Raw genomic sequence first — 100,971 nt, forward strand, 5'->3', positions numbered from 1 at the left:
AATATATGTGATACGTGACCCCTTTATTTAATTAAAAAATAATAAAAATGAAAGTGGTAACTGACAACTTGTTTCCAATCTGGTTGCTTATAACACAACAAACAAAGGTGGTTATACTATATAGCTAGTCGAGTAGTTGGTTACATTACATAACTTTTGGTCATAGTTGGTTACACTCCGGTGTCATTATCCTTATTTTAAAAGGCTATGAAGTTATACATTTATAGTGTCTCAAATTATCAATAGAAAGTCTTTTATGTTATGAAGAATAGATGGGCACCGCATAATTCGATAGCGGTGTGGTAACAGCAAGCCGGTGAATCTTGATGGTGGTGGTAACGTCAAGCCGTCGAGCAGTGTAAGTAATTAATGTAAAGTGTATTTGGTATAAAAGAGATAATAGAGAAAGATAAAACCGGGACGGGTGAAGTTCTCTTCTAAAAAAGAGAGACGTACTAATGGTATATATTAATTTATTAAACGTAAAATGATAATCTGACATATCATAATTAAAATCTAATTACTTTTCAATAGAGGGTTAAAATTATAATATAGTCGTAATAGTTAAAGATACGATTCTCTACATCACAATTTTTACATTCATTAATAATTATATATCATTGTCATATATTATAAGTATGGTTTTAAATAAAATAAAACAACTATTAAAGTAAAACAAATAAAATAATAGGTTTTTTTCAGTGATATTCACCGTGCATCATGAAAATCATTGTACATCAATTGCTTCGTGAATCTTCGTGCATCAATTTAACCATGATCTAAGGGTCAAAATCTTGTCTTATTTGTTTTACCTTAATACTTGTTTTACAATACCCAAACTCAAGAAGTATAAAAAATGATTACTTTAACTTGTATGAGAAGAGTTTGTATCAAGATAGATGCGAGTTACTCTGCGAAGTGCTTTAAACCACGAAGTGTGCGAAACACTAATAGACAACTTAATTATTACTAACATACAATTTAGTACAAAGATGTATGTCATTGGTAACTAAGATGTATGTTAACATTAATTACTAACATACATCTTTATACGAGCCTACGAGGGAACCCGCACAGCAAGACGGACCTCGTATCGTAGATTACATCATCACCCGATCATCCTCATCTCCTCTTTATAATTTACCCGTAAGGGTTGAGCTGATATCTAACCAAGATGTTAGATGTATATATGTTAGTAATACTTAAGTAGTGTATTAATAGTTTGCACACTTCACATTTTAAGACATTTACATACTAAAACAGTCTCTATCAATATATATGTACAAGTGTACAACTAATACACCAAAAGAAAAAGATTTGATTGATACGATATGCATGGGGCTAAAATAGTTTATTTATCTTCGATCAACAATAAAACACATCATAGATATAAATGATCAACAATAAAACAAATCATAGACATATAATTATTATGACAATTTTTGTTTTATCCTTCTCGACGAGTACTTGTGTTTCTACATGTCTTTATGTGAGTCGATTCTTTTAAATTTATGTCATGTTAAGAAAATTTTGACTCTTGAATTAAAATAAAAAATTAAGATTTGAAGATTATTTTTGAATTTTGATCTTTGATTCTAATCTAATGATCTTTGAAAAGGAATCCTCTCTCGTTTTGGGTTTTTTTTTTTTCCACAGATCACCCTTATACTATTATTTCTTAATTAGATTTAACCATCATCAAATTGTCTAGTAGCAAGAATGTTTGTTTCCTCACAAATTTAACTTTCATTTATGATGGGCTTACATGAGGTTTCCATCCAAATCTTTAGGTGATAAGGGTTTTAATCAAGAGGTTTAAATGAGGGTCTATTCAACGATACACGAACCTGATTAAAAAAACCTCCCGATATTTGTGAGTAATGTATATCTTAAAAAAAATCTTATGTACGTGGTTCATAATTTTTAAGGGAGGTAATGAATCCTTCTAGCTAAATAGCTTAAAAATCCTCTTAATTATTAGATGATAGCATGTCGAAAAATCAGAAGGCAATATTAGGAAATAGAATTAATGGATACCACATACTACCTTCTTAAAATGTCTAAAGAACTTTTAGGCTATTTAGTTAGCATGATTTATCATTTTACAATATTTAAACATTATGCATGTTGTATATAACGTGTCTCTCAATGATTGAAGCAAACTAAACTTTTATTTGACCGAATAATTAATTGAGTAATCCATTTAAATAATCACTATAGAACATGATCATTCTTTTATTTTAATTTTTTTTGTCAATGAGGGGCACGAATACCTAGGAAATTTTAGTTAAAAAATGTTACGGAGTAATACGTTAAAAAACAAGAAACCAAAATAATTTCTACAATCATAATTTAGTCTAAAGTTAAAATATAATGCACTAAGCAACGAAGTTCCTTCCTTAAAAGCCTGTAAAGTCTGAAAGACTCACATATTAATACGAAAACAATTACTCGTATTTGGTTTTGAGTTAATGATTACAAACAAACGTATTATTACTTATTTATTATTTTAGTATTGTTCCTTAAGTAAAATTATTTGTTTCGACGACATGTTAAATTAAGGCTTGTTATTAGTTCCATTACAAATTAATGGTAAGTTTACATTTATATTACAGTATTGAACATAACTTTGATCAAGAACACATTTTTATCCTCTGAAGGTAAAAGTAACTTCCAATGCCGTCTTTCACGGATTTTTGGTCCCAATACCGTCTTCAACGGTGTATGGGGGGTTGATATGTAGACAACCTTACCCCTACCAAAGGTAAAGACGTTGCTTCCAGGTTCTACCATGGGTAGAAAAAGACCTCCAGCCTTGCTGGGCATGAGGATCGAACTCATGACCTTTGTTTCCAAAGGCATGAGTTCCAACCACTGATAGGTAAAGATCAAAAGTTTGATCCTATTTTCTAGTTAAGGCAGGGGTTTTTCTTTTTGGCTTAAGTAATTAAATCTAGAAAAAACCTATATAACATAGATAAGAATAAAACTAGCATGATACTCGCGCAATGCAGCGGTAATGGCTGCAAGGACGGTGTGGTAATGTCGGTGACCAGTGGCGGACCCAGGATTTAGAGGGACGGGTAGCACAATTTTTTTTATGGCTAGCCTTATATCGACATAAAATAACGATACCGACTAAATTGTTACGATATTTAACGGTTTTTTAAGATTTTTGGTTATTTTTAATGATTTTCAAGAATTGTTGGCAATTTGGTAGTTTCGATTTATCATTTAATAGCATAAGTATGTCTTCATGAGTTTTATTATTAAGATAATCTTTCTAAAGTTTAAAATTAGTTACATTGACGGGTATCTCATATTTGTTTGACCTGTAGCACCAATAAATAATACATCGCTTTTCAAAAAAAATTACATTACATGGATCTAGCGGACCCGTAGCCCGAGCTACCCTTAGACTCCATGTAGTTCCGCCTATGTCGGCGACGGTGGTGACGGCGGCGACTATTGGTCCCTTGGTGGTGACGTTGTCTAGTGGTGTAAGCTGATGCAATTGTAACTGATCTAAGGGGGTGTTTGGTAGGAGTGAATCAAAGAGAATGGAAATGTAATAAAGAATTAATATAGTGGGGAACAAAATTAGTATTTGAAAAGAGAATAGATTTCATTGTTTGGTACAAGCAGAGAATTAATATATTAAAAATACAAAAAATTTAATAATAATTAAATTTAATACATATAATATCATAAAAAAAAATCTATTCTCATCCATTCTCTACAATTTATAGAGAATGGAGGGAATGAAATCGATTTCCACTTCTCGATTCTCTTTCTCATCCTTCATTGCAACCAAACATGAGAAGTCTTTCTCATTCTCTTTTTACCATTTCCATTTCATTGTACCAAACAAAAAGTGGTGGTGGAGATATTTTAGAAAAGGGTAGTGAACTAGTGATATTCCTACAACAAAATTTAGCCATATACAACAAAAATACAAATTTTTATGCACAGAATACAACTGAATGATGCAAATTTTGTTGTATATAGCTGAAATTTGTCGTATGAATATCAATTCCCTTTAGAAAAATAAGGAACTTATGGTATAAATCAATTCATTAAGGATAGAATTAATTCATTAAGGATAGAACGATCATTTCGCTAACATTTACTATATAATTTTTGTAAAAAAATATAAATTGTGTGCATTTAAAGCTCCCCATGATACTGTCGTGACTCATAAAAAATGGTTTGGGTGTTAGGAGTATTTTCCTTATTTATTTTTAGTTACTATTGAGCATATACAATTTTACAATACTTGATTTCACGGCCCATGTAAACCTGTTACAGAAGATCCAAAAAAATCATTGGTTTCTTAATCATAAGAGGACGTTAAGACTCCAATATATTTATAAAAAAAAACTTATGTTTATGACATTAAACACCCTTTTATTGTAAGTAAAGAATATATATTAATTTGATGATAGCGTAATTTATTAATTTTGACTCTGATCATTTTCCTTTCAACACTTTTTGCTTCAAAAATAATTAAATTGGGGTAGTGTATATCATAGGATAAATTGTAAGAAACATTGCATATGTTTATATAAAGGAAGGGGATGAAAATATAAGGTTGTTAGGTACTGGCTTATATGTGGAATACTCACATATTATTTTTTTAATCAATAAAATGGATGGAGCCCAAACATTTATTCATTAATTAAAAAAGAAAAGTGATAATTGTAGCACATTTTTTTATGCATTTACCACACAGTACATCTTTTATAACATACTATACAAGTATGTAATGTGATAAATTAATCGAATTTTGTGTTACAAATATCACTCCGTACTAAAAAAATTAAAATATTATATATTAAAATATTTGGTTAATATGTATAACTTGTCGCTGTACCCTCCCTCACCTTTTCTCTTGTCTAAATGATCGACTGATTGTGTCCTCTTTCACACAAAACAACTCCAGGGAACGTGTTCTATTGGCTTTCTTTTTTATTTTTACAAAAAGAATAGAAAATCAGTTTTTCTTCTCTATTTATATCCTTTTACAATTAGTCTCACCTTTTTATAAACACAATATTGTCACACATATTTATAATTGTCATTTTAATTATTACGGGACTAGAACTTACAAACTATTGGTTAATGAGTCAAATCGTATGTATAACTGAAAAAAGTTATTGTTGCTAAATTATATATTGGTTAATGAGCTAAATTGAAATGTATTTGAAATTCTTAATTAGTTAATTTTAACACACTCTTCAAATATATCTCGGGTGAGATATGAACTTCTGAAGTTGTAACGAATAATGATAAAACAAGTAACGAAACCTCATATTTAATTTAACATATTCTGCAGTGTCTATGTAAAGGAATAAAATAAATTAAAAGAAAACACCGACTTTTTTCCGGGTGATGTGGTGATTGTCTCTAAGAATTGGAAAACTTAAAAAATAATTGGAGTATTATCTAATTAAATTTAATTAAATTTTTATAGTTCCAGACAAATAGTTTCTTACAAAAGCAGAAGAATGTAGGCCATAACCCATAGTACAGTAGTCTATTAACAAGAAGGAAATGTACTATATGTTGTTTTTAAGTAAATAAATGTATGGTAAATTTGTCAAAAAAACCAACGAAATTAAAATTTGATACGTATTGTTTACTGCTAAATATAAAACTATATATATTCGAAATGATGATATGAAACTTCTTTTTTAACTGTAATTAGTTTTTAGTAATTAGCTAGACTTTCAAAGAGCTACCTTGTTTATTATTTTATGAATGAATTAAATATTTTTTTTTATAGTAGTGGTATTTGGTGTTTGCACAAATTTAAGTTTGCACTGTCCGAATCAATTGTCATCTACAACGAACTACACAAACCTTTTATAAACTATTGATATTAATATAGAACTATAAAGATAACATACAATAAGGAAATTGTTATTGTTATCATTAATATAATCAAAGTCAAAAAAATAAATAAGACATTAGGGAGTAGTGGGAAAATATTGGGGGCTCTAGACAACTTTCCCGAATCCATGCCTTGAGTTCAAATTTATATATTTACCAAGAAGACACTTTTATTTTGTTTATTTATATATATTTATTTATTTGTATTTATTATAATAATTTGAATACCTTTTAATGAATTATTAGTGCCCAAGTACTTACGTAATTTAAGTTCCACAAGTCACCCAAAGTACTAACTCACGGTAGGACTTCACCTTTGATGTCGTTGGTAGATATTTAAAATCTTATAAATGCAAATATACATGTATCGGAAATCAATGACATGATTTGGTAATAGATAAACGGATCAGGTTTTTTCTATCTAAGTTGTCTGAAAAAAACAAATCAATTTTTGACTCAAATGTATGTAGTTTATTGAAAATTTGGAGTAACCCATCGCTATTTTGAACCTTTTTCCTGACTACCCAAGATAATACATAAGCAGCTTCGAACCTGAAACCTCTTATGGAGATGTCATGATATGTTAAGATGTGTGTTTGTGTGTATTTTATATCTATGTGGTAATGTGGATATGAATGTGCGAATGTATCTATGTTGGTGTGTATGTGACCATCAAATTTGAGGGACAATCATACAAAACGATTTACATAATTTTTTGTTTCGTGGATGAATTTCAGTATATTAAAGATTTAACTAATCAATCAAATGATTTTGAGCTGCTTTCCCAGCTCCTGTCGAACAATATGGGCGCTATGTTTTAGTTGGAAGAAGAATGTGTCCAAATTATACTTTTTGAGGAGTCTGTCTAAGGAAAAATTTGATTTAAGCAGACAATGTGTAATTGGTACATAAGTGTGCGTAGATTTACTTTTCTTTTGCAAGATTCGAAATGTATCGTCATATATTCAACATTGTTTTTCAATACCTAGTTTCAATCAAAGTAATGGATTCTTGCCAATAATAAGGATCTAGGGTGCACAATTAACTCCCAATGGCGTCTTAGGTTGTTTCGTTGTAGTTAGAGACTTGGGGTTATGTTCATAAGCTTAGTTAGTCAATGTGCGACTCAAAGGACTATAATATTTGAACTCCTTTTATATTCCAAATATAAACCTGCCTACAATATCACAAATGTACTTTCTACACATATAGTACACATATTTTAAGCCAAATGCAATCCCAAGTAATAATATAATATAAAACATTTAAAGAATATTTGTGTTGAATCAACATTACTAAATAATACAAATGGTAACTTTTTACCATCCACATCACGTAATCCAAGAACAAATAATTTAACTTTGAAAATTAATTATATAGAAGAAAAACACAATTCATGAAAAGAATATTCAGTAATCAAGAACAACAAGAATATCTGCTTTGACCTTGCTTAGAACCATCATCACCATTGTTTGAAAGAGTCACCCTATTAACTGATAACTCGGCTTTATATGAATCGGAATTCAAAACTTTCCGACTGACGTTGTTGTAAATCTCACGGATAACCATTTCGAAAGCTGTTTTGACATTGGTGGAATCCAGTGCTGATGTTTCCATGAAAAACAATCCATGTTTCTCCGCAAGATTCTTGCCATCTTCCACAGATACAGCCCTGATGTTCTCCAAATCCAATTTGTTCCCCACTAACATCCTTGCCACCGTTGTCTCTGAGTGAGCTGCATATATAATCATGGCAAATTATTAATAAAGAAACTTCAAGATAATAGAGAAAATTAAGCTTCATATTGCTAAACAAGATAAATTATCCATTATTGATGTTTCATTTCTATCAATTGTTAAGTGCGTGTTGCTCCTTAATCCTTATACATAGTAAGCATGTTATCGCTCATCCCAGTGATCATAGAAGATATTAATATAACAAGCAGATTATCAGTTCATGTTCTGTTCATAATTACTACTAGGTGGTTGGGTTAGCTTATTGGCTTATTAGCTCTTTTATATAATCTAATCAAGTCTTGCTTCTTTGAAAGGCTTTTTTAGCCTAAAAAAGCTAAGATGTTTGGCAGTGCCAGAATTCTAGTCAAGTGGTTTCATCATCAAAATTATCAACACTAATGGATAAAATCACGGGTTCAAATTTACATAAAATTTAAACTAAATTACATTAGAATCATGGAGATAAATGTTGTTCAGCGGGTTCGACTGCCCAACACAACCCATCTAAAAAATGTACGGGTATGCCCAACCCGGCCCACCTAAAAAATGACCAGCCTTGACCCGGTATCCAACCGCAACTGGTCTATCTGACTATTTTGCAAGATATATCTAATCTACTGTCCAACCTCATTTTCTGTATCACTTAGGACGGTATTGAGTTACATACTCACACTACTCATATCACCCGTTACGACATAACCATTAAACCCCATAAACTAAGCTAAGTTTCAGAGTTTTACTACTGAATACTGATAAACAACAAACAATCCAAATGTTAAAAGATTCATATACATCAAGAATTTATAGGCTTTATATCTAGGCTAGTGAGACAAGGTATGATAAGAACCTAAAGATAATACATACTGGTGAAACAGGGTACAATGAACCACACTATCCCCACGTCTATGCATAATAGTAGCCAATAACCATAAACTATGCATACTAGGATCCATTAATCAAAGCACATGCCGTTTACTTATCATTGATAAACAGAGTAATATAGATATGAGAAGGAAAACAAAACAAATTAAATGATGGGAACCTTACAGTTTTCAAGTATATATACAATATACAATGTCTAAACTTCGACATACAGTTGTAAAGGAGCAATACATTGAACAACAAGTTCGAACGTTCATTTGTTTAGTGAATGACAAATATGAACAGATTTTAATATTGGGTTAGCTAAACAAATGAATACGAACATAGGTCCCGCTAGTTCGTTTATGTTTGGTAACTTGTTTATTAGACTATTATATCTTGCAACAGATGGCGTGTAATCATCCAAAAGGCTTCTTCCTCTTTTTTGTTGGAGTGGGGCTTCCTTTGGAAGCCTCCTATGTGGGCCCTTTTTAATTATATATGTATATATATATATCAGAAAAGGAAAAAGGAGAAAGGAGTCTAGCCATTTTTTAGTTAAAAGGAGCTGTTGGTTCAAGAAAAGAGAGGAGAAAGAAGGCGTCCAAATTCGGACGTGGACTCCATTTTGGCCAAGAACGCCCCTAGGGGTGGTGTTCCCGGCGTTCCGAGCGAAAAAGTGAGGAGGGGACCCCCCCACCCCTGATAGTCTTAACATCCATTAGGATGTTTATTGTTTATAATATTAGTATGGTGTATCAAATTCTGTAAGAAAAAAGTTAAGAAAGCGAACAAAAACAAACATAAATGAAAACGAATATTATGATACTTCAAACATTGTATGTGAGTATGTCGTTTATGTTCGGTTGTTTGTAATCTTTTGCCTTTTTAAATGGATGAACATGGAAAAAGTCATTATCTTAACAAACAAAAGTTTATCTGTTTATGTTCGTCTTCATGTTAAGAATACACATAAATGTTAGATTAAACTTAAACTACTAATGAACATACGCAAACTCTTTTTGGTTCATCGACAGCCCTACTTCCATACTTTACAATTATATATAGGGTTTACCCTCCATTTAAGATTTAGGGACTCCACAATAAAGGTGTCAGATACTCGGATCACATCTCTTTTAAACACCCAATAAAAATGTGACATATCACCATCTCCCTTCAGATCTTTTGCACTACTACCCACCGGCTCTTAGAGCACTGCCCCAGACTATCACAGGAAGCACCACAAATTCCCAATACTACCGAAACCTCGAGAAATTATACTAGCCCCCGAAATGTGTCATTACTAAGCTTTATAAATAGATTGATCTATCTATCTTTTTTTTTTGGTAATCCTGGTGTCTGATCTTTGACAACCTAATCCACAAGGTTCGAGTCTACCACCACAAAAACTCAAACCATGTAAAGCTCTCCTAAGGGTAGACTGGCATGGCAACACAAGTGTTATCTTTTTTCATTTATTTATTTCACCAAACACTATTTGAACCACGGACCTCCGATTCCACGATTTTTATCTCAATGTCCATAAATCACTATGAAAACCCTTGGTGGTTCTAACTTATCTTTCCGATCATCTATTCCAACTTCTATCCGTCGCAAAATTTGAGCTTTCTTAGTTTGCCTAGGGTGTACTTTGCGTATCCAAAACAATTAACAAGGTCGCCTAGTAGTTGGCATCCTAAAATCCTCACAAGATCTATCAAGTTCGAACCTTTATAAGTACATATCGCCTGTCGGGGTTCATAAACGGTCACATGAACACCCCGGTCAATCCAATTACATCTAGAGTCAAATATTCACCCTTTTAGTAACCCGAAAACAGAAAGCCTTAAACATATATAATCATATATTCACAACTATGTTTAACTTTCTTATCATAAACAAGATCACAAATTTACACATCCAGTCAGATCATACATCATACATTCATTATATGTCAATTCTAGTCAAAATCAAGTCATAAATATTAAAAAATATATATATATAAAAAAAGAAAAAGAAAGAAACTCACTATTAAGTTCTTCAAGCCACCTATCAACACTCTCAAAAGTGCCACTTCTAGAAATATCATAAACAATCAAAGCACCAACAGCACCTCTATAATAAGCAGAAGTAACAGCACGAAATCTTTCTTGACCAGCAGTATCCCAAATCTGTGCTTTTACTTCTTTGCCCTCAATTTCCATACTTTGTGTCTGAAATTCAACACCAATTGTTGCCTTTGAATGTAAATTGAACTCATTTCTTGCATATCTTGATAACAAGTTTGATTTCCCAACTGCTGAATCTCCTATTATTACTACTTTGAATAAGTACTCCTCACCCCCTCCTTCTTCATCTGATGAATCCATTGTTTTTCTGTTTGTTTTTATTGATTTGGGTTTGTTTTGTTTTAAAGATTTTTGGGTTTTCTAAAAAAAATTAAATTTTTTTTTTTGGACAGCAAGAAAGAGGTGGAAGAGATATAGATGCAAGAGACAGACAGATCGAAAGACAGATATGTGTGTGCTTTTATTAGTGGACCCAAAGACTAGACTACATTTTTTGATACAATAATATTTATATTTAGATCCTTAAAAAAACTATTACAAGTAACTCACAACCGAGTTTAAGGTCAAGCTGGTTTCGAATGTTTTACATTAAGTTCGAGCTTTGTTTAATGGTCTAGTGAACATTTATGATACGATGTAAACCTCGACTCATGATATTGTTTAATGGATTAAAATTCAATCAAAAATCTCGAATGAATTTAATAGTGTTTAGTCATGGATTCATTGAGCAGACTCGGTGCTAAAGTTTGTCGACGACTCCTTAGCGATCATCATTATCTTTAGAGTTAGAGATAAATTCGATGACTGACTCTATACTTTGTAAGTCAAATATAGATGAGAAAACGAAGATAAGAAAAATGGTCTCAAAAGATACGTGTCAATATGATATGACAAGACATGTGAGAATCAAATTAGTACTTTCAAGCTTCGCTTACAGACAAAAAATGAAAAATAATCAAGAATGAAGACAGAAAAGACAGAAGACCAAAGTTTATGGATGTTCAACAAATTCCAAGTGTCAATATTTAAGATGGAGATCCTCTCAAGTTACTTTCAACTTGAGGGGCCAAGTTAAGAGTTCTTTAGCCCTTAGATGAAATTCAAGGGTTAAAATGCAAAGATGATCTTTTAATCTTGGTCCTTGATTTTTATTCAATGGTCAAGATTCCCTTAACTTGACTCAAGTTGGAGTTTCAACTTGAGGGAATCCTCATCCCAATATATATGGGATAACATGTGTTGCCATATTCATCTATCTTTATATAAGGCAATACATTGTGCCATATTGTTTTCACTTAGTGTGTATTTATTTACATTTGTTTTAAAATTGTTAAGTTTTCTGTGTTTTAAAAACTTAAAAGTTATTTTATTTTATATTCTTGTATGTTAAGATAAACTTGACCGTATATTCACTGATTAATCAATAATAGATATGATTAAACTTGTTTACTATATTATTCTTTTTATTAAGTAATTTACATTAGTTGTTTAATTATTAAATATTGTAAACTTGAGACTGACGAATAGTATAAAGTTTTTCGTGATAACTTGATATTATAAATTAAAGACTTATTGATGTTGTGCTAGATATTAAAGCGAAAAAAAAAAACAAAAAAGGTTTACCACCTTTGACCACGAAGGTTTATTGGCGACCCGAAAAATGATTAATATAATATATTGCATTATATTAGTTAATCTATAGCCCATTAACTTATTGTTGCAACTATATATAACATTATAAGTTTATAACATATGGGAAATAAGTACTACATTTTTTGAGGTGAAACTTCAATAGCGAAGGCAGTCATCAAATAAAAGGTTTAGGTCTAGACGTCTAGTAACCCCATGCTCGAATTTTGAAGTAAGTAAGAGTTTACCCCTATTAATAACGATGTCTTCAAGTAATTTAGTAGGGAGTTTTTTCTCATTAAATATTTAAAAAAGAAGCTCTATAACACTGACTCGTTTATGATAAACATATATTGATGTCAAACCACTGTACGAAATTTTTAAAGAAATTGATCTTTTATAAACAAATAATAAAACGAAAAGATAAAGAAAAGTAGGTATAAAAAACAAATTAGTCAAAGTCAAAAACATGTTATGATAGCTTGGTAAACAAAATACACCTGGTCAAAATTGCTGACTATACATAAAACCAAAAACTTGTCAACCAACCCGACCCGTTCATCATCACATTACTTCAATCCAATTCCAATAATTCAAACCCCAAATTCACCATTCTAATTAGCTACTAGTCAACACTCTACACCCAATTTCATTACCAACTTTTCAAAAACCCCCAATTTCGCATTAACTTCACGCGTATAGACACATCAATCAAATTGGGGGAAATTTTAAATTGGGCTCAATTATTGGAAAATTTTCAAATTAAAAAGTGGGTTTTTGTGGGTTTTGATTCTAGATTCTGAAACAGCTTTCAATTGGATGGATTATTCGGAAAAACCAATTGAGCTGAGAGCGATTGATTCATTAGGGTTAGGATTTGATTTTGCAAGTGATTTTAGATTGAAGTTTGCTAAAGGATGTCCAGGTGGCGGGAGATTAGTGGAGCTAGATGAAAGTAGAAAGAGAGATATTATTTTGCCTGGATGTAACGGGGCAACAATTTCTGGGGTTTCTGAAGATATTCATTGTGATAAAGGAGATCATGTTAGGTTTAAATCTGATGTTTTGGAGTTTAATAAGGTAATTATTTAAAAAAATCAATTGTTACTTAGAATTATGTATTTTTTTGATGTTAAATATTCATGCTTTTTAGTGAATTAGATTGGTGGGTTTATTTGTTTTGTTTAAGTGAGTCGAGTTCCAGTTTGAGCGGTGCAAGGTCGAATTTTGGTAGAGTTTCTGGTAAGTATAAAGTTGAAACCAAGAATTGTAATGATACAGCTACAAGTTTAAGTTTTTTAAGGATTGGCCCGAGTTATAATAGATACTTTTCGAGTTATATGTTTGCATTGATGAATTTCGTAGTTTTTGTTGATATTGAACATGATTCATATTGGAGATTTTTGAGCTATGAGACAAATTTTAAGAATGTGTCGTTAGGTTGTTAACAAGAGTTCAATCCTAGCATAACACCTTTGAGTTAAGCTAGAGCTTGCCAATCTTACTCTCACGAATTGTTATACTTATAGTGATGCATAATTGCGTAAAAGAAACATCGAAAATTTAATAAGTACCTTTGATATGACTGTGCATTCTTTCAAACTAAAATTGTTAGCTTTGCTCAGTACAGGCCAACTGTTATATTTATGCATCTTTTTGTATTACACCGATTGGAGTTTGGAGATGCTACTCACTTTTTAGTTCTTATAACCCGCAATAAAGAGAGGGCTATGAAATCTACTAGCAAATGAAATGCATATAGTTTTTATTAGTGTGATTTTTCTTTGGAATTGATTAACCTTGGCCTTTTCATTTTGAACCATAGAGTATAACACTTGACACTTTTAGTCTAGAAATGCTCATTCTTGCTATGTTCAGACCAATCCATCATACATAAACTATAGTGACAACGGTGGCAAAATCAAACTCTCAGACTAAAACTTGGCTTGGTATGGACCCTTATGGGTAGACCTGAATTGTATCACCCATAAGCTAAACTGAATTTACATGTTTATGCATCTCAACCATAATAGTTATCTTATTTTCTTTCCTTTCTTGTCAACATCATTGTCATAAATAAGTAGTATACTTCATATGTACTCGTAAAATATTGATAGTAGTTTTTGTACAAGGTATATCATATGCCACCTATATTTATTTTTCATTTTGATGACTTTGTGTTGCAGATGTCAGAGTTACTTAATCAAAGAGCATCTGTACAAGGAAAAGTTCCTTCAGGGTATTTCAATGCATTGTTTGATTTAAGTGGGGCATGGTTAAATGATGCTGCAGATGTGAAACATCTTGCTTTTGATGCCTACTATATCTCCTTATATTATTTGCACCTTACTGCATCCCCGCTAGTGCTCAAAGAAATAGTAAAAAAGTCCGTTCCTACTCATTGGAATCCAGAGCTATTGGCTAGGTAAAAGAATCTGTGGAACAAGCAGTTAACCTCAATCCTTATGCACAGAATCTAAATATAGGGTATGGGTATCATCAAAGTAGAGGGGGCAAATTTGATCCATTCGGGCTATTGTATTATCTCTAACGGGTACAATCAAATAAGATTATCGAAAAAAGGAAACAAATCAAATGGTTAGGATGGGTACTATGATCTATTGATGGGTCAAGTTGGGTTGTATACCATTACATACGGGTCAAACTGGGAAATTAAAAGGATAGCTAAATATGAGAGTATGAGACGCGTCAAACGTGTCAAAAAGTAACCCAAAATGTAATTCTACTGCATAAAACCTCGATCATCTTTTTCAGATAATTCGATTATTCTTGAAACAATGTATGTCTTGTAATCATTAATAGCATATTAAGTGCTAAAAAATTAAAATTTTCTGGAAGAAAACGGTTGGGCTCAACCCGCCCTGGTTTGAAACATTACCAAAATTTTACGTGTCCCGACCTGAAACCATTCGCTATCCTACAAAACAAATTTGCCACCTATTAGGCTTTGATTGCTGACGACGTTAAAAGTCTAGGCTCATGTAAATGCTTATTATTATGCATATGTATGTATGGCAGGTTCATCCAGACATATGGGACCCACATTATTGTAGGGATGGGTGTTGGTGGTCAAGATATCATATGTGTTAAGCAGAAACCATCATCTACAATATCAGCTACAGATCTTAGAGGATATTTAGAGGATCTTGGAGACTGTTTGTTCTTAGATGGGGCCAGTCCAAATTTACCAGAAAGGAAAAGAAAAGATGGCAAGCAAAAAGTACTTTAAATCACTCTACATCTTAGATTACTGTATATTTACTTTTGTAGCATGTATTTGAGACGATAGTTTTGAAATATTGTTCAGGTTCCAGATGTTTTCAATCGTATGTTGCAGCCACACACCATGCAGTTCACCAATATCACGGAAACTTCAAGCAAAGATGTAAGTTGGAAAGTGCTAAATGTTTTATATTTTATGAATGAGTTGACTGGACTATCTTTAAATATCCTTATTGCATCAGATGAGTATCATAATATATACTTAAAAGGTAACAAGCTACGCGGGTCTCAGGCTGCCCAAATATTTCTTTAATGCATAAAAGCCCATATTGGTTAATAATTGAGTTTATCATTAAAAGAATTCTACTTTTGTAGTCATATTTGACATACTCACTGGAGCTGAAAGTTTCTTGGATGAATCCAACCCGATCTTCACCAAAATCTTACCTAATTTGACCTATACAAGTCAATCAATTTGCAAATTTTGGAAAGTTGTTTTAACAGTTTAAAACAATCAGTTACAGGTCGTTAACTTAATGGCTTAAACTGGAACAGGGACTCACTATTATTGGATCTAAAAGGGGCGGGGATGTCTTTTCCGACAGTCACTCCAAATGGCTTCAGACTGTGGGTGCTAGTCCTGAAGCAATACTTCTCAAGTTTGTACCAATTACTTCTCTCCTTAATGGAGTACCTGGAAGTGGATATCTTAGCCATGCAATCAACTTATACTTACGATGTAAGTGATTTAATTTGAATAGATCACCACCTTGGTTCATGATTAGATTTGGCTATTTTGACCTATTTACTTATGTATATGGGTTGCTCAGCTTATGTTTAGTTTCTAATATTAAAAAACCTTCTAAATCATCTTACGTAAAAAAAAAATAGATTATCTATGCAAATAATACTATAATAGAGATATTCATATTTGAGACATTAATTGTAATATAATTTTTTTGAAGAGGTTTATCGGGCAACCCAACTTTGTGTCCTGACCCATACACAATTTCATCTCTTTTATCTGGACCCATTTGGACCCTTTTTCCAACTCGGTTGCCTTCCCCATTTGGCAATATAATGACTATGCTAATAACTTATTAAACCCAGATAAGCCTCCACCTGAAGATTTACAATTTTTCTTGGAGTTCCAAGTTCCGAGACAATGGGCGCCTCTATATTGCGAGCTACCTCTTCGACATCAACAAAGAAAGACTTCTTACCCTTGGCTTCTAACTGGTTTCATGGGTCCTAAGATTTACATAAGTACAACTCAAGTAAGTTGACAATTTAATTCAACTCTTTTCCCATATATGAATCATCATAAGCGAGAACATTTATGATGGTTATTTTCCAGGTTTCAAGCAGCAAAAAACCGATCATTGGTCTACGCATGTTTCTAGAAGGGAAAAAAAGCAACAGATTGGCAGTTCACGTGCAACATCTGTCGAGTCTTCCTAATATCATGACACATTTAACTCCTACCAGACCATGCCAGTGGCGAGGCTCGGATGAATATGATTCTAGCGCCCAATATCTAGAACCAATTAGATGGAAACGTTATTCGAACATCTGTGCATCTGCAGTCAAACATGATCCAAATTGGTTACCCGGAGACGGGACCGGGGGAGTCTTTATTGTGACTGGAGCTCAGCTCGTTATCAAGGGAAAATGGCCCAAAACTGTACTGCACCTTCGGTTACTTTTCACCCACCTCCCTCATTGCACCATCAGGAAAACGGAATGGGCCAATGCACCATCAGTAGGTCGAAAATCCAGTATCTTCACGAACTTGAGCACGACTTTTACATTCACGAATAGGTCAGTGGCTGATGCACCAAAGCAACTTCCCGCGACATTGAACTCAGGGGTGTATCCTGATGGCCCACCGGTGCCAATCAGGTCTACTAAATTGCGTAAGTATGTAGACATCGAGGAGGTGGTTCGTGGGCCACATGACATGCCAGGCCATTGGTTGGTAACTGCTGCTAAGTTGGTGATAGACAGCGGGAAGATTGGTTTGCATGTAAAGTTTGGATTAGTTGATTTTCCCCAGGAAGTTTAATATCTGAATGTATATATATAGATCGGTGTGAGGTTTTTTTCTATTGTTTCATAGAATATTGTACAAAGAAAGATCAAGTAAAGATAGGAGGCTTCATTGAGTTGCTGCATTTGCACTACACATGTAGTGTGGTTATATACAAGAGTTAATAATGGAGTATATATATTATCTTTTGGCATATTTATTCAACTGGATGTAACTTAGCCAAGCATGAGTTAGTTTGGTAAGGTGTGTTGGAACTTTGTTAGGGAGGGGCTGGCTGGCCGGGCTTGTGGCTTATGAAGCTTGGAAAATTTGAAGCTGAGCTCGGTTTGCCAAAGTCTGACTTGTCACTTGGTAGTTCAAGTTGTATAGGCCCGTTAAGTCGTTAACTAGTACTCGTAGTGAAAGGATCTTTTATTTTGACAGTAATTTATTCTTTATTTTTACCTTTAATATTGCCACGTATTTTGTTTTTCTTTCTAAGCATTTTTGGTCTTGTGAATTTTAATTACGTGCATCATTTTTGCTTTTTTCCTTTTTCCCAATTCTCTTGTATCATTTTCTTTTGCAAGGAGAGAAAAAAATGATTGATATTGGTGCCTACCAACTACTTTGATGTGTGGATCATAATTTGATTTCAGTGTAATCTTTTCACCAAAAAATGATTTGACTTGTGGTGAGGTACAAGCACTAATGCAAACAAAATTATCAAAGCTTCCATTTATTGAGATAAAAGTGTGATCTATCCTTTACACATATCATAATGTTTATTATTCTACATCATATTAGTAGTTTTGTAACACCATAACCATCATTAACACTGTTACAGATCACCTTTACATATCTTTACAGCGGTTGAGGTCGGGTCTGAACAATGAACAAGTCTTTACCAACCATGCATCCTTCAACATCTTGAGCACACCCAAACTTTCGCTCAAGAAACAAACCCACAGCACCTAGCTTCTGCCCAAACTGTTGCCGGAAAACAGGGTTGACTGTCAACGGCTTCTTGCTATAGTCAACCGTCAAATGGAGCACCTCTCCATCTGTCAGACCTCCAACCACCATCTCCTCACTGAAATTTGCAAATGCCAGGGTCCGAACCACACCATCAAGTTTTCCAGAAGAAAGACGCCACGGTGTACCTCTGGTGCCGGAGGCTAGTGTCTCACCGAGCCCTGGTGCTATCTCGGCTTCCACCAAGTTATGGTCGTTGTCTGTCGGGCTGACGGTGTGGAGCACAAACGAAAGGTCCGGTGAAAGCATCTCCTGGACTAAAACTGCCATGGAAGCCGCCTTCTGTGGCACACCAGCAACTCTACGACTCAACACCGCTCTTCGGGTGTATAAGGAAGCCCATACTCGACTAACAGCTTTTCCGAAATTGACTGGATTCGAAAGGGTAACATTAGGAATAGAGTCATAAAGCCCTGCAGCCGACATTCCAGCTAAATCCTCAACATTAGCACTGGACCGGACGATCAATCGTGCATTACCCTCGAACAATTTCCCTAAACTTTCAAGAATTTGGTTAGGAAGTTGCAGGGAGGTGATCAAGGTTTGCAGTTCATTACACAGTTTATCGAGATCTCCACCCTCCATTTTAGCGGTTTCGATCTGTTCCAATAATGACTCAAAAGCTTCTGTTGACTTGTTTTCTTCTATAGCAAGTTCCATAGTACCAAAAGGAATAACTGCCCCATTTGGCACATTAAAGGATGCTGGAACTCCTTGGTCGCTATAAACTGTATAAAATCAAAAAATCGTCAGATTTTACAAACAAATCGATGGGCAGTCAAAAAAAGATACGTAATTTTGACCTTTAGCAGAAACTGCAGCTAGAGAAGCTAGGCTGCCACAAGAGGCTGCCTTTGCACCAGAAGTTTGTACATCTGCATCGGCAAGTGGTATAATGTCGCCCGTAGAAACACCCTACAGCGAAAAAAATGGTTAATACATGTTATCATCATCTGAATTGCCTAAATAACGTCAATCTGGTACCTTGCTTGAGTAGATGGATTTGGGAGCTGAATCTGTTGGAGTGCCATTTGATGTAGTTTCCACAGGACGCTCCCTAACACCGTCCTCCAACGAAGAAAGAATCACATTAACACCTGATGGGGATGCATCTAACCTGCATAACAAACAAAACCCCCAGATTATAATATTTGAAGTTGAATCATTATGTGGTAGTTCTGAAGTCTTCATATTGTCTTATCATCTAAAGCTTAATGAAATATCTATGTTGGTTACATTTCTGATGTCCCGCGCAGTAGCCATCAAGTAACTTTATATAATGAACAGCTATCTCACACCTTTATTATAACTACTGTATAACAGAAAATCACTGTGAAGCAAATCTACTTGGATCATGTCTATAAAGACTGACCTCACATATTTCCCCTCAAGCTTTTTGATACTTTCAATTTTATCATCATCCTCACATGTCACAAAAGCCACTTTTTCCTGAGTTAATACAAATAAAGATACTCAAAACCAGAGTAAATACATATAAAGGGAAGATAGTCAGATAGAAGAGTGAAAAAAGATCCTAGACTTACTTGTCGGGCCCTAACACCAAGATGAGATAAGTGAGGCAACTCCTGGAGCAAAATGACTCCCACTATGTTGTTTCCTGCAGCAGTTACCTGCAGATTGTATGTGTGGTATGATCAAAGACTGTTTTCTATGTTACTGAGTAATATGTTCTTCTCTTCTCTAGTTCTATGCATAAATAAACACATTAATAGAAAAGAAGTAAAAGTTGTTCTAACCTCCTCGTCTCCATCGGCTTTGCTGACCATAAGAATAACAGGTCCTTCAACCGCTGATGGGAGTATACCCGGAATTATTCTTTCGACCTGGAAAATAAAAGGATCAAACATTCAAACGTGGCGAGATGGGCGACCTAGGTTACAGGCCAAAATGGATATTTTTTGCTATGGGTTGAAACTGATTGGGATATGGGATGATAACTTGATGTGAAACACTTACGTCCAATGTAACAAGGTTATTATTTTTAAGTAATTAGTGTATCAAATATTCATACATAATAATCAAATGATTTAAGAGTGATAAAATATTTAGATGAAAATGACTTTTTGAGGTTGTATATATTAATATAGTACACTTAGGGTGATTTTCATGTTCCTTTAATCAACTTTATACATGTTACATGTTTAACCCTTAATTCCATTAAAGCCAAAAAGAAAACAAAAAACATGATTGTGAATAACTATCATTTGGTTGTTGGATAGAAGGGCTGTTTGTTTAAACATAATAATTCAAAGATTATATTTACAGTATTTGCAGTCCACAATTAAACAGAAACCAAAGCTTTGCCAAATTATGTGTGTCTATAAGCATAAACTCACCTGTATCAAAGTTCCATGAGCTGACCCGGGAACAAGAACATCAAAACCTTGAGATCCTAGTGTAGTCCTGACCCCCTTTAGAAGCATTGTGCAAAGCTTGGAAACCTGAAAAATAATGCTAGAGACCAAAGACACCCATTCAGAAATTGTAAAATTAGTTATTAAGTAACTGTTCATAATAATTACATATTGAAACAAAAAGTAACGTGAATCAACCCTATGTCCCTCTTTGAGCGAAAGGCGTTTCAATAATGTGATACTGAACCACCTTCCCAGCGCATTTTGCGACCCCCGCAATTTATAATTTACAGATCTCATCTTACCCAGCACGAATCTCTGCCTCGGTGAATGTTCTAACACTATTTTCAGGGATTCCAAGAGCCTTGCCCAACATCTACAGTAAGCATAATGAACATTAAGTCAGTTGGGTATTCTCAAAATAGTTTTAAACATGCCACAACAGGGTACTCTCTAAAGTCTAAACTAATGTCAGCGTTTTTGAAAATTTTGCACTATGAATGGATACAGTTACTCCAGGTCTCCTGTTGATTTGGAGTTATTCCTTTTATAAGGGGTAATTAATGAGCACTATCATCGTAGAGGAACTTTCCTCTTAGTGTTGTCAGTATTTGACCTAAAAAAATAACAATGCATTGCATACAAAAGAAGGGAAGGACGATATGGGTATTCAAGGAATATATTACTCCATAGTAGTGTTTGGTTGCTCCGAGATCAGATCATTTACAAAATATCAAACATTATAAAAACTGAAAAACCGACTATGCATCCATATACTATGGGACGTTCCAGAGTGAAAATGTCCCAATTGCTACACTAAGAGGTTATGTATAATGATGAGTTTGAGTGTTTGCTTGATGTTTACCAACAAGTTTGGTTAATTGAATGCACAAAATCACAACTAAAATAAAGAGCAGGAATTTTTTTGATTTTACTTTTTGCGAAATCACGATGCATTATTTACCCAAAAAAATCACGACGCATCCTGCATTTCATGTAATTTTCAACATTTGACTAGCACATAATTCAAGTAAGTTTCTTTTTTTTTTTTACCATCTCTGAAATATCATTTAACAACAGATGATGGAATATCGTGAGTCCAAAACCAATACCACCAGATCATTTTTTTGCTAACTAGCAGATAGGGAAGTAATAGCGTGTTTTCATGATACCTCTACTTTTGGAGGAAATATTTGGAGAAGTGCTTCGGAATATTCATCAATGAGCCTTTTCGATCTATCCAGTGTGGCTTTGATCCTTAAAGCCCATATAGTCTTCCCGTCTTCATTACCTTAAACACAGGAACAATCATTGTTAGTAAAAGCAATGTAAATCACATTTGTTGAAAAAGTGAAGAGATAACAAAATGGGCCGGTGGGTATAAGGTCAAAGTCAGTAATTTTCAGTATGGGTAGGTCTGGCCAACCACTCTTTAAGCAAAACTTCTATTCATTTTATTTTAACAAAAAATAATAAGGTTGTCGAATATGATTATAAACACTATAAGTGATTATATTTTTTCCTTTTAAGATAAGCTAAGTTTTTTTTATAAAAAGATGAATTTGAAGGTTTTATGCATCAAAATACAATTAGGGTGACTTCCAGCTTGTTTGAGCCAATTACTTTTTGGCTACTTTTATTATACTTTACCAGTTTACCCATTTAACCCACACCCACCAGAGATGAAACATATATTGGACGAACCCCTTCTTAACTAAATGGGTCAAAATTGCAATTTCTTTAAAAAAAAATACTACAAGGATATGTCACCTTCTTTTTCCAAAAGACCTTTCTCTTTCCAAGCAAGAAGTTCATTTTCAATTGCTTTACATTCTTCCAACTTCCACCCAGATAACCCTAGCTGACGGATGCCGACAACAAGAGCACCAATCGGGTAACTCCATGAGTTAACATTTTTCGAATTCACATTTTCTGCAAGCCATTGGGCTCCACCAGCAGCATCAAGTGCGTTGAGGTATCTACACATATTAAGTGTATTTAAATGAATGAGACAGAGATATAGAAATCCTTTCTTTCATCATCTAACATTTTGATTTTGCAAGTTTCATCAATATTATGCATTAAGTAGGGTGCACACACACTACATACCTGCTCATGAGAACAAATGCATAGTCCTCAAGTCCAATTTCAGCTAGACGCCACTGTCAATGGGAAGGTAAATCTTAGAAAGCGAGGTCTTCTTCTATATGTATAATGTATACACCAACTTTAACTCTCACACTTATTGATTATCCAATGAATTAAGAGGGTGTAATTTTATTTTATTTTTTGCCATTGGGTTTAACTTTTGTTCCCCTGATATTTCCTGATTCGATAAATCAACTTGATCCATAGGTTAAAAAAGGAAAAGAATGTGACCTTTTGGCGCATTGCTATTGCAGTATCAGGAGCGTCATTGCGGATACCACTTTCAAGACCTTTTGTAACTATCACGCGAAGATCATTTAATGATTGAATGGTATCGATCAATAGTTCTATCCCGTTGCCTTTCAAAACATCAGGCGTTCCTTGGAAATTGTCCAAAGCCTGCAAATCATATTAAAAATCAATTATATATATGCATATATATAATCGAGACACTATCCACATCCTTGCGATAAGGTCATGGGTTTGAGTCACGTATCCCCTTTGTTTGTAAAATGTAATAGAAGGGTTACCTTCTTGCACTCCAAGAACAATGAAAGCCTTGCTTTGCTCTTTTCATCAAAAGATTCTTTAATTGACTCAAGTTGTTCCGTAAGGCTGCAAAAGCAAATAAAAGTTTAACAATCCGCATTTTCACTATTCATTATTGACAATTAATTTGTCCCATCTATCATGTATAGAGGTGGCAATCTCCACCAGCTTGTTTAAGAATCGGCCAATTCAATTTATGTTTCATCTCCAACAGATCAAACAGGGTATAATAAAAAAAAGTTAGCTTAATATTGAATGGGTCAGCAAAGAAATGCCAATTTCGATCCATTACCCAACCCACCTGGGTTGCCTATTTGCCATATTTAGTAGTGTGCTAAAAACATCAAGAATAGCGTCAGATGCTGGATCCCATTAGCTGGATGTGAAGAGAAATGAGACTAAAAAGCAAACCTCGCAGCATTAAAGAAATCCTTGAGTTCATGATGGAATATTTTGAACTGCTCAACGAATGCTTCATTATATTCTCCCGGATTCTTAGTGATTCTCTCGAGCATTGCAGCAGTGGCAATTAAATCTTCTGGGCCAGCACACCTGTGAAGCTTGTTCTGTATTGTATGTTTGATTTCTTGCTGGAAGGTGCACATTATCCAAAATGTTAACACCACTAAATGACAAAATACCTACAACACACCAAGTGTTCCCAGAATATTATCACCTTGAGGTTATGCGGGATGTCGTTTCGGTGAGCAATGTCTCTAATTCGAGTTAGAGGAACAGATGCAGTAAATTCTGCCTTAAAAGATGGTAAGCATGGATGAATTTTGCGGATTACTAGCAAGTCCTGCACATTGCCAAACAAATTATCATATCATAAAAATCCGTTCTGCATTCTACAATTCTTGAGGCCCATTATCATTCATTTACACCCGTCAAGTAAATGAGGGCCACAATCATATCTTCATTTCTCCTCACATCTTATAAGCCCTATACTTACAAACAGGTCAGCTCAGGTTATATAATATCTCTAATGGGTCAAACTAGCAAAGTTTTAGGTAACAATCGGCTTAGCCACCCAAAAGGGTTCAATTTTGCAGGAGTGTTAAGTTTATACATAGACTTCCATTTGGTCGACAAATGGTTTCAACTCATTTTACACAACAAATTATATTATTACTGGAATAATATGATTATTGTAATCGTGCTTTACGTACCAATCATAATTATGAATAACAAGTTAAAGATTGTAAAGACAAAAAGAGCTTCAGGTTAACTCAAGTACCCAACCCAAACAGCCTTTCTTGGTCGACACCAAAAATACCATTTTGACCTATTGCCCAACCAGTTCATTGTGCTACCTCTAAGTTAAATAAATGGTGAACAAACAACCACTTATGATCTCCTAGAAAGAAAAAATTGTGAAGTACCAGTGTAGAAGTATGTTTCCTGTTTTATGCACCAATTATAAATGAAAGCTAGAATTGTGAAGCCAAAAAAGCATTTTAGGCTACCCAACCCATATCAACCTTGTTAAATCCATTCCAAAAACTACCATTTTGACCCGTTACCCAACCAGCCTATTTTGCTGCCTCTACGTTAACCACATGGTGAAGAAACAACCATTTTTGGTCTCCCGGAAATATATATATATATATATATATATATGTGAATTACCAGTGGCGAAGTATCTTTCCTGCTAGATATCCGTTCCAATTCCCTAAATATTTGCCTGGAAATTTCAGCATGATGATTCGGCCTGTGATGACCCCCATCCTCAAAGCAAGGAATTTGCCCGGTATTTATCCACTGCAGAGAAAGGTCTACTCTAAGAAAGAAAAATATGCAAGTGGTCCAATAAAGTGAATGATGCACACCGAGCACAAAACCTTAAGATAAATGGCCGCATATATCAGAGCATCCAAACGTTCCGCACCTTCCATACTTTCACTGACTAGATCACAAATAACTGCAAGCTTCACCCATGACATGAATACATATACAAGAACAAAAATGCTCAATGATTAGTCGGTTACGCTATTGAAAAAAAGAAAACAAAAAGACATTAACCTTGCAATCTCAATCTCGAAGGTTTTTTATTTCATACCAAACAAACTAGCAAAAGAGAAAACAACACACGTCAAAAGGGTTGAAAGTCGCCTATGTGGTATTTTTCAAGCATAAATCCCCTACACCATTTTATTCAAAAAGGTTTGATTATTACTGAGATAAGATGATTATTGTAATCATACTTGACACACCAATTATAAACAAACTACAACCAGACCCAAAAGGGTGCCTTTCACACCAGCACCCGTTTTCACATGTTACCCAACCCGTATATACGGGTATCGTCACCTCTACTGTAACAAGAACCAAAAGGGTACCTTTTTCCACCAGTTCCTGGCACTCTTGTCACCTTCAACTAACTTCAAAACTACCCCTTCAAGCCCTGAGGTATCCCAATGTCTTTGTCTTTCTCTACTGCTGTGGTCATTTGATTGCATGAATGATGCTTCATTCCCTTGCCATTTCTCCACAAAAGTATTCGTTGCACCCTCTGAAACTAGAGACCCATTATCGTCTTTTTGTTCATCTACACTTTCCACTTCAACCTCATATTCTCTGCCATCCACAGGCAATAGATTTACAGGCTCATTAGTCATATTCCAATGACAAATGATCTCAAAACTCCCAGATTGCGGGAGCTTCAAGACTCGATTATCACCACCTTCCCAAACCATGCTCTTGTCCATTTGCTCAACGATAAATTTAAATTCGATTGTTTCACCCGCTTTACATTCCATGTCCAAAATCCAACCGGTCTCCGTCCAGTTCAATTGTTTCTTCTTTTTCCATGAACCAAATTCTTTTGTTGACCCCAAGACTCCAACATGCTCACCAAATTTAACCTGATGGTCTAACCGGAGACTTAGCTGGACCATCCCACGGGCTGCTTTTGATTTCATCTCTGTTTCCCCTGTCTCCCCTTCTCTGATAACCACATTGTTAAGTTAATCACAAAACGAAAAGATCATGAAAAAAACAACAATTACCTATCTCTATTTTCATCAACACCTTTCCATTATAAAAAGAAAGCAATATAATATGTGAAGACTAGTATTCAACTTTTCACATCAACGTCAACCATTTACCAAAAAACTTTAGACGCCACTCATAGAATTGGTAACTTAACATTTTTATTATTAGTTTAGGCTTTTTAAAGTTCGGAGTTTATTTTTCATCTTCATTTCCCGACCTACATTTATCCTGAAACAAATACAAAATTTTGTGGCCTAAATACTTGATTCAAAGTAGCCAATAAAGTTGTTTTAAAGTTGGCTATAAAAGGTTTCAATATATTGCTGACCTTAATAAAAATTAGTTAAATCCTTGGGTGTCCTCCAGGAACATTGTTCACCAAACTAACATTTCAAAGTTGAAAACACAAATTTAGATTGTAAATCATATGCGTAATAGGAAGTATGAATTCATTAGTATTAGAACATAAAAAACAAAAGTTATACTCCCTCTGTAGTCTTTTCCATTAAGATCAAGTTGGGCCTTTGTGTGTGTGTGTGTGTGTGTGTGTGTGTTTTTAATATTGTCTACATATACATAGTCTGTATAAAATCAGCAGTTGTTTGTTCTATGTGGTGAATGAACCATCCGGGTAAACGAAAATGCTAAATTCGTACACTGTTAATTAATAACTTAACACCTATACTACTAATTCCAAAGCATACACACTAGCTACATCCAAGGGGCAAGCCCAATTGCCCGAATGCCATCAGGTTCACAAAACATTTCAGAGCCACCAGAATTTCCACAAAAAAAAAAGTAGAGCTTTTAGCCAAATTTAACACTAATGCGGAAAATAAATCATGTGGTTAACGCGCACTCCTGGTCCGCCCCGACTACATCAAAACATTAAGTCAATTAAGTTCTAAATAAACACTTGACATTTCTCCAACATCTAACATGGCAAAATGCAATCAAAGAAGCAACAACATTACCCTAATCAAATACCACCAATTTAGCCTTTTAAACAACACATAGAAACAACTAAATTAGAGAAATTAGATTTTAAAAAAATAATAATAAAAAAAAGACCTGGTTTGAGTGGAAAGAGCACAAAGAATGGGAGAAAATGGCTGTTGATGAAAACCCAAATGGTGAATAAATGTTGGCTTAAAAAAGCCCACAACTTTATAAGTTCTTTGCTTATTATGGCAATTCAAGAATCTGAATTCTTTTGAAATTTGGTTATTTAAACTTGATGATGGATTCTTGTTTGTTGTTGCAGAGCAACAATTCAGTGCACGCAGAGAATCCATTATCTTTTTTAGTTGTTAAAATGTAAATTATTTGATTGTAAGTGTGTGTGTATATTGTATGTATATGTAAGTGTGTGTGTGAAGATGAGGGAGATGATGACGTGGAAGAGAGGCAAAAATATCAAATCCCCATGATGGATCTTAATATCTTATTACCAACAGACAAACATAAAGGAAGAATGATAAAATGTACTAGGTTTTTTTTTAAAAAAAAATTGATTTTTGACATGATTGTGTAATAGATTTTCAAATGTGTAAATAAATTAAGTTCAAAAATATATAATTGGAGCGAGACAAATTTAATGTTAAAAACTAAGATAAATACTAACCACAACTCTAAATGACATACATATAGATTATTTATCATGAGTACCTAATTTTTAGAAAAAATATACCAATTTAACCAACTTTTTTTTAATTTTCACAAAATACCCAACAAAATCGCAATAAAAAGTAAAAATCGCAACAAGATTTTGAAAATCGCATAGAGATTTTCAAAATCTCATAGAGATTTTGACTTGTTTTTGATTTTGATTTTTTTTTTTATTATGACTTTTTATTAAGATTTTGAATTTTGAATAGTGTATTTTCAATCTAAAAACAAAGTCGAAATCTAAAAAAAAAAAAAAAAGTCACAAAACGTAAAGCGGAAAAAAAATCAAAATCTCATAAAGATTTTGAAAATCTCTATGCGATTTTCAAAATTTTTATGCGAATTTATAAAATCTCTATGAGATTTCGCCAAATCTCATAACGATTTTCTAAATCTCATAGCGATTTTCAAAATCTCATTGCGATTTTCATTTGTTATTGCGATTTTGTTGTGTATTTTGTAAAAATCTGAAAAAAATTGGTTAAATTGATATACTTTTATAAAAATTTGAGTACTCATGTTATTTTCTCTATCTTTTATATCAAAATTCACTCTTTAAAAATATAAACTATTGTATGTAATTTAACTACAGACTTAACAAAACCTTAAATTTGAAAAAAATAAACGAATTTATGTCTTAATTGTTACGATAGATTTGATAAACTTTATAATTATAATTTAATGAATGTTATCACATATTTTCATTTGTAACACCCATTATGGACTTAATAAACAAAATATTGCATAATCAATGGATTTGGTGATTTATTGATAAAGTCTTTGATTTTAGAAATATTCATATGGATTCAAGTTTCATTTCTTATATTTTTGAGATAAATTAATAAGAGTTTATATCGAGAGTTTTGAGTTTAATGCATTTGTGTAATTTAGAAGTAAAAGAAGAATAGTGTACGATTTTAAAAAAAATATCAAATCTTGCATAACTTTTTCATCTCTCATATTTTAAAAAATAATTTTATTATTTTTAGAGGTTAAAATAAAAAATGAAACTTTTTTTTTATTGCGTACACTTTTTAAACATGTCTTGCATTTGTGGTAAAATTATGCATTGATGTCTTTCTAACACATAAAAATATAAAATAAAGTTGTATGTCTAATATTTTTATTCTTTGTGTAATCTTAATTAACATTTTTATAGTAAAGTGCCTTATATACGACCCCTAAAATTACTATTTTTATTTAAAAAATAAAATAAAATCATATAAACACATTGCATATACAAGGTCTTATAAATAAAAAAAAATAAAATTATTGTTACCTTAAGATATTTGGAACTATGTATACTCTTTGTATATTTTTTAAGTAAGAGTAAATAAGAAAATAAAATATATGTGGCTATGAATGTAAATAAATGGAAACCGTATGATCACGGCGTCGACGCCCACTTTATTTTGTACCCATGTGACTCTTGTATGTGACTTAGATTCGATTTTGAACGACTAAACTTTTCGTGTTTTAAAATGTTTTGATGGGGACGGATGATATTTGTTAGATGCATTTATATTCAGAAATTTTTTTTATAGCAAAATTTTGCTTACATAGACATTATCAGTTTTTTTTAACAGCTATTGTCAATGGTTTTCGACAAAATACCGAAAGGATACCGGAACTTATCGAAACGATTACATTAGTTATATCAAATAAATGGGCTAATTTGCATATATTAATTTTATAGGCAAATTTCAGACTCGATGTTTGTTTTTTATTTTTTAGTTTTGAGGTTTTGTGTTTTGGTTTTAGTTTTTAAATAAAAAACTTACGTTATTACATTGGCTAGATTTTCATCTGTTTTTCACAATTAATTAATTGTACAAAGTTGTACATTTTTGTTTGTTTTTTCTTCCTTCAAGTTAATAATTGTCATAAATTATGTTCGTATACAACATGTATGAAAGTTAACGCGTGTTTTTTCTTCCTTCAACTTGGATTTTATTTTATTTTTTTGTATGTTTTGTTATGTTTTCGATTTCCGTTTTCTCTCTAATTTTTTCCTTTTGGGTTATGTTTCTAGATTAATTATTATTTTCTAAAATAATCTTTCTTTCCATATAGTTCAAATGATTGTTATATCATACTTGGGTATGTTACAATATCAATACAGAGTTAACATACCGAAAATCCCCAATTGATGCCTGACCAAGGACATGACGAAAATAAAAGAACTTCTTCTATATTGTAAATCCAGGAATACATATCAATACAATTTCAACAGGATAAAGTTTTTAAGCTAAGACTCTCAACTTATGAACCAAAAAATAAACTTCCTACGGACCGTTTTTGCTCAATACTGCTACTATCATGTGGCTCATGCCCATAAAGGCTTCGCCTCTTTGTCGATATCATTCTTGATTGATCTTTGTAATGGCTTAATGACAAAGAAGTACTGTCAAGATACAGAATTCAGGATATTAGAATACGAGTTAAAGATAAAAAAAATGCTTAGATATTATTCGTTTGAACCATTTTGCGGGTGGATCTAAATATTATCTCAATTCGCATATTTATAAAAGAAGATACAAAATGGGTGGGTTGGGTGTTGGCCCTGGAAACTTTGTGTCCAAAATCTAATCTCTAGTCTATCATAAAAAAAACTAGCATGGCAAATATGATTATGGCCTTATGGGAAACATATATTCCAAATTGTGATACACTTTGAATAATACGAATAATGATTTAGAAAATGCATATAAGCACTTTGGGCAACATTTAACCCGTTTTCCTTTTTAGCTAACTTCTTTTTGATTACATGTTTAACCCACTAGTAATAAAACATTATCCAAATTGACCCATCCAGATTAAAATTGGTCAGGATTAGCACTTGTATATGGAAAAGAGAATCAAGATGATGAGAATGTTGAAAATTCTTATGTCGTAACGAGTAATAAAACATCAAGTTCAAAAACTTACTTGAAATAACAGGATTAGAGGAATAAATAACTTTCCTCTGTCGTTTGGGTTGGGGCCATCAATCAACTTCTGGTCAACCAATATGCTTTTGCTTTCAGTCAATGCGATTTTTGTGATTGTTTCGACAATGCTGGGAATCCAAGCAGTCCCATTTGGAAGTGTCTGTGAGCATGTTACAAACCTCAACAGGTTAAGATGAAAGAAAATTAATATTAAATCAACGATGAAAAAAAAAAGATGACAAAAGACCAACCTTTTCATCATTCTCGTTTTTATTACACCTGCCACTGTTCTCAACCAAGCCAACGGGAATGGAAAAGTTCTATAAATAGCAGCAAAGTCAAGTAAGTAAAAAAGACTCACCTGGTCATCAATATATCAAGTCAACAATATTTATTTGTTTTCCTAGATGGAAAAGTTCTATAATAGTTGTAGAGAAGGGTAATGGGGTCAAGATAGCTGATGTTTAGAAGTGCCAAAAAGGGTCTGGCTTGGATTCACCCAAAATATTTATGTCCAATTCGGTTGTTTCAGTTACTATCATATAGTAGCGTGTCAAATATGATTACAAAATGATAACATTTCATTACAAATATATATTTTTCTGAGCGGAAAGATTACACTTTGGGTGAGACTCATCTCCTTTTAAAACAAATTTTTATTATTGCTAACCATCTGAAACATAAATAACTAGTCTGTCAAATATGGGTACAAAAACTGTAATATTGTCAATAATGATTTAGGTTCTGTTTGTTTTTAAAGACAAAAACTGTCTGCAATCTGATTTCATCTGATTTCATGTCTGCAACTGAAGATGTGGTCTGAAGATCTGTAAGCTGGAAATATAAGACTATTTGTTTTATAAACTGGTTACTGTCTGCATAAACCGAAAATATATAACCATCAAACTTAAATAACTAGATAGAATACTAGAAGTCATTTAACATTCAAGTTATATCAAAAATACAATAAAAGCACCAAGTATCAACAACTTTTGATTATAATCCATGATAAACCTGTTGAAAACAAGCAAGAAAGCTGTCAAAAACCAGCCTATTTGCTACCAAAGAACCAGCAATAAAACAACCCTTTTTGCTGCTAAATAAACAGCTCAAAAAACGGCATTTTTGCTATGCAAAACGACCCAAAAACTGCACAAAAAATCAGCTGTTTTGCTGCTAAATAAACTGCTCAGAAAACAGCATCTTTGTTGTTCAAAACAGCCTAAAAACAGCTCAAAAAACAGCCCATTCGCTGTCCAGAAAAACTGCTCAAACCAGAGCTTATTTACTTTTCAAAACAACCAAAAAAGTGCTCAAAAAACAGCCCATTCGCTGTCCAGAAAAACTGCTCAAACCAGAGCTTATTTACTTTCCAAAACAACCAAAAAAGTGCTCAAAAAACAGCCCATTCGCCGTCCACAAAAACTGCTCAAACAAAAGTCAAGTCAACTGATACATAATGGCCGGTGAAGGGTGCCCGGCGAATAGTGGTGTGGAGGAGATGAGATGGAGGGCGTCTAGTTGATGGGGGAAGAAGTTGTGATATGTTTTTAGGTTTTGTTTTGCAGATGATATAAGTGAGTGGAACAATGCTTTTTTTAAGGTTATAAAAGCAATTTTAAGATCTTCTTTCTTTTAAAAACAAAACTGTCTTCAGCCCTAATGTCTGCGCGCCCGCAGACATAAGATCCTTTGCAGATGTTTTAATCAAAAACAAACAGAACCTTAAATTCAGCATAAAATGATTTATGAGGTTTGAAGATAAATACTACACTTTGGGCCCCTTTTGACCCATTTCCTTTGTAGGTACCATTTTGACCCGTCACAGATAAAACATAACCTGAATCGATTCATTCATTATTGAACTGCCATATATAGGGTGTATTATGTTTGACACGAGTGATTATGAACTCTGAAGAGACCAAGTACCTGGAGATCTTGCTTTTTAAACCTAGCACCAACATTTACAACCTTGAGAACAGCCTCGAATCTTTTTGCCAAAAACTCATCATAAGTAAGATAATCCGGAGGGGATAGCTGAGCATGTGTCAGCACTACAATGGCTCTACGCCATATTTCTTGACCAAAACTATCGCTTATGGCTTTTACAACCTGTGAATCTAACATATCAACTCTATAGGAATCTAATCGGTCCACATAAAGCAAAACATCTATCGTTTTGTTCAGAAGAAACCTGCCAGATAGTCATAGAATAACAAAACTTTGTTAAGTCAGAATCAAATTTAAAGGCCAAATACAATAGGAGATTCATTTTTCTGTTCAAAATAAATAAAAATAGGAGCTTCAGATGCAGGTCCATCACTAAGTCATGCAAAATTTTTCTAACTACGATGTATCGTCTATATAATTAAGGTGACCCACCAACCACTGGACTATGGGTTCTAGTCCTACTCGAGACAACTGTATGATAATTAGTATGTCGACCTTTGTCGTTCCCTAATAAAATAACAATAGATCATGAATGTTCATGTGCTATAACTTAGGAATGAATTGGTCCAAATGTATTGAGTAGAGGTGACAATTTTAACCCATCTAATCCTGAATGAATTGATTCAGGTTGGGTTATTATTTCTAACAAGTCAAATGGGTAATATAAAAAGGTATAAGACCAGGTGATACATGTAGAAAATCGTCCAAAGTGTATCTTCGAAGTTTAAAAAACTTATAAATCAATTTAATTAAACCACTTGAAAGCAATATAACTTTTGCAATCATCATTTACTCGGTAATTATCAGTGAAATATGTAACATTTTAGACGAAAAGTGTACTGGATCAACCCGACCCAACATGATATGTGTCAAAGATTACCTATTTTGAGTTGCACGGTTACCCAACCCATCTGATCCGTCCATTTTTCCACCTGTCAAATGCTTGGACTTTGGAGAGATGATATTTTGGTTGTATCATCATATTTACAGACTACAGCTAGCAAAGATGACCTTTTAATAACATCAAGGGCTTGGTCATTGACAAATCCTCCTTCCACTATCCCTGGCGTGTCAATAATATTGAGTGTGAACCCTGACCGCTCCCGTGAAACCATTGTAGGTCTTGGCACTTCCGACTAAAAGATCATATCAGTGAAGAATCAATTTAGCATTATTACAATAAGTCAAAACGAGATTTTCGGCAGTTTCATGTACACTTTTACTGTTACTAGATACCTGGAAGGCACTGACAGTAACTACTCTCTCGCCAATGATAGAGTTCACAGTCGAAGATTTTCCAACTCCACCTTTCCCCAATACCAGGATTGTCAACCTGTTCATTTTCTGTAATATTGCACAGACAGGAAATCAATGAGGACACAACAAACTAATTTATATCTAATTGCAAATACATGTTTAATGAATAGTTGTGATTTGTGAACATTGAGAAACAAAAAAACTCCCTTAGTTGCACACAAATTCTAGATTGCTTGACTCTAGAGCTTCGTTCTACCCAGAGGTGGTAATTTCATCCCATTTAACTAATGAATGGGTCGACTTGGGTTATGATTATAGTCTATCTCTAACAATTTTTATGTGTGAATATTTACTTAAGATAATTGCTGACAGGGAAACGGTTCGAATTACAAGAAACTCACCCATAGTGTTCTGATGCTTACAGACTCCTACATTGTTATAATTTTAAACATTGGATTATTCCACTTTGGAAAAAAATAAACCGATAAGGCGATAAATGTTTGTGGGTCAACTCAACCTAGCCACACCCATTCTGATAGGTATAAAAAACAATTTGTTTCAACCCAAATCCATTTTGACCCGTTACCCAACCTGAATGACCAGCCTATTTTCCACCTCTGAATTTACCTATAATGTGACTATTAACTAATGGAGATTAGGGATAGAGTTAGACCTTCTCCTTCAGTTTCCCCAACAATTCAAGAAGCTTGTCTTGGGTCGCAGGAGGGAATTTCTGAATCCCACTCCATTCATGGGTAAACTGAGACGCCATAGACACTGAAATATTATATTCAATAAGAAAACTTGATTAAACCGCGCACACATATGCATAGAAACAACAGATGAAGCCATGATATATGCGTATACATTACATTCTAAGAGTTTCAAACAAAATGAGGTGAACGTAAATAAAGCTTAACAGGAATTCGAACACAAAATCAATTGTGCTTCTAATCTTCTAACAACATAATTGTTTCCTAGAACCGTGGTACATGATGTTAACTTCAGTCCGTTTGTTCTTTTTTGCTTACTTGAACATTTTTCAAAGTTGTTACAACCGTCGTCAAAAATTCCCTACTATAAACTAAATTACATTCAATGATGTGAAAGTCCACAACTATATACAACACTTGTATCTCAAAGTTTGACTCAACTTATTTTCAAAATGTCAATAAGCACATTTTCACCGGCTTACAAACTTGACGTTATATAAACGCGTTAAGTCGCTCATAAGCCGGTAAAAACTGAGCTTAATTATAGCTTTTCCAAAAAAACACACATAACAAAACATGTCAAAACAACAAGTATGTGATCAAGACAAACTAACCTAACCCATATATAATTTGGACCATAACTTAGTAAAGCTATACAATGACACAACATTTAGCAAGTATACATATTGCATGCCTATATATATATTTATATTATTACGCAATTATAGATAATGTGAAATTTGAAGAAAATTGAAATGGTAAAGAAATGAAAATGGAAAAGAAAGTGAAAGGGACTTGCCGGTTACCGGGTAGATGGAGGGAGGGAGAGCCAATAAGAAAGAGCTCTCTAATGAAATACTATGGAAGTATGGATAGAAGATAACCCTTTGAGAAAAGAAAAGGTATTTTTGAAAATATCAAACAACAATACAATATATATGAAAGATATAATATAATATTAAGAGATAAAAGAAGAATGTTTATATCGTGAAAAAAGTTATGTTTATTGCATGTAATAACTTTTAAATCTTGAGCATTATATTTATCCGATCAACCAAAAATTCATGAGTGGCCGCTTATATGATTGTCATATATACTCGAATACATATAATGCACAAGATTCGAAAGTTATTACATATAATGAATACAACTTTAGTTCTACATTCGCCTATAAATAGTTACATCTAGTCATTTACAGATATTAATCCATAATAATAATGAATTGTACATCACCAGTTTATTTCATGCATCACCAAATGTGTTTTACATGTATAATAAACATTATATAGTAATAATCTAAATTGAATATGGGTTTAGAGGTATTTATCAAGTAATATGATTGGATCAATTAGTTAACACCCCTCTGTCTTGAGGTTAAGAATTCGATTCTCACCCTATTTAAAGGTTAAGGGTTCTTTTCGATCATTTAGATAAAACCTGAAAGCAACTTTTTCATCTGGGTAAAGGTGACGATGTCTACATCTTAAACTTTCAATAAACTGTTAAGGTATTAGAACCCCTAAAAAACGACAGTTACTTGCTTATTTTTTAGATATTTGCCTAAATGAAAAACATAGTTTGATTTCTATGGTAATCACAAATGAATTAGTTTAAAGATAATGATATATAATTTTTTTTTAAAATCTAATAACAAAATTATTTTATAAACGAGTCGAGACAAAATCAAACCTCTAAACTAACTCATAACCGATCTTGAATTTATAAAAATAAACAAGCTCGAGTCGAGCTTCCGAGCTCAAACGAACTCGAGCACAACTAGGCTCGTCTACGGCAAAAAAAAAAAGCATGGTACAAGCAAATGACTCTGCATGACCAATTTTGATTAACGGAGCTTATTATAAATGTCAATTAACAAAAAAGTTAATCAATATTTATAAAAGTTTTCAAGTTTCGTTTGGTGTTTAAGCTTAAATAGACTGAAATGAGTAAGAGATCAAGGTAACTCACTAACTCTCTTTCTTAATCTTAACTCTTGATTTTGCCACATGTCATAATTTTATAGTTAGGAGGATTTTTAGGAGGCTTAGTATGGTTAGATTAAGTGTTTAACATCTGTGTCTCTGGAACACAAAGGTTAAGAGTTCGATCCTCGCCTCATTCAAAGGCAAGAGGTTATTTTCGATTATTTAGATAGAACTTGGAAATAGCCTCTCCACCTGGATAGAGGTAACATTGTCTACATTTAATTTTCCTCCATACACCGTCAAAGTATTAAAACCCAAAATCCGTGAGAGACGGCAATAATCGTTATTTACTTACTTTTGTAGATATTTGCCAAAATGAAAAACATAGTTTGATTTCTATAATAACATAGATGAATTAGTTTAAAAAATAAAGATATATAAATTTAAAATAATTAAATAATAAAGTTATTTTATAAACAAGTTGAGCTCGAGTCAAGATCGTACCTCTAAAATAACTCATTACCGATTTTGAGTTTATGAAAATAAACGAGCTTGAGCCCAATTGCAGAGCTCAGGCGAATTTGAGCACAACTCGGCTCATTTACAACAACAACAAAAAAGTATGGTACAAGCAAAGGATTCTCCATGACCAATTTTGATTAACACAAGTTATTATAAATGTCGATCAATGTTTATAAAGGATTTCAAGTTTTGTTTGTTGTTTAACCTTGAGTCACACTCGAACGAGTAAGAGATTAAGCTAAGCCGGAGTAACTCAATAAAACCTAGACTCATTCGTAACTAAATTTGATATAATTTTACTAAGTAAAAGATGAAATCATAATTTTATTTGTATCATTTACTCTTCAAATCTTTAACAGATGCTAGGCTTAATTATATCTTAATCTTTGTTACAATTTCATATCAAGAAAGGTTATGTTTGTAGCATTTCAATTGGTTAGGATAGCAATAAATGCGAAGGTAGGCAAAAAGTAAAATTAAAATGTGCGTTTGCCGGGAGTCGAACCCGGGTCTATTGCTTGGAAGGCAATTATCCTAACCGTTGGACTACAAACGCAACTTGTTACTAACTTTAGGGGGAAATCGTCTTGTAACATAAGGAGTAAAACTTTTGATAATATATATTTGCTCAACTGTAACTTCTTATGTAGATTAATGTTTATTTTATAATTTTACTAGTGTACAATTTCATTTTACGGGTACATAAAAGGGTGCCTGACCCGTAGAGGATGCGATATTGCGATCAACTCATATATCAAAGTTAAACGTTAAGTATATGTAGTTGCGATTTGAACCCGTTTTAGAAGTCTCGCCACTAGGTTGGTTGTGGTTGAGTTGAAATCCTTATGATGTGCAGTGTAGTCTTTATATCGGGCCGCTAAGGGAACAACGAACTGGTTAAGATAATTTTGAGTTGTTGACTCTAAAGACACGATGAGCAATGCATAGATTATCAATCTACTAAACTGAAAAGAATAAATCCTTTGGCAAGACTAATGGAAAACCTCACGACTCAAACAAAGCCACGGAAATCTTTTAACATATGACTAGGTGTAAAGCAAACAAATTGGGTTAATAATATTCTCAGCAGTCAATACTACAAGCCTTGCCAAGCTTTGAGAAAGAACATTCAAAGGACATGTGTTCGTGAGAGTCCGGTTGTGTTCGACACAAAGGACATCACAAGAGGTTTAGGTCCACGTTGGGGCCTACATCCCATTGCCTTAGTCTGTCTTGTGTCTACGTATGCCATACTTAGACCAATCCACATCAAGTCCACGCTTTCTAATAGTTTGCATACTTCAGAGGCTGAAAATTTTGTCATTGAGCCATCTTGAGATCTCCAATGTAGTACATCCTCATGATAATGTGTTGACTTTAGACCCATAATGTTTGTATTGTAAAAGAAGAGGAGGGGGGAGCTGTCGTACCAAGTGATAGGCCAACCCCACGAGTTAGGAATCGCTACATCAGAAACTCGCATTGCTAATAGCCCTGGTTGTAATATGGTTCATTAGAGGCCCATTTATGTACCCCCAATTCCCTTCACTCTTTGGCAGACACAAAATCATCCCAAGACACTTTTGCTTTCCCACACTTAATTTCTCCTTGACACCAAAGAAAGCCACACATCAATTCCTCAATTTCATGTATAATGCCAGCTGGGAGTATGAAGATTGAAGCCCAATATATGTGCATAGAGCAAACCATTTTTATTCATAAAGAATCAAAGGGATCAAAGATAACAAAAGTGATCAAGAGTTGATCAAAGCGCACACATGTACAGAACACAAGACAGAAGGTCCAAATAAGTACAAATCTTTAAGGTACTTCAGGTTTCATCACACGCGATACATAACTCCACGGAAAGGACAAATCTTTAAAGCATTTTTCAAACCATCAAACACACCATAGCTAAGACAGTATGACAAACTTTGACATAGGTTTAAGTTAAAAGGTTCAAGCATAGTTTTAAACGAAAATCTCAGATATTTGAAAGGTTATGGCTCTGCTTGAAAGCTTGTATACAGCATCAGCTCCACCAGTTATTTCCCCTATCCCGAGATAGTATCCTTGCTTACCTGACAGAAAAAAGCAACGAGTGTAAGTGAAGTGAAAACTGTAATTACAATAAATAAAATAGGAGGTCATGGCTCTCGAGAGATTTATCATTTCATAGAAAAAAAAAGTTGTTAAAAATATCATTCTCTTTCTAGTAATTGTAATTAATCAGATTTAAAAGATACATATTTAACGATCCGAAGATAGGTAATGATGTACGGAGTCATAAAAGAAGACTCAGGAGGTAGGACCCGAAGATAATAGAAGAAAGGTGTTGATAATCGCCTTGGAAGACTAAGGCAATGAGGGATCCATGTTTAACGATCGATTTCCTTTGTTGAACTCTGGATCCCAACGCCCAGTCAGTTCCAGAAACTGTAAGAGAATCCTGTGATCAATTGCAGCCAACTAGACAACAGCAACAGAAAATCTTGGAAAATCCATGAAAAATTAACAGAATGAAAGCCCAGTACTCATGCAATTCAAGATGGCACCAGGGGGGCCTTGTATCTACAGTTTTATTCAGCAGAGAACAAATAGCTACAGAAGATCCTTCACAGCATGCTCCAGGGACAGGCAGGTCAGCTACATATGGGCACGTGGCTACTGGCTACCACCGTCAGACAACATAGCAATGTGACATCTATTTCTTCTAACTGTTAGTCCTTGTTTTCAAACCTTGTATTTAGACTGCACAGCCCCAATACAGTACTTGTTTGCAAACACAAACCTTGGATTTAGACTGCACATGAGTGGTAACTGGATAAGATAGGTCTTTATAATTTGTGACATAAATAGGTACTGCAGATTAGTCTGCGCAGCTGATTATAAGAAGCAATAGACGATCAGTTGTGGGTCAAGAATTCAGTTATGTGTCATGCGACATGCGAAAAAATATGGTTGAAGAAAGAGCTCAAGGAACTGAAGATGTTAGGTAGTTAATTTGGGAAAACAAACACCACCACAATTTCCAAGAAAACCATTTCGCAATGAATGTACAAAAAATAAAAGAAAAGTGAATGGTATTTCATCGAAAAGAAGTCCCTTGAACTGCCCTATGTACCAACAGATTTTCATGCCGCTGATGAAAAGAAAGCAAGATTGACTTGAATACTAAATTTATAAAAGTGAAGAAATCCAAGTAGGGGATGTGGACTGAGATTCATCTGGGGAGTCAACTAGTACAATTTCTGGTTAAGATATAAATGCCTGTTCAGATAACTAGAGATAGAGTGGAACTCTGAGCCAAACGACACCGACCCGGGGTTGATCCGAGCAGACCAAATCAACCCAGCTTCGCCCTTACTCTATAAGAGGAGGACCACACTTATGTAAATGATACAGTACATGTTTCTAATGAGAGTACAACAGTAATTGTTATCTTCCAAACATTCGATAGAGCAGTCAAAGTTTGCCTCTAATTTGTTTTTTTAATGCAAATTCACCGACTAGGAACGTGGTACAAGGTAGTCATTTGTAGATTATTTTTAAATAAAATGAAAAGAGCTTCAGGATCAGATCCTCTTTTTATCAACTTCCAGACAACACAAAGAAGAAGTTAAGATGTACACGGATTTTATAAATTACAAACTACTAACCCTATGACCTCAAGACTTCAGTTAATAAATCAATGATATAGCTAAGACTCAAGTGCTTTACCTTTCATAATTTACCACGTCACTTGAATCCGTTGTATGTGAACATGATATAGGACAATTTGGTACCTAGAAATATGTAAACATTCAAAATGAGGAACTACAAGATGTAGATCCTATGGACTAATAAGAATTTTCAATCTAGATTAATAATCATATGCACAACAAAGATAATATACTTGTGCACAATGTCCAGTTGAGCAAAACTAAAAGGTGTAAATAACCATGGGAACTTTGCAAAGTTGCAATCCTGATTACGATGAAGCTCTAGCAAATACAGTCAAGAAAGCAAAATTAACCATTTAACTAAAGAAATAGCTGATTGGAATAATCGTATATGAGATCAATCAATATTGTGCCATTGTGGTTAATGCCATGACATATTTTGCATTCAGAATACAGACACCAATAAGACAAACTACAACGACAATATCTAAGACGGAAAAAAGAACAGTTTGGGTAACTTTTGTGAGCGTCAAAATGGGTCAGTGATAGTTTGACCATGACAATATTTGTCCAAAATTATTCAGTTTTCTTATAAATTTTTTGTTTCAGCATATCATGATCCTCTGAATCAAATGCTTTAGGAGGAGTGACACATTATAAATGCCCTTTGAGCGACTTTCGACCTGTTTCTCTTTAACCTAAATAAACCCATTCATAAGTAAATGAGTCAAAATCAGCACATCTACACTGAGCAATGATAACATCAAACAACATAACAAATGCAGCCATAAATGGAAAAGAAAAAACAACATTAATAAAGCGTACCTTTCCACTCTTTATGCTTCTTGTTGCCTCTCTCTTTCTCTTCAGCTTCCTGCAACCATGGGGAGATACAAGACTTGGCACATACAGAGGGGTCCCTACATACCTTGTACCTTGAGACAACCAAATTTTATGACATAAAGACCGACTATTAGGAATGTAGCGCTTTAATTGTTTCAATTGGTGTACAATTTCAGTATGAATATTCGGTTCTGACAATCGCTGCCAAGACTGTTTAACATTGTACTCGCTCATCACCCATATACTGCAGGGTAACATACCATGGTAAAATGCACACAGACAGTCATCAAATATCCCCAAACGCATTCTCCAGTGGCTACCAACCTCAAGTTTATATCTCTCATCATCAGGTTGCGAAATCTCCTTAAACTCATTCTCAGATAAGTCCAGAGAAAGAATTACTTGCTGCTTATTCTGAGGTGCACCATGATATGCAACCCAATGAAGTGCTCCATTGTAAAGGACACCAACCCTACTAATACAAGTATAATCCACATCTCCAATAACTTCCCAGGTATTAGATTTTAAAGTTAACATATAAAAACACATACGACCTTTATCTTTCTGAATCCCTACTACCACCTTGTAATCATCTTTGGATGAATCGTAACCAAAACCATACATACAAGCTCCAAGAAAAGGAAATTGGGGTTTTTTAAGTTTCTTTACCTCTCGAGTTTCAGCATTAACAACTAAAAAATTATTATGAGTAAGAAAAATGCATACCAAACCATTGGAAGATCCAAGTAGATGATTAATGTTACGGTCAAAATAGATGCCACTAGTCTCGGATATATGCGACAACTCAGAGCCAGGAAAAGAAGACATAACGATTCTCCTATTTCCAATATTGTCGTGATCATGGCGACGACTACATTCAAGATGGCCTTTAACAAAATCAGGGCTAGTGATCAAAGATAACCATGACTTTGAAACGCTCTTGTAACGGATTAAATCTCTCACATCTAATTTGATGATTATTTGCGCAATGATTTCAGGTGGAAGGAACTGTGTCATGAGAACCCTAGAGCAAGTCGAATTGGGAAAGAAAGAGGTGGGGATTTCGTGAGAACGCACGCTGCTAATATACTATTTTTACTAATAAGCATCCATACAAAGACAAATTTAGTTAATTAACTTTTGCAAGATAAAGATTTTACCTTTATCAGGGTTTACTTTTACTAACTTACTATGTATGTCAGCAGCATCGGTGAAACACTTATTGCCAACACATATACCAAATATGGTTCTTAACTGATGTCATTAAAATTAAATCCATTAATGCTCCATTGACCAATAAGCAACACGTTAGTAATAACATCAAATTCTATATATCATTCCACGACAGATTGAACTGATCCACCTACTTACAAAATTAGTAGCTGTGATCACCAAGGTTCTAAAGATTGACTGTCCTTGCTATACCAAAACTCTTCTTCCTCAGCTAGATGCATTGAATCAACATTTAAAATATCTTCTTCTCCTTCGATGTTCTCTAAACCATAAACGTCAGATTCAAATAAGTCATCCAAGCCGTCAATAAGATCATCATCAGCCTCATCAAGACTGCCATGCTCTTCTGTAACTATAGGAGTTTCATAACTAAAGCCATTTTCAACATCGTTCCTTCTCTCTCGCCTCATCCATTTCCCTTCCTTAACCATGTCCAATAACAAATCTTTTATTATAGATGATTCATCTTTCTTTAAAAGTGTACCCTTGTCATCATACCCCTCCACCAGAAAAACCGAGTCCCTCTGGCCCTTCAAGCTCACATAAAATAATTCTGGGTGCCTCAACAGCATAGCTCTCAACTGGTTTGACAGACCAAACTCTTTCCGAAAATGTGTCAAATGATCGACTAATGTTCGTTTTTCAACCATCATACCTAATATCTCCCTTACTACATCACAAGCCCTCTTTTCTGCCTTGATAGATTCTTTTGGGAACTCTGCAACATTTGTACGATATGGACACACATCCGTTATTTCTTTGAACTTAATCAAGAATTCCTCATGATGTCTCTTTATATTCCTCCCCTTACGAAGTCTCAAACGGTTGAACTTTAATGGTCTGTCTACTATCAAGCCAAGAGGTTTTATATCAGGAAAAGGCAGTGGATTAGCCAGAGCAATGTCACATGACACCAACTCAAGAGAACGCCCATAAGAGGTGTCAACAATCTTAAATTTATCCGGGTACTCGTTACAAAGACGGGACCGGAAATTAGTAGGGAGGCCAAGATCAGGGCCAATGTGAACCAACTTTGACAAAAGGAGCCTGTTATGAGAGGAAAGCATAAGAAGTTTTTGAAGTTTATTGGCTAAGGAGTTGGACATAGCAGTTTTGAGTTTAGCTTCTTCACTTGCCAAAGATGCGGCAGCTGGAGTAAGCCGGACACATAGTTGGGGAAGTGTTTTTGTTGCGTTGAATGGTGTGGGAGGTAAAGGTATAGTGAATAGTTCAAATATGGTTGGGTAACGGTGGATCATAGATACAAGTGATCGAGGCTTTGAAAGGGATAAATAGGACCTGCATTTACCAAGGATATGAAGTGGCATATAGTGTTTCGGTTTAGAAAGGAGTAAAGTTTTGAGCTTTTGCACAAAACGGATCTTATTTTGCTTCACTACATGCTTGTCTAGTGATGGATCACGGACATGTTTGATAGATGCAATGATGGTAAATGAGAGGTTTCGTGACTTCCATACCTTGTTATAATCTCTCTTGCCAGATTCTGACTTGAAGAAAGAAGCTGAAGGGAGAAAATCTGATTTTAGTGAAAAAACAGATTTATCAGTCGTAAAAACCACGGGATGAGGGAGAGACAGTTCCATCTCAAATTCCTGCAAAAAGTGAAAGAAGATGGTACTTTGTAAACAAATAAGTCATTGAAGACCCCATATGAACTGAAGTAAATGATCGACACACTTAATCCATACTAATATATAAAGCAAAATTTCCTCCCCAAATAAGATTAAGTAACACCAATAGGAAAGTGAGCACATATCCCTCATTTATCAACCTAAGAAAAAAGTTAACAAACATCTCTTATGCTAGCGCCACCAATCCAGCTGCCGGCAGAATTGTTCTACTACAATAACTGTTATTTCAATTGAAGTCTATATTTTCCAAAAACATATAAATTAGCCAAAAGTAACACTCTGTGGATCACGAGGGTATTGTGCTAGTACATAGTAAATTAAGCTAGTACAAGTTTATGTAGTATGTTATTCTACTTCATGACCACGGCTAGTAGCTAAACCGAAACAAAATGACTAATTCAAAACTTTTATCAACCAAAATAATACATAAATAACCAGAAGGTGAAAAAGGTGTAGCCTTTCACATTCATTCAGCACATCTATACTTCTATACTATTTATTAAAAAAAATACCCCCATGTTGAAAGTTACATGGGAGCAATGTCTAAAATGCCCTTCTATGTAATATTTTCATCTATCACCCTTAAATTATATAATATTTTCATCTATCACCCTTAAATTATGTAATATTTTCACTTACACTGTCCCTCAACATTAATGATTAAGTTACACTATCAATCCTTTATCTTTTAAAATATTTCCATTGACCCTTTATATCAATAATCTACACCAATCGACGCATCATCTACCACCAACAGTTTCCCCTACTATCACATCGTCGCCCCCATGACCCCGCCGCATTGCGCGGGTAACATGCTATATAGTAAAAAGTAATCCTTTATTAATTTATGTAAACTTTAAGCTACTCGGATACTTAACTAATCACATAGCGGCTAATTTCGTCAGTCCACACACTGGATTACCTTATTTTTTAGGTTTATCGAAAAATAAAAAAAAATCGATGAGCTCTTTCTGCTTCTTAGCTTCAGCTTATACACTCAAATTAGCTCACAATACATCTACAATTGGGGCCGAAGCCGCCACGAGTTACGAAGACTAAGGCTCATGATTTCTTGTGAAAAACAAACAACATGATATCTTATAGATAGTGGGCAGGGCAGTTATAAACTGTGAAAGTAAGTAAGCAAGTCAGGACTGAGGAATTATATCAAACAGATGGTGTGCAGTTATATATATATATACTATTATATGATATATAGATATAGTAATTTGTAAACTGAAAAACAGTTACTCACCGGAAAAATAATTTTGTGATGATAATAAGAGTGCTTCAAATATCTGTGAGAAGTTCAGAAATGAAAACTAGAATTTTTTTCTTTCCTATTACGAGTATTTTGTTTCTTTTTACAGCAAAATATCTTATTTTATTTTATTTTAGTGGGAATATTTATATTTTGAAAGCCAAAATGCAGCAATTAGCACATTCGTACAAAGATACATAACTAGGATTAAGGGTGTTTATCAAACCGTCAAACCATCAAAATCAAACCAAACCGGTGTACTTGGATTGGTTTGTCTTTTAATTCTTGTGTCTATTTGTTTCATATACAAAAAAGTTATATAGAAATGTGCATAAAAACATATAGAGAGCCAAGGGGAAAAAAATATAATAAACGAAATCGTTGAACCGGACAAACCAGACTGGCTTATATGGTTTGGTTTGATCCGGTTAGACAACACACTTGGTTTGGTTTAGTTTGATAAATTTTAAAATTGAAAATGTCGAGTCGGTTTGAAATTTAGTCAAAACCAGACTAAACCGGATCATAAACACCCCTAACTAGGAGAGTAGGATTATAAGCTTATAACCAATTTTTTTATTATCCCCTATACTTTTATATTTTCATTTTCTCACCCTTGATTCGTTGAATTTTTTTTTATTTTTAGTTTTCAAAGTATATTTTCTTTTAAATCTAGTTACATCTTTTCCAATCAAGAAATGCTAAATTAAAATAAAATTCCACAAACAAATCTTGAGTTACCTTTTTTTAGTAATATCACTCTCTCGTAGATTTGTACATATTATGGTCTCTTTTTATATATAAATATAAATAGTCATGTATCATTACAGGGAAAGCTAGTTAAAGACGTCAGAATAAAAGCTATATACAAATATGATATAATATTTCTTATATAACACTTCTTTAAATTTTAGCAACATAATAGTAATGTATAATGACACTATGAACTAGATGACATCGTCCTTCAACATAATAGTTGGCAATTAGTTTGCAACATTACAGTGGTCAATGTTTTTGGTTGTAGGGTTAGAAGAGATCGCCTTCTTACGATGGATTATCTTTAAAAATGGGGTGTAATCATTAGTCTTACGGTTTGTATACTGTGGAACGAGGTGAATGAACCTGTGGATCATATTTTTTTTCTTCATGTTATGCATCAGCGGTGGTCTGGAATTTTATCTCATCTTAGTGCAAGATTGAGTCTATATATGATTTCTCTGTTCCTGACTTGTTTAGGATGCTTGAAAGAATGACTGGATCTAATTTTAAAAAAAAGGTTATTTCATGTTATTATCACTGTAGAGTGTTGGGTTCTATGGAAAGCAAGGAACAACCGAGTTTTTTACAATAAACCGCTCAATATTGGAAAGATTTGTGGAGATATTAAGTAATTTAGTTTCTTTGGGTGAAAAATAGGGCCAAGAACATGGATTTGAATTGGGGGTCATTGTGTAAGTTCTTTGTTTGATGATTTGTTTTAATATGGATGTAGTGTTTGTAAGGCATCTCCTTATAATATACTCCTTTTAACCCACTTCTAACATTATTCATTTCTTCTAGACACACCAAGACATACCCCTCCTTACAATTTCCACTTCTAACACTATTCATCTATTATTATATTATGTCATTTTTATTTTTCACAAAATTAAACAAACACATTAAAAATTCTTAAAAAAAACATTAAACACATAAACCTACAAATTAAACCTAAGAATTAAAACACATTAAACTAAAAATACAAACTAAACCTAGATATCCTTAAAATATGGTCCGTACTTATCGATGAGATTTTTACGCGTAGCCCTTATCTGTTCCAACTCGTCTTCATCTATGCCGGTGGGGATTGGCTGCTGCAGAAGTGCGAAAGCCTCCCTGACCTGCTTGCGGAGGCGACCATCCGCTCTCAGCTCCCGCTGCTCTTCTATTTTCTTCCTATCTTCATCAATTTTCCTCATCTGCTTTTCTTGCGACAAGAGCATTTGATCAAGCGTGTTCAAGGCCTGTTCTGGCCCACTCAAACCACCACGGCTAGAAGTGGCATCCGAACCACTTGACATTTTCCGGCTAACATTACGACCCACAGGTCTACGAATTGGGTCGTCTCCAAACAACCGGTTTGTCACCACATCCGGGTCCACACTCGACTGCCCCAAATCAACATTATCACCCAAATCAACATAATCACCCACGACGCGTCTGGTGCTTATAGTGTCGAGATCGTCAGCCGCATCAGAAGCAGCCAAGACGCGGGGAAAACAGCCAATAAGGACCGGCCTAATAATACGAGCCAAGACGCGGGAAAAATGGCCAATAAGGACCGGCCTAATAGTACGAGCGTCTGCTAGTGTGGGTTTTGATTTAATAAAAGTAGCTAAAAGGTAATTCAAAACTCACTCGGATATTCAAAATTGATAGTTTGCTACTTTGAATTCATAATTATTTACAAATTTAATATACGAAATAATTTTCTTTTATCCCCTATACTTTATGCATTTACGTCTTCACCCTTAAATTTATATATATTTAGTTCTTGAAGTAAGTTTTCCTTTAAATCCAAACGCATCTTTTTCAATTTTCATTTACCATTAAACTTCTTTCAGTTTTCTTAGTCCTTATTTCTATAGTTTCTTGTATAATCAAATTACATCACTGTGATTTTACATCAGAATTTCACAACACAATTGGCATTGCATTAAAAACCTACTATTCATTCACGATAACGCGAAGTTTTCTCCTGGACAGACTCACCGGAACTTTTAGTTTTTAAGGATCGATGAACAAAAACTTCTCATGAGTCATGACTCATGCCCGTAACGTTATGATAAGAATGAAATAACTTTACTGGTTACTTGGATATCTGTTAGTTCACCACAACCTGCAAACGTGCTAAACAATTAAGTATATAAACAACACTGTATGTTTGGCGGATGAAACAAAGGTGACGAACATCTGAAAAATTAGGGGAAAAACACTCGATATTCGTCATTCCCCTTTCCACCACCTACATTAAGTACAGGTTCCCGAGCTCCTAAAGATTCTACTGATGTAGAATTATACATGTAAATCTACATTATAACTTGATATATAAAGGGATATGAACTTATATTCACCTACCTGAAGGAACTTGTACCTTTCTACCTGATAAAATATACAATGTCATGCTTTTTTTGCATACACGTTATATTGACTGACGCATCTTTGGCCAGCTCATATCTCATGAAGGAAGTTTCCATTGACCATCTTTGACCATCAGGGTTAGCTCGTGACTTGGTGAAGTTATTTTTCATAACGATTAGCGGAAAAGTTCTGGGAAAGACCACATTATAAACTTTGCAAAGATGTCAGTTTCCAAGAACTCTATATGAGCAGCCCGTCCAATTATTGTATTTAAGTTTCTTCCTTGCAATGAGGTATCAAAGTTGACATCACATCTCATAAACATGCGTTGCTCGGAAGATGGTGCACGCATTTGATCCAAGCAGTTGTTGAGCATCTCACGGAAAATCTTCCCCTTTTTTGAGTAGTCCCCTGATGACGATTGGCACATCTCAATTCGAGCAGAATGGTAAGGAACATAACCATCCTGAAAGAATTTATGTTGCAATCATATTAGTTTTGAGTGATTAAATTCTCAAACAACCATGCATTACTAAATTTCATACAAAAACCATCGTTCTTACTAGGGATGACAATGGATGGGTTGGGAAATGGTTCAAAATAGATACCCTTTATAGTATGGGTCGAAATGGGCCATGCCAAAAACTCTTTCATTTTTTTATTTGGGTAAAGGTTTTACCCTGGTTAACTTGATTTTTTTTATAAACCTCCCAATAATCTACCCCTACAAATGTAGGAAGTGAGATTCGAACCCTTGTGTAATACCCCAAGGTCAAAAACCTTACCAATGGGCCACCGACCCCATTGGCAAAACTCTTTCGGTTTTTAGAAATAACAATGTGTTACAGATGTATAAATAATCTAAACTTTTAAATGATAAGCAAAGTACTCAACCCTTTTGACCAGAGACCTCAAGTTTGCAATTAAAAGCAGTGTACATATGTTAATATTTTCAATTTAACATGTCTTGACTGAGTTATTTTTAACCCTTGATAACATTTTAATTAATAGTAAATACCTGAGGAGATGATAGCAGGATTATGCTCTTGAAACTTTCCAAAGTCTTTTGCTGTAAGATAAATAAGAAAGAATCAACTGATAGGTAACTTCCGAAAAGAATTATTCCAATTCAGAAGTATCGATTGTATTTTGTACCTTGGAAAGTTGGTAGAAGAAAGTGTTTTCTATATCCACATCATCAGTAAAAGTCAACTGATGAATGCAACGTGTATTCTTAAGCTTCTTTAGCAGCCACAGTCCAGAATTGAAAAGAGAATTTGAACTGTAGAGATAACCTAGATGCGGCCCCGAAACAGATACATACGTATGCAGATATCTATGATACGGCTCCATAATGCTCTCTGTGATTTCAAAGTTGAAAAAATATATCAGCATAACTTTAAGCATATGGCGATTTCAACCCACTTGCCAAGAAATTGATTATTGTACCTCTAGCTGGTCAAAAGTGTATAACTTTAGCTTGGTCAGAGATAGAACTGGTCAAAAGTGACTCAGAGAATTAAACTTCTTACAAACTAACCCCATTTAAACCCAAAACCATTATCCAACCTGTCCACTAAGTCACCTCCATCAAGCCATCAAAAGAAATTATAAACAAAGAGATGGTCTACCTGCCAAAGCCGTTCTTATAATCACGTTCCCAATGGAGTGCCCAACAAAGCTAAGTTTCACATTCTTTAGGGTACCGGATCTTGAGACTTTATCCATCTTCTTTTTAACAAAGGCAATGACTTCTTGGGCCAGTCTTAAGCCCATGTCCCGGAAGTCTTCAGATGTTTTGTCTTCGTTGACCTCTGACATTAAAAACTCAGTTTTTGGATCTATCAGAAGCCACTGATTTCGCACAAGCCGTAAATCCAGATGATGCCCCTGCTTATTTTCATCATGTCAAAAAAAACTAGTATCTCTAACAGGTAAAGCAGGTATAGGAAAAAGGTAAAAACAATTGGCATGGTAGAAAACGGGTCAAACCACTCGAAAGTCGCCTTAAGTGTATCTTTAATGCATAAAACCTCCTAAACCATTTTCTTCCAATTATACTACTAGAGAAATGATAGAACTTACGTAGCACTATTAATTTATTAGAAAGCTTTTTATGTGAGGTGGATCTGATATGAGCCAACCATTTTCAATCTATGCAATTGTGAACACACTCATTTGCAACTACAAGTTCATCTACAATATAAAGTCTACCAGCACCCTCTACACCGAAATGCATCAAACATCACATGATATGTGTTCACGTGCTGTATTATAGATTAAAAAGAGTTGTAGTTTAGTATACCCTCTCTGTCCACCTCCAACTGCCCACCCAAAAAAAAAGAGACTAATGTTCAACATACTAGATATAATAGATCAATTGGAATCATAAAAAGAGCATGACATGCCTGAAAACCATGAACGAATACAGCAATCTTCAGAATACGGCCTCTTTGCTTATTGCTGGAGAAACTCGAGTCAATCTCTGGAGGACTGACTTTAGCATCTTGAGGGTCCATGTTCCTAAAGTACGACTTTCCACTTAGTGAACGCAGTGGTGCATTCACTACACGTTCTACAATTATAATAGGTATACGTGAAGGGTCTCCAAATATATGAAGGTCTTGAATTGAGCGGTTGTTTATCTGCATACGAGTGAAATTAAGTTTATAGTTACTAACACAAAGGAATTTGGATGATAAAGCTTATGAGAACACTGGCTCACCCTCATTTGTGCAATACTACGCCGGTGTAGCTCAGCTCGCATTGCAGCAGCCTGGGAAGGCTAGAAATATATTTTTAAGAAAAAGAATCATGTTAATTATTGGATAGTAAACAACCAGATCTTGATCATACATAAAAGTGGTTGAAAAATTATTCAAGTCTGGAACAAAAGGGCATTAAGAGGGCATTTGAATGTGCAATTGTGCATTTTAATATTGATAATGGGATACAAGTATATATAACACTGAATAGTCAGAATTAAAGACTCCATCATAACATCACATGCAGCAGGAAATCTTAAGTTGTGATGATCAGCAGTTATTCTATTGTTTAAATATAACAAACATTTTCAATATGAAACTTATATGTTACTAGCTATATCAATATTTTTTTCCTAAGTCAAGTTAATATATTATTGAACAATATTACAATTCCAAGAATATCTTTTCTTCAAAATAAGATTATCAACAATATAATGCAAAGAAAAAGTTCTTAGGATTAGGTAAAAGGAGTGCTGAATTAGTTCAAGATTATCTCTTTATAAGATTAGCTTCATTGCAGCTGGTATTTAACTAATATATGTACCCCATGAAGTCAGAGTCGGGACTGAATAATCCAAACATTTAAACCTGATGTTTGAAATAATCAATTTCATAGCATAATTTGAAATACTGCCCTATGATGTTCATATTATGTAATAAGTAATTTGTGACGAGATAAAAATGGTAGCATAATTACATCGTCGGTTATCTTCCGAATAACAGGCACTTTTGCACGATGACCTTGGATGTCATCAATCTCGTTTCTCGATGTTGGCTGAGGCATCTCAACCTTAGAGTACACCATCCATATTGACCATTCTGCTCTACGATCGCTGGACCATGCATTACGCAAATGATCCAATATCTTTGTTTTGTTAGCCCTGGTATATAGTAAAAGATAAGATAATGAGAATCACGATACCATACAGATATATATATATATATATATATATTGATATAAACATTATATAACATAGGCACATGAAACTTAAACCTGTGAAACTTCAGAAATATGCTCCATAAGTAGAGAATCTGGTCTCCGAGGAAATGAAAACGACGATAAAGTTCATCATTTTGCAAGGTATGAAGATAATCACTTGAGACATCACTGGTACCGTTTGGGATCTACTCAAGAAAAGAAGATGCATAAGCAAAACTTATACACATAATGACATAAATGAAACCAGTCAAGCATCCAAGCAACGAATCAGTGCACAACCTTAGAAACATTTTGCACTTTTTCTGGTACTTGTGAATCGGCAGTGGCAGTAGCAGTAGCCATGACCACTTCTGTAGAAGCAGACAAGAAATTTGTCTCATCATGTTGGGAGGTCAACCCAGACAAATCAATAGTCTCATGAATTGCTTTACTAAGATTACGTAGCTCTTGAAGTAGAATTGCACGAGAAGTTAAGAAAGCCTTCACAAGCAAGACCTGTTTCAGTAGACTGTGTGTTAAAGATGAAACTGGTCTATGCAAGAATAATAAACGATTATTTCTAGATGCCACTATATGTGACATGATAGACGCAAAATGATCAACATAAAAAATGGCAATATTGACCCATTTACTTTTAAATGGGTCGATTTGGGTTGCCTGTTATCAGAAAATAGTCAAATGAAACGATATTTGCTAAAAAGGAACGCGCCAAATGGGTTAAAAGTCGCCAAAAATCTCTCTTTAATGCATATGAACACCTAAACTGTTATATTCAAAGATTTAGGCCATTACAAAGAAGTAGAAAGTTTGAATGAAAAAAATTAAAATCATAATCATGTGGAGGTAAAAAAAATTGAAAACCTAGAAAGTGTTTGCAGGTCCACCCCCACCCCCCGACCCAACCCGGGGCTTTTCAACCCAACCCATTTTGACATCCCCATCTTTCCAGCTCAAAGTTTTATCAACAAGTAGCATCACACCAACATCAAGTATACTAAGAAACAAAACCTAGAAATCCTTACTAGTTTTTCCTTGTCAAACTTCTCACAAGCTTCCTCATGACTACGAGAATTGCTGCGACTAGAAATGGGGTGCAATTACTTTAAACTCAAAAAATATTCTAAATTTCCAACAGGCAGCTTTTGAGCATCAAAAATCAACATAAAATAATGTGCACAGCATCAGCAACAAACCTGGGTTTCTTCATAGAATGAACATTTCCTTTCAGCAAGGAGATATGGACACTCGTATCAACAAGCACAGCATGAAAAGCATCAAAATGAACAGGACAATAAGAATGCAACCCGAGAAGAGCTTTCGGTGGAATTCGAAATTCATGGACTGCAGCAGGAGATACATCCGCAGAGTCCTGCATATTGGAGCTGCAGATGGAGCATTAAAAACACTATATTAAAGCCTTCACGAAAAGAATAGCAAATAATTCCAGCAAATTTGATAGCAAAATATAGATATTCCACAAGGTAAGACTATAACAACAAAAACACTGACCCGTTCTCCAAAACAGGTGCATACAGAAGCTCAAATTTCAGAATTACAGCAGATGTAATTGGACCCTGAAAATTGTAAGGACCCGTCAATTGGATATATTTTATTGTAAGCATGACAAAACTTGTTTCCCATATCTTTTTGACTAATTACCAAAAGGAGAAGGGAAAAAAGTGCATGTTAAGTGAGTAACAAGTGTAGGGAGAGGAAAGACACCTCAAATTTACCAAGAGATAAGTTAAAAGATATCATGACAGATAGAAGAATATCTTGTCTCGCATATCGAATCCGGAAAGGCTGTGAGGAAAAGCTATGATCCGTATCATCAATCTTCCAAACCCCCAAGATATCATCAGAACCAAGATCAGGAGCTGCAATTACTCAAAAACAAATGTTGCCTGTGCTATTAGCTTTTATTTCTCGCTTAACAATTGATATAAAGAACATGCATCTTAGTATCTTGAAAAATAAGGACTAATCGCATGTAACAAAATCACTTCCATATATGATACTTCTGATACTAAATGTATAGATTGCAAGACCAACTAAAATATCCTCCAAGCAGTACCTATAAATTATCTATAAATGATTGGGGAACTATCATAAATATATGAGCCAACAGGGAAAAAATGCTTACAAGAATGAAGAATCAGTTGTTCATAAGATTGAACCATTTTGAAAAATTATATATGTTGTTTCTTGTACAACTTTCAGTTAATCGAATTAGTCTTTATTAACACACCTATCCACAGAAGTTACATTGGCTGTTGATCATATATTTGTGTACCACCCCTATCTTGACATTCCTACTTAACTTCATTTCTATTGCTTTGCTACCATGTTCATGTACTCTGGTGTTGTTGTCATCCGTTTATATTGCTCAAGTAAACTATTCTTGCATAAATTAGTCAAGACTTGAGGTAATTTTTATGTACTTCCTTACACTTGACTGAACTAGTATCAAACATATAAATTTCCACCCAGCACATAACTAAATAACCTTATACATCATGACAAATAAGTATAACAGGACATGCAAAACTTTAGTAAAAAACCTACCGTCATACTGAACCACCCTCGAAGGTGTTCCCACCGACGCAGCATACTCACTATCTTCCCATCTCATACTTATCTTTACCTGATACCACCTATACACAACAACATAAATACCACTTAAAAACTTATTGAAAAATATATATATACACACTTCCTACATATAAGTACTTTATACAACAATGCAGCAGTTTTAACAAATTAACCAACCTTAGAAAACATACAAAGTTACAAGCTTTAATTAACCAACTATTAAACTTATAGAGTGTCTTTTCTTTTTTTTTGTTGGGAGGGGGGGGAGGGATCTACTCATTTACCCTGGTTAGCTATTAAACTTATAGGGTTTTAAACTTTAAATAACAACCTAACAAAAACATGTAAAGTTACAAACTTTGGTTAACCAATTAATGAAAACATATAAATTATAAATTTTATATAACTACAATTTAAAACATTGCAGAAGTTTCACACATTAACTAACTAAAAAAACATAGAATATATATACTATGATTAACCGACTAATGAAAACATATAAAGTTAGAGACTTTAATTAAACAGAATACATAAACTTACAAACTCTAAACACATTTCTTACAAAGAACTACATTTTAAAACATTGCATCAATTTAACACATTCTTAACTAAAGAAAACACATAAAGTTACAAGCTTTGATTAACCAACTAACAAAAACATATAAAGTTATAAACTTAATCAAGCAAAATATACAAAGCTAGAAACTTTATACACATTGTTGAAAAATAGTGATTACCCTTGTTGAAACAAGTCCAAGTTATGAAACCTATGAATATAAATAGCAACTTCATGAACAGCTTCCAACATTAACTTCCGGTTCCTTTCTTTCGGTAAGGACAATCGTTTCGCATCAGGTTTAGCTGGTTTTTGTTGATGATTTAATCCAGTAATAAACCATTTAAACCTACGGAACATAACTAATAACTATAATTATACTTATAACTACTGTTATATATACTGCTGTATCTATACTTAGCATCACTTCAATCAAAACCCTAACTTTACAAAAATCTTGAAAATGTGAAAAGAAATCTTGAAATTTGAAAGATAAAAAAATTATTGAGAAAAATGGAAAATGGAAATATGGGTTTTTGTGGGGTTTAGATATAGAGTTTAGATCAGGAGGTTGACGGCGGCGCCGGCGGTGAGGGCGGAGCTCGGCCGGTGAACAAGGGAGACTTTGGTCTATGTTAACTACAAGAAAGAAATGTTCTTTTGATCAAATCTGGAAATGATTTAGGTGTGTCATGAAGTGATTTTATTTAAGGTTTTTTATTGTTATTATTTTAGTTTATAAGTTGAAAAAAGTGTGATGATGGGAGAGAAAGCAATAATACTTTAACATGATATTGTTCTTTGAAGTTTTTATCATGTATTATTGTGCTTTTTTAGGTAGACATATGATTATTGTGATTGACATTCAAACTAAAATTTAAAATAAATTAAAAGATGTAATATATGTAAATGAACTTGATTAGATGTAAAATATACAAAAAAAAAAAAAGTGTTATTTATACTGACTTTTGATTCAATTTGACGAGGGTTGTTCCCGAGCGTTACAGACTTGCGTCGGTTGAACGGTGATGATAATACAAAACAGTGGGGGAATTTATATGCGTGTGTAAACTAGAAGGAGAGAAAGACGTAACTGTGTGTTAGATCTTGATAAGGTGTTTGTCTGATTGTGTTTAGAGATATAGAATCATATGTAATGTGTAAATTAGCAATATGAGGATATTGAAAAAAATTGCTTCAATTTCTTAAAATAGATTTCTAATTTGTATTATAAGGGTGTATAGATACTTGATTTTAAGTCAACAAAATCAAATTATAGCTGTTTAGTATTGATTTGCCAACCAATCAACCTGTTTTTTTTTTAAAAAAAATCTTTTTGCTAGTTATTGCGATTATCTTAGTTATATAATAAACAAAAATTAATTTAAATATATGGTTGAAATCTTTATTTATTATTATTACGATAATACTATAGGAATAAAACTCACATCTATCAGTAGCTACTAACCTTTATTCCTTTTATAAGATATAACTGAAACCTTAAATAATTCATTGGTTAATAACATTAACCCATTTGATCTCTAACTACTATATCCTAACATTTCACTTCTTCTATATATCCTCATCGATCCTCTCCACCTAATCATATTCATCTTTTTAATTTATAAAAAAACAAAATGGCAAATCACTCCTACTTTCAAACTAAATCATGTATCATTCTTGCTCCCCAAAAATCAGACACCATACGACAGATATCTCTCTATCTTTTTATCTTTTTCATTGAGGTTGATTCTTTTGTTTCTTTATCTCTAGCTTGTGTAAAACTCTCTTTAGGAGAGCATCGACTATGACAAAGTTTTTCTTAAGACTCGTCTCTTGTATCTTTATCCAATTAGTCTACAAATATGATGAAGTGTAGATTTATAAGTCCAAGATTTTGAACTTTTTGGATAAAAGCCCTGATGAACTTTACAACCTTAATCATTAAAAGTCCAACATGGATAGACTATCTAACAAAATTATTTTTTTTTTATTTTAACCTTATTTTTACTTAGTATTCAAGCTATTTTCTATCTTTTTGTGTTCTTTTCTGTTTATTTTTTCTTTTATACTTCTTTTTTTGTTTACAATAGTTATCTTAATTATCTATAAAATTTAAATATGTATATGTTTTCATAAAATACAATTGGTTTTATTTTTTCATTAAAATAAATAAATAAATATAAGAAAAATATTTTTACCTATCGTTTATTTGCTTTATCGTTAAAGCCTTAAACTTTTATTTCATAAGATTTTTCTTTATATTTTTTCTTCTTTCTCATACTATTTCATTAATCTATTTTTTAACAACACACGTGCATAATGACATGGTTGTTACCATATTCATTTCTCAAATATGCATCAAATTTTCCGACGTATAGCCAGTTCCAATGACTGTTATAGGTTGAAATATTCAAAACCGAAAAGCGGCTGAAAAAGTTCTAAAATTGAAAGGCGTAGCCACCATCGTTTTCTAAAATTGGAGCAAGATAAGGCTCTTGATTTGTTACGCTGAAAAATTTCTTAAAATAATTTCTAAAATCAATGTTCGTTCTTTATATTTATACTAGCTAATCAACCCGGGTGATTACTCGGACATGATTAGGAAAATATAAATAATTTTTTTCATATTTAACTACACTTAAACCAATTATAAACTTTATCATACTTAGGCTAATATATCCAGGTAATAAACTATCAATCTCACTAAACTTTTTATTTTGAGTAAAAGACATATGCCTTTGAAATAAATTTATTAACAATAATTAAAAGAATACAATATGCTATACACATTCACATTACGATGAACCTTTACACTTCAAATACTTAGCAATTTTTTGCTGAACATAAAACTACTAAACTAAAACAAATTACATGCTCTGTAATTCAGAACAGCTAATGCAAGCCAACTCAAAGCAAATCACAGTCCCCTTTGAAGCCCATAGCTATAACATCTTCACCAGCCTTGGTTCACATTCTTGCAGTGTTTCTTGCAAAAACATTGAAACCCATCTCCATATTTTGAGAGCCTCTTTAAGACCCATGAATAGATTTTGGGGTTGATGGGTGGACCACGTCCTCTAACAACAGTCTCACTCCCACCACTCTCATAGTCTCATGGTCCTCATGGAACATGACAAGCTTAACTCCGAACTCCTTTGTAACCTTTATCCGAAACATCCTTGATCTCCTCGGTTTTGGGAAGATCAAAACCAAAAAGAGGACGTTTTCCACTGACCTCAGCTAGAAGCCATTCTTGGCGCCTTTTATACCACTCACGATAAGACCTAATTTCTTAATGGTGAGTGATGCATCAAGGACATTCTTAATCTCTTCGTACATCCGTTTGCGAGTCTCCAACTGAAACTTTGATACATTTTGCCAAAGAGAATAATCGAATATATAAAGAAAAGAAGATTAAACCTATAGACATGTAAAAAGTAGAAACAATGGAAATTTAAAATATAAAGTGTTATGTGCAAGAACACTTATTGTCAATTTACTGATGAATGGATCGTATAGGTTGTTTTAATCCAAAGATGTACAGAATAAATTTTTTTGCTAAAAAGGCAGATACATTCCCATAATAATGCACTTGGCTTCAAACATGAAAATTGGATTCTGGAAAGCATATACGGGAAACTATTTAAACAGTAATGTAACTGGTCCAAAAGTCTCAACCGTCACTTATATGCTTTGTTTTCGACTTGTTGAACACCTCGGATGCCAACAAACATTATATTATATGTATGTATATAATAATATTCCAACATACTACAATGAACAACATTTATTTATTACACTAACACATTAATACATATATTTATATCGTCTTAAAGCTTGTCAAATACAGTTCCTTTACCCAAAAGGTTGTTGAATTAACAACCACAAAGAGCTTTTCTTTTGCTATTAAAGAGAACAATCAGACACTCCGACTGAAAACCTGTATCATCTTTATGAATAAAAATGCAACCATTATGATACATGGCCCATTTTATAATGTTTTGGTTTCAAGCGATCTAATAATGTAACTTGAGAGGTCGAACCTTGAGTGGCTATGGGTATGGAGTGCCAAATGCGTCTAAAATACAATAATACCCTGGATTATATGGTGAAACTGAGGTTCTCATAGCCAATTTGTAGTTAGACATCTAAATGCATATTTATGAAGATGAATCAATACCTTAACATCAAGCAGTCAACTTTGGGGCTTGGGCGCTGATCTAACAAATAGTTTGTAAAATCAAAAAACAAACCTACAATAGTCAATTAAAAGGTTAGTACTTAAAAAGTTGACAAGATGACGATACTGATTATAGTATTTTAAGATTATCCCGCTTAACTTCAATTTGTTTCTAACTATAAGAAAGTCCAAAGAGTTACGGATTAAATTACTTTTGCATCGCATATAATAAACCTCGATCGATATGATTCAATATTTCAAATGAGATGCCATCTAAAATAAAGAGAATAGATATATAGAGTATAGAGAGAAACTTACAATCAAAAATATATTGGGAGACTTGCTCCAATAACTCATGTGTATGTCTTTCTCTAAAGATGTATCTCTTGTAAATCTGATATTTTTAAAATCTCTATGAACAAATGACATTTACACCATGCTCAAATACTCGATCATAAAACTAACTTGACTATCATCTATATATACAGTTTCAAGCCGGAATGTTTTCTTGAACGAAACTACATGACCCAAAGTTAAAAGACACAAGAGTCTGCTTCTAATTTTTACATCATGGTACAACACTGTGTGTTACATGTAAGGCGTTAAAAATATTGATTTTGACATTATGGTACAACATTGAGTAGGTGTTTTTATTTCTGATTCCCACTTGTTCCAATTTCTCATCTATATACAAATATATTATTAGCCCCAGTTAAAATACGTCAAGCTATTTTTTAATGTCAACTATTCTCCACGTGTCGTTCGACCAACCCGATGAATTAACGTATTCTTGAAATTAGATAGCAAGTGATCAGACGAACATATAAACCCAACGAATTAACATATTCCTGAAATCATTTAATTAACAGTTAAACCATCTACCTTCGCCATTAAAAACTTGAATTTTAGAATAACTAAATTGAAATGATTACTTGAGAGGGATTTAATCATATGATTTTAAAATTGAAATCGAAGAAGATGAATCGATTAGTGGATCGAACGATCATAGGAATAAGAACCTTCAAATTGATATTAAAAACCCTAAAAAAAATGTAGGTAGATCCATGTTCGACATGATAATTCTATGATTCATAGAGTTTAGAATACGAGATTATTAATATTTTGATGAGAATGACGGGTTATGAATAGCTTTTGAAAAAAATACATTTTATTATTTTATTTATTTTTTGATCGAAAAAAAAAAGAAAAACATTTGATAGAAGTTTTTGTTAAGATAGGGGAGAGTTTGCCACCTGTCAAATTTTTAATTTTATCAAGAGGAAAGATAGGAGATTTTACATAGAAAAATAACATTATATTATACTTTATATAATATACTAGCTAATAAACCCGGGTTCAACCCGGGTATATTAATTAAAATTCTTTTTAAAATATAAAGATAACTATATATGACATAATAAATAAATTAAAATCTTTTTAAGAAAAACTATGAACATGCCACATAATATTTTTTCTAGAAATATACTAAATTAGTTAACATAATTTATATATATAAGTACCTATTGCATTAATAAAAATAATAAAATACATTTTAAATTTAAATAGAAATTTAAAATAAACATTTAATGGATTATTTATTTTTAAAAATGTTCAATAGTAAATATGACATCATAAATAAATTAAAATCTTTTTAAGAAAAAACTATGAACATGCCACATAATATTTTTTATAAAAATAGTTTTAAAAGACAATCCTTTTTTATTATATATAAAGATTTTTATGGCGATTAGTTAGAAAATCACAAAATTGTATAATACTCGTAACGACATGTTGACATGGAAGCTTGCTTGACAATCTACTAATATATATATAACAAGGTCCTAAATTCTTTTATGAAGAAATAAGGACCGTTAGATGAGTTCAAACTTTTAATTACAACCCTTAGATCTAAATAATAGTACCATTACCAAATTTAATATTAAGTAAACACAACATTAGTCCATCTACTTTGGATAATTTACACTTTTTTGTTTTCCATCACTAATTTACAGTTTTCACCATTAATATTTAATTACTAATATTAAGAAAACACAATATTAGTCCTTGTATTTGAAATAATTAAATTTTGTATATTTAATAAAGTATGTATATACCTAGGAAGCAATAGATCGATCGATTAGTGTAATATGTAAACATAATGAACTAATATATATACTCATGCATGTATGAGTTTATATTGTAACCATATTATTAAATTATCAAATCGTTTACAATTATATTATATACATTAAAGGTCTTTTAAATTATCCGACTATTATTTAACTAATATAGATAACTATTAATTTATTAATAAAAGAAAAAGCATGTCATTCACTATATATACTAGATACTAGATTAAACTCGTATGTTGTGCGGGATAATTGAGAACAAAAATATAAAAACAATAATTGATAGTTACATTATTATTCATAGTTATGGTAATATAAAGAACTATCAGATTACGACTGATAAAATAAAATAAAATTATAATTTATGAATATATTATATACGCTAAGTATAAAAGTAAGACTAATGAAACATAAATATTTAAATCATAAAAGTCTTTCTCATGGTATATAATTATTAAATATAATATAATAAATACTTTTCAAAAAATAAACATAATATAATAAACAATCTTATTTGATAAAAGATAATTATTATTGAATTAATTAAAAAAAAAAGTAGTATAATATATATCATGGTATATAATTATTAAATATAATATAATAAATACTTTTCAAAAAATAAACATAATATAATAAACAATCTTATTTGATAAAAGATAATTATCATTGAATTAATTAAAAAAAAAGTAGTATAATATATATAATCTTTGTACTTATATATAAAATGGAAAATTAAATATTAATGATTAGGATTATGATTAATGATTATGATCAAAATTGATGATAAAGATTGTACATGGCAACATAGATATAACAATTTAAATGAAAAATATGACACCTCTTTAAAAATCTAATGTGACAAAAAAACTAAAAATGTCACCTATGAAACTATCATCTCTTAATTATATAAAGAGATTGAATACATGGTATATAATTATAAACACATAATGAGTTTGAATTTTTCATTACATGCCTTAGATTTTTTATTAACTTAGTTTAATTTCGTACGCATATTTAAATTTCAATGCAAGAACAATTACCTTTTATATATTGACAAAATATTACAAGAAAAAAAATTAAAAAAACCATTTTTGATGCAAATAAAACTTTACATAACAATACAATTGTATTTTAACATGTTTTATCTATAATTAATAATTATGTTATTCTTAAAACTTATTGTGTTTATTTCGTGTATTTATATTGTCTCGCGTAATATACAAAAAATATAATTTTACTTTTATATATACAAAAATACGATTTTCTTAAATAATTATTAACCAACTGAGATATTTTATTTCATTTAATTAACAGTTGCTTATGTTGTTGATCCTATCAAATTGAAAAACTTATTACTTGACACTTTTTAATAAGTTATTCATTATATGTTTTTCCTAATAAATCTACAAGTTGAAATTTAGGGTCTCTTATAAGATTATATTATGAACTTTCAAATCTTAATTATTGTATTATAATTTGCTTTTACATAAGTTATGTTAATTAAAGTAAATATTAAAAGTTTAAGATTTTAATTTCCTAAATATTTTAGTTTTTAAATTTGTTACATAAATCCAATATTTGTTTCAAATATTATTAATATTAATAATAAAATTCAACCATGATTTTAAAAATTTCTAAAAATTTAACTATAAGTGCATATTTCGAAACCTCAATATATTGATGTGAAATTAATTTTAAAAATTTCAAAAGGTTAACTATAAACATAAAAAGTAAACTTTCAAAAGGTGAGCTACTGGTAAGGTCTTAAACCTTAAGGAAATCCATAAGGGTATAAATCACACTTTCAAAGTTTGTATGAGTGGATAATTAAGAGGGTTTTCAATAATACTGGGTTTCATCTCAGACATGCGTCGTTCAAATGCTAACTACTTTTGTTTTGTTAAATTTTCTTTATATGTATATTTATATAAACATTAAACTACGTGAAAATTGTAAAAAATGACCAATATAGTTACACTAATTAAAGAGAAGTCAAATCCATATAGAACTCTTATTTATATTCCGCTAAACAAATCTGTTTATATAGAATTTCAAATTATCACTTGACACAATAATTTGAAGTGTTACTAATTGTTTATAGAAACATAAAATCATGAAATTTTATGGTTTTTTTTTTCTATATAAAGACATACATTAACAACAAGATACTAATTAATTTACAACTTTGGCACCATGATACTAATTAATCTATTTTCAACATCTTTTATATATGGTTGTCAACGTATAATATTGTGAAACGATAACTTGTCACTAATTAAATATGTTATCTCGCGTATTACGCGGGACAATAATCTTTATTTAATATTTTATATGAAAAAAAAATGGTCAAATGCATAATCTTAAAAAGAAAACGCGGTAACACGAAACCACCGATCTCACTACCTCATTTTGGCGGGATAGATCAACCAATATAAATTCACCCGATTCCTAAACAAAAGGAAAAAAATAATTAAAAATATGCAAATTAGGGCAAAATCAAACAATAATAACAATAATCGAACCGCACTCACCGGCCGTGAAAGCTTAATCCGATTAATCGGGAAACGCCGCCGATTCCTCCCCAATCGCCAATCCCTTTTATCTGCTCCCATTCAGGTTTTCTTTCTTTTTTAAAAAAAAAATTTTAAATAAACATTTTTGTTGATAGTAGTTGTAGAAAATGATGACTGTGGTGAAATTAGTTTATATAATTTTGAATATTTTGTAGGTATTTTCGGGTGCGGTGAAAGATGAAAATGGAGTAAAAGGGGGAGATTTAGTAGTAGCAGAGGAAGGTATTTGTGGAAATGGAAATAAGGTTGGGAGTTTGGGCGTTGAGAAGGTTAGTTGTCCGGTTTGCGGAAATAAGATTCGAGGTGAAGAGTATACGATTAACTCTCATTTAGGTATATATATATATATATATAGGGCCATATATATAATATGTATGTATATGTATGACTTACATTCATCTTTCATTTTAGTAGTTTATATTTCATTTTTAGGATTAGTTAAGAAGTTTAGGGTGTTGTAGTTCCGACCTGCGCAACTTAATAATGAGCATTTCTAGGTCGTTGAAGTGATTCGTAGACGATAAACGATGATTTTTAAACAACAAATTGTTAAAGTATACTGCTTGGTTAGTTGGTTGTGTTTGATTCACATTTTGCCGTGTAAACTTCAAGTTCACGAAAGTCGTGACACAACTTAATTAAAGACGTGAGTTAAGTATGTAGAAGTAGTGAATATCTTTATGAAAGTTGTGATTCAGCTCTACGCAAGTTTTTGTTTCTTTTTGGTAGTGTTAAAGTTTATCAGGTTTTTCTGATTTTTGAACTCTGTTTTGATGCTGTTTTAATTTTCTTGCAACTCTACTAAAATTTTATGGATGTATGTGGTTTTCAGATGCATGTTTAAAGAGAGGAACGAAACGGAAGTTAAGCCAGCAGACGCTTCTTCAGTTCTGTTCTAGATCCAAATCTCCTGTTTCACTTACCAATTTAGATGACACAAAGACAAACTCAAATAGTGATAATGACGTAACTGGTTCAAGAGAAGTAGGTATTGAGGAAACCGACGATATCATGTCTGAGACATCTTCAAGTCCAGACAGTGTTCCGCTTGTGCATACAGATGTTTCAGCAGAAACCTCAGTGTTTGAGGACATAGTTACCATGGGTGTTATAACTGAAATTAATGATGGGAAGGTCAACTCCCCTTCACTGATCCCTGAAATTGAGGTCTGTGAAACTGACAGCCCCAATTCAGATGATGAAATATCTGGAAAGTTGCTTGCAACCTTCATTGTTGGCCGAAGGTTCAGTGAATTAGAAGAATTACACGCAGAAGATAAAATATATCTTTGTCGAGATCCTGAAAATACCAAGGACCCTAATGCCGTTAAGGTTAATCTATTTGATGTATAATTTACATTATGATTCTAGATAAATTGCAAATGTTTAAGAATTACATGGCAATTTTCCAGGTTCTTTCTTCAGAATCTGGATGCAGCAAAATGCTTGGTTATATACCTCGAGAGCTAGCTGAACATTTGTCGAAGTTAATGGATATATTTGGCTTGAGATTTGAGGTAGTATAGCATTTCTCTTAACTGATTCCAATGCAGTTGTTACTGATCATATGTCATAACTCGTTATGATGGATTCCTTATTATCTCCATGTTATACCTCCTGTCCCCTTGTTCCGTCTATCACTGCATCTATGTGTGCTTACCGATCATATGATATGAAGTTATGCTGTATTGCACCATAAGCAGTCATTTTCCAATGAACTTTTATTTACCACTGTGAATTTGATACCTTGTTAGTTTCTAGCTTGCATCACATTATGATCTGTATGCATATAATTTTTTGAATTTGTACTTTATTCTCTGCTAGGGCCCAATCCATTAGGTAGAATAAACCTCGGACTTGCCTTGCTTCATGGTATTCAACTATTCATGACTAACCATAATCTGTTATAATGTCATTATGTTTCATCATATGATAGCATTATGTGGATGTAGATATCAGGAGTTTTCTAATTTTAAAGGTACCTGGCACAGTGTGTAATGTGACGTCATATTTTCAATTTGCATGATATTTTGCAATGGGGCTGTATTGCAGGGTTGTATTGTGTTGGTTCCTGAACATTCTCATGCTGCTGTCCCAATTCAGATTTGGTGTCGGGAGAAAATTTCTACTACTGAATTAGAATGTGAAAAAGTTCAGGTTTTCAAGTCGTTGTGTCGACATGTTATAAGCGCTGCCAGTTTAAGTGAGGCATTCCCCCTTGGCATGGTTAAGTACCAACATAATTTTTGTCTGCTGCTACAAGAGGTTCTAAGAACCGCTCCTCATGTTTTCACATTTGAAGAAAAGACGTTTTTAGGTGCCTATATTGTACCGTTGTTATATGTATGTTTGTTTCTACTGACTTACTAATATTAAGTTTGCATGTTTTGTGCTTGTAGAAAAATTTCTCTTGCTTTCTAATGATAGTCAAAGGCTCTTTATTCGTCTTTATACACGGAAAGGTAAATCAATGTGTCTTATTGTTCTATAATGCTTTATTTTTTGGCATTTCATTAGTTAGTCTTGCTGGGTAAAATCTGTTTGTAAAGAAGTTCAATGCAGCATAAATCAAAGTACTACAAATGTCATGCTAGGAACAACATTGGAATCACAATCAGCTTTTTACACGAGTTACACACATGTAAACACACATTAATCTGTAGCACTTAAATCATTTATAATAAGATTGTTTTTTACAACCAAAGTAATATCACATGTTGTTTGAACACATTGGATATTTTATTAGAGTTGAATGTGTGGATGACTTGAAGGTAAGGGAATTGATTGAGATATCTTGTTCTTCTTAACAAGTTCATGATCGGAGTCTCGGACTATTTATTTTTTTCTAGTTCTATTTCTGTTTTCCCCCTTTTCTCATGATATTGGAGAAGTAATTATTTTGTGACATAGAAAATATTTACAGGAGCATCTATAAGAATTGGATATTCTTTTGATATTATACTATGTGTGAGCTCAACTATCTATACTACTTTATAAAAATTATCACACTCTCTCTTAACACTTTTCAACACTCTCTTTCATAAAAATATCCCCATGCGAAATTACCATTCTACCCTTAATGAATTAATTAATTCACTCTCTTTTTTCATCAACTTAAACATCTCCACTTACAATACCTATTAAATCTTTAATGAAATAAATTACAACATAGACTCATCAACTCCTAAAATAATTACACTACCCTTTTTACATTATTATATTTTTACAATAATAACCACACTGCCACCACCCGTCACGCCACCACCACTACTAACCACCGCTGCCACCACCATACCGCCGCCAACATCACACCGCCGCTACCACCACCACCGCTGCCACATTGCGCGGGTAAAATGCTAGTTCATTATGTATGTTTTGGCATATGCTTAAGCAATTTTGTATGTGTGGTGTGGCGTGATAAAATGTGATTGCTGTTGAATGGCTCAGGGTAATTTATGAGTTGATGTCTGTTTTACAAGCGTAATACTTTGATTTTGTCAATTTGTATACTCAGGAGATATGATTAAAGTTAACATTTCTTACTTCAGGGCCATGGTTTCGGATGTCTAATATTTCTTATGCTGAAATACTGGACTATCAACTTTCAGTGAAGGAACTCTCGGGTAATTTAATATCTCATGTGAAACAGTAATAGCTTTTCACTGTTGCTCCTAGTTGTAAAGGCTAGTATTCATGTATATAGTTTTGACGTTGATGAGGTTGTGTATCATGTCATCATGCAGAAGCAGGTTATGTTTGTTTCGTTGAAACCATAAGTGAGTTACATGAAGATGATTTGGAAGGGATCTTGAATGTTCTTACTGTTGGTGAACTGCGTGAATTGTTATCAGTAATTGATAAGGTCTGCGTTAATGAAATTGTTATACTTAGCTGTATCACTGTGGAATTTCTTTACTTAGATAAGTATCTAATGGGGTTTTATTGATTAGTATAAACGGTTTAGAAACTTTTAATCAAATATCTTTTATATATTATATTTTACATAGAAATCGAAGGAAAGCGGGCAACAAGCTGCGCTGCTAATTCTTTTTTGTATAGCAAAACTGAGGCGTATAAAAGCTACAACTATAGATCGTGAAGTTATAACGTTTTGGCTTGTCAGCATGTTCTACCAATATAATTTCAATGCTATCAATATCAGCATAGTCTTCTCTTTAGTCTGATTTTGGGCATGCCAAATCAATTCTTAAACTAGATTGTCATTAAATTAAAATTACTATCCACTAATGGAGCATTCCGGAGGGGTCCTCCTAAATTTGGTTGATACTGTAGTTGTGCTCCTAAATTTTCCTATTGGCTTCTGATGACCATACAGTAAGAGAACTACTGTGCGGACAGATACGGGCCATAAATTGTTATCACCTAAATCTGCTTTATGTTTCCCTACAGAGAAGTACTCAACTACCACACTAGCAAGATATTTCTATCTGAAAAAAACTTGAGTACTAGATTTGAGCGAAGATAATTTTTTTTAATGAAAAACTCAACTCCTAAACTTAAAATCCCGCATCAAGAACTTTGTTTACATGAATGATGGCTTTTATAACCGTTATCATTCCATTCTATAGTTTAAACTTTGTTGTATAAATGAACATAGTTTCCTTTATGGTTATTGTATCATATTTCGAGTTTGAATATTCTTCTGATAAAACTGATTTTTCTACAGAAACGTAGTCACACTTCACGAAAGCAGGATTCCATATCCTCACTTCTTTCTGCATTTGGGAATGGATCAAGGTCATCTCATGATTTTTCAAGTTCTCTGCTCCATTCATGTTCACTTTCTTTCTTCTTTTAATTACAACCATGTATACTGCAGGTTACTGCTAAATAAAATGGTATTGGAGAAAACAGGCTCCTTTATTCGTATTTCTTTAGCAGCTGACTCCCTAATTTGGCGTGTTGAGGTAATTTATTATGACAATACTTTAAGAGGTTATTTGGTTAAGTTTCAGGTTAGATTTCAAATGTTTATCAACAATGGATTAAGTAGATTGATAAAAGTGTTTTGGGTGACGCATAGGCCATAGCCATGACTATGTTTTGATGATATTTATGGTGAAGTTGAAGGAGCATTTGCCTCTTAATTAGGCTTGCAGTGTAGGGTGGATGTTAATCTGAATATTTATTTAGCCATGGCCTCATATATATATATATATATATGAGGTTAAGTTAGAGCCTGTTACACTACTTGCTCACTATAATTACATGATGTTTAAGGTGTTTTTATGATACTTATTCAATTAAAAACAGTTTGTTTCTCATGCGATCTTGTCATGTATGCTTCCTCTTACGGGTGGAACTTTTATTCATGAGAATGTGGGATGGTGATACTCACATCTCAGTTTTTTGATGAATTTAATGTCATTGTAACTAGAGGCACCATTTAGTGATGAGATGGCAATTAGAAAATATTTAAAAATCCATAAAGTCTATTCTATACTCCTAGTGGATAAGGTCATCAAATCAATATAGTGTGGGACTTTGTATAGTTAATAACTTCTCTTTGATTGAAATTGCTTATGGTGAAAATATCCATATGATGGTTTGATTCTCAATCGAGTTTATATCCATAGTTTCAGGTTAAACTAGCACTGTAACTGTAATAGTATTAAAATAAATTTAACCGCCCACCCGTACAATTTGAAAGGCTAGTTGAGTGGTCATGATATTTAAGATCAATCCCCACCTGCATCTAAAATAAAACATTTCTTAATTGGCTCATTCAGTTGTGAAGAAAGGAACACTATATCAACTAAAACATTTTTACCAGCTTGAAACTTTACTTTTATAGATACATTCCTGATATCTTTCTTTTATGTTGTTGCTATGCAGAGGCTTTTCTTCTGTAATGGAGAGCAAGATCTGTCAGCATTTTTACTCGTGGATATGGGAATTGTGAAATATCCAACTTACAATTGTGTTGTCACTGACCAGATATTTTCCAGCCGGAATGATCTACTATCTTATGAAGAGGTAAATGTCTAGACACTCTCACATATTTTAGGTATTATGCAGCCTTTACTAAACTTATAACTGGTGGTGAGCTGTCATTAGGCTCTTGAAGTGGCACAGGTCATGGATGAATCTCTTGAAGAAGATGATTCATCAATGGTCTTGAGATGTATTGCAGTATCTGACTCTCGCATATCCACTTCTGCCAAAGAAAGAATGCAATTCTCAACCTCTAAACAATTGTCTGCACCCTTTCCATGCTTTTCATCTTTATGGATCTACTCCAAGGTGGTTCTGTTAGGTGTTTCTTTTCTTGAGTCTGAACGTAGGTATGGGCTGTGGTATCTTTTTAATAGACATGGCGATTTTGACCTATTTACTTATGATTGGGTCAATTTGGTACAGTTCAAACAGGTAACAAAATTATCTTTTAAGGAAAAGGCTTGAAAGCTTTCCAAAGTGTATTTTATTGTACATGGAACTCTTTAAGTCATTTTACTTTGTCAATTTTTTTTAAGTGATATAGGTTTGTAATCACAATTGTTTTCTAGTTACTTATAAGAGAATGCAAGGTTTTTCTCAAAAGAGTGTTCTCGGTCAACCTAGCACAAAAAAAAAACCAGTTATCCGTTTTGACCTGTTACCCAACTTGTCAATTTGCCATATTTACCTCGTCATATTCTGCATTGTTACCCAATCCAACACATAGCCAACATTTGTCTATCTATATGTATTTTGTATCTGACTGTAAGGGATGAAATATTTTACCTTCATTTAGGTACAATGATGCGATAGAGTTACTTAAGCACCTTTTGCTTAATTTTGCTGATGATAGAAGAAGGGGTTATTGGACACTGAGACTGTCCATTGATTTGGAACATCTGGGTCGTGTCAGTGAGAGCCTGTCTGTTGCTGAAGTTGGTTTAGAGGATCCATGGGTTCGTGCTGGTTCAAGAATATCATTGCAAAGGCGAGTACTTCGACTGGGAAGACCTCCAAGACGCTGGAAAGTTCCAAGCTTTTCAGAGTCTGTTAAAAGGAAGATCCCTGAGGTTGTTACTGGTCAATTTGATTTCTCATCTGGTATATTTAAATTACTGAAGTGTCATCAGTTATTAGTTTGTAGACATGAAATAATGATGTTTATCGACTTATATACTTATTAATGGCTTCATTTGGGTTATTTTTAACTCAAACAAATCAAATGGCCAAGTTAAAAAAATATCTAAGAAAGAACAGGTCAAATGGGCTAAACAGGTTGAAAGTTGGCAAAGGGTATTTATTCAAAGATTTAGATTATTGTGATGCTGGTTTTCAGTTTTTTGTAGTCCATGCAACAGTTACTTGTAATAAATTTAGAACATATATGAAAGTATTTCCGGGTTAAACCATTGTGATCCGACCATACTAAAGATTGAGTAGTTTCAAATTGTTACCTAACATCCTTCTCCCACTGTTACCACCTACATATAGGAGATTCAATGTTATATGTTGTGTTCTTATTTCTTTATTTAAAAGGATCTTCTGTGCAACTACTATCTAGGTTCATGTTCACGGTAGGCCACTCAACTGCAAAACTGGGACCAAGAGCCGGTTTTATGGTGAAGATGGAGAACAATGTGGGGTAGAGCAGCTTGCTTTGCAGTATTATGCGGGAGAACAAGGAGGTGAATGGCAAGGCGTTCATTCAGAAAGTGGCATTTGGCTGACTGTTTTCGGACTTCTTATGTGGGATGTCATCTTTGCAGATATGCCAAATGTCTTTCTTACCAGATTTCAGGTATTGAGTTATAGTAACTTTAAGGTACAAACTACAAAGGTTTCATATTTTTAGTTTATTATGTGTTGGTGATTGTTAGAAATGGAATTTTGACCTTAATGCATTTGGTACAAGGTTAATACTGCATTTGCGCTCGTGATATATGAGTCAAACCATGCTTTTTTCTCATCAAATAATAATAAGGATGTATAATCTTCTAACTAAAGTGTCTTTTGACTGTAAAGTGTTAAACACAAACAATTACTTGAACAGTATAACTATGTTCGTAGTTTTGGCAAAAATCAGCAGTATTGAAATGTAATACAATATGAAGTTCCAATCTCAACTTTCCTAGAGTTGGCAATTACAACGTATGTACTCTTGAACCTGTAGTTTTGGCTTGTACCTTTTGGCGGGTTAATGGGTAAAATAAAGCAAAGGTTAACAATGAGATGTTTAACAGGTTGGACTTGGACAGGGTCAAAAGGTTGAACAAAAAGCAAGCTGTTTTTTGAATGCATACAATCTTCTACACTGCTTTAGTGCCATATTTAAAAAAATGTATTATTTTTTTTAAAAAGTATTATGGAGTATTATGAGATTATTAATATAAGTTTTGTAATTTTATTCAACATGTTTATTATATGTAATTTTTTTCTAAAAACAATGTTTCAGGTCATCCTAACCTTATCTGCACAAAACTTACCTATTTAGAGCTGAACCTGTTTTGACTTGTTACCTGAAATCCTGTTTTGTCACCTCTACTTGTGCATATGATCTTATCTGATCTTGGTTTTATATCCATTGCAGACATCACCCTTAGATTTAGACACTGATTACTTTTATGAAGCTAGGAAAAGCATTATAGAACCTCTACTAGTAAAGATTCAGGAAGGCATGGCTGAGGAAATCCTTATAACTTCGTGGGAGTCCCATTTGGGAACATCATGTCAAGGTGTTAACTGGAACCGACATTCATTAACTGAACTTCGAGCGGTTGTGTCATGTATAGGTGGCGGTTGTCTGGCTTCCATTTGTCGACACCTGGCACAAGATTACAGGAGTTGGTCTAGTGGCATGCCAGATCTGCTGTTGTGGCGTTTCCACTCAGATTATAGTGGTGAGGCCAAGCTCGTTGAAGTCAAAGGCCCCCGTGATCGTCTTTCTGAACAACAACGTGCATGGCTTTTGTTCTTTATGGATTCTGGATTCAATGCTGAGGTTTGCAGGGTGAATCCTCCTATTCCCGAAACCAAATAAGATTATTACATATTTTTTGGTGGTTTGGCCAAAATTAATTATACCTGCCAAACCATAAAAGTTTGTATGGTTTGGTTGGGTTAGCCCTCAATTACTCTGCCAATGGGATTGGGAGTTTATCGGAGGGGTGTATTTGTATTGGATTACAGAATAGAGCATCAAACCAGCTATATAATTATAGGCCGAATTGAATCATTTATATTTAGATTACATTTTTGATAGTTTCATGTATCATGTACAGTATGTAAATGTAAAATGTCTCATTGATAGTACCATATTAGGAAAGGAGACGAGTTTACCCACTTTGTATTTTAATACTTGTACTAATCAGTTAAGGGGCTGTTTGGTTCACCATAACGTGTATTCTTTTATTTAATATATAGTATTATTTATCTGAAAATACTCAACCTGTAAAACTAATCTCATCGCTGTTCTCATCATCGTTGCTGTTAAAATTCATGTATAATATGAAGAAACTGGAGTTATCATGTAATTGGCAGTGACATTTAAGAAAAATCTATGGCGACTCTTACATATTACTTAAATACACCAAAATACAGTACGGTGTTATCATGTAATTGGTAGTGGAATCTAAGAAAAATCTATGGTGACTCTTACATATTACATAATACACCAAAATACAATACAGAGTTTTGGTGTATAACATGGTAATCGATTAGTGGCAGTAATTTAGCGTATAATGCTAATACATATACATATACATATATGTAAATATACAAATATATGATAATTAGTTCGAAGATGCATGAGTATAAAGTTAACCATTCACTAGTAGTCACTACTCACCTATTGCATGAAAACCCATGCTTTCTTGTTATACATATGAACAACATACACCTTTTGTTGTCTCACAAGCTTTTAGACACTTGATGATCATTTGTAAAACATATACGTTGCCATATATCCATGTCTCAAAATCCAAGCTTATTATATACGAGTAGTATAAAAAAAAGAATATCAAAAATCCAAAGTTATTGCTGCTCTAGTAAATGTAACTATGAAAAACAAATACCTATATACATCTGTTATTTACATTTTCTTTTTTGTTTTTTTTTGAACATTTTTTTTTGTTACTCTTCATTTTACAATCTATTTAATGAGATGTGCAATCACATTATCTTTTTGTTTTTTGTATGAATACGACTCAGAGAATGATAGATATTAGATAAATGTAATTCTTATGGTACATGATTAATGATTAAAGAGATACAAGAACTAATGGGGTCATGTGTTTGTAAAATGTTACACCCACATGGATTTGCCAAGCACCAACCTTGCAAAACTATGTGCAATTTATTGCCAAAGTTTTACAATCTTTGAATCTTCAAACCCTTCATTTATTTCCAAACTTGTCTTCATCCCCTTTTGCAATTCAACACTTTCGTCATACCCCACAAATTTTGACCCATGTTACTTCACATTCCATGGTGGACCGGGCCGGTTAGCCCATGCCGACTTCGTACATTGTGGGGTCGGCCGGTTGGGAGAGAATTTCAAACCATAGTCGACGTTTCAAATGGTTACTGTATAATATACTTGTATCGTATAGTCTATACGGTCTGTTGGATATGTATGTACATATTTAGAAAATCTCGTGGTATTTTTATTCATATATATACCTGTTTGCTATTGTACTTATACGACGATCAAGAATACTGGAAGGCTACATATTTGACATGAGCTTCATTTACTTGTTATGTCTGCAAACAACTTTTGCACCAAGTTTCTTGATGTTATATATAATGCTTTTGTGAGGCCATTTAAGACATCAAACTCTGTGTTCATCATCAAAATAATAAAACACAAAAAACCACTCAAAAATTCTCCTGTTCCCTCCTAAAACTAAAGTAATCAAGTGAATGATCATCTCTGTTGATTTGGACACTTTCCTGACACAGTTATTAACTCTTTAGCCCATTGTGCTTAAACCATGCATTCCTAAGCCCTTTCAAGACATCAAAACTCAAGCTTTTTTAGCAATAACAAATTCTCACTTAAGTACTTCAAAACATCTCATATTCCCGCCAAATACTAAAAATACCAACAGAATGATCAACTTTGGTGACTTGTACAGTGTTCTTACAGCCGTAGTACCTCTATACGTCACCATGTTTTTGGCTTATGCGTCTGTAAAATGGAATATTTTCTCACCACAGCAATGTGGGGGAATCAATAGATTTGTAGCCATCTTTGCCGTCCCTCTATTGTCTTTTGAGTTCATTTCAAGAATCAATCCTTACAAAATGAACCTAAAATTCATAGCAGCCGACTGTGTTTCAAAGATTTTGACGCTAATAGTATTGTTTCTTTGGACAAACTTGTCTAAAAAAGGAACCTTAGATTGGGCTATCACCATATTTTCACTTTCGACACTCCCAAACACACTTGTTATGGGAATCCCACTTTTGAAATCCATGTATGGTGATGATAAAGAATCAATCATGGTACAAGCGATTGTGTTGCAGTGTATAATATGGTACACATTGCTTTTGTTCTTGTTTGAGTATAGAGAAGCTAAGAATTTGATAATGGTTACATATGAAAAAAATAGTAGTGATAGTAGTATTAGTGGGAATGATGAAAGTTTTCAGGAAGTTCAAGAAAGGATGGAGAGGAGTACCTGTAATGGAGATGATATCGTTAATGTGATGCTTTCCATGCCTTCTAATCCACACATACTTCAGAGTTTCAATAGGGTAGCACCTGCAATTGCAACTGCAGTTGAAGATTATAAAAGAGGGTTACATCTGTTCATTTGGAGATGCAGATGTTGCACTTCTCCAGGTAAGACTGGCAGGTTGGGTTGAATAGGTCTTTTTTGGTATGAGGCAAAGCGGGTCAAACTGGTTTGATCGTAAACATATTTGTTCACAATCGTACTTCATAGTAATACGGAGTATTAGCCATTGTGCCTAATATGACTAAACAAACTTGTATTAATCTACCTTTTTGAAAACATGGAACAGGAGGCTTTTTAAAATTAAGATCTTCGACCCGTTTCTTCACTTAGGAAATTTTTTTCTGTTTACCCATTTGAACTACTAGCGTCAAGAAAAAAAAAATCAGAATCGAAGCCACTCATATGTAAATAATTGCCACCTTTTTGAAATGACACTTGCATTAAACAGGTGTACGTGAGCCGTCAGTAGAAGTATGCAACATAGAGAATGAGAAAGCGGAGAGCGTTGATGAACCGAACATAATACAGTCTCCAGGATCACCAGAGATGTTAAAGAAAATCTTGAAAATGGTATGCTTTAAGTTATTGAAAAACCCGAATTCATATGCAAGCATACTTGGTCTGAGCTGGGCTCTGGCTTCTTGCAGGTATTTTTTCACTTGATTCTCAGGCATTTGTGTTCTTCGCTGATGATCAAAAATTCTTGTATAACTTTATTCACCGTGTCTATGCACAGATGGGGAATAAAGAAACCACAGATTCTCGAAAATTCAGTTACCATTCTCTCAGATACAGGCCTAGGAATGGCTATGTTTAGTCTAGGTATGAACAAAACCAAGTACTCCTTATTATATTCGACCTATTAGCGAACAAATTGGTTATGTATTATCTTTAACAAGTCAAAGGCGTAAATTGGCTATGTTTAGTCTAGGTATGAACAAAACCAAGTACTCCTTATTATATTCGACCTATTAGCGAACAAATTGGTTATGTATTATCTTTAACAAGTCAAAGGCGTAAAAAAAAAAGTAAACTAGATTAAACAAATGGATTGAAAGTCGCAGTGTATTTCTAGAGCCACAAATCATATTTGACACGTTGATAGTTTATATGCAAATTAAAAAGTCTGGATGGTAAGTTTTTTGTGTCAATCCAATCCAGTCCGTTAAAACAAGAAAAAAAAAATCTTACCCATTTTGATCCATTATCCGACCCACCTTTTTTGCGATCTCTGACTACTATCATTATGAACTGTTCAAGAAAACAGCTAACATTAACTATCAACGTTGTTGAAGGTCTGTTCATGGCTTCACAACCAAAGCTTATAGCCTGTGGGAACAGATTAGCAGTGTATGGAATGGTTGCCAGGTTTGTAGCTGGACCGGCTGTGATGGCAATTTCTTCTATAGCTGTAGGTCTAAAAGGCACCATTCTACAAGTTTCTATTGTACAAGCTTCATTACCACAAGGTATTGTGCCTTTTGTGTTCGCCCGAGAGTACAATCTGCATCCAGATGTTTTGAGCACTGCGTAAGTCACTCACATATCACTCTTACTTGTATATTCATCTTACAGCATTACTATAGGTTGAAACAAAACTGTTGATATATTTGATTACTACAAATAAAGTGACTTTTGGCCCGTTTCTTTCTAAAAAAACCTGTACGTCGACTTTAAGTATTACTGATATCTTTTGTTCCTTGACAGGGTGATATTTGGAATGATTATCTCTTTACCTATCACAATGCTGTATTACATATTACTAGGACTCTAAGTAAAGCAAACATGAGAAAACTGAAATGGAGGAAGAACTGATCCATGAGTTCTCATCAACATATCAAGAGAAAGGCATATAATCTCTAAATATGTGAAACAAAGTATTTTAAATGTCTTGGTAGTATGAGTAGCACAATGTCTTAGTGCCGGGGGCTATTGTTCTACGGTTTACACTAATTCGCTAACGTTGTTGTACTAGTTAGTTATCACTGTATGCTCTTTGGCAACAAAACTGAATTATATAGTCATTTGGGTCCATATGGTAACTGTAACTTATTTCTCTATATTCTAAATTGACCGCTGATTGAAATGATTTTTGCTTCGTATTCTCCTCATACTAAGCATCTCTTATCTTCTCACACCATCTGATTCGGTTTCATAAACTGTAAAGGGCTAAAAAACAGAAAAAAAATAAAAATATGACCTTCGTTTCTCGTATGAGGTTGTTTAACCCCCCCTATGAATGCATAAAATGTAACATCTCCTGCCATCTATGCATCACATCCCCCTATAAATGCATAAAATGCATATTAACTAGAGTCTCCAAAAGGCGAAAATAACATTTTCTAAATTTTGAATGCGTTTTCAAAATTTGCATTTGTTTCCTAACAATGAGAAACTCTATTATTTTCTAAAAATTTAAAAATGCAAAAATATTTTCTACAACTAAACGAGTCCTTTAAAATTACTAAAAATAGCCAAAATTATTTTGAAACCTTTAAAAATCGTAAAAATGTAATCATTATTTATCATTTTGCGCGAATACAAGACTAATGCTAAAAAATTGATGCATACTGGTTCAGGTTACTTTCAATTCTTGTATGAACTAGAAACAAAAAAGATGATGATGTAACACACGAACCAAACTATAAAAATCATCAAGACAATTTAAGTACGTTAATGACAAATAATTCGGTTTGTAGGCCCCAAAACTCCTTCCACAATTAGCCCAGCAATCACAACTCAGTAGGTTGGATTTTACATCTTAACTTACTTACTAGTGCCAACCAACATATCCAGATTAATGTACAACTACAATTGCACAGTCTACAACTCGCCTTAGGTTCATTGCTCTAGATTTAGCAATGTGTAATCTTTAGGAAAAAAGCTTGCTTACAAAGTGAAGAATGTCAATTAAAAGAAAAGATGTTATGTTTGATGCCAACAACAACCTTCTTATACATCTATTCTTATCTAGGCATTTAGGCAGTTGAGTTTAAATATATTGTTAGAAAAGATTTTTTAAGAAGTAATATATGAATGACATAATGTCAAGAATTTATGTTCTTCCTTTTAATATAGGATGTTTGAGTAAGTCAACAACAAGAAGAAGGAACACAAAGATTGAACCAAGCCAAGTTGCAACAAGAGTGGATTTGGAGGGAGATAAAAAGAGGTCATCATCACCAATGGTGAAAATCAAGAAGTCTTGGCATTCTGTTGCTCCAAGTAGATCTTACATGTCTAAGGCCATGGACAGAGTTATCAGAGTTACATGCAAAGGTTTTAATAATATATTTGGTATGTGGAATGAAGCATTGTATGATTTTTTTTTTGAATGACATTGCATGATTTATTTAACCTTTTATTTTATGTATTAATTAGTAACGGTTGTGGGGTGGACGAGATGGAAGGCCTTCCACCCGAGGTCGTCGAGGTCGACAGATTACAAGAATCGGTGTGGCTACGGGGTGGAGTGGCCGGGTGGATTAGTCCACCTTGCTTGAAAGAAAATTGGGGTGGACGGAGTCATTTATTTTATTTTGTTTATTTATTTTTTATATTATTGGGTATTAGGGTAGTATAAGACATAGATTTTGGGTGTTGTCAGGTTTAATTTTAGGGGTTTTTATATAAAAAATACTTTGTGTAATCATGATGTGTCCCTGATGTGATAGTAGTGTAACTCAAAATTTTGGTGTATACCATTTCTAATGCTCACAAACTATAACCAAATGTTGTTAACCTTGTTAATTGGTTGATTTGAAAACAATTTAAGTACTGCATCAAAATTTGCCCCTATTAATCTACATACAACTATAAAATTTTAGAATTTGGGCCACTCTTTATATGTCTAAAGCATGCTTTAAAAGCATTATATTTATGCATTAAAAATTTGCACATAAGTAATTATTTTTTTAAAATAGGATATATATGAAATTTCCCCAACAAAATTTTGATAGGTAACATCATGGGTGGCCCAACATGAGTTCGAATTAGGCCCAGGAGAGTCAGCCGCTTATATCTATGTGACTCTGTCCATTGTCCAATAAACTCACCCTCTCCTAGATAATTAAGAGTGTATTATATGGTAATCGATTATGAAAGCTTCAAGTATGTCCGGTGGCACACATTTGAGTTTAAAATAGTTCCTTCTTGCTTATTTTGGTCTCATTTTTCGGTTTCAGCTTACAAAGATATGGAAGACGTTAAAGTTGAGAGGAAGAGGGAAATGGAAATCGGATTCCCAACCGACGTCAAGCATGTAACGCACATAGGCTATGATGGATCAACGACTACAAACCCCGAAAATAGTTGGGATCATTTTCAACCATCGGAGACACTCTCTTCCCCTTCGGTTTCTTTAAAACAACTTGAGCTTGCGTTTGCCGGGCAGCGTGAGAGGCAGGACCCCTAAAGGCTCGTGGCATTTGAAATGTAGCTAAAGTTCAACACAATATACAACAAATTGAGAGTTTTGAGAATGTAGTACACAAACATGGAAGGACAAAGAAAACTGAAAAATGGGATAGTCTAGTGGTGAAATATGTTTTTGGTTTTGTTGGGTGTCTCATGTCTGATTTTGATTTTGTTGAGATTGTTTCATTTGCACATATGTTCTATAGAATCTTACTGACCTTATACTTTTTAATCTATCAAAATGCAATATAAATATAACAATAGTTAACGAAGGAAGTGTAGACCAACACATGAAAATCAGTAGTTATGACTTATGAATTAGAATAATTTAAACATATTATAAAACAAGGGATCATGTATTGTAAAACAAATATTAGATTAAAATAAATAAACAAGATCTTGACCTTTAGATCATGGTTGAATTAATGCATTAAGATTCATGAAGCAATTGATGCACGATAATTTTTATGATGCACGGTGATTTTCATTGAAGAGAAAATATCTTATTGTTTTATTTGTTTGTGTTAAAAAAAAGAAGGAAAGAGCCGTTTATATGGTCAAAAGAGATGTTGGCACGCAAATCAAGAGGAAAAAGTGAGTGGTCGAGTGCGTGGTGTGACCACGCCGTTTGACACCACGACGCGTGGTGGAGCGTTGGCGACGGTGTTGAGTGGTGGTGCCGCATCCACTACGCACCCATATTCCATCCGTTGTCAACCCCTTAGAAAAACCCGAAAATCACAAATGAACTAGGTGAAAAAAACACTCCATAGATTCCAGAATAATGAAACACAATGCCAAAACCAATCTATCATTGATAGGCTTGCTCTAAAATTTATCATATTTATCATATAATCAATTAAGGGCAATATTACAATCACGATCAATAGTTATCAAATACAGTATATGTATTTATAATGTCAAACACGAAAGCAAAACCTTTATATCATAGATTGTTTATTTAGAAAATTTTCATATTAAATATATTTATACTTCTATAATCTATTATAAAACATATTGCACTTCATATTTTAGGAAATTGAACAATATTTTCAATATCCCCATATTGTTCATAATTCATACATTACATCTAATTCTATATCTTTAAAAACAATCGGACAAACGCTCTTCTAAGATATAACACACAGTTACTTCATTCTCTCATTCCTATTTACACACACGCATTTCTCCCCCACTGTTTTGTATTATCATCACCGTTTAACCGTCGCAACGCGTGGGCACCAACTCTCGTATTTCATAAAACAAGCTAACTCAATATTTTAAGTAAATTAAACATTTTCTTAAATATTCCTAAAATACCCATAATCACCCATACACAATCATATCGTTCTTTCTCCCACATACATACACACACATCAACACCACCACCACCACCACCACCACCACCACCGTTCATCAGTCATCACCGTCAACAGCCGCCCCACCGCCACCACAACCCGTCACCGCCACCGTCATTATTATACCGTCACATCGCCTGGGTATCTTTCTAGTATTTATTTAGAGGACATACAAAAATTAGGTTGAAAGTTTAATTACCATATCAGATATATTTATTTTGTAAAAAAATTAATAAAAAACAAAAATCGAAAAACATAAAAGCCAAAAAAAAAAAATGCCAAACTTGAGAAGATGTGAGTTTGTACCAGTGGCGGCTTAAGGTTTTTTGAGACCTCAAACGGTATTAATTTTTGAGGCCTAGTTCATTACCATAAAAATTAAAGTAAAAGAGAAAAGTAAAAAAAAAAGTAACTCGATTTTTATTATAAACTACTAGTAATAAAAAAGATATGGATGTTGATACCAAAATCAATAAGGGCGTGACTATAATGCAAATTATATATCGTAGTTAGTCCAAAATCCAAATATTAAGGCTGCATTCTTGAGTTTTTTTTTTTGTAATGAAAAGAAAGGAAAAGATAAGCAATTTCACCTTTTTGCATTCTTGAGTTTTTCTAACAAAAGAAAAGAAAGTGTAGGGAAGGAAAACTTAGTGTTTTTTCATCCCAAAACTTTCTGGCCATATTTGGCTTGATTTGGAGGGAAAAGAAAGTGCAGGTGGTGGAAAGCGGGTTTCAGGTGGTGGTTGCGTGGAAATGGTGGTTGCAGGTGGTGGAAAGAGTGGTTGCAAGTGGTGGTTGCGTGGAAGGGATGGTTGCAGGTGGTGGGTGCAGAGGGGTGGTTGCTGGTGGTGGTTACTGGTTGTAGGTGGTGGTTGAAGTTATTTTTTTTTTTTCTTTTACTTTCCTTTCAAACTCAAGAATGGGTTTTTTAAATGTATTCTTCTATCTTTTCTTCCCCTATCCAATCTTCTCCTTTATTTTCTTTTAATAAAAACCCGAGAATGAAGCGTAAGTCAAATATACAGAATATGAAAATATTGAGGCCTCGAAAATTTGGGGGCCTAAAGCAACCGCCTAATTCCATAGTACTGTTGAGCCAACTCTGGTTTGTACTTATGCATGGTTTTGTAATGGACCAAATCAACTATTCGACATCCGACTGGTTCAACGGAACCGGTAGTCGACCTGTGTTTTTTAACAAGTTCGGTTTATCAATTATCCCCACTTAAATATATAGCAAAAATGGAATGTTTTTGAGGCGCGGATATTCAATGTTACCTCATCCACCACCTTGGGAGCTCCTTACCACTTACCCAAATTCTATGTATTGTCTAATATCCGGTCTAAATATTCTTGATCTATGTACATCAACTTAAGTTATCTATTTTAAATAAGCTGATCAATCATTTTATTAATATTTTTACAGCAAATATTCTGATTACCTATTCATCAAATCAATCATAAACATTATAAATTAACATGACACGATGAGCCCATTGCATTAAGCAATTTGAGAGCTGACTTTGTAACTATTAGTCAAAGTCAACGTATCAAGAAATGCCAAAGAAATAACCAGTTAACTTCTAACTTTGTACATCAGTATTTATATATAAACATGTATATAGTGTGTTTTCTCACACACAAAACAATCACAAGAAAATAAATATAAAAAAAAATGGACAGAAATCTGTTTGAAGCATCTTTGACAGGAAATGTAGAAGTACTAAATGCATTGTTACAGAAAGATGAACTCATTCTTGATAGAGTTTCACTAACATCTTTTAATGAAACTCCTTTGCACATTGCCGCCTTAAAAGGTCACGTCGATTTCGTGACAATCCTTCTTGCTAAAAAGCCGAGACTTGCCATGTCCCTTGATTTGCTAAGGCGAACCCCGCTTCACTTGGCCTCATCTGAAGGCCACATAGAGATTGTAAATGAACTCTTGAAAGTAATGAGTCCTGATGAATGTCGTTCAAGTGACCAAGATGGGAAAACACCTCTCCACTTGGCTGCAATGAACGAACAATTGGATGTTATAAAAGTTCTGACTGAGACAAGTCCTGATCTTGGTAGGGACTTGTTAGAAGACCGGTCAACGATCTTGCATTCTTGTATCGCTTATAATCGTTTAGAATCATTGAAACTCTTGTCCCAGTTATGGGATGAAGAGGAGCTGTCTAAGCTGACAGATGTTAATGGCAACACCCTTTTGCACCTAGCTGTGATTCATAAACAGATTCAGGTACTATCTTAAATCATTGATTAACATATGTTGTGTCGGATATTTTAGTGCAGTTGGATTAACTTGATTGATCAATATGGTCATAATAAGACATCATATTAGTTTGGAGGTGCAAAGTACATGTTTATTTAAGTTTATTATGAACTTAGGGGCTAAGCCCCAGCCCCTAAGAAACTGGGGTCCAGGGCAGCCCCCACGGGAGCAGGATCTAAGGGGCGGAAACCCATGGCTGGGTCCAAGAGGCAGAATACCTGGCTGGGGTTGAGCTGTATTAAAAATTCACTTCAGAATCTTATTTTCGATTCCCTAAGAGACCGAATTGGCAAGTTACAAACTTGAAAAACTGCCTAATGGCAGTTTCCAAGCCCTGGAAACAAATAACGAAATTCCCAGCAATTGGTCTTATTCTTCTCTTTGGTTCATTTTCTCAAACATCACATAGAAAAATCTTAAATCTCTGAATTGTATCCGATTGAATAATTTGGAGTGAACCACCAAAGTGATTTGATCTGAAAGTGATTACACACCTTCCACAAAATCCAGTTATTTGTAATATCCACAACAACAGACAACTGTGGTAAATTATTCTAAAAATTTCGACCTTTATATTAAAATGATGATTATAGATATTATTAAGGAAACAATTTTGTATACTTGTACTGTTTATAATCCTTCTTTGATAAACAATGCATAACACCTAAGAGATAAATTAAACACTCTGGGTTTGGTCATTGTGCAGACGGTTAAGTACCTGCTTCAGAACTCAAGTACTAGAACAAATGTGAATGTTCTTAATGGGCACGGGTTAACAGCATTGGATGTTCTCGAACAATGTCCACGAGATATCAGAGGACTAGAAATCCAAAATCTACTAGCTGAAGCCAACTTTCAGAGGGCAAAAGACTTCAAGTTATCCCAAATGTCAATAGAAATCAAGTCTTCGGATAATGTTAACATCCTTGAGATTAGTAAGCCGAAAAGATGGATATCAAGACTATGGAGGTGGTACCTGAACAACAACGGAAACTGGTTAGAAAAACAAAGAGGTATTCTTATCCTTGCTACCATAATAGTGGCAATAACATCGTTCTATTCTGCGCTACACCCTCCAGGAGGGACGATTACCAATACCAAAGATGGAACTCTTGGAAATGCTGTGCAAGCCGAACTTGACATGGATTCATTCGAGTCATTCGTGATACAGAATACTGTAATCATGGTGATTTCTTTGTTCATTCTAGTGGTGTTGCTAAGTGGAATCCCTTTACGAAACAAATTCTGCTTATGGGTACTCAACCTAGCGGTATTTTGCATTCTTGTTTTTGTGACATTTACATATGTTCAGCAGATCGCCGATATGTCTCCTGATGGATGGGTTAATCCAGCATCCATATACATGTGCTTCATATGGATTTTGCTATGCTTGTTGTTTGCGTTTATCCACACTATTTTCTTTCTAATATGGTCCGTAAAGGAGATATCAAAAGCTAGAAGAATGACAAAGACTAATCATCCAGTTCCGGTGTGACCACAAATGAAAAATCCGATGTTCAATTCTATGATCCATTTTCAGTTGTATTGTATGTATTCATGTAAATTTGATTATGTTATATTTGATTAATTGTTTTTCTATTTCTTGTTTTGGCTCTTGTCTGGCTTCTAGTTACGGTACAATTTATGTTATCTGTCTCTTACTACTCTTAGGGTAAAAATCTGATGCAATTCAAAAGGGGCAAACAACATTGAAGGTAGGGATACCCCGGTCTGCAAAACTTATTATAAAGTGTTCTTTGCTGCTGTTACGAGCTACAGGTCCGCTCAACTCTAAGCTTTAGAAAATTTTCTAATGTAAATGAAAACTACTAATTGGATGTCATTATGGTGTTGATAACTACTAAGTGCTGTTAAAAGAAAAAGATAACAGTCACCAAAAACTTTTGAAAAACTACTTATAATAGTCAAAATTCATTAAAAAACCGCCAACATTTTTAGTAATCTAGTATTGAGTTTTGTTTGAATATTGATAAGAAGATGCTAACCATAATGTTAAGCAAGTAGATAGTTGACTTGGTAACCGGTGGTCAAAATCTACGCATCAAGAAAGAACTTGATGCATTGTTACGGTTTATCGTTAACCCGGTTGATTTTTTTATTTTTTAACGTCAATCTTTTCTATCGAAAATAAAGTACTCAACTTTTTTTCTATTACCGGCGAACTTGCTCAAAGTATATTTTTTTTATTGACCAGATATTAATAAAGAGAGTTGTTTTAAAAGTCAATTAATTACCACACACCACCTCCATTACTGTTGTCAGCTCCACCACCCATCGCTGCAGCCACCACCACCACCCACTACCATCGCTGCCACCGCTACCCGTCACCACACCGCTGCCGCTGTCAGCATCGCTGTCACCTCGTGTGGGCATGCGTCCAGTTTTCTCTATTAGGCTCTTTTGTAGGTATGAAGGTTTGTCTCAATTCCTCATTGATATAAATTTGCCATTAAAAGAATACTTGTCAGTTAAACAAGCTGATCTATTTTATTCTAACATTTTTTAAAGATATTCTGTTTACATTTTCATTCAACTCAATTATTAATCTATATTTATATAAACTAACATGACAGGATTAGCCCGAATCTTGATACCCATAGGATAGCATTTGAGAGCTGACTTTGTAACCGTTGATAAAAGTCAATGTATCAAGAAATGCCAAAGAAACAACCAGTTAACTTCTAACTTTGTACATCACTATCTATGTATAAACATCTAAATGTAGTGTCTTTTCTCTCACAGAAATTAATACACAACAAAACCAAAACCAAAAATAAAAATAAAAATGGACAAAAATCTGTTTGAAGCATCTTTGACAGGAAATGTAAGAGTACTCAATGCATTGCTACAAAAAGATGAACTCATTCTTGATAGAGTTTCACTAACATCCTTTAGTGAAACTCCTTTGCACATTGCAGCCTTAAAAGGTCACGTCGATTTCGTGAAAATCCTTCTTGATAAAAAGCCGAGACTTGCCACGTGCCTTGATTTGCTAAGGCAAACCCCGCTTCACTTGGCCTCATCTGAAGGCCATTTAGAGATTGTTCATGAACTCTTGAAGGAAATGAGTCCTGATGAATGTCGTTCATGCGACCAAGATGGAAAAACACCTCTCCACTTGGCTGCAATGAACGAACAATTAGATGTTATAAAAGTTCTGACTGAGACAAGTCCTGATCTTGGTAGGGACTTGTTAGAAGACGGGTCAACGATCTTGCATACTTGTATCACTTATAATCGTTTAGAATCATTGAAACTCTTGTCCCAGTTATGGGATGAACAGGAGCTGGCTAAGCTGACAGATCTTAATGGCAACACCCTTTTGCACATCGCTGTGCTTCATAAACAGATTCAGGTACTTTTTTTTTTTTTTTTACTTTTTGTACATTTGTTTGGAAGAACTTTTGTTATTGTATTCATTATTGGATCGGTTTCATGTTTATATTGTGTTTCCTCAATATTATGTTAAATAATATTCTACATGAAATCTATGTTACTAAACATATAGTATAAACGGGTAAACAGAGTTGGTACGAGTCTTTTGACTCTGATGTATGCAGCCTAACTGGGGTATATGGTCTTTTGAAACCCTTTCCTGACCACTCCCCACCTAGGGGACCTGAGACTTCTTGCAAGTATATCAGGTTGTCTGACTACTAGGTCACCTGGTGGTGGTTATTAAACTGGTTAATAACTAGGTCCTTGACCGACCAAAAATTGGTAAAACGGACGGTTTGAACCAGTTTTTAAAACATTTGTAGTATATTATTCTAAAAAATTTGAGCTGAAAAATGATAATCTTAAGCTTTACTCAATACTACCTTGATATATAGTGCATAACACCTAAGAGAGTTTAATTAAACACTCTGCATTTGGTCATTTGTGCAGACGGTTAAGTACCTGCTTCAGAACTCAAGTACTAAAACAAATGTAAATTTTGTTAATGGACAAGGGTTAACAGCATTGGATGTTCTCAAACAATGTCCACGAGATATCAGAGGATTAGAAATCCAACATTTACTAATCGAAGCCAACTTTCAGAGGGCTAAAGACTTTAGGTTTTCCCAGATGTCAATGGAAATCAAGTCCTCGGAAAATGTTAACAATCTTGAGATCAGTAAGCCAAAAAGATGGATTTCAAGAGTATGGAGGTGGTACCTGAACAACAACGGAAACTGGTTAGAGAAACAAAGAGGGATTCTTGTACTTGCGACCATAGTAGTGGCAATAACATCGTTCTATTCTGCGTTACACCCTCCAGGAGGGACGTTTACAAATTCTGAAGATGGACCTCTTGGAAATGCTGTGCAAACCGAGGCTGACATGGGTTATTTTGACTCATTTGTGATACAGAATACTGTAATCATGGTGATTTCTATGTTCATTCTAGTGGTGTTGCTAAGTGGAATCCCTCTACGAAACAAATTCTGTTTGTGGGTACTCAACCTAGCAGCACTTTGCATTGTTGTTTTCGTGTCAGTTGAATACGCTGAGCAGATCGCTAGTATGTCTCCTGATACATGGGTTAATGTAGCAACCATAGTGATGGTCATCACATGCATTTCGCTGTGCTTGTTTTTTGCGTTTATCCACACTATTTTCTTTCTAATATGGGCCGTAAAGGAGATATCAAAAGCTAGAAGGATGACAAAGACTAGTTATTTGGTTCGAGTGTGAGCACAAATGGAACGTCTACTGATAATCTATGATCCATTGTTCAATTGTATTGTATGTATTCTATGAACTCTTTTCCGCTAACCTAACCTATATATAATACTGCGTATGGTTTTCTTTTACTGTTGTGTCGCTTGGCTAGCTTGTAGTTGAAATTCATGTCATCTGTCTCTCACCACTTGTACGTGAAGAAATTAATAGCTTTTGAATTTTTGATATATAATTTGAGAATAAACCCGATTGAAGAAACTAAAAGATTGAAATATATGATAATATTCATGATTACAGACTTAGAAAATAAAAGGTTTTGAAAATATTACATCAAAATAGAACAAACTTTGACATAATGATTTACATTGAAGAAGAAACTGATAACGGTAATATAAAACGGCATGGATCATCCTTTGTTTATATAGAACCCAGCTTCCTCTTTTGCATCCTCCATCTTCTATTTTTTTCACAACTGGTCCTCCTCTTTATCTTTCCATCTTGGCAGCATTAGTCCCTCAACTTGTTTCCTGCACCTTAACCAAATATTAAGTACACAATAAAGTTGAATGAATAACACTACGAAAAAATCTGAAACAATTCAACAGGGGTAACCTACATTGAAGGTAGGCGTACCCAGGCTACAGATCCGCTCAACCCGTGTAGTGTAAACTTTCTTTAAAATGTTAGCATTTTTTTATTGGTGCTATGAGTGAAAAGAAAAATGAGAGTTTAGTCAATGTTGCTAACTCTAATCTTTTGAAAATATTTCTTAGCAATGATACTTATCAAGCCGTATTTGTGCAACTGTATGGAAAATGAAAGCTATCAAAAGTACCAAAAACTCTTGAAAACTGCTAATAATAGCCAAAAGTTCTTAAAAAACCGCTAAAAACTGTAATAATTTGATAGGTATCCCTACATTGGCGGACATATGGTTAGTGTTATAAATTTTGCTCTACGGGTTACTTCAAATCCCGGTTCTAACATTGAATTTAACTCATTTATCATTGATGAGCAAGAAATGATAAGCTTGAATATTTGATAAAAAAGTAACCATATTGTTAAGCAAGTAGATAGTTGACTTTGTAGGTCAAAATCTATGTATCAACTATCAAGATAGTACTTGATGCATTGTTCGTTACCAGTTAGCTAGTATCGTTGAGCCATGTTGATATTTTATATTTTTTTCTTTTAACGTTCAGATATTAAGTTACTTATAACCTTTTTTTAGTACTGAGATCTATACATTGACAGATAGATAGGCAGGTCAAAGGGGCTGATCTTTTGGCATCGATTGAAATAGGTCGGGTCAGGTTGATCTGGACCCGTTTATGTCCATTGGCTTTTAAGATTTATAACTAATTAGTGCATCAAATATGACTATAAAAATTATATGGAGAGCGAGTAAACAAGTAACAATTTTCAGTACATTTTTGAATAAAATGATTTAGAAGGTCTAATGAGTTGAATATATTTTGTGCAGCATTTCACGTGTTCAACCCATATGACCCTTTTCCTTTGTAACATTACAAAGAATATTTTACCCTTTTCACCCGTTAGAGATAAAACATATCCTAAATGGGAAGTGATAATCATACCGCATAAGTTGATTAATCTACCATAACTGTGTATTAACTGTTTGTACAATATGTTATAATAGTTGTACAGCGTGGGAGATTAATCAACTTATGTGGTACGATTATCACTTCTCATCCTAAATAATTATACTTGCTAAATAATCTAAGATAGGAATACATAAAAAGTTACAGAAACTAATCATAGTGCTTAACAACACAATTTTTTAAACAATACAATTTTCCAAATCACTCACATTGATAGTACCAAGTAGAAGGATTCAATACATACATGGAATGTGTGTATTTAAAAGTCACTTTTTCAAGAGGCTCCATAGGTGAACCACTATTAATCACACAATTGTTGTGACCCAACACTTTGAATATCCTTGGGTCCACCAGACTTTGAGAAAAATTGCCACATTTGATATGAACATCGATCACCGGGCACGTCGGGCAAGTGTTTTGGACCTCCACGGTGTACGTTGGTGGCTTCCCGAACCCGGTTTGTGTCTGCTTTAGGCTTGGAGCATTTTTTTCACATCTTTCTCCACTTCCTACATATGTGTTGCAAAATTCAGTCAAATATACATACATAAACATAAAATGATATTGTGTTTGTATGAGATAGAGAGAAAGCAAGAGAACCAATGTGAAGCAAAAGATAAGCCCAAAACAGAAGCTTGAAGAATCTAAGTTTGCTTGCCATTTTGGTTACAAAATTGTAACTTCAAAGTGTAGAATGTTTTTTACACATGTAAAAAAGTTGATAGATTTAGAGGGTGTATAAAAAGACCTTTGGTAATAATGTGAGCATAGCATTAGCATATTTATATACACACAAAGTCACATGCTAAAATAGTAGTTACAGATGTGATGTTGAGCTCTAGAAGTAGTGAGGATTAGATACACCTTTTGAATTCCAATAATGTATACTGTGTATATTGTTTGATGATTTACTAGCACAAGTTGACAAAAGAAAAAGATTTCACAATCTTAAGCCTGATAAACAATATACGTACGGTATGTCTTTAATTTGTTTTATAATTGGGGCCTTTTACATAAATTCTCTTTTGGTTTTTAGGAGAATGGGATATGAAACTTATCATCTGATTTAGAGTAGCCATAACTAGTTAAAGTGGTTTTGATTCTTATTCCATACCTATACTACTACTAGTATATAACAAATCAACCCCGTTTCATTTTTTAAAATTACAACTTTGAACTACCCAAAATACCTTTCTCATTTATTCATTAATTTAAAAATCTTCATTTAATATACATTTAATATATACTCTTAGTGAAATAATTACAATATAAATCTCTCAACCCTTAAAAAAAATACACTACCATCTTTAACATTTTTTTTTATTTGAACGCTTAATATCAATTACTTTTACCACCATCGTTGCCGCATTGTGCGGAGATATGTCTAGTTTAATACAACATTTCTTATTTAATGGTTAGTTAGGTTATTTTTCTTAAAATTCTTAATAAGCCAGGTAGCCAATTAAATTTCTTTTTCCTAGGCTCATAAATCCGCAGGACCGCACACTCTTAATATATTATACACTAGTAGTGTACTGATCTATGATATGGATATGATATATTTTACTATAATTATGTAAATAAGCTGATGGATTTTATGTACTTCAAACCCGTGAGATATACTTAGCATTTAAGAGAGGGGCATAGGACTAGTGTACATGGATGGTTGTTATTTGGAGGGATGTGAAGTGAGAATCTGCACTGCACACTACACCTCTACATATTTTACTATGTTTTTTCCTCTCTTTTTGACCACTCTCATGTTCCATCAAAACTTAAACAAAAATGGTTATTAATTTGTATATTACACGTGTTCATTGATCAAGTGAAGAGAAGTAATTTTATTTTATATATATTTTTTTATAATCTAGATATCCATTCTCATGTATATTAATATCCAATTTGTATATTACACGTGTTTTACGCTCATGTTTCATCAAAACTTATATAGCTTATCATGTTTCATTAAAACTTATGTAGCTTAGAGTTATCGCGAGTGACCTACGTAGCCACAACATTAAAAGAACTTAAAAGTTTAATATTATTTTGTTTAGGAAATTATTTGTATGTTACAAGAACTATTTTATAAATGACAAACATTGATTTCAAAATTTTAACATATATACTACCGTAGTTGTTTCTTCTTCCTATTTTATGATGGTTAAGAAAAAAATATGAGTGTCAATTTCCCTATTAAGTTTAGTTCTTTTTTTTTTTCTTTTTTTTTTTCTGAAAGGTGTTAAGTTAGCTATGAACAAATTATGAATTTAAAGGGAATTCTACCATGGCGGGCGTAGGGTATGACCTATATGTCCATATAAAGTTGTGGTGATGAGAATGTGGACCCAAATACTCGTTAAGCTTTTAAAATGGGCTGGTACCAAATACCCATTAAACTTTCAACATGGGCTGGTCCCCAATCCATACTTCAAGGCCTCTTCATTGGGAGTTTATCACTTCCCTTATCGGTTAATAACTTAGTATTACATCTAACAGAACACTACACTATTGACATAAAACTGACACTTGTCTCATCGTTTTCTTCTCCACTATATGCGGAACTCACTCCTCGTGATTTGTCATCAGTTCACTGAGGTTAAACCGATCAATTTCTTCTTGATGCGGAACTTGTTCTTATTCAACTTTCATCCTTTCACCGATGACAAACTGATAAAGTCCAACTAATGAAATATTGATGACATGGTGCCAATAGTATATTTTTGTATACTCAACCGATGGCCAATCTGATGTGCTCTTGGGAGGGGCTTAATAGTCGAATCTGACTATTAAGAACCGTAAAATTAATTACAAAGATCTGTAAATTAAAATCAATTTTATAAAATTAATTGATAGAGCCCCAACACTAATAAGACACCTGGCCAACTGCAGCAAGCAACCATATATACATTGGATCGAATAAGCAGTTTGATCAAACATATCATAACCACCATACTAAAGAAATCACATTTTTTTTTAGAGTGGTGGATCATTTGCTCACAACAAAGGATCTAGTGTTGGAATAAATATGATTCGATTCGAGTGATAAAACATCTTCAATCGTCTTGTGGAACCTGTAAGAGCATAAAGCATAATTACTATTGATTTCGGGTTCCCATAACAAGGTGATTGAGTAATAATGAGATGATAAATTCGGCTGGAACATGATGCACGAATTAGAGAGGAATACACACACAAAAATTAGGGTATTATGTGTGTAGGGATTAACCTTAACTTAGGGTTAATTACCCTCTATTTATAATGAGAGTAATTACACATTCAACCCTTTAGTATTTACACATTCAACCCTTCTGGTGTATAATGTGTGTACCATTAGTCCTCTTAGTTACAATCACCTAATGGGAAACCCTATACTACGTCTCTAAGAGTAAATACGCCCATCATATATTTACTTAGACATAGAGATTTCAGTTATCGTCAATTATCATATCAGGAATGATACATGATCAGTGACGGTCACACTAACGTGGTTCCAACATTTAGCTTACATTGTTTTAACCAGGTTCGCACTAGAGAGACCCCTCACCCTTAATACCTAGTAGGAGGAGAAACTCTCAACTAAACCATCCGAAGACACGACATTTAATAGGGATAAAATCTTGTCCTCTCTGCATGACTCAAACTTGTTTTACTGGAGGACTTTATTGTAAAATTCCTTCCCATGTCTATGTCTCGAACTAGAGAAATTTCGAGAAAGTTCTTCCATATTCATAGTACATATAACACCAACTATGTAATTTAAATAAATCACTATTCAAAATTAAAGTTAACTAAGTGCAGAACATCGCTAGGATCGAGCATTATTATTGGATCAAACAAATCCAAACTATAAACACAAACACAACATCTCCTACTATCAATGCTACACTAAACAACATTATTCAGTGAAATTTACATCTCAACTTAATACCCTTTTCTGCGCCGAAGACTTACTTGTTTTACCCTTTTCACAACGTGTCATTGACATCATGACTTTTCACTTGGTCAACTTAAGTATTCGTCTGTTGTTTCGTATTGAACCGTTGTATATCCTTTTTGTTGATTTCCATCTTGAAACATCTCAGTGATCTGAAAATCGCTATTTAATACAATTAAGTACCAAAAGTTCATAAAAATGATAACAAAGAAATATAAAATGGCATAAATACGTGTAAAGTTGTGTATAATTTGCGGGTTATCAATTGGCCCTTAATTATCCCTTTTCTTGGTCTAATTATCACTCAAAGGTAAAAACCTTATCCTTCTTGAACATTATGGTTCAAGCTAGGCAATGTTACTACTTACATCAATTAAGATCATTGCAGTAAAACTATTTTCTTGGACTGGATCATAACTCGAAAACTCATGAAGCCCAATGTGGCCAAGATTTAGTAAATTTAAATTGAACTACTGATCCAAACTTTCAATTTACACTGTTCTTAATCGTTCAAATTTCATAGTTATTTAGATCAAGTATAGATGTGACATTTGTTTCAAGCTTTTGTTTGAATAAAGTGTTGCATCAGATATCTCTTTAAAGTATTTCTAAGGTGTCTAGAATATGGTTAAAATTGGACAAACTTATAAAAACGTGATGGTTAATTTATTGATATTTTAGAATAATCTATATTTCCATACTACTATATAGTAAAAGTTATAGCTCGGGTGTTGAAAGTTAAGAAAAATAGGACACACGAATTGATAAAACTACCCTTGATGAATTAAACCATCACCAACCCTTAATATTATATTTGAAAGTATCTCTACTACCTCCTTTAAATCAAACATTTTTACATCAATTACCTTCAACATTTGACACCGCCGCCGCCACCACCACCATCCGTCACCGCCATCACACTGCCACCATTGTCGCCGCATTGCACGGCAACCGTGTTAATAACCTTAAAATGTTACGGGTTAATAGGACTATTTTGCCTGTGAATGATTTGTGAACTTTAAGAAACTAACATTATGCCTTTATGTAAAAAAGACACATAAAAGATGTTGCTTCATGTGCTACTTAAAAAGGCTATGTTTGTAGCCATAGTTTCATTGTTTGATGATTGGGTTTTTGGTTGAAACAAACTATAAAAAGGATTAATCGTCCTTTCCCCCCTTCCAAATATGATAGTTGAATTAATTTAAGATTTTTGAAATATATATACACTTAAGGATTTTAGGCTTATATATATATATGCATTATTATTTATTAAGATGCTTTATGATAACTTTCTTTTCTTAATATGTCATATCGGACTAGACAATGTACCATTGATGGGATGTATGAGAAGATATAAAAAAAAATTGATTTAGGTTTTATTTGGTGAAAACTAGATAATGGTGTAAATGTATAGCTAAGAGTGGTTACGCTTAAATGTGATACATATTGGACCTTGTGGGCACAACTTATGAGATGTATACATTTGCTTAAAGATTAAATTAGAAGAGGGGTAGCCAAGTTATTGATGCAAGCATATCATAAAGTGATGTCTGAAGATAAATGTAGATAAATGAGATGTCACATATACAAGTTTACGATAATAGGAATGATAAGTCGATAATTAATGCCTTAGTGAACATTGATATAAGTTGGTAATGGCATCGTTACGTACAGTGATCGACTAAGTGGTTAGACTTAGAGACGTCTTAGGTTCATAATTTTTTTGGGTAAATATATTGTGCATTTGTGCCTTGTTAATTAATTGGTGATCATAATGAAATTGGTAAAAATTGTCACGGGGAAGCGGGTATATCCCAATTAGCCGTTAGCCGTTTATATCTAATTAAGTCCAAAATACTAGTCATGCATATCCTTTAAAAAAAATATAACCAAAATAGACTAGTATCAACTTTTGAAACCTCATTTTACATCTTGAAAGTGGCTATATAAATAGTCAAAAGTACCATATAAAAATGGTCAAAAATACCTTAATAAGACCACATAACAAAATATATATAAAAAAAACTATCATCCCAAAATAATCCAAACAAATCTTATCTTACTCCTTTAAAAACAAAACATTTTTCCTTATTTAATAAACAAAAAACTCAAATTTTTTATTTACTAATTTAACCATCTCAACATAATATATTTATAATACTTTTAGTAGAATAATTTTACAGCATACATCTCTCAACCTTTAAAATTTACATCGATTACTTTTACATTAATAATTACACGATTATCGTCACCACCATATATGAACGTTATTACTGTTACATTGCGGGTACCGTCTAATATATTGTTAATTATGCACGCTTTTGCATGTAACTACATAAAGAAATTCATCTCACCGCCGCAAGAAATGATATATATCCGCTTGTTAAATTATTTTACTTGCAAAATTCCGTTTAACTAGTTTTGACATTGGTATAATTCCAATCAAAGACTCAACCTAATAGGGGGCCAAAAGCGAGTTTTTATTATGAGGTCGATCTTTCGGCTACATAATTGATTTTACGATTGCATGAGCAAGTATTCAACTAGTATTTATATATACTAGGTTTTTTACCCGCACGATGTGCGGATTTTTTTTAAAGCAGTATAATAATAAACTATATTATGAAACATGATAAATATAGTGACCTCTAATCCTTGGATAATAGGTTATGTAATGTGAACTCCATGCATAATGTTTTAACATACCAATAGACCTAAATTCAGGTTGAAATTTGGCATTGAGGACTTTGGCTATACTTTAAAGAATTGTTATAGTTGGTCAAATACCCGCAACATACAATTAGGTCAACAAAACAAAACAATGAAGTGTAGTGTAGACCTACATGTAAAGTTGAAACACGCGAATTCGATTTATTGGAGTGCCCATAGTATATGATCAAGAATTAGGTGAAGATGTCTGGACTCTCAACCAACCTATTTTGATACATCTATTATCGTCTATTAGTTCATATAGAGTATATTATTTCCACATCTTGATTATTGAATCTTTTGACTACATAGAACTTGATGAATGTTAAATAGCAATTATATACATACACAAAATAAAGCTTAAAAAAAACCCTTTTTATAGAATTACTAATGTGATTAGATTATATTACCATTCATCCTAAATACATACAAATGAAATCAATAACAAATGAATTTGTAATCGTACGTACAATTCTAACAAATATAAGGATTTAGTAATATAGAATTTGTAATCGTACGTACAAAGTGACGATTTTATTAAAAATAAAAATAGATAAATAATAATAATAATAATAATAATAATAATAATAATATTAATAATAATAATAGTAACAACAACAACAACAACAATAATAAAGGGTATGTAAGAATTTGTGGATTTGTAATATTATTGCCAAATTAATGTTGACCAATCTCATAAATATATTGTTTTTCATATACGATATATCCAATTTTATAGTTTCTATATTCTAATTTATACTATATTTTCTATAAAAAAAAAGATTGATAATTTAAAAAAAAACATGGAGATGCCACATAGGAAAAATCTTATGTAGCAACATTTAAACATAGCTTTGATTTAGAGAGAATGACTTAAAAGGCTAGGATTCCATACAAATGGAATCAATAACAAATGAATTTGTAATCGTACGTACAATTCTAAAAAATATAAGGATTTAGTAATATAGAATTTGTAATCGTACGTATAAAGTGACGATTTTATTAAAAATAAAAATAAATAAATAAATAAATAAATAAATAAATAATAATAACAACAACAATAATAATAAAGGGTATGTAAGAATTTGTGGATTTGTAATATTCTTGCCAAATTAATGTTAATCAATCTCATAAATATATTGTTTTTCATATACGATATATCCAATTTTATAGTTTCTATATTCTAATTTATACTATATTTTCTATAAAAAAATATTGATAATTTAAAAAAAAACATGGAGATGCCACATATGATAAATCTTATGTGGTAACATTTAAGCATAGCTTTAATTTAGAGAAGATGGCTTAAAAGGCTAAGATTCTTACTGTTTTAATATTTATATAGATGTATAGATAGATATAGATGTAAGTGAGCATGTTCACTTATCACGTACATAATACATAATTTTATGTTTCTAGTTTCTTATGTTTCTAAACTCTTTTATAGTTCTAGTTTGTACTAGATATCTATATTTCTATACTATATTATAATATATATTAAAGTCTTTCATAAAAATGTTATATGCAAAATTACTATTTTACCCTTAATAAATTAATTTACATAATTAATTTCTTATCTTCTAAAATATCTCAACTATTCTTTTACATCAATTACATTAAATCAATTACTTACACCGACCACCAACAATAGTTCGTCACCACTACCAGTCGTTATCACCATCAAACCGCCGCTGTATCGCACGAATACAATGCTAATTATGTATAAGTGTATAACTATTAAAATATGCCTTTAAAATTTGGGGCCTAGCTTGAAACCCTTACTACACTTACATTACCCTTAAGCCACTACTAATTCCATTACCATTTGTCAACTTGTTAATTTTAAGTTTCAAACTCTTTCTCTTCTATATTAAAAGGTATACAACAATAATGATCAACCCATATAGATAACTAAGACAACTACTTACATCAAAATGGTTGCAATGTGCCTCAATATTTTTGGATATTAGGTATGCATCAATTTCGACATTCAAAAGGGTGCATGGAGTTCTTTAACACGTTAATTTAATCAAATATGAAAGATGACGTACATATAGCTAGTCTTCGAAGTGGAGGGAAAATGCAACTTTTTATTTGCATCTAAGTGGAAATATGTCCATGTGATGAACGGTATAAGAAGTGTATATAGTCTTATGAAAGTGTAACCTCAAGAATTTTGAGAAATTTTATATTATAAAATATATGTAAAACAGGAAATATCAAAGGATTGAGAGATTTTGTATCAATATGAACATTGTGCTGTAAAACTATTTTGGTTGACTAGATGGGTGCTCGTGCATTGCAGCGGCAAAACTACACAACGTTCGAGGTGTTGTGATAATGTTAATTTCAAATCAAATATTTAATCAGAACTTTTTTGTATGAGTTTTTGACAATAATGAAAAAAAAAAGAAGTATTTGACGAACAAAGAGAATGGATATATAAGAATATATTAAGATTGAGATTAAATTAAACATATTAGGTTTTTAAAAGTTTAAAGAGAGTAAATTTATTTTATAAAAGAATATAGATAAATTAAGGACATTCAAGTCGATCTTTACATGGGACATGTAGCCATATGGCCCATATATGGTTTTATCATGTACCAATTGTTAGGAACCAAAATGCTTGGTTTTCGAAACACTCAAAACAGTCAACTTGGTTTGGTTCTATAAATATTATTATTAACATGAAATTTAGATCTTAGATATTGAAAATTAATATGTGACACAAAATTAATTCTCTTTAAGTAACAAAAGTTATAAAGAACAAGTATTATCATAACTTTTTAATAAAAAAATGCATAGTGAGAGGATTGAAGATTTTTAGTTATTTTCATGTGTTTATTCTTTTGAAATTTTGATGTTACTTTTGGGACGTTTTAGATATTTGTAAGTTTAACTTGTTTAAGTTTAATACCCTATGCATGTATATTTGTAAATTCAAGTTGTTTTAGTAAAAAAGTTTGTTGTGTCTTGTATATTGCTTTTTAGTATACTAAGTAAAGTAATATTGTTAATTTATCAAAATCAATAGTACCAATAATCTAAGGAAAATGGTTAATCTTAAATAATTATTCTAAAAGTCATCTTAACAATAAAATGATTACAAATGTTAAATCAAAAAATAAGATTAAAAAAAAATTAATGAAATATCATTTTGTGATTTTAAAAACTAATTCTTAAAAGAAAATATCAATTTTCCGTAATATCACTTCACAAATTGCA

At 33.2% G+C, this 100,971-nt stretch overlaps 13 protein-coding genes, 1 long non-coding RNA gene and 1 other non-coding gene across 18 annotated transcripts; 6 read left to right on the top strand and 9 right to left on the bottom strand.

Annotated features, from left to right (window-relative positions):
• Positions 1-7,112: 7,112 nt before the first annotated feature.
• LOC122581705 (ras-related protein RABA5c-like) lies at positions 7,113-11,018 on the bottom strand. The gene is made up of 2 exons (XM_043753962.1): positions 10,520-11,018; positions 7,113-7,628 (listed from the first exon to the last, which is right to left on the bottom strand). The coding sequence occupies exons 1-2, from the start codon at positions 10,857-10,859 to the stop codon at positions 7,309-7,311; spliced, it is 660 nt and encodes a 219-aa protein (XP_043609897.1). The 5' UTR covers positions 10,860-11,018; the 3' UTR covers positions 7,113-7,308.
• Positions 11,019-12,739: 1,721 nt separating this feature from the next.
• On the top strand, positions 12,740-17,931 carry LOC122582015 (MACPF domain-containing protein At1g14780-like). Its single transcript, XM_043754360.1, has 7 exons — positions 12,740-13,268; positions 14,375-14,613; positions 15,228-15,429; positions 15,517-15,594; positions 15,987-16,170; positions 16,542-16,708; positions 16,789-17,931. The coding sequence occupies exons 1-7, from the start codon at positions 13,008-13,010 to the stop codon at positions 17,494-17,496; spliced, it is 1,839 nt and encodes a 612-aa protein (XP_043610295.1). The 5' UTR covers positions 12,740-13,007; the 3' UTR covers positions 17,497-17,931.
• Positions 17,932-18,183: 252 nt separating this feature from the next.
• On the bottom strand, positions 18,184-27,887 carry LOC122582014 (phosphoglucan, water dikinase, chloroplastic). Its single transcript, XM_043754359.1, has 19 exons — positions 27,636-27,887; positions 25,910-26,516; positions 25,412-25,498; positions 25,200-25,331; positions 24,244-24,369; positions 23,979-24,157; positions 23,549-23,633; positions 23,250-23,417; positions 22,980-23,032; positions 22,641-22,849; positions 22,043-22,161; positions 21,176-21,246; positions 20,853-20,970; positions 20,253-20,339; positions 20,040-20,126; positions 19,868-19,944; positions 19,480-19,612; positions 19,299-19,410; positions 18,184-19,223 (listed from the first exon to the last, which is right to left on the bottom strand). The coding sequence occupies exons 1-19, from the start codon at positions 27,857-27,859 to the stop codon at positions 18,325-18,327; spliced, it is 3,573 nt and encodes a 1,190-aa protein (XP_043610294.1). The 5' UTR covers positions 27,860-27,887; the 3' UTR covers positions 18,184-18,324.
• A 2,491-nt stretch (positions 27,888-30,378) lies between these two features.
• Positions 30,379-35,141, bottom strand: LOC122583855 (translocase of chloroplast 34, chloroplastic). Its single transcript, XM_043756231.1, has 7 exons — positions 35,043-35,141; positions 34,349-34,456; positions 34,124-34,248; positions 33,092-33,356; positions 31,414-31,482; positions 31,161-31,322; positions 30,379-30,636 (listed from the first exon to the last, which is right to left on the bottom strand). The coding sequence occupies exons 1-7, from the start codon at positions 35,139-35,141 to the stop codon at positions 30,559-30,561; spliced, it is 906 nt and encodes a 301-aa protein (XP_043612166.1). The 3' UTR covers positions 30,379-30,558.
• Positions 35,142-38,013: 2,872 nt separating this feature from the next.
• On the bottom strand, positions 38,014-38,085 carry TRNAG-UCC. The gene has a single exon. It is a non-coding gene; the product is annotated as a tRNA-Gly (tRNA).
• A 1,186-nt stretch (positions 38,086-39,271) lies between these two features.
• LOC122583922 (F-box/kelch-repeat protein At3g06240-like) lies at positions 39,272-43,209 on the bottom strand. Of its 2 annotated transcripts, XM_043756295.1 has the most exons (3): positions 42,017-43,209; positions 41,250-41,314; positions 39,272-39,610 (listed from the first exon to the last, which is right to left on the bottom strand). In XM_043756295.1, the coding sequence occupies exons 1-3, from the start codon at positions 43,049-43,051 to the stop codon at positions 39,607-39,609; spliced, it is 1,104 nt and encodes a 367-aa protein (XP_043612230.1). In that variant the 5' UTR covers positions 43,052-43,209; the 3' UTR covers positions 39,272-39,606. The 2 variants fall into 2 exon arrangements, with proteins under 2 accessions (XP_043612230.1, XP_043612231.1); XM_043756296.1 differs by lacking the exon at positions 41,250-41,314.
• An 85-nt stretch (positions 43,210-43,294) lies between these two features.
• On the bottom strand, positions 43,295-46,242 carry LOC122583921 (protein WHAT'S THIS FACTOR 1, chloroplastic). Its single transcript, XM_043756294.1, has 2 exons — positions 46,175-46,242; positions 43,295-44,880 (listed from the first exon to the last, which is right to left on the bottom strand). The coding sequence occupies exon 2, from the start codon at positions 44,869-44,871 to the stop codon at positions 43,423-43,425; it is 1,449 nt and encodes a 482-aa protein (XP_043612229.1). The 5' UTR covers positions 44,872-44,880; positions 46,175-46,242; the 3' UTR covers positions 43,295-43,422.
• Positions 46,243-49,067: 2,825 nt separating this feature from the next.
• Positions 49,068-56,911, bottom strand: LOC122582202 (protein FAM135B-like). 2 transcript variants are annotated; one of them, XM_043754562.1, is made up of 15 exons: positions 56,335-56,911; positions 55,571-55,659; positions 54,728-54,882; positions 54,515-54,579; positions 54,199-54,387; positions 54,028-54,079; positions 53,285-53,500; positions 53,060-53,190; positions 52,763-52,946; positions 52,026-52,085; positions 51,709-51,945; positions 50,932-51,190; positions 50,456-50,661; positions 50,319-50,369; positions 49,068-49,766 (listed from the first exon to the last, which is right to left on the bottom strand). In XM_043754562.1, the coding sequence occupies exons 1-15, from the start codon at positions 56,511-56,513 to the stop codon at positions 49,476-49,478; spliced, it is 2,364 nt and encodes a 787-aa protein (XP_043610497.1). In that variant the 5' UTR covers positions 56,514-56,911; the 3' UTR covers positions 49,068-49,475. The 2 variants fall into 2 exon arrangements, with proteins under 2 accessions (XP_043610497.1, XP_043610496.1); XM_043754561.1 differs by having other exon boundaries at positions 54,028-54,085.
• Positions 56,912-64,928: 8,017 nt separating this feature from the next.
• Positions 64,929-74,384, top strand: LOC122583030 (fanconi-associated nuclease 1 homolog). Its single transcript, XM_043755467.1, has 15 exons — positions 64,929-65,081; positions 65,194-65,371; positions 65,871-66,370; positions 66,451-66,555; positions 67,091-67,355; positions 67,438-67,500; positions 68,587-68,661; positions 68,782-68,900; positions 69,726-69,796; positions 69,879-69,966; positions 70,895-71,035; positions 71,117-71,343; positions 71,793-72,066; positions 72,558-72,794; positions 73,584-74,384. The coding sequence occupies exons 1-15, from the start codon at positions 64,944-64,946 to the stop codon at positions 74,031-74,033; spliced, it is 2,931 nt and encodes a 976-aa protein (XP_043611402.1). The 5' UTR covers positions 64,929-64,943; the 3' UTR covers positions 74,034-74,384.
• LOC122583031 lies at positions 70,657-71,847 on the bottom strand. The gene is made up of 2 exons (XR_006321301.1): positions 71,783-71,847; positions 70,657-71,216 (listed from the first exon to the last, which is right to left on the bottom strand). It is a non-coding gene; the product is annotated as an uncharacterized LOC122583031 (long non-coding RNA).
• A 1,423-nt stretch (positions 74,385-75,807) lies between the features above and the next one.
• On the top strand, positions 75,808-78,823 carry LOC122582119 (auxin efflux carrier component 7-like). Its single transcript, XM_043754478.1, has 5 exons — positions 75,808-76,838; positions 77,183-77,381; positions 77,471-77,556; positions 78,030-78,264; positions 78,442-78,823. The coding sequence occupies exons 1-5, from the start codon at positions 76,103-76,105 to the stop codon at positions 78,506-78,508; spliced, it is 1,323 nt and encodes a 440-aa protein (XP_043610413.1). The 5' UTR covers positions 75,808-76,102; the 3' UTR covers positions 78,509-78,823.
• A 920-nt stretch (positions 78,824-79,743) lies between these two features.
• On the top strand, positions 79,744-81,337 carry LOC122583936 (CRIB domain-containing protein RIC4-like). Its single transcript, XM_043756309.1, has 2 exons — positions 79,744-80,031; positions 80,919-81,337. The coding sequence occupies exons 1-2, from the start codon at positions 79,767-79,769 to the stop codon at positions 81,146-81,148; spliced, it is 495 nt and encodes a 164-aa protein (XP_043612244.1). The 5' UTR covers positions 79,744-79,766; the 3' UTR covers positions 81,149-81,337.
• A 2,847-nt stretch (positions 81,338-84,184) lies between these two features.
• On the top strand, positions 84,185-86,298 carry LOC122583499 (ankyrin repeat-containing protein ITN1-like). Its single transcript, XM_043755897.1, has 2 exons — positions 84,185-84,756; positions 85,496-86,298. Exons 1-2 carry the CDS (start codon positions 84,187-84,189, stop codon positions 86,282-86,284), a joined length of 1,359 nt encoding a protein of 452 aa, XP_043611832.1. The 5' UTR covers positions 84,185-84,186; the 3' UTR covers positions 86,285-86,298.
• A 1,297-nt stretch (positions 86,299-87,595) lies between these two features.
• LOC122583500 (ankyrin-1-like) lies at positions 87,596-89,487 on the top strand. Its single transcript, XM_043755898.1, has 2 exons — positions 87,596-88,165; positions 88,699-89,487. The coding sequence occupies exons 1-2, from the start codon at positions 87,596-87,598 to the stop codon at positions 89,485-89,487; spliced, it is 1,359 nt and encodes a 452-aa protein (XP_043611833.1).
• Positions 89,488-89,792: 305 nt separating this feature from the next.
• On the bottom strand, positions 89,793-91,835 carry LOC122583898 (uncharacterized protein At1g05835). 2 transcript variants are annotated; one of them, XR_006321344.1, is made up of 3 exons: positions 91,698-91,835; positions 91,307-91,606; positions 89,793-90,002 (listed from the first exon to the last, which is right to left on the bottom strand). XR_006321344.1 is itself a non-coding variant. In XM_043756272.1 (2 exons), the coding sequence occupies exons 1-2, from the start codon at positions 91,756-91,758 to the stop codon at positions 91,299-91,301; spliced, it is 369 nt and encodes a 122-aa protein (XP_043612207.1). In that variant the 5' UTR covers positions 91,759-91,835; the 3' UTR covers positions 91,212-91,298. The 2 variants fall into 2 exon arrangements, 1 of the variants encoding a protein (XP_043612207.1); XM_043756272.1 differs by lacking the exon at positions 89,793-90,002 and having other exon boundaries at positions 91,212-91,606.
• Between the last annotated feature and the right edge of the window lie 9,136 nt (positions 91,836-100,971).

The sequence above is a fragment of the Erigeron canadensis genome, chromosome 9 (assembly GCF_010389155.1).
Source record: "Erigeron canadensis isolate Cc75 chromosome 9, C_canadensis_v1, whole genome shotgun sequence".
NCBI lineage: Eukaryota > Viridiplantae > Streptophyta > Magnoliopsida > Asterales > Asteraceae > Erigeron > Erigeron canadensis.

What these genes read in the sequence shown, in the direction of transcription:
- LOC122581705 (XM_043753962.1), bottom strand. Translation starts at nt 10,859, where the DNA reads ATGGATTCATCAGATGAAGAAGGAGGGGGTGAGGAGTACTTATTCAAA. An exon ending in GTGGCTTGAAGAACTTAATA is followed by an intron (nt 7,629 to 10,519) that starts GTGAGTTTCTTT and finishes TTATATATGCAG; the next exon opens with CTCACTCAGAGACAACGGTG.
- LOC122582015 (XM_043754360.1), top strand. Translation starts at nt 13,008, where the DNA reads ATGGATTATTCGGAAAAACCAATTGAGCTGAGAGCGATTGATTCATTA. An exon ending in CGGAAACTTCAAGCAAAGAT is followed by an intron (nt 15,595 to 15,986) that starts GTAAGTTGGAAA and finishes AAACTGGAACAG; the next exon opens with GGACTCACTATTATTGGATC. An exon ending in TTTACATAAGTACAACTCAA is followed by an intron (nt 16,709 to 16,788) that starts GTAAGTTGACAA and finishes GTTATTTTCCAG; the next exon opens with GTTTCAAGCAGCAAAAAACC.
- LOC122582014 (XM_043754359.1), bottom strand. Translation starts at nt 27,859, where the DNA reads ATGGATTCTCTGCGTGCACTGAATTGTTGCTCTGCAACAACAAACAAG. An exon ending in ATGCGGCCATTTATCTTAAG is followed by an intron (nt 25,332 to 25,411) that starts GTTTTGTGCTCG and finishes CTTTCTCTGCAG; the next exon opens with TGGATAAATACCGGGCAAAT. An exon ending in TTGGTGTTAGGGCCCGACAA is followed by an intron (nt 19,945 to 20,039) that starts GTAAGTCTAGGA and finishes GTATTAACTCAG; the next exon opens with GAAAAAGTGGCTTTTGTGAC.
- LOC122583855 (XM_043756231.1), bottom strand. Translation starts at nt 35,141, where the DNA reads ATGGCGTCTCAGTTTACCCATGAATGGAGTGGGATTCAGAAATTCCCT. An exon ending in TGGGGAAACTGAAGGAGAAG is followed by an intron (nt 34,457 to 35,042) that starts GTCTAACTCTAT and finishes GCAATATTACAG; the next exon opens with AAAATGAACAGGTTGACAAT. An exon ending in TTAAAAAGCAAGATCTCCAG is followed by an intron (nt 31,483 to 33,091) that starts GTACTTGGTCTC and finishes TGCTATTTATAG; the next exon opens with AACTTTTCCATTCCCGTTGG.
- LOC122583922 (XM_043756295.1), bottom strand. Translation starts at nt 43,051, where the DNA reads ATGACACAGTTCCTTCCACCTGAAATCATTGCGCAAATAATCATCAAA. An exon ending in GAAGCATAAAGAGTGGAAAG is followed by an intron (nt 41,315 to 42,016) that starts GTACGCTTTATT and finishes ACATATTTCTAG; the next exon opens with GTACCAAATTGTCCTATATC.
- LOC122583921 (XM_043756294.1), bottom strand. Translation starts at nt 44,871, where the DNA reads ATGGAACTGTCTCTCCCTCATCCCGTGGTTTTTACGACTGATAAATCT.
- LOC122582202 (XM_043754561.1), bottom strand. Translation starts at nt 56,513, where the DNA reads ATGTTCCGTAGGTTTAAATGGTTTATTACTGGATTAAATCATCAACAA. An exon ending in GAGGGTGGTTCAGTATGACG is followed by an intron (nt 54,883 to 55,570) that starts GTAGGTTTTTTA and finishes GAGTAATTGCAG; the next exon opens with CTCCTGATCTTGGTTCTGAT. An exon ending in CATTCTATGAAGAAACCCAG is followed by an intron (nt 54,086 to 54,198) that starts GTTTGTTGCTGA and finishes CCCCATTTCTAG; the next exon opens with TCGCAGCAATTCTCGTAGTC.
- LOC122583030 (XM_043755467.1), top strand. Translation starts at nt 64,944, where the DNA reads ATGCAAATTAGGGCAAAATCAAACAATAATAACAATAATCGAACCGCA. An exon ending in TGTTATCAGTAATTGATAAG is followed by an intron (nt 68,901 to 69,725) that starts GTCTGCGTTAAT and finishes ATTTTTCTACAG; the next exon opens with AAACGTAGTCACACTTCACG. An exon ending in GCATTTGGGAATGGATCAAG is followed by an intron (nt 69,797 to 69,878) that starts GTCATCTCATGA and finishes TGTATACTGCAG; the next exon opens with GTTACTGCTAAATAAAATGG.
- LOC122582119 (XM_043754478.1), top strand. Translation starts at nt 76,103, where the DNA reads ATGATCAACTTTGGTGACTTGTACAGTGTTCTTACAGCCGTAGTACCT. An exon ending in CAGATGTTGCACTTCTCCAG is followed by an intron (nt 76,839 to 77,182) that starts GTAAGACTGGCA and finishes TGCATTAAACAG; the next exon opens with GTGTACGTGAGCCGTCAGTA. An exon ending in TGGGCTCTGGCTTCTTGCAG is followed by an intron (nt 77,382 to 77,470) that starts GTATTTTTTCAC and finishes GTCTATGCACAG; the next exon opens with ATGGGGAATAAAGAAACCAC.
- LOC122583936 (XM_043756309.1), top strand. Translation starts at nt 79,767, where the DNA reads ATGAATGACATAATGTCAAGAATTTATGTTCTTCCTTTTAATATAGGA. An exon ending in AGGTTTTAATAATATATTTG is followed by an intron (nt 80,032 to 80,918) that starts GTATGTGGAATG and finishes TTTCGGTTTCAG; the next exon opens with CTTACAAAGATATGGAAGAC.
- LOC122583499 (XM_043755897.1), top strand. Translation starts at nt 84,187, where the DNA reads ATGGACAGAAATCTGTTTGAAGCATCTTTGACAGGAAATGTAGAAGTA. An exon ending in TGATTCATAAACAGATTCAG is followed by an intron (nt 84,757 to 85,495) that starts GTACTATCTTAA and finishes GTCATTGTGCAG; the next exon opens with ACGGTTAAGTACCTGCTTCA.
- LOC122583500 (XM_043755898.1), top strand. Translation starts at nt 87,596, where the DNA reads ATGGACAAAAATCTGTTTGAAGCATCTTTGACAGGAAATGTAAGAGTA. An exon ending in TGCTTCATAAACAGATTCAG is followed by an intron (nt 88,166 to 88,698) that starts GTACTTTTTTTT and finishes TCATTTGTGCAG; the next exon opens with ACGGTTAAGTACCTGCTTCA.
- LOC122583898 (XM_043756272.1), bottom strand. Translation starts at nt 91,758, where the DNA reads ATGGCAAGCAAACTTAGATTCTTCAAGCTTCTGTTTTGGGCTTATCTT. An exon ending in TTATCTTTTGCTTCACATTG is followed by an intron (nt 91,607 to 91,697) that starts GTTCTCTTGCTT and finishes ACACATATGTAG; the next exon opens with GAAGTGGAGAAAGATGTGAA.